Here is a 144,179-nt window from a genome sequence, read left to right on the forward strand (position 1 = left end):
TGCTAGCATTTTACACATATATGTATATGTGTGTGTATACATGTACATATACACATATACCTATAATGTGTATATATATATATATATACATACATATATATGTATATATATATGTATATGTGTGTGTAGATAGATAGATAGGTGGTGGATAGACAGATACGCATGTAGGTATTATAAAATATATTATACATTTGATCCTTACAACAACCTGGGAGTCAGATGCTAGTATTATCCCCATTTTACAGATGAGGTAATTGACACAAACAGAGGTTGTAACTTGTCCAGGGTCACACAGCTAGTAAATACCCAAGGCTGGATTTTAACACAGGTTTTCCTGACTCCAGGTACATTGTTGTATGCACTGTACTACCTACACAGCCTGTTGGTATCATGGGTAGAGACTGCCAAAATACGTATATATAGAGATTAGATAAATAGATAGATACATGCATGCATATACACACATATATTTAGAAGATATACATATACATAGATAGACTAATCAAATTTTGTTTTTGTTTAGTCACGTCCAGTTCTTCCTGAAGCCATGTAGGGTTTTCTTGGCAAAGATATTGGGGTGGTTTGCCATTTTCTTCTCTAGGCCATTTTACAGGTGAGGAAAATGAGGCAAACAGGATTAAGTTACTTGTTTAGGGTCACACATCTACTAAGCATCTGAACCTAGGTTTTCCCGAACCACCTAGCTGTGAATATACACACATACACACATCTTGACAGACAGATAGATAGCAATATATCTCCTGATATATACATATCTGCATATGTACATATATATGAACATATGTATGTAGATGTGTATTTTTCATATATATCTATATCTGGAAATATATATTAATCTACTTATCGGTTTTCCTATCATTTATATATCACATCTATCTATCTATTATCTATCTATCTATCTATCTATCTATCTATATCTATTTATCTATCTATCTGTCTGTCTGTCTGTCTGTCTGTCTGTTTTCTGTCTGTCTGTCTTTCTGTCTGACTGTCTGTCTGTCTATCTATCTATCTATCTATCTATCTATCTATCTATCTATCTATCTGTCTACATCTTCCAAATACTTTCAGGAACTGTAAAGTCAGTGTCTTTTTTCACAGTAAGGAGTAACATGATTACCATATCAGTTATTCAACTCTCAGTTTCCACTTCAGTCACTCCAAATATTAGATGCTGTCACAGGCCAGTATATCTAAGCTCTGTCACTTCACCCTCAGAAAGTGATAAAAAAAAATGAGTGAGCCGCAGAAATTATCCTAAGAGCACAGATAGGGGATAACAAGAGAAGAGGAAAATTATTGTTGCCAGAGAAGCAGTCCTAGCTTTGGAACGAAAGGACCTGTGTTTGAATCCTGGTTCTGCCACCTATTACCTGTGTGACTTTGGACAAGTCACTTCATAACTCTGGGCTCTATTTTTCTCAAACGTGAAATAAAGGAGTTGAGCTAGATGATTTCTCTTCTACTTCTCAGTCTATACATCTGAGGAAGAACTCTCTTCCTCCATATTCTTCCTTTTATTTCTTTGAGAACAGCAGGGGAAAGGATACTGGAAACTTGTAAATAGGTCTTTTAGTAAAAATTTCACTGTTTTTGCCCTGAGATGAGAAATGCTATTCTACTGAAATGGACATGCCAACACAGATGCTTCTTTCACTGGGAGTTATTTCAGAAACAAAGGTGAAGGAAGATGATAATTCGTCTAGATGACTTAGAAGAGATATAAATAAAAATAGTTGGTATAATTTTCTACCCATTCGTATAATTTTCATACAAAAATACCAAAAATAACATATTCACAGACTCTATTGCAATTCCTCCAAATTTTCCACTTTTATTCCCAAGATATTTTGTTGTGATTTCATATAGGTAGGTAAAATAACAAATAAGAAGTGAGGTGATAGGGTAACGTTACAGAATGAAGACACGCATTTCTTACTAGGGAGAGCCTTTTCATTGTAATTTTGATTACGTATGGAGAATTATAGGAGGAGAAGGCAGTAATAGTGATTTCAGAAAGAAAAAAGGAATAAAAAGAACATTAATCAAACATTTATAAAATACACAGTACTGTGGGAAGCAGAAGTTCAGAAAGACACAAACAATGAAGTGTTGAAATAGCTATGTTGAAGCTGTATTTAAAAACAAGATGTACATAATTGTGACTCGTGGTTTCACAGGCAATTTTCATTTTCTGTTCTTTGTAAATGAAAATGATCATGTTTGTTCATGTCTTTCAAATTTATAATAAAATAGAATATATTTTAAGATACTATGAGAAAATGAGGCTGGGTTCTTATCAAAAGTATATTAGTTTGAGATTTCAAATGCTTCTTTCAAAATTTCTAATTAAAATAGAAAAAAACCCTCAAAAATGGAAGGGTCAAACTGTTAAAGTGTCAAAAGAAATTGAAATGATGATCTAGTAAATGTCATTCTTTTCTGTGATTCAGACTTCTGCCAAAGGTTTAAAGGTCATTTCTAGATGAGCCTTCTAACTTACCAAAGTTTTTATTTGCATTCAGAGTCAGAATCCTACATTTTGTTTCCTGGATAATGTCTGTTTACCAAATAATTCCTTCTAGTTTCTATTAAAACTTATCTTCACAAATTCTATGGCTATACTCATTTTACATTCACATATTGATTAAACTACACATCTTTTTTTGTTGTTATTATTGGTCTGGGTTTTCCTTATATCCACGGATAATTTATTTTAACTTGGCACACTTTGCAATTCCTTTAGCAACTTTTTTTGTGGATTTAGTTTTTCTTTTCTGCTAAAATGTGTGTGTGTGTATGTGTGTGTGTGTTAGGAGAAATTACAAAAGAGAAAAGGAGATTTGAGAGGGGCGAATGGGGACAGAGAAGCAGTCCTGGAAGCTGTATTTCTGCTATCACATTTAAAAGTAACCAAGTCCACTAACATTTTTTTAGTAAGTAGAGGATTTTTCCTGGATAGTGGGGGTTTACAGTGGGCAGTGCATTGGAGAAGTTATGATGATAAAACCTCTCTCTCTCCCCATAAGTAAGCACTTGCCCTATAACTCATTGTCTTGGGGAGAGGCAGTATGAGGTAGTGGGGGAAAAAAAAGTTTTCTTCTAACTCAGAAAGCTTGTGTCTTGGTCTTTTGCCTCTGAAAATGGCTATATGCCTATTTGCCCTTTTGGTGCCCAGGACAACCTTATCAAGTACACATTGCTGTATAATACTGCTGTTTAGTATTAGTATTCAGTCTTCTTTCTCTCCACGCTTCATCCCCATAAAATAAAGATAATAACAATAACAACAAATAGCATTCGTACAGTGTTTAAGGTTTGCAATGAACTTTATATACGTTATCTCATTTGATTCTCACCACAACCCTAAGCAAAAGGCTCTGTTATTATCCCCATCTTATATATGTGGAAACTGAGGTGAGAGGTTATCAGGGGTGGGAAACCTGTGGCCTCGAGGCCACATGTGGCCTTCTAGATCCTTGGGAGTAGCCTTTTGACTGAGTCCAAGTTTTATAGAACAAATCCTTTTATTTAGGGGATTTGTTCTGTGAAGTTTGGATTCAGTCAAAGGGCCACACTTGAGGACCTAAAGGGCCACATATGGCCTCAAGCCCACAGGTTCTCTGCCCCTGGAAGTGATTTGCCCAGGGTTACCCAGATAGTACCATGTCTCAGGCAGAGTTTTAACTCAGTTCTTCCTGATTTCAATTCCAACTCTATGCCATCTAACTTGCCCAAGATTCATAATGTGGAAGATAGGGGAAGATTTGGGAAGGACGAAAATGAGGTCAGCATTGAAGTGAGTTCACAGGAGCTTCAGTTCTCCAAAGCAAAGGCTTGGGTTAAAATTGTTTTTCCTAAAATTTTGAGTAAAATTTCATCATAATAATGATTGTAGTGATAATGTATTTATTATTAACTTTTAATTAATATAAATTTTGCAGTTTGAAAACCAATTATAATTTTTGGTGACAACTCATTTCTTCTTCATCTGTGGGTCAGTTCTCGTGGGGTTACCTTGTTCCATTTATTAACAATCAACCCAAAATGACTTTAAGACTGGAGAGTATTATCACAATTTTCTACTTGAAGATACTGAAACAGAAATATTTGGTGATGGACCAAAGGTCATAAAGGAAGTGAAGAAAAGACAACTGATCATCTTTTAAAGTGAGCTGACCGGGATTTCTCAAAGACATATTAACTGTACTCTGAAGTTCAGAGTTATAGTCACAGCCAGAAATGATATAAGGATTGTATTGAGTCACAGAGAATCATATATTGTAGACCACACAAAAACCATGCTCCTTCTCCTTCCCATGAATCATTCTCATTATTCTATACAATCCTGTGGTTATTGACCAAAGGAGCCTCTCAACTCATAAAGACCAAACTCAGCCTTGGCTACTCAATAACTTTCCAACTACCACAGCCTCCTCTTCTCTCTGATTGGAGGGCTGCAGGGTAGAGCACTAAATTCCTCCTAAAGCTTTTCTTTACAGAGGTCAGAATTTTGACTTTCCAGGTAATTCTTCTTTCCATTTGCAGCTCTACTTGGGTTCAACTTCACCAAACAAAATACTCCCTGCTGTCCTGTCCCCATCTTATCAACTTCCTTTTGTGTGTTGTCTTCCCTCGTTAGATTGCAAACTTCTTGAGGACAGGAAGTATTTTTTTTTTAATTTGTATCCTCAGCTGGTAGCCCAGCGCCTGGCATAGTAGGTGCTAAATAAATATTTATTGAATTGAAATTGAATCGAACAAGTATAAATGATAGCTCTCATTCATTATTCATTTATTCCATTTATCCAAATTATTTGCCTGTAGAAAAATAATTTAGAAATATCATCAAACTTATTTTCTTTTTACATTCTTAAATTTTTCTATTGTATTACATTGTTAGCTTTTCTTCCAACTTGAGAGTTAGTATTCTTCACCTTTTCATTTCCCCTTGGGAAGTATTATATTTTGCCATTTGTTTATCAAAGTATTCCAAATTGCCTTATACCACATTGTGCTGTTCTTGATATTACTTGGCACCTGTTCCAATTCGAAAGGAACTCTAAAGAGTTGTGTTTAGTCCTGTTCAAAAAGTCATCCCCATAGTCTGCACCACACAATACAAAGGCAGGCTAACTTTGCACAAGTTGAAGCCTATTTTATGTGAAATATCAGTGACACTTTGGACAGGAGAAACAGGGAGGCCAGCAGGCCATTTCAGCTGCATTTATTCTGGCAGAACTTTTGGAAATAATTAAGCTATTTTATACCTTTTTTCTTCTATTATGTCAGAATTGTCCTTCCCTTCAAATCATTAATTAAAACATTTTCTGAGCAGGAATCCTGGCTGGTTTAGAATAAGTAGAGTGAACATGGAAAAGTAATTCCTCTCCTTTTAGGGTAAAAAACACTTTTTGCATGACCACTAGTTATTCTAAATTTAGAATTAATAATGTGGGACAGAAAAAAACATTATTTTTCTCATTTTTTTTTTTTGGTTGTAAAAAGCATGATTTTTTTTTAAAAAAAGACTTAAGCCAAAGTCAAACAACAGGTTGGATGGCTACCTTTCAGTATGTTGTAGACTGATTCCTCTTTAAGTCACTGGCTAGAGTAGACAGCCCAAGGTCACTTTTCAACTCTGAAATTCTATAATTCCTCCATGGTACTTTAACTAGATTTTCCTAGAATTAGGAATCTGATAGTAGAGATACAGTGTTATAAGGCATTTTGCATGAAGGTAATTTGTTTTTCATGGAAAATCTGAACTATTAAAGCATTGAAAAATAAGGTAATGTAAATTATAGGAAAATCAAGACAATGAACTTCTCTGTGGTTTCAAGAATTTTCAGCTTAGGCTTATGTGCATTTAATTTTAGTACCATTTTTAGACCCTGGAAATTGGGCTGTTGGGGCCTCAACCTTTGGAGGATGCTGTTTAACAAAGGCACAAAAATTGAGATAAAATTATATATGTAGAATAAAACAAAAAATTAGGAATGATGTATAATTATTCTAAATCTATATCAATAAAATAATATACATCACATGTGCCCATGAATTTTGTAACACATTTTAAGTTAAATTATTTATGTAGACAGAGGCCTCAAAAAAAAAGAAATAGAAAATTGCAAAGGGCCCTTGAACACCCTTAAGGGCAGCCCAGTCTAAATTCCAGGAGGAGTCACTATGAGCAATTTAGTTTCAAATAAGAGAGTTGTACATATTGGAATTCAGTGAAACTTACAATGGAAATATGTCCTTTGCTATTACTTTAATTAACTTTTTCCCCCCATTTCTAAACCTAAAAGCTTTTCAGGGGTGGTGGGTGAAGTGTTATGTGTTTGAGTGTTATTTCAGAAAGTCAGTTAAAATCCCTTTCCTGTCAAAGTATAAAGGAAATGATAATATTTGGACAATTATGTTGGTTATCAGGTTTCCTCCTCTTTCTTCCTCTTCTATCTCTCCTCCTTCTACCTCATTATTACTCAGTTTAAAATAAAGATACCTTTATTTTCACATTAAAGAAAAACTTTACATACCATTTATCCACATGTTAAAACTTCTTTGTGACACCTCTGAGATTCAGGTTTCAGAGAAAACTAGTCGTCATATAATATTCATGTTTATAGACTGGCATATCTAGCATTCTGTTCAATTCAACAAACAGTTGAATTAGAGGAAGTATGGGAAAAAAATACAGGCTGTAGAGTCACAAGAACTTGGTTCAAATGTCACTTCTCTTCTTAGTCCTTCTGTGACCATGGGCAAGTCACTTTTTCTCTTTGGGTATCCGTTTCCTTATTTGTAAAATGAAGGGGTTGGAATTGAAGGGCTCTAAGGCCTTTTCTAGTTGTGATGATTTATCATTCTAGAATGAATGTATAATGAAAAAAATATTCAGCATTAGGGATACAAAGACAGCCTCTGTTCTCATGGAACTTACATTGGTATGGGGGAAGTAATATGAAGTAAGTACTGAAGTAGTAATTTGGGAGGGGGCTTTAGAGTGGAAAGTTCTAGGGATTTTGAGCAGGGCCAAGGGGGAGTAGACTGATATATCCATTTCAGGAAAAAAATATATGAGTTTATTTGATTATGGTTCCATAAATGGAGGGGAAAGCTAGACAACTAGCAAGGATTAAAGTGATCTAAGTAGGTAAGGTTATGTTTCAATTATGAGAATAATTGTATAGATCCTTAGCTGTACCAACAAAATAGGTCAAAAGAAGCTCTTATGGCTACCATATCGTAAACTCTTCCCTTACTCTAGGAGAGATGCTGAATGAAACACACATTGATTTATCACTACCTTTTGCTGTTACCTCTACAGTCTTACCTGATTAGAATAAACCCTTGTCCCACCTTCTAGTATGAACACCTCACTCAACAGCCTTATTTCATAGCTAGTAGCCTAGTCCTCCTCGGCATGTTGAGATTGTGGATATTTTGATTTGTTCCAGCCTGGAACTTTGGTAGTTACTTTCTCAGACCATTCTCAATCTAGACCATACCCTTTTTGTGCCCCAGGAAAGTATTCTCCATGCTTCCTACCCCCTAGTCTCCAAAGCCTTTCACTGTCTGAAGCACTGCCACTTGCATCCCTCCTCCCCACCGATGAACCAATCAAACATAACTGCAGAGGTGGCTAGATGGCACAGTGGATAGAGTGCTTGGGTTAGAGTCCAAGAACTGAGTTCAGATCTAACCTAGAACACTTATTATCTGTGTAGCCCTGGGTAAGTCACTTAACTTTTGTTTGCCTCAGTTTCCTCAACTATAAAATGGGGATAATAATAATAACCCCTACTTCCTAGGGTTGTGAGGATCAAATAAAATATCTCTAAAGTGCTAGGCACATAGTAACATTTAATAACTCCATCTTCCTTCTTGCAGTTCTGTCAAGTGCAAGGTTATTATAGGCCCTCTAGCTGGGCTTTCCCTGACCCCCAGTGAAGATGATGACTTCTGCACTTCAGCAAAACCTAGAACGCTTAGATATCTGTAGAACTGACTAGAATGCTTAAGTGCTATAGGAGCCTGGAAGGAAGCAAAGAGTTGCCTCTACCAGTTTGTAAGCTGGGCACCTGCCCTAGCTTCCAGTAGAACTATGAGTTCATCAGACTGTTTTATTAGGTTAGACATTCAAATTTCCTTGCCTACTGTAAAATGTTTGAAGAACGTTTGCTCATGGGAAACATTACCTTCCTGACTGAGCCCCAGTCTAGGCTAAGGTGGAAATTTTCACACCTGTCTCCACGAGACAGATCACCCATGGACCAGCTTGATAGAAAACTGTTCTCTATGGGCTAACAGAAAGCTATTGACTATTCACAAGTTCAAGTAATCTATTGATGTAGTTGCTTCTCTTAAGAAGCTAAACTAGAATTCACCATTTTTTCTATAGGTGATCAGTGGATTTAAGGTTTAGCTGTCCCCTATACAATAAATTAGCCTGACTGGAGGCAGCCAACACTTATCTGCACCCATCTGGCAGTGCATCTACAATATAGTTCCTCCTGTGTTGGAATCAAAGTAGAATACTTGTTAGGGATTACAGAAAGCCTAGAGGCCTCATGGGGTTGACCCTGTCCAACCCCTGCTGCTCAGAATCTGAGCCAGGCTCTTCAGAGACCCTATCCTGATTGTAGCTGGCATTGATATTAGAGGAAAAGGGAATAGAAATCCCTTCCTTGTCCCTGGCTGGAAGTCCAAAGGAGAAGTGGTAGAGTCTCTAAGTAACAGACTAAAAAAAGACAGTAGGGTAGATCTTCCCTACCTCTCTTAGAACTTAATGAGGGGATAGCTCTTCTTTTTTTAGTCACCAGTCATCTTCTACATAGTTTCTAGTTATGGAGATCAATAAGGAATTATTGCATCTTTCAATTAAACAAAGGTAATCATTAATCCCTCATTAAGAAACCAATGAACACATCCCATTGTAAGGAGTCTCAGTATATGACTAATTCCATAGGTGGAGCCCCCATTCAGGAGGTCAGTGGGTTCCCCTGATTTTCTGCATTAACTAGGAAGGTATCTCTCTGTAATCCCAAAGGCTGAGTTGTACCGTCACAAAGATCTTTGGCTTGGCAGCCTTACACTGCCCCTTATCAGTACAATACAAGGGCCACTTTAGAAATCACAGTTCCAGAAAACCAGGCTAGCTTTTGTTTCAATATCTTGTCCTGCTAGGGTTATAGTCATCAGTCATTGTTCCTTCCTTTCCTGTCCCAAAAATCTATTACCCTGACTTCCCACGGTAACATCGGATCTATTATTGTTTTGCAAATCATGTCATTAGTTTAGAAGTTTTGGGGATCTAGAGTTGCAATCGTCTCCAACGAAGTATAACCTTGTCATTTTGCAAATGAGTTGAGTGAGGCCCAGGGAAGTGAAATGAATTGTACAGATTTTCACAGATGGTGTAGGGTAAAGCTAGGAATGTAAGCCAGCCATCACATTACACCATTGAGCTCTTTCTCTATTGAAGACAGAGAGATGACAATTATTCTTCATTTTTTTTCTTTTTAGGCAATTGGGGTTAAGTGACTTACCCAGGGTGACACAGCTTAAAATTATTCTTTATAGGATCTAAATCTGCTTGTTTTTTTAAAATCATTCTTTATTATAGGTAAAATTCTTATTAAATTCAGAGCTAATTTAAATGTCACTCTGTAGCATGGCTCATTTTCTTTTTCTTTTTCTTTTTTTTCTACTTTTTGGTTAGGCAGTGGGGTTAAATGACTTGCCCAGGGTCACACAGCTAGTTAAGTGTCAAGTGCCTGAGGCTGAATTTGAACTCAGGTCCTCCTGACTCCATGGCCCGTGCACTGTCCACTGAGCCACCTAGCTGCCCCCACTCCTACCCCCACCCCATTTTCTTCTTTTTTTTGGTATTTCTTGGCAGCCTTGCTGTTCCGCAAACAAAAAATTCTAGCTCCCAACCCTGGGAACTTTCACTAGCTGTTCCTCTTGCCTGTCCGTCTCTCTGTTCTTATATCTGCCTCCTGGCTTACCTAGATTCTTTCAGATCTAAGCTAAAGATCCCCCATCCCCCAGTCCTTTCTAACCTTAGTGTCTTCCATATAAAACTACCCCCCAATTTATCCTGCACATATCTTGTTTTAGTAGATATGTATATATTTGCATGTTGGGTCCCCTCGTTAGATTGTAAGCATATTGAAAGTAGAGACTGTTTGTCTTTTTTTCCGTATCCCTAGCACTCAGCACAGTGTTGACATATAGTAGGCACTTAATAAATGCTGGTTGACTTGATTTGTTACTGAGATGTTGTGTGACTTTATATAAATAACTGTCCTGGCATGCAGATTTTTCCTCTTGAATATATTGGAATTTAATGAGTTCATGTCAATATTCCATCTTAGTCGTCTTATATTATACTACAAGTCTATTCCACTTTTCTTTCCCTATAGAAGTCAGTTATTTTTTCTTTGAGCATTTGCATGCCCTCCCTTTTTTTTTTTTTGTTGTTGTTGCATGTACATGTATGGAGCAGCCAGGTGGTCCAAAAGAAAGAGTATTGGGCTTGGAGTCAGAAAGATGCTACCTCAGGGGCAGCTAGCACTGGCATAATGGCTAGAGCACCAGCCCTGGAGTCAGGAGGACCTGAGTTCAAATTCAGCTTCAGACACATAAGATTTATGAGCTGTATGTCCCTGGGCAGGTCACTTAACCTCATTGCCAAACAAAATAAACAAAAAAAAATTAATCCTTAACTCAGAGACTTTTCTTGGTGTGAAATCCTGAACAAGTCACTTAACCTCACTTAGCCTGAGTTTCCTCAATTATAAATGAGTTGGACTTGATGTTATTTAAGCATGCTTCCAGTTGTGTGTGTGGGTTTTTTTCTTCTTTTTGGCTAGGCAATGGGGTTAAGTGACATACATGTAGCTATGTCTTCTATCTATGCATATATGCATGACAGTAAACTGCCTTCAAAATCCAGTCAAACAAAATCTAGCTTACTTACCAGCTTTCACTCTTATTCTTGTTTGAATAACTCAGGAAATAAAATTTGTCCTTCCTAAGTAATATGTAATTCATGTTGATTGGTGGAGCTGGTAACCTGGAAATGCAATTGAAGGCACAAGGGCAGGAGAGGCAATTTGGAGAGAAGATAGAGAATTTTAAAAGATTTTGTTGCTACCCAGTATTGAGGAAAAGGCATCAAAAAGATTGAAAGCTCTTGAGTCTTACCCTATCCTACCCTTTAGAAAACTGAAGAGTGAGTGGCTGTGCTACAAAGCCATAGTGAAGACTAGGAATATGGCATACCATTTGCCTTTCAGGCTTTGAAGCCTCAGGGAAAAGTGGGCTTTGTGGGGGAGATTCTGAGTCAGTGAAGGCATCACACTGTAGACTTTTTTTTTTAAATACATCTTAGGGACTGATAAGTGTTCTTTCAAGTAATTCAGTTTCACTTTTTTTAAACAAAACTTTCTGTGGACTCAGTTTTGTTAGCTGTAAATGGGAAATGGAAGTTCCTTGAGAGCCGGGTTTATGATTACTTTTTCTTTGTATCCACATTGCTCAATATGATGCCTTACATGTAGTAGTTCCTTAATATATGCTGTTGATTGAATGAATGGAGATACTGGAGCAATACTGTACATACATTGTCCTAGGTTTCCTGGGTAGAGGTCAGTAGCCAAATGAGTAAGAAACTTCTTAAAAGCATATACAGAGCCTTCTTGTGATGAGAGAAATTTTGGCACCTGGGTTAAATGCTTCAAAGTAGTGGACCATTCCTGTAATTTCACCAGTATAGGGAACTCTCCAGGGAGCTAGGCATCACAGTGGATAGAATCACTGGTCTGGAGCCAGGAAGATCTGAGCCCAAATGTGACCTCACTTACTAGCTGTGTATCCCTGGGCAAGTCACTTAACTCTGTTTGTCTCAGTTTCCTCATCTGCCAAATGAACTGGAGAAGGAAATAGCAAACCACTTTAATATCTTTGTCAAGAAAACCCCAAATGGGGTCATGAAGAGTCACAAATAAGTTAAATAACTGAATAACAACAAGAAGGAACTCTCAGAAGGGAAATCCCTTCTGCAAGATCAGAAACATCTTAGCAACTTACATTATTAAATTTTATATATATATATATATATACATATATATATACATATATATACATATGTATGTTATAGAGTTGTCTTTATAACCAAGAAATTAAGTGACTTCTCCAGAGTCATATGATTAGTTTGCATCAGAGGCATGACAGCACCAGTCTTCCTTACTCTGATTCACTCTCCATTCAGTCTAGCTACCGTTGATAGCACAGCTAGGGAAAAGCTGACAAATGAAGCTCAGATAGGTTTCTTCAAATCCTTTGGGGGGATTTTGGTTAATAGAGTTTCATATATATCATGTGTTCCTTTTCCTTTTTTTTAAAAAAAGGGTTTGTTCAGACTTGTATAGCAAAGTTGAAATACAAATAAAAACTGAACATTCATTTTCACTTTATAAGCATTGCCAGGTTTTGCCACAAAAGCATTGTTGCAAATAAAGGTAAAATGGAAATGAAACCACACATCTTAATGGACTTATGTTGTTCTATCCAAAAAAGGAAGTGGGAACAAGTGATATTTTTAATCATTGTTCTACCTGAAGCCAGAATGAAAGAAAATTGTTTCATAAATTCATGCCTTTTAGGTGCAGAGAGAGAAAGTCATATTTAGTTTTACATTTAATTGTGCCTGGAGTTCCAATTGGAACTTAAAGTTCAGAGGAAACTTACTGAATGTTGTTTCTACCCTCAACACTTTCCTCTCACACCATTATTCTGTTTTGGTAACACTGTTAAGCAGAAGGAAATCTCTTGTATACCATTGTTTTGCTTTGATTAGAGAGAAAGCAACCAAGTAGACATGATCTTCATGGAAATTTCAGTAGTGTGAATATGGATATATATGTATATATGCATATACACACGTGTGTATATATATGCACATATATGTATATATGTGTGTACATATATGTGTGGATATATATAACATTTCTAAATGATATAACTTTTGGCTAAGGTGAATATGGACAGCCTATGTTATTGTCAAGTATGCTAACATGCCTGCATGAATCCATGTTTAAGAATGAAAGTTGAGTTCAGTATATTTAATATCCAATTCAAAGTCAATTCATTTAATATATTTAATTTAAAGTAATAATAATATAATACATTTGTACAGTTTTATGACTCTCCAAACTCTTGAATTTCTCCACTGTAATATAAGAGAGTTTTCCGAGATGATGTCTGTATTTCTCATAAGAACTCAGCAAGATGAATAGGGCAAGCATTATTAGCTTCCTTTTTTTTTAGATTAAAAGAAAAAGAAGGCTCACTGAGGGTAAATAATTTGCTAAAGGTCAAGTCTAGTAAGTATTAGAGCTAGAACCAGAATCCATTCAGATAATGTACTTTTGGAGTGGCTATTTAAATCAGACGTTTAAACTGATCAAGAACTTTCTAATGCAACTTGTAGAAAACCTACATTAGATTGATTCAATTAAAATTTGTTCTCACCTGTTTAAGGTTTTAGAGGGTAGGTCTTGTTAATTCTGCTAGTTATGTGGGGTAGAGTAATTTAATTTATTCACTTAACTGTTTTTAGAGAAATTGAATTTAAGAAGTTATACTCAACTTTTTTTTTAAGATGAGATAATAGAATTGTTTGTTAGGAAGTGACTGATGTGTCAAAATGTATCAATTAAATGCACACATTCTCTCTCTCTCTCTCTCTCTCTCTCTCTCTCTCTCTCTCTCTCTCTAGCTGGCATGCTGCAGTGGATAGAAAGCTAGCCTCAGAATCAGAAAGACTAAGGTTTAAGTTCCACCTTTGACAGATACTGGCTGTATGCCTCTCAGCAGATCATTTAACCTCTCAGTGCCCCTAGGCAATTCTCTAAAACTATATATTTTAAAGCTTGTGTCAATCTGCAGTGCTAAAGGGAGTTTCCTCACTGAAAGTCACCTCTAACAGGTCTGATCTCCTAAAAGAGTTCTCAAGTAATGTACAACATAGGTTAATTTGCATAAAATCTTCTATTTTTGCCAAATAATTAAATTTCCTATTTTACTTGTTAATTGCTGGTTAAGTTAAAAAATGATGATAATGCAAAAGCATTTTTGTGGCATGCCAGTCTCTAATTATAATTTCAGTTATGATAATAGCAAACCACACTGATGACTGTACTTCATTTTTTAAAGTCCAACGTATTATTAAGCTTTATTTACCACTGAATCAGAGTAACTTCCTCCCAGCAGATGAATCTAAGACGTTTTATGGAGTTGCTACTTTAAAGCCACGTTGTATATCTCTTAAAGGTGGCAAAACAATACAACCGAAGCCTGTTAGGGCATAGCCATCTTATTTGAAGCACTAGCTTTGTTGTTACCAAAACATTTCCTTGAGTTATAGACTCTAAAATTGAACCAAGGCTCCCAACTCCAACTATCCATGACTGAAATCACCCTTAATAGTCGTCTCTGGATAGATACATAAGCAGCAATACATTGGTTTGCTATTCCATCTAGACATGCTTAATAAAATTGGGTTGCCCAGCAATAAACCTGCTTGGAGGACATTGAAATCATTTATTGCAACAATTATGTTGTTGTAGCCTCTGTCATTTAGCTTTTTGGAGTACAGATTACATGTCATATTCAGGTTACAATGGTTCTGCTGTATGAGTCTGATCAGTTGAGATGGTGCTTACTTGGAGGAGTTATAGCGAGTATCCACTGCTGTGATGCATGTGTTTGTCTTCTTTTATTTCTCAGTTTCAGGCCCTTGATTGAAATTTCTTAGTGAGTGGACTTTCTGTTCTATGAAGGTGAGAAAACTTTATGTCAGAGAAACATAAAAAAAAATTCTCCTTGGGTCAAATGGTTATTTATTGTGTATGTATTTTTTCAAGTTTTTTTCTCCCATAAACTACCAAATTGGCACTTGGGGGTATGATGGGGATAGGTGGAAAGGGTGTATTAAGTTAGGAGGAAACACCCTGTGGTATTACAAAGGAACTGGTCTTCACATTGCAAGACCTGGGTTCTAACACTAGATCAAATACTTATTAGCCCCATCATACTGGTCTACTCACTTTGCTTCTTTGACAATAATTTCTTTATAAAATCAGAGCATAGCTTACACACTCTCTTAGATCTCTTTAAAGTTCTATGATTTATTCTGATCTTGTACAAATTCAAAATGATATATAATTAATACATGTTATTAAACTGAAACTTTTTCATTTTTTTCCCTTCATAAGACATTGTTTTTCCATCTATTATATAAAGAAACTCCACTAGTTTACTCTGATGTCTCCAGAGTGGAAGTACCCCTGGGGTATCAAAAGTTGCATCAATTGAACCCGAGTTTTAGCAGATTTACGAAGCCAAAAAGACTTCCAAAGAATATAAGCTTCATGAGGATAGGGACTATTTTTCATTTTTGTTTCTGAAACCACAGTACCTGACACAGTGCCTTGTAAATAGTAAGAGATTGATACATGCTTATTGGATCAAATTGGGATATAGTCTGCTGGTGGCCATGTCTGATGACAAGTGCAAGTTGAGCTAACTTTACAAAGGCTTGCTACTGGTTGCCTCAAGGTGATGAATTTTTCAGCCCCCATGCCTCTGGAAGAGTGTCTACTCATTTATAGAAGGATTACAATCTGCTACCCACAGAGGAAGTACATGCGTCAGTGAAATCACAGATCTCCAACTTATTAAACTAAATAGAGAAATATTTAAATTATATTCTTAAATTTAGTAAAGCCTCAAAAGGTTTTAGGTCCACCAAGTTCTCAAAACAATATTTTAAGGATTTTGATAGGAATCAAAACAGTTACATAGATTTTATGTCCCTTAAATGCATTTAAATATTAATACTAAAGCACTTGCAGAATATTTTCAATTTCAATAACCTCTGATTTTGAATAATATTTGCCATATTATTTCAATCCCAAATCTGTATTTCAAACACAGGAAAATAGAAATAATGTTTTCCTTTACTGAGAGCAAACATATTCTGATTTGCATTTTGTTTCATTACCTTTAGCATGGTTAAAGCACAAGTTTATAAAATCGACTTTATCCTAGGATCACAATACACTTTTAAGATATTATTTTGTTATTTGACCTAACACCTTTATTTTGATAAAAGAGGTAAAATACTCACATATGCTTTTAACTGATACAAGACAAAAATGATTGGCTTAAATTACAGTTTCAGCATTTGCATATCAAAGCAAAACTTAAGATCATATTTTAATTCTCTAATCCATCAAAATTCATTGCTGCTTTGAGAAAATAAGAAAAAAAATCAAATATTTTCCCTTTCCCCAACTTCTTCCCCTTCTTCTCCCTTCACCTCTCTCCATCCCTCACTAAAAAGGGACAGTGTACTTCAGGTTTTTCCTTTCTTCTGCTTTATCTTTTTTTCCCCTCCTTGATCTCTTTCTGCTCCACTCTCCACCCCTCAGCAGAATTCTCCAATTCCCTGACGGCAAAGGAGTTGGTACTGTGTATGAGCATGCTTTATGAGATTTTAAAAATTGTAATGATTATTTTTTATTATTATTATTACTATCCAGCATTCTTATAAAAGATATAATCTGGCTCTTGCACAACATTTAGACCTCAGCAAATGTAAGCTGGTTTAGTCAAACCTGCAAAATAGCCACATACTTTACTAATGTCACTGGTAATAACCGCTTCCAGGCATCCATGTTAAGAAATGTATTATTTTCTTGGTACTCATACCTCCTTCCCTATTAATGCTAATGAGAGCATATCCAGAGAAGAGTGAGGAAAAGACCTTTTTACAATTCATATTTGAGAAAGTAATCTAAAATTTTATGGCAAATACATTGATCCCTGAAAATGTGTTTTCCCCCTCTTGCTACTTTTGTTTCTTACCTATATTAATCTGTTATCCCACTGCATGACCATCCTCTCTCCATCCATGCCAAGCTGCTGCAATTCACTCAATATTCTTAGTTGTTTTTAATTAGTGATATAAAAAGTGTGTCTATAATTATGACATACAGCAGTAGGCGTAAAAGATTACAGAGAAAGCACTAAAAAGGCAAAATTATTTGCAGAGGATAAAGATTTGAAATGTTCATTTTCTTTACTCATCTTTTATTAGATTATAACAAACATTTCTTCATGTTGTCTGTTCCTTGGGAATAAAAAGATTGTAAGATCATAGATCCAGAGCTTTCTGGGACCCAGAGGACATTTTGACTAACCCTCTCATTTTATAGACAAGGAAAGGTCCGGAGTGGTTATGTTCATTGATTTTGCTGCCCAATTTCTTACATATATAGCAGTACACAACTTTTTCTTCACTCTCACAGTTTTTCTCTCTGTCTCTCTCTGTCTCTGTCTCTCTCTCTCTCTCTCCCTCTCTCTGCAACTCATATATTTTGATGTGAAATTTTAAATTGAAAAGATATAACTCAGAAATAAATGCTCAAAAATTCCAAGCACTCAGTTCCTCATAAAGAAAAACTTCATTGTGAAGCTTAGTTTTCTCAAGAATATCCCTATTCAGAATGAAGTGAAAACAATGTGCATAATAACAACAACTTTTTAAATGAAGAGAATCCACCTGGACACAATTGAAAGTGGATGTTACAAAATTATGAAAAACAGGCATGATCTCAAAGAAGAGCTATGATAAGATACATCCACCCCACTCCTTTGTAGAAGTGAGAGGTTAGACGTTTTTATAGAATTAATTGGTTTTGCTATTCCCCTCTTTTTTTTTTCTTTAAAAATGTCATTTATTATACCTGATGGACTGACTCTCTGGAGTGGAGAAGGAAGAGGGATAGAGAGAGAAATTCTGATGATGTAAAAAAATAAATAAAATTTTATTATCAAAATATACACAAAAAAGGATGCATTTCTGATTGTCAACTTTCAAAAACTCTCTCAATAAAGCAATTGCCATGCCCTTGACTTGTCCTGTATTAGAAATTTCTAGGTTTAAGATCTTGTACGAAATAACTATATATTTGGGTTATTTGTTTGAATGAAATTTTGTGAATTTGATATTAAGCTTGTCTTTGAACTTTGGAGACCAGAGAATTATCACTAATGAGAGGTGCATCATGGCTTAAATGGGACATAATCCGTGTAGAATAAAATGCTGGAATATAAAACAAAGGAATGGAACAGAAAAAGACATTTCAGTTCTCAAAATGCACAGTCTCTACCTGATTCTAATTTTGTCTGCAAGAAGCTGATTTGGACTAAAACAAGATAGAAACCAAGCCAAGTGGGAAGTGTCTATCTGTGGTCTGTTGATTGCTTTACCTAAAAATATTCCAGAAAGCTCAGCTTTCTTCACCACTATTTCAAATTCCAAATTAAAAATTAACAAAGTCGACCCTGCAGTAACCCAGGTGGTAGCTGGATTCCAATCTGGATACTGTGTTCAATGTGTATTTAGCTGTCCGGGGTTGTTTTAAATGTACTCTGGTGCTATAAACACTTCTGGTGGAGGTGCTGACAGAAACATTAATATGATCAGATGCTGCCAACTTGCCAGCCAAAGAAGGGAAAAATGTGCAAGGAAGAAATGTTTCCATTTATTTTGTGATGTTATATTCCAGAAACAAAGCCTAAATAGGACAGGAAAATGTAGATTTATGGTTATTTCTGGGGGAACTCAGCTGTCACTCAGAAAGTACACATCTCAGACAGTGTGTTCAAGACAGAAATATGGTTCTATCATCTTAGGTGTGATGCTGTATATAAAATGTATGCCCACTTCCCAGAAAAGTACAATGCACTTTTTTCTTCTTCTGCAAGTGTTAAGAAAAGATGTGTTTCAATACATTGAAAGCTTGAAGCAAGGGATGACAAAAATGAATCCCCTAAAGGGAAAGTTTCTATGGTGGTAGTATATTGAACCAAGAAGCACAATAAGGATGGAGTTTGGGGTCTTTTGTGTAACATTTTCTAGGTGGAATTTATATTTGTTACTCTACTGTGCTCAATTCTTTATTGCTCAAAAAAAGCATGAAGTTTACCTTTGTAGAGTGATTTGGAGCATGGCATTTGTAACAAAATATAAGTCCCAACTATTCAAGATTACCACAGTTGATGACCCATTCCAGTGATGTCAAACTGAACTAGGGACACTAAAGCCTACGTAAGCATCCCTGCAGGCTGCATATTGACTTAGAAAACAACATATTAATATTATCTATGTTCTATTGAATTTTTATTTATTTTGTTAAATATCTCCCAATTATATTTTAATCTGGTTCTGCCTATATTGAGGACTGTTGCTGGGATAATGTTTGATACATTTGATCCATACCCTCCCACTCTATATCCAAACATAAACCATGGATTTTAAGCATCCAATTAATAGATTATATGAATGTAAAGACAATCTAAATGTAAAAACTGTATACAAGCATAATTACATTTTCTGTAATAGTTGAGGGCAGATGCTAAATTTCTAGAAGGAAGACTAATGGTTATCTATATGGTTCATGACCGCAAGGAAGTAGAGACACACTGGGATGACAGGAAATTCGAACATAGCTGATGAGGCTATCCTAACTGGCAGCTACAAGGAGCTTGTTAGTGAGAGAATGGAATCACAGGAAAAGATACCAGACAGGAACAATTGGAAAGCATGAGTATGAAGCCTACTTGCAGAGAAAGATCACACACCAACCTCACCCTCACCCTCATCCTCACTACCACCTCTATCCCTGGCTTCATACCAATATTCGGATACTTAAGGTTTCTTGCTTCCTACACTATTCTGGGGAAAGATATGTGACTTCAGTCTCATTTTGAAAGGTGTTGATACTGTTTTCTGTTGGTTTGCTATTTACTTCTGTCCTGATTAAATATTTTACTATTTGCTTGTGTCTGTGGGCATCAGGAGCAAATTAGTTACTGCCCCTAACTTAACATCAGAAGTTTCCATTTTCAAATTGAATTGCAGCAAAGTTAGAAAAAAAGGGAATTGATTATCATTAAAAGTTTCCACAGTCTGAACCTGAGTTGAAGGGGATCCAGTGAGGAAGAACCACAAAGCTGTATAAACGGTATAACCATTATGGAGAAGTAGAGACAAGACTGGGAAAGCTCCTCTCCTATCAATTCCCCTGCAAAATGAAAACAGTTTTAATTTTTTCAATGAATGTAGTGCATAACAGGCTGAGTATATTATTGCTTGCCAAATGAGTCAATAGAATCAAATTAGCTCAAAGATTATGTTTTCAAGATGACTAGATCTAGACATTGACAAAGTTGAAATAGAGTGAAATAGATACATTGACTATTATATGCCCTCAAATAACTTCCATTCATAAAATACCAATGCAGTAATTCTGTTATAAAATTTTTATTTTCATACAAATAGCCAAGAAGGAGCAGGATTCCATTTAAAAGGCCACCTTTGGATAGCTGTGCCATGTTGGCATCTTTCCCATGGTTATTCCTTTTTAGCTTTTGACTTTTATCATAGACTAAGAAATCTTGATGAAATTCTGTGTCTTTTCAGAGTTTTTGCTTGGTCTTCATGTCATACATATCATCTAAAAGTGCTCCCTGCCTCACTGTATCTTTCAGGCCACTATTTCATAGAACTTCTCCTCGTCCCTTCCAATCTCTGACTTTGGTTAGGCATTTATATGAATGTCTTATCTTTTCCTAGATTCTTAAGGACCCAGAGGGAAAGGAATGTGTTGTTTTCATCTCTGTATTCTGACACCCTGCCCCTCACCCCACCCCAGCATACTTCCTTGTATATAGTAGATTTTTAATGACTATTGAATTGTTTTTAAAAGCAAGCATACTTTTATTTATTTATTTATCTATTTGTTTATTCATTCATCCATTCATTTGTTTGTTTATTTATTATTTACTTATTGATTCATTGATTCATTTATTCATTTATTCACTTATTTATTTATATATTTATTTGTTCATTCATTCACTCATTTACTTATTTATTCATTTGCTTATGTATTTGTTTGTTTGTTTGTTTATGTGTTTAGGCAATGGGATTAAGTGACTTGCCCAGGGTCACACAGCTAGTGTTATGTGTCTGAGGCTGGATTTGAACTCAGGTCCTCCTGAAGCTAGAGCCAGAGCTCTATCCACTGTTCCACCTAGCTGCCCCCATATATTTATTAAAATGTTTGTTTCTTTGGAGAAGGAGCCAAATGATTTACTTGTGTCAACCTTTTATGCTTTGGTAAACTGAGAATTGCTCCTGTTATTTGGTAACTCTAAATACTATTTTAAGTGGCCAAATTTTAGAACATGAATCCAAATATTTTAAAAATAAATATAAGATAACAACCACTTCTAAATCATTAATCCCATCCTTACTATTAATACTACTTTATTGGAGTTTTTAGATGAGTGTGAAAAACACTATTTGGGTATCAACTGTATCCTGTTAGTTGCAAATGCTTTTCTTTGTCAGATGCTAAAGGATACTTTAAGTGGTTTGAAGCATAAAAGCAGTTTTCATTATTGTTCCTCATTAGTGGATTAATTTTTTCCCCAGAAGTTGAGAGAGTAGCCTTACAGGTACAAAGTTTTTTTTGCCCTGCCCTCTTACACTTTGGTGAAATTTCTCTAATTTCATCCACAAATTCTGTCAAAATTATCTGACGGCTACCAGTTGGTCCTGGTAATATATATAATACATACACACACACACATACATACATACACCATACATATACATACATATATACATACATACATACATACATACATATATATATATACATATGTGTGTATACATGTTTATTTAATTTGGCTTAAACTATCGTAATTGTATTGCCTTCTCTTTGATATAGTACCTTTGAGCTGTCAATTGCATCATCTAATCAACCAGCAAGCATTTATTTGGCTCCTAATGTATGCCAGGCATCGTGTCTATTTGATAAAGACAGAGATGCAGAGTTTCTTCAGGCTGTTAGGTATCTCATTTTTTTCCTTTGTTTCTGAATAAACCTTTAGCTTTCAAATATAATGTTTACATACAAAATGATGAATTCTATAGGTTTTATGATTATTATTAGAATTATTCTCTTTGTTATATTTAAATAGAGTCATTTTATTAACTATGTTTGAAAGGCAACTAAGTGGTAGTATATGGAGGGCAAGATTTGGATTCAGTGGTACCATAGCACACCTATCAGATTGGCTAACATCACAAAACAGGAAAATGGTAAGTGTTGGAGAAGATGCAGGGAAATTGGAACACTAATGCATTGTTAGTGGAGTTGTGAACTAATCTAACCATTCTGGAAAGCAATTTGGAACTATACCCAAAGGGCTATTAAAATATGCATACCCTTTGACACAGCAATACCACTTCTAGGTCTGTATCCCAAAGAGAGCATAAAAATGGTAAAAGGACCCACATATATAAAAATATTTATAGCAGCTCTTTCTGTGGTGGCCAAGAAATGGAAATTGAGGACGCTCATCAATTGAGGGATGGCTGAACAAGTTGTGGTGTATAAGTGTAATGGAATACTATTCTTCCGTAAGAAATGATGAGCAGATGAACTTCAGAAAAACCTGGAAAGTCTTACATGAATGGATGCTGAATGAAGTGAACAGAACCAGGATGACATTGTACACAGTAACAGAAGCACTGTGTGATGACCAACTTTGATAGACTTAACTCTTCTCAGCAATACAAGAATCTAAGACAACTCCAAAAGACTCATGATAGAAAATGCTACCTACATCCGGAGAAAGAACTATGGAGTCTGAATGCAGATTAAAGCATACTATTTTCTCTCTTATTTTTTTCCCTTCTTTTTCATGGTTTTTCTGTTTTGTTCTGATTCTTCTTTACAACATGACTAATGTGGAAATATGTGTAATATGATTGTACATGTATAGCCTGTATTGGATTGTACACTGTCTTGCAGACAGAGAAGCAGAGGGAGGGGGACAATTTAGAATTCAAAATCTTATAGATGTGAATTTTAAAAAACTAAAAACAAACAAATAAAATTAATAATAATAAAAAATTGAATCCAGTAAGATCTAAGTTCATCGAGCTTCAGACACTTACAAATTGTGTCACCCTGGATAATTCACTTAATCTATATTTGCCTCAGTTTCCTCATGTGTTAAAGGGAAAAAATTATAGCACTTGCCTCCCAGAATCATTGTGAGGATATAAAGAAAAGAACAAGCATTAAGTACCTACTATGTGCTAAGCAATTTGCAAAAAAATTTCTCATTTGATTCCCATAATAACCTTTTGAGGTAAATGCTTTTATTATAACCATTTTAAAGTTATGGAAACTGAGGCTGTCAGAGGTTAAGTAACTTGCCCAGGGACACACAGCTAGTCAGTGTCTAAGGCCAAATTTGAATTTAGGACTTTTTGATTATGTCCAATGCTCTATCTGCTGTACTTAATCTTAATAAAGTACTTTATAAATGCTAGATATTATTGGAAAGTGTTCTTTAAAATCCTTAACATCTTCCCAATTTCTATTTTACACTAAAATTGCCACATTTTATGAGCTTCCCTTTTTCTCCGATCTGTTTTATTTACTATTTATTTCTCACGTTAGTTTCAATGTTATGAATCTATAAAGTCTATGTAGTCTGTATACTGACAATATCAAAAACTGCTTTTCCCTTTGTGACTGATCTTGACTAATTTAGCTGATTTGGTCATTCCTGTTAACATATCCACATATTAAGGTTTTTTGCACAAGAGCTAAGAAACTTCATATTTCTCTCTCTCTCTCTCTCTCTCTCTCTCTCTCTCTCTCTCTCTCTCATTAGTAATGAGAAAACTTCAAGTGAACTCAAAATTATCTAAATAAAGAAAAATTAAAAAAAATTGTCAGAATCACACTCTGAGATTTGGAAAGTAGATGCTAAGCATGGAGAGATTATTAGTCCATAGGTCCTTAATCTAGTGAGTTTTGACTTTTAAATAATTGGTTTCCTTTGTAATCTTGTATATTTTGTTTTATTTTTTCTTTGAGAATGTTTTCTCAAAAGGAATCCTTAGGCTTCATCAGACTGCCAATGGAGTCCATGGGAAAAAAAAAAGAGAAGGTAAGAACTTCTACCCTAGTCCATTCTCCTCATTTGGTAAATCAAGTTTGTTGCCCACAAAGGACAATTCACTTTTCTAAGGCTCCACAGCTGACAGATGTCACCAGAAGGAGAACACAGGTTGTCTGACTCTCATTTCAGCACCCTTCCCAGTGCACCACATCATTTAACACAACTTTTTAGTTAGTAGTAGTAGGTTTGGACCTACTGATACAATTTTCTTTTTAGTCTGTATGCTGGCAGTTCTAAGTTTGTGACTTAAAGTCTTAAATATTTGTGAAACAAATCAAAAACAATGTAACCATATTCCCAATAAATAATATGTTTAAAATATCCTAGAAGTCAATTTTTCAACTCTAGCAATTGAGGGGGAAGAACATTTCTTTTGAACTATCTTGGTATTTGAATATCACAGTTATTATGTAGAAGCACAGGTAATTAGGATACTGGGAGAAGAAAGTCTTCATGTCAATGAAAAAATTATGTCAGCATGTTCTACACATGCATGTATGTGTGTATATATGTATATGTGTATACATATACATGTATATATGTGTGTGGATTTTGTAGAAATATTCTTATCCATAGAAATCTATCAATATAGGGTGGTATTTCCAAGCAGCATTTAGGGTCATTAAAAACCATTTGTGTCAACACAACAAACTAGGGCCCAAAATAATGCAAATGCTAAATTTAATTAATCAATCAATCAACAAACATTTATTAAATATCCCTAATGTACTAGGCACTATCCAAGGTGCTGGAAACATAAAGACAAAAGTGAAAGAGTCCTCAAGATGTTTACATTGTATTGGAAAAGACAGCATGGACGTAATAGAAGTATATCCAAATTATACACAAACCAAATACAGTAGAATGAGGGGAGGTAGCAGAAATTGCCTCTGACTTGAGCTCAGAAGTATTAGTAAAACAATTAATTTAATTAGAAGTAAATTGACATTCAAATTCATATGTCCTGAGGAGAAGAAAACATGAATTATATGAAAAAAGGGTTCTTTTTTTTGGTTTTGGTTTGTTTTTGATTTTGTGTTTCAGAACAGTCACTTGAGCATATCTCATATAATGTAAATATGTTTGAATCTATTTGGCATTTCAAGTTGAATGGGAAATGGAGATAATCATAGCAAAAGCTTGGAGGGGGAAAAAAAAACCCAAAAACTTTCAAGCATTCCTTTTTCTCCTTAGTTCACATTTGGGTCTTTGCACAGAGTTGTTCATAATGTTAAGTGATCACCAACTAGGTGAGTCCTTGATTTCATATCTTGATAGTGATAAAAGCTTGCTCTACTGGGTGAGAAAGGTAAAATAATTTGTCTCTTTTCCCTTAATCCTGGCTAAGGCAGATAACTACATAGTAGAAGAACTGATTCAAAGATTTATTTGTTGGAAGGAACTACTGTAAGCTCAGAGAAGAAATCCTATCTACAATGACTGTGATCAAAGGTCACCTGATCTCTGCTTGAAGACAGATCAGTGATGGGAAACTTCCAGAGACAACTTATTCCATTTTGGAGGAGCTAATGATTAGGAAGGTTTTCTTGTATTGAAATGAATTTTATCTTGCTGCAATTTATACCTATTCTTATCTTTGAAGCTAAATAAAGTTTAATTACTTAACCTAGTTATCATAAATTATCCCAGCCAATCACTCAAGACTATCTGCCTCAGTTTCTTCATCTACAAAGTGGGGACCATTTCCTGTCTCACAGGAGTGTTGTGAAATTCAAATAAAAAAATTTGGACTCCACTTCAAAACTTTTGAATATTAGTTATTATTATCAATGATAATGACAATAATGTGACTATCATATACCTCCCATGTTTTCTCTTCTCCACATTAAACATCCAGTTACGTTCAACTTTTACATGTATAATCAGTTGCTAAGACTTGTTGATTGTACATAATAATAACAAAACTAATATTAATAATGATAATATCATGTATACAACACTTTAAAGTTTGCAAAGCAGCTTACAAATATTATCTCATTTAATCATCACAGCAATCCTGGGAGGTAGGTGTTCTTCTTGTTCTCATTTTATGTTATCCTCATTTTAAAGATAAGAATAATGAGACAGAATTTAAGAAGGGTCACACAGCTAGAAGAGCTTGAGGCTAGAGTGGAATTTAACTCATTCCCATCCCAGGTCCAATGCATTATCCTGCATTCCAGCTAACTTTCTCTTAACGTATCTCACATCTATCTCCTGTGCACTGGACAGAGTGCTAGACACCATCATCATCATCATCATCATCATCATCATTTTCCTACTCACATTGCCACAACCTTAGTTCAGACCCTAATCATCTCACACCTGGAATATTTCTATCAATAACCTCCTAATTGGCCTCCCTGTCTCCAGTCTCTTTTCTCTAATTCATCATCCATAAAGCTACCAAAGTGATATTCCTTAAGCACAATTAGTCACAAGAATTTATTAAGTACTTTCTATATGCCAGGCATCGTGCCAAGTACTGGAGATAAAAAGAAAGGCAAAAATTCAGCCCGTTTTCTCATGGAGCTCACATTCTAGTAAGTCTAACCTCATCACTTCCTTGTTCAAAAAATTTCCAGTAGCCCCATCTTGCTTCTTGATTAAAACATGAAGAGTTTTTGGCATTTACATTTCTCCACAAAATGGCTCCTGCTCACCATTCCAGGCTCATTGCACATGGCCCTTTTCACCCTCCAATCTTCAGCCAAACTAGTCTATCTGGTTTTCCGATACAGGCTATCCAATTCCCAAAGACTCTATCTCATTCCTGAAACATTCTTCCTCCTTACCTTTCCTACGCCATAAGATGATTTAGTCGGCTGGCATCTCAGAGGCCAACTAGTCCAATCGCCTCTGATGAGGAAACTGAGGAATGGTGGGGGATTGAGTAATTCACCTAAATCCACATAGAGTAGTGAGCAGCAGAATCCAAACTCCAGGGCTCTGCCTCTAAAATCCAGACTTCTTTACAATGCACCAGTCAACCAATTTATGATGGGCCAGGCGTTGTGTTAGGCACTGGAGATAAGGAGATGTGAAGAAAGGCAGAGAGATGGTTTTGTCTGCTAAGGAGCCAAGAGTCTAATGCAAACAACTCCATGTAATCAAGGTATAGACAGTATAACAGAGGGAAAGCACCAAGATTAAGGAGTACTAGAAAAGGTTTCTTGCAGGCAGGTGGAATTCAGGCTGAAACGTGAAAGAAGCCAGGGAAAGTAGAAGATGGTAGGGGCAGCTAGGTGGTGCAGTGGATAGGGCTCTGGCCTTAGAGTCAGGAGGATGTGAGTTCAAATCCAGTCTCAGACATAAGACACTTTCTAGCTGTGTGACCCTGGGCAAGTCACTTAACCCCAATTGCCTCACCAAAAAAAATAAAGTAGAAGATGGTAGCACTATGTTACCTCTTCAAAATTCAAATCCCTAGCTTCCTTCAAAGTTCAGCTCAAGCATCACTTCCTAACAGAGGCTTTTCTTGATTACCCTTCCTACTGTTACCTCCCCTTCCCACTCCAACATTGTTTGATGTTTCTTTTGTGCATATCTCATATTTGCTCATATTGAGGAAATTTTTTTTGTCATTTCCCAATTCATAGGGAATTCATAGACTTTATGAAGGCACCTCATACATGCTTCCTTATTGACTGATTGATTCACCATATTCTTGTTTGACAGAGCTTTGAATCCCCTCAACACTCTAGCACTCTCTTTTGGACATGCCCTAACTTGTCAATATTCTTTCTAAATTCTTGCAGCTAGAATTTGACACAATACTACTGAGGTTATCTGAGCAGGGCCTAGTTCCATAATCCAGAGCATTAGGTATTCTTTCCAACTTTGCACTGTTTAATTAATTAGCATGCTATCTATTACTTCATTCAAGTGAATGATAAAAACAAAACAAAACTACAGAGCAGAGAAAAGTAAAAAAACAGAAACCTGTGACATGCCACTGGAAACCTACCTCTAGGTTAACATTAATCCACTAACCACCATTCAACTAGATCAGAGGTGGGACTCATGCCAGATTAAAATGGAATTGAAAAACATTTAGCAAAATAAATATAGGTAGCATAGAATAGAGGTAATGTTAATGTCATTTTCTAAGTAAGTACACAGCCCGCAGCGGTCCTTATTATAGTTTAGTGGCCCTTATTTCTATAAAAGTTTGATGCCATTATATTAGACTATGCTCGTCTATGTCATTTTATCAACCACAAGATTAAGGCAAGAAACTTTATCAAATATATCGTTGAAATCTTGATAAACTATTTCCATGATATTTGAAAGGTAGGGTATAAAGTTGGTAGGCTAAAGAAATATTTATATTCATATTTTAAGCAGAATACCTTATAGATTCAAAGATATAAAGTCGGAAGGGACCTCATAGGCCATCTACTCCAATCCTCCAGTTTTACAGCTATCCAGAGAGCAGAGGCAATCTTATGTAAGAATGTAAGATTTAGCTTATGTTGGTCCTCTACAATCCCTTTGCTTTCCTTCTGATCACAAGTCAAAGACCTGTGCTATAATCCAAGGTTTTTGCTTGTTTGTTCCTTTTGAGGAGAAAATGAAGGTGGGGTCTGTATAACATATTATGCATCAGGATGATAGAAGAAGTGAAATGATCTTTCCTCTTAATGTGCTAAGACACAGGAGAATGCTATGATGTCTCACTCATATTTATCTTCAGTCCATTGATTTCAATATGTGCAAAAATGAGAGACTTGGATTGCTTGACTTATGAGGTTAACCAACCAATTAATCAAACATTTTAAAAATATGCTTCCAGAGTCAATGTTCTATGATTCCCTAACATTGTTTTGTTTGTTTATTTTTTAATTTTCATTTGTATTTAATATTTTAGGACAAGAAAGTGTGTTTATCGTCAATAAGATTAAACATTATTATAATTGTTTTCAAGGGGCATTGGAAACAACTAAATTTACTATAAATTTAGCATTTATTTTCAATGATGTTTCCAGTATTGAACAATAAATATTTTTTAAAAAATCAAGTCAAGGTCAGTTTTAAAGTATTTTTGTACTAAACTAAAGATTAATGGCATCACCAGACTTGGTGGATAATGTTTGACAGAAGAAATGATGATTAGCAATAGACTACAATCTTGAAATCTGGATGACATCCTTGGATTTGGTGTTTTTGTATTTTAAAATTCAACAACATAGCATTTAAAATACATCTCTGATGATTTCTTTAAGATGATAAAGATAATGGCTTGAAAAAGAGAGAAAAATTACTTACAAAGGTTGAGATTCTAAAAGATACATCTATTCTTTTCACACAATGGAAAAGAGTGGATTGAACACACCCCATGAGTCTTCCTACTCACTCAGGCTTGCCTATTATTAGGCAAGGATGGCAGATGTGTGACAGCTTCAGCTTGATCTCAAGGTCTTACTTTAAATATAAAGGCATATTTCAATTCTTCAGAGAGATGCAGTATGGCAGCTGGAGAGCAGAGTATGTACAGTGCAGGTGAGGAAGATGCGGAGAATAGAGATCCCTGACAATTCATCATATGTGTCAAAGAAGAGTCAAGAGGCACTATTGGGTTGGTCAAACAAAGGCCTCCATATGTCTCTGAAGCACAGGATTCCAGGTTCTTATGTACTTGATTGTATTAATTATAACCCTGTATTATTAATTATAACCTGGTAAGTTTGTAGTGGAGTACTGAATGTCTTAAGTAGGTAATAAATACCTGTTAATGAATTTGAATTTTTATAATAATCTTCTGGGTTTCAAAATAAGATTTTTAAATAATTGTTTTAACTCCACCTACAAACTTTCTTGACCTTGTAAAGGACTGCAAAAGTTAAAATTTATTTTTAAAATGAATTTTTGAGGTGGTTGTTAACATAGTAAAAAAAAAAAGACCTAGATTAAAATCCCACCTCTGCTACTTAATAGCCATGTGTCTTTGGTCTAATCACTTTATCTTAATTTCCTCATCTGTCAAACTGAGTCATTGGATTAGATAATCTCTTAAATCATTTCCAATTCTGCCTTTAATGACTTTATGGGCACCAGCATATCTCATCCCTACATTCAAAGGATGGGAATGGAAGAGAAGGGACGCTCAATATGTGTTTGTGTCCTTGATTAGAAAAAAGAATGAGGAAAGGACAGGAATAAAATAAGGTCCTGAAATGCTATAAATTCTCTATTTTTAACTATACTGTGCCTAAAACTCTGGAGAAAATGATATTCACCTTTTTCATTCAGCTATTAATAGTGTCCATATCTTCCAAACCAAAAGATAGGAAACAGGGGTTCATAAAATAAATTACCATAACACAGCTTTGTTAAAAACATAATTTATTTTCTTAGAACCAGGACTACCTTGATTTCCAAAAGCCATTTATGTTTTGGAATGATACATTTGGAAGCTTTCCTTTTCTTTTTGATTATGTCTCCCCTCTCCCCCATACAAAACTTCAGAAAATTACTAGTAAATAAATTGATTTTTTACTTCAAATGTAGATTATAGGTGTTACCAATATGAAAGAAAGAACAGTCATGGACTTATTTCAAACTAGAACTTTCAGTGTACCCATCCTTCCCCAATAGGGAAATCTTCTGGAATTCTGTGAAGGTGTTCCTAAGTTTTCACCATACTGCCAAAGTGGTCCATGACAAATAAACAAAAAGAAGCAGTTAAGAACTCATGGGTTAAGTGATTGCTTTAAGATTTCCTTCTTTCATTTCAGATCCATGATCCTATAATCCGTATTTCTATTAATGGCACCAAAATGATAATGATGATGATATTTAGCCTTTTTAGTAGAGCTTCAAGGAAATGACCTGAGTTTTGAACTTACTCCCCCCAGAGATCAAAGTGGAGTAGAGTAGAGCTATTGAGGAAATGATTATATATTTGTTCTCACAATATTATTGAAATAAATATCCTTAAGCTATCCATTGTTAAGTGGTTAAACAGAATTGGAGTATGAGTCATAGGCCTCTTGTAATGGAAGAATACAGTCAGTGAAGCCTTCATCCAGCAGTAAGGGAACCCTACAAAACCCTCACAGTACCCTAGAACTGTGACAGGCAGATTTAGCATCCTGGATCTGAGAAAGGGAGCCCGTAAATATGTTACATTTCTTCTCATTTTCATTTTAATTTTGGTTGGGTTGAATAATAAGAGTGGCATAAATAACCTAGAGAACTTAAACTCAACATGTCCAAAATTGAGCTTGTTATCTTCCCTCCTTGCCTCTCAACACCAACCACCTTTTCTCTTCCTACTTTTCTCATTATTGCAAGGGCATCACAATCCTCCCAGTCATCCAGATGTAAAATCTAGGTGTCATCTTCAACTCCTCAGTCTCTCTTAGCCCACCCCCTTTCCAAGCAGTTGACAAATCCTGTCCATTCTATCTTTGTAATATCTCTTATATATGTCCCTTTCTCTCTTCTGCCACAACCATCACCATGGTCTAGTCATTCATTACCTTGTTCCTTGTCTATTATAATTGCCTGATAGTAGGTCTTCCTGCCTCAAGCCTCTCCCCACTCTAATCCATTCTCCATTCAGCTGTCAAATTTATCTTTCTACAACCCAGTTTTGACCATCATCCCTTCCCCTCTTCAAGATATTCCACTGATTGCTTATTATCTTTTGGATAAAATGTAAAATCCATTTTGGCTTTTAAAGTGCTTCACAACCAGGTCCTTTCCTTCCTTTCTAGTCATCTTACACCTTATCATTGCTCCTATTCTGGTGAACTCTGTGACTGAGGGACACTGGCCTCCTTGCTTTTTCTCACAGAAGACAGTATATTTGCTGATTCCAGACATTTCCACTGAGTCTCCCCAATGTCTTCAATGTTCTCCCTCTTCCTCTCCCTCTGCTATGCTCACTGGTTTCCTTCAAGTTCCTGCTTAAATCTCACCTTCTACAAGAAGATGTTCAGATTCCTTTTAATGCTTTCCCTATGTTGATTAGTTGAAATGTAGCTTTGTACATAGTTGTTTGCATGTTGCCTCTCAAATTAGAGTGTAAGCTCCTTGAGAGGAGGCATTGGTTTTTGACCTTTCTTTTTATCCCCATCCCTTAGCACAGTGCCTGGCTTATAGCAAGTATTTCATAAATGCTTCCTTGTAGACTGACATGTCAAGGGAATGTATGATTAAAGAGATGGGCTGGTCATGTAATGAATGAAAGACAACAGATGTATATCCACAATATCCTGAAAAGATCCCTGGTGCCTTGACAAAATGCCCCATGGGAGAGTAATGGCAGAATATGGATCAGGATAAAATGGCCTGGATAGGTAGTGATAGACAATATCCATAGGGACATGGGAACTAGTAAGACCATTGATACATCCAAATAACGAAATGACTGATTGAGTCTATTTTACATGGAAAATGAAATATTCTATCATAGCACTGAATAGCACTTGAGTCTGCTTGCATACACTGTGTGTGTGGTGTGTGTGTGTGTGTGTGTGTGTGTGTATGTGTGTGTATGTAAATTCTCTATCATAGTAGGACTAAACAGTCTATGCTGCTTGAATTTCACTTTCTACATTTGTCACAAGAAGCCTTTTTCTTTTTTTAAAAAAAGGAGATAGATTTTATTCTTATAATTAATTTTCTTTCTTTTTAGATGCTGCTTTCATCTTTGGACAAAATTAATTCTAAATATTAATTTCCTGAGTTGTTAACAAAATATGGACCAGAAAACTTGCTCTGAAAAGTTAGTCATGAGAATAGATTATTTGTCAGAGACAGATGTACATGTCCTATAAAAATCTAAGTGCTAGTCTTTTCCCCCCATTTGCAGAGTTCCAGTATCATCATGCAATAATGTGGCTAATCATTTCAAGTACGAAGATTACACAAAACAAGAAACAGCCTAAAATAACGAACACATGAAAGATATAAGCAAGGAGATTAAGATGAGAAGTTTGTTCTTACTTTGTTTTGCTTGTGGGTAAGGATTGAACAGTCCTTTTATCAAAAAGCCTCATACCACTTAATGATGGTGTGGGGAAAATAGGTTTTGCTATGTTTAAATCCATTAGGGCATTGTGGATTTTAACTTCCTCAGTAAGCCTTTTAACTTCCTAAGTAAGTCTTTTGAGGTTTATGTTCTCTAGGCAAAACGTGCCTCCCTATTTCTAATAAAAAGTAAAATAAAATAAAACAAACAAAAAAACCCACAATAAAACAGGGCTTTTTTTTATGGTATGTCTTCTATGAAATACTATGTTGTGAAATATTTCTATATTATAATGTGAAACTTAGTGAAGAGAGAGCTTTTCTTGGACTCAGAAAAATATCTTCTTCCCACATATAATGGCTCTGTGATCCTGAGCAAGGCACTTTTCTATGCTTTAGGCAACTCTGTAAGACTATAAATGGGTAGAAGGAGTTCCTCAGCATGAGCTCCCTTTAGCAATGAAATAGCAAATCTGGGCCTTATCCTTATTCCTAAAGAAAATGAAACATAGGCATACAGGGCAGCTTCAGTTAACCAGAAGGCTGCTAAATTGAACTCTAAATGTGCAGGTATTTTTAATTCAACTCATTTTTCAGAAAAAGAAAGAAATACTAAGGTGAGAAATAGTTGATGCAAAGGTAACAAACATATGACCTCTGGCCACATATGATCCCAAATACTTCCAGATAGGGCTCAAATCAGATTAAAATGTAGTTGGGAAATATTTAACAAAATAAATCATACATCAAAACATAGATGATTTTACATTTGTAACTGTCAATAGACAGCCAATAGGGATCCTTATATTTGGATTGTGGGCCCCATTTCTATTTTATTATGACATCACTAGTATGGGGGATTTGGTCAGAAAATGTATGTCCTAAATGAATGCTTGAGCAACATAATTATAACATTTCTTCCATATGAGTACCATGGTCATTAAAAGAGCCAGAATCAGGGGGAAAAAGGAAGAAAATTTTCCACTCATTAAGGAAAATGAACTAATATCTTATAGAAAAATTTGATTATTTTGATTACAACTGGGAGGCATAGTGGATAGTGCACTAGACTTGAGTCAGGAAAACTTAAAAGTAAAATTTCTTAAGACACTCACTCCATGACCACTCCCAACTCCCTTTTCTAGTCATATTTTTCCTTGATAATGTTGTCGGTTGACAATGCCAGCATGTATTAAGCACTTTTAAGTGTAAGACATTGTGCTAAGAGTTGGGGAAACCAAGAAAGGCCAAAAATCAATCCTTGGATGAGACACAACTCTCTTAGTTTCATTCATTGCCTTCATTTATACCACAATAGCTAAGGTTATTGTGAGGATCAGATGAGAAACTTCAAGTAAGGCACTTTCTAAACCTTAAAGATATATGTATATGTATGTACATTAGCTACAACTCCTTTTCTTCTTATTATTAATTGCAGTTCCTCCATAACTTAATAGATGGACCTTGAGAATTATGGTGGTCATTTCATCACACTGGCAACTACATGATGATTCTCTCCAAACCTAGGACAACTTACATATCATTGTAAGGGGTCTAGCTTTTCCAGTTTGGTCACAGCTGCCATAGCTGACATAATCTCTAGGGATCCAGGGTCATGACCTGTTGAAATAGCAATTTATTACAGAGTTAGCTAGGTTCTCAGTAGATAGAGCACTGGGCCTGGAATCAGGAAGACCTGAGTTCAAATTCAGCCTCAGACACTTGCTAGCTGTGTGATCCTAAGCAACTCACTTAACCTTGTTTGCTCAGTTTCCTCATCTGTAAAATAAGCTAAAGAAGTAAATGGCAAACCATTCTATATCTTTGTCAAGAAAACAAAAATGGGGTCACAAAAAGTCAGAAAGAATATGACTAAATAATCAATCAAGTATTTCATCAAACACTTCATTAAAGTGTGAATATGCTTCATTGTCAGATGGTGTCCCTGGCCATTTCAAAGGGATAAAAAAAAGAAATTATATTTCTTGTTAATTTAGTTATCCAGAATTATCTGCCTTTTAACTATTCTGGTTCACTAAGGATTTACCTTAGTAAGTTAAATGTACTTAGCACTTAAATGACTATGTGAAATTAAAAAAACGGGCAAATCACTTGAGGGGAATGCAAAATTAAAATAATAGCAATTGCATACCATCTTCTGCCAGCTGAAGAATTTTTTAAAACTAAAACACAGTCTGTGCTCCCACAAAGCTCATAATCTAGCTGAAAAGAAGATTTATGACATAACTAGAAAATAACATAAGGAAATACATAATTAGGGAAGTTAAGAAGGTATAGGAGTTGGGGGGACTGCTTACCTTCATTTCTGGCACTTGACAATTTTGTCTTTACAGAGAAATGATACTAATTTAAACGAGGATTTTATCTTTTGCTTATGTTTGAATTTCTTTTAAATAGCAATAAAAAAAGATCAGTTCCTAGGTTGTGGTAGGGAACAAATAACAACATATTGAGGAAAGAAAAAATGGAGGCTTTGTCCTTTGGTTTATAGCAAATGCAGCTGCTATGTGATAGAGGTAATTTTTTGTAAGCACCCAATTGCAATAGAATCACAGAATCTAAGTTAGTATGGTTTATCTCTATTATTCTCTCTAGTCTCCAAGCCCTCAAGATTTAAAGTTGAGTCCTAGAAGAAATCATTTAAAAAGACTTGCTTATTCTATTAGGTGTTTTTGTTTTGTTTGTGGGGGTTGTTGGTTGGGAGAGGGTTTTCAGTTTTAAAAGCCTAGAGTAATTTCAGACTTTAGGATCCAAAATTGCTTGAAATTATGTTGCTAAATTTTAATTTGAGCTGCTAATGCATGACACATAGTTTGTCTGACCTGCCTGGGTCTATTGATGGGTATTGATATCCCAGGCTCACATGTAATTATAAGTAATACAGTCATTGAAAATAACTTTGATCTGTTTTTCTCAATGCTTAGGATTGGTCTTGAGACAATGAAACAAAACAGAAAGGGCATTGGATTTGAAATCTGGAGTGCTTTTTGTGGTGGTCCCTGCCTCTGACACTTGCTGTAGCAATGACCTTGAGTAAGTCATTCATTTTTCTGTACCCCAGTTGGCACGCTGTAAACTGTAGGGGTTGTTATGAATCATTGTCTAAGAATGTTATAATGAGGCCCTCAGTCCCAACATTCATGGCAATATTATAATTAATAGGTGACACCCTCTATCTATTTGGATGGGGATGTATCATTCCTTTGATCACTCCAAGCCAGTACAGGTGGTTCCCAGTGGGTCACAGATTGAACAGGCAACTTTCTATTATGAATTAAATAGAACCTTCTTGATTTGAAATTATGGTCCCCAATAAGTCATGTGCATAGGATTCAAAAATTAGCTTTCTACTTATTAATGGGGCAAAACCACCTTGGTTTATAGCAAATTCCTTCATTGGCAGAGCTCAAAAGGTAGAAAGTAAGGTTGTAATTTCTTACCCTTAGGAGAGGTGTTAAGAAATAGTCTTTGATCCTAGTTAAATTCATATGAGACTAGAATCACATGAACTAACTAGAGTGGAAGTAGGAAGCAGAGCTTCAGAAAGATTTCTAGATCATTCCTCCTAACCTTCCTCTTTGTCCTTCTGTTTGACAAAGCAGCAGCAGCATCCTCTTGGGGCTCTGCTTCTGATGTGACTCAGCTCTTTTTCGGTCTGTGCTTTGGGATCCTGAGGGCCTCTCAGAGTCACTGACGTCAGAAATGAATAGGCTGTTGCTCTTTAGGAGAGCAGAGGGAATGATTAGGATCCTCATTTTCCCTCTTTTCTTCTTCTTTCTCTCCTAGAAGTTGGGAAGTCTGCATGGCTCAATGTTCAGGCAGACCCATCTTGGCTTTTAATCTATTGACATCTTCTTTCCATGAATAATTGAGTATAACTTTTTAGAATTAGTTTTAAGGATTCTAATTTCATTATAAAGTACTGATCTTTGAGAAAGTGTGTGTTTCTACTGAGCCAGGACTTCCTCCAATAATTTACTTCATAAGATGTTCATCATTGATCAAATAATTTCATCTAGGGTCCAAGGGGCAATTTCTCATTAAGTATTTCTCTCTCTAGAACAAAATTGTGTATTTATTTTTGTGGGGTTCATTTTCCCAGGAGCTATGTCAAATGATTAGAAGATCCTTAAAATATTGGACCAAAAGATTTGGTGTTTAATGAGTGGTGGAAGATTTGGGGAGTATTTTCCTAAAGTCAGCCCTTCTTTCAGCAGGCTGAACACCTCTATGCTATGGATGATCAGAATAGCCATCCCCCCCCAACTGACTCTATTTCCATTGTTGTCCTTCATTGCCATCATCTATAGGTGCAGTATTTTTTATGACTCTAAATATATTTTTATATGTATACCTATATATGGCGAGACTAGATCTCAGCAGCTGCTAGAAATGTTTGACATTTACACTTGGCTGAAAACTCTGGAAATGTCCTTTTGACCTCTTCACTTAAAAATAGACTAGCATCAAATCCATCACATTCCTGTGGAGATGACCCTGTCTCATATCAGGTTTGATGACTGAGCATTCCAGTATTGTATCACTAATATGCAACTGAGAAGAAAAGCTCAGGAAGCTTAATGTGAAAAATTCTATTTGTTAGAGATACATAAAGAGGAAAGCTGAGGTGTCCCTTACTATGAGAAGTGGCTTAGAGCTAAGAACACGTAGTCTTTTTCTTGAGTTTGTCACATCTTTATATTAATACCTGCTGAAGTTACTTGATGGCTGCTAGAGCTCATTATTCCTTGCTTGCATAAAATGCTTATTCATGCCCACAATCTATTTACTTCAGTAAGTGTGCATTCCACCAAGTGAATTTGGCAATTCACTTCCTTAGATGAAATAGGAAATTATGTGACTTTAAAATATTAATACCTATCAGTAATTAACTCTACATTATGTTCGAATATTACATTTGTAGTTCTACCAAAATATTTCTGTCTTCCTCTCACACCCACATGCACATATACACACAAAAATACTATTTCTTTACCAAACTCTTTGCCAGATATGAGCGTTATATTTGTGCCATTTCAAGTATCAGAAGTACATTCAGTGGCTTTGCTGACATATGGAAATAATGTATATACAAACACACACACATATATATTATACATGTACATATATATAATTCTGCATTAGATGAACTTATGCTCTGTTTAGAAAGAGTAATATGATTCATTTTGTAATTTTGTATGTATAATATCTAATCATTATCCAATATAATAGCTAACTATTATCTAATATTTACTGACATATATAAACACACATACATAAATAAAAACATTATATCTATCAATGTAGCCACCAAATCTACCCCTGATATGTGATCGGAACGTGACATTCATATTAGGCAAATGGTATCAGTATATATTCATGCATGCTTACATGTATATAAGGAGAAATAGTATGTTTTGGTAGATTTATAAATATAATAGCAAAATATATAGTGTAGAAAAGAGAGTCTTACAGATACCAATATTTTGTGTATTCATGGTGGATAGAGAGCTAGCCTTGAAGCCAGGAAGAACTGGGTTCAAGTTCTGTTTCTAAAAAATAATGTATGTATGGCCCTCAGCAAGTACCTTGACATCTCAATGCTCTAAGAACCTCTCTAAGACAATAAAGCCCAGAGAAGATACCAATCTGTATCATTAGAAGGAGCTTCCTCATCAAAAACTTTATTATGTATTTAAAAGTAATAGCAGATTGTTCATAATAAATTTGCAATTTCACATACAATCATCTTTTTTTTTCTATTTTACTGTGTTGTGGAAATGCTTATTTTATTTAAGTTCAGAATAAAAAAAATAAAAATTTGAAAAAGTATATTGTATGAATATATCTTACCTCTCCTACTAAATTGTCAATATGTTGAGATGCTCAGTGAGCTCCTAAGGTCATAATTTTAAAACCTTGTATCTTTTTCACTGTAGGGCCTTGCAAATAGCTTAGTAAATAATAGTTGGTTGAGTGGATTTATAATACAGAAATACCAAGTCTACTCCAATTGTCTAAAATTACACCAAAATGAAGTTCCACACTCTTATTTGCCAGGATCCAGTATACTTAATCCTATGACAAAGTGTTGTTCCTAATAATACTGGTCACAGTAAATGGCTCTATGATTAGCTGTGCAGAGTGTGTAAACTCAAGACAAGTTTGAGAAAAGTATGTCATCCATTACCCTCGTCAATGACTTTTTCATGCAGGGTGTAATTCTAAGGTCACAGTGCTCAAAATAATCCCTTCCTCTAAGATTAAATATAACTTTTAATTGTAGTGCAATTCATACAATATCCCTAATCAGCATCCTCTCTCAGGTTTATAGAATGCACTCAAAACACACAGCTTTAACCTTCATTGATTTCAAGGACTCTGTCATTATCCCATTTTCCAGGGTGAGGTGATTTCTAATTACTGCAAATTCTGGTATTTAATTTTATCTGATAAGCTTGAAACAGAAGGATAAATGGCCTGGCTCATTTCCGAGGACAAAATCATTTGAAAAGACAGATAGAAGCAATACTCAAAAAAATAGCAACTACAGGTAAATGTACACTGTGCAAATCAAAATATCTTTAAAATGAAGTTTACCTACAGTTTGTCTGCTACCCATAAATGAAAAGAAAAGTTGCACTAGATTCTTCTAGTCTCAACTCTATAGTGTTTTGAAAAAAAGGAAGCATTTTAATCATCTGGCTCTCATAGAATATTATTCAACTACGCTAAATTTTATTTTTAATGAGAGTATCATTTAGGGAGCCATTTTCATGACCTCTGGTATAATTGAAATGGAAGCATATTCTATAAGGTAAACAGTTCCAACAATTATTTACGTTGTTCTCTGACAGCACATTCACTTATTTCTTATTTATTTAGAGGGTCATTTTTCTGAAAGAGACCTATGATTTTAGGGATGGGAGAACTCATAGTGAGGGTCCTCTATTTACAAATGCAGATAGATGATTGACTATTCTGGAACTTAGCAAGTTGCTTGGGGGTACTGATTAGCTCAGTGGCAACAAAGCCAGTATATGTCAGAAGTGAGAATCGTACTTACGATTTCTGACTCCAAGACTCCTTCCCCTATACCACACTTTTCCTGCCTCATATATAATTTCAAAAGAAATATGGATTCTCTAGATGAAAATCTTCAATGACTATTTATTTGGCTTTCTGATGGCACATTGACAGTACTTTCTGACTTAGATTCTCATATGGGCTTTTTTATAAGCCTTCATGGAAAAAAAAAGTCCAGAATAGTATATCCTTTGTTTGAAGAAAAAAAAGTAATCGTACTTCACATATCTTGTGAATGGCTGAAATATAATAAACATAGTTTAACCATTTAAGTTTAAACCAGCACAGGGTTAATGAGTCATCTACTCTTTTCAGGATTGTGTTAAAACTACATTAAGTAAAACTACATTCCAACGTTGTCTTCTGCTATATAAAATAGACATAGCACATTAATGGTCTGCTTTGTGTTATGTTACTCTTTAGTCTTTTGAGGGCAAAAAGTGGTTTTCGCTAGCTGCATTGTGCTGTACAGGGCAAGCTAAAAAATCAATAGCAGCAGGTTGATGAAAGTTAAACCCATTTGATCCCCTTACACCACTGCCATTATGCAGGCAGCTAAGCATGATGTATTTAGTTCATGCAGGACTTATTACTCCCAAACCCAGTTTGTCATCAGGGAAAAATTAAAGCAGATGAGAAGCAAATCAACCATTCTGGAGGGGCTGGAAAAGGCTTCCTTCAGACCGGTTTCCTGCTCTTGCACTACTTTGACCCTCTCAATGCCCACAGGAAATAGGCTGCTTCCATCTGCATAAAGGGTTTGGAAAGCTATTGTGACATTATAACTACTGTCTTTTTTTCTTTGTAATTGCAATGGAGGTGGGAGAGAGACAAAAGGTTGGGAACATTATATTAAGGCTATAACTCCATGAGGCTATATCACATAGGCCATATTGACTGAGTTAACTCTTAAGGGAGCTGATTTAACTTTTTTTTCCCAATAAATTAGTTGATCGAGTGGATTTAACAAATCAGCTGATTGCCTTTGAATTATATTAATGCAGTCCCGATTTCATTTGATCTCCCATTCTTTATGTATTATACTACTTAAATTAATAAGTGTCAAATCCAACATTCTATAAATTATGTTTCCAACCAATCTTTTGAGGCTTGATTATTTGAGACTACCTGAACTGATGGGGGCATAGGGGACTAGTTTTCTTTAATTCATGGCTTCATTCAGGAAGTCAGAAGTATTCACACACCTACAATGTCATAGAAATCATTCAAATAGTGTGAATATATGTATGTATACAAAGATACATATGCATGTATGTATACATACATGTATATTCACATACCCACACCCTTTTTTAACCAGCCATATGATTTCATTAGTAGAAAGAGTTCTGAATGAGAAAACCTCTCTCTACCAATGAACACTGGCAATAGCTCAGCAACTTTTAAGTTTGCTGGGGCACTGAGAGTTTAAATTACTTCCTTACAGACAAACGGAGGAGACTTAAAACCTGGTCTCCTTGATGTGGTGGTCAGTTTGCTATGCACTATGCCACACTGGTTCTTTTCACATGATTACAGTTGCTGATTTTCTAGGACAATCTTTATTTAAATATTCTGCCACATTGCCCATAAATCACCAAAAAATGGTCCTAAAATGTCTATTTTCTGGCAGAAAATATAACTCATAATTATATAATGATTTATATGTGTTACCTCATCTGATTCTCACAAAGATGCTGTGAGATAGTTTTTTATTGTCCCCATGAATCTGAAGGAGGATCAGAAAACTTAAATCGTCTGTCCAGTATTACATTGTTAGTACATGCCTGGGGTAGGATTAGTACTCAAGTTAGGAATACCTGACTGCAGGTCTAGCATTTTGTCTACTACCTTCACTGCCTTGCTAGTAACTGAATAAATGATATAAATCAACACTAATGGTAAAAAAAGACATGTCACAAAATATTGGAAGCTACAAAAGATGGAAAATTAAGGTTTGAGCAAAGATCACAATATCTCATGAAAATATAAATATATTAAGCTTTTGTCATGTTTGTATATATCTATGGCTGTCTTTGTTGTCTGGAGTGTAATTTATGCAAAACCATTATGGTGAGGATTGGTGTAGTGTTTCTGGTATTAAAAGCTGTGAATGCTGCAATCTAGATGCTAGTATAAAACCCAAACAATTATGGCGTTAAGCCAGAATTGATGAACAGCATATCTGATTTTTTGGTTTGGGAAATATCACCATCATAGGCATTCTAGGAAAAGATTTAACAAGAGAATTATCTTGACTACAAAGAAAAAAAATTAATATTCTCTCATTTTGATGGAAATAAAGCATCATATTCTATGTTGGAACTAAAATGATGATGATGATGATAAAATAACCAATTTTTATAAAGCACTTACTATGTGCAAGGCACTGTGGTAAGAGAATATTAGAAATATTATCTCATTTGATCCTCACAACAGTCCTGAGAGGTAGATGCTATTATTTCCTCCATTTACAATGAAGAAACTGAGGCAAACATAGGTTGTGACTTGCTGAGAGTCATACAATTAGTATGAGGGTCCAAGGCTATAAGGTCATCCTGACTCCAGGCCCAATATTCTATACACTGTACCACCTAGCTGCCTCTTTGCTCTTACTAACAAAATGCTAAGCATGGGAATTATTTACATATCTTGTAACATATGGCTTAAATATTCTTAGGATACATACACTGAAACTCTAGAATTTCATAATTAGAAAGGACCTATGGCTATCTAGTCTAAATAGGGTTTAAAAAAGAATCAACTCTATAAAACACTAGCATGTAGTCATCAAGCCTTGTATTTGACTTTGGCTTAAACATTAAGAAAAAAAATTTACTGGGCCATCTCCAGTTGTCCTGATATATCTGGCCACTGGACACAAATGACTCTGGAGGAGAAAGTAAGACTGGTGACTTTGCACAGCCCTGCCTCCCTCAAATCGAATTCAATTGCAAGTCATGTCATTATCTTCCCGATGTCATGGTTCTCTTCGAGAATGATGGACAAATCACACACATAAAAGGAAAAAAAAAGGCTAAAAAATGAGCTACCTTATCTGATAAAGGTCTGATATCTAAGATGTATTGGAATGCCAGACACTTCTCCAACAGATTAGTGGACAAAACATTTGAAAAGGCAGATCTGAAAGGAATAGATTAAAGCCATCAAAAGCCACATAACATAAAAAGCTCCCAACCACAAAAAAAACTAGAGAAATGCAAATTAGAACAGAGATATCCTATCACACTCCTAACAGACTAGCAAAAATGATGAAAATGGAAAAAAGTACTTTAGTATCTTATTTTCTTTTATAAGTTTTAAAGTTTTCATCTACATTTTATTTCAGTTATAGCAATTACCTCTGCAATACTTCACAAATATTGATCCATAAAACTATTGAGCTTTTCCAAGTGAATTCAGTCATATTATGTACATTGTTTAAAAACTCAGGCTAACTGTAAGCATTGTAATCCAAGCAACCTGAACTGGTATGCTTTTTTTTTCCATTTTTTTTGCAATGATCAAAATAGCTTGATGTAAACATTTGCAACAATTATATATGAAAAATATACTACAGCAAGATAGAAATAACTATAAACACTAGGAGCAGTTACGTTTTTTTTAATGAATCATCTGATATCAAATGCTACTTAATTCATCTCTTATCTCCTTCCATTTTCCTCACCTACTAAACAATGGAGCACATTGCAAATTTCTAAGTCATTTAGATATATGCTTTTCTAGAGTAGATACCTATCTACAACTTTTTACTTCTGTGGCTTCAGGATATCTACCATTGAAAGACCTTGTAAATCAGTTTTTCTTTTTCTCTTGTCTCAGAAAAAAAAAGTTTAATAGTCTATTTAATCTATTAGAATATTTCCCCCTTACAACATTTCTTCTTGGTTTATCTCCCATGCCAAAAGAAACTTGGGAGGATAAACACAATATTTTCTGTGATACTGAATTTATCATTAAAATGTTTATTTTATGCATTTATTTCTTTAAATCTTGTCCTATTTATATATATGTATATATATATATATATATATATATATATATATATACACACATATATGATCAACTATGTTCAGCTGTTTTAATAATGAACCCATTTTTGTGATGTTACATAGAAAAATCTATGGTTAAGTAATCTGAATTTCAGATCCTAAATAGCTCCACTGTATGTTAAATTTGCACCAATAGTCTTTCAAGCCATTGACAGAATGATCCTATTTTATTCAACTGAATGCATAACTTCAGTTTTCCATTATTCCAACACCACCGATGTGTAGGGGAGAAAAGTGAAATATTCTTTATCAAATATTCCTGCTTGGGGGCAGCTAGATCTAGCAAAAAAGGAGCATTGGGCTTGGAATCAGGAAGACTCATCCTCCTGAGTTCAAATACGGCCTTAGAAACTTGCTAGCTGTATGAGCCTGGGCAAGGCACTTAACCCTGTTCCTCTCAGTTCCTCGTCTGTAAAATGAGCTGGAGAAGGAATGACAAACCACTTCAGTATCTTGTCCAAGAAAACCCCAAATGAGGTCATGAGGAGTTGGACACAATTGAAACAACTGAACAACAACCATTGTTAGTAAAAACAAAACAAAACAAACAAACAAAAGCCCCCCAAAAAAACCCCAAACTACTTTATTTTTGTTTTAAATTTCCTGTATTAAAAATATTGCTTTGTGATTAAAATCCAAATGAATATTAATTAAAATAAAGAAATAATAGTATATCGATAGCTAGCATTTACACAGTGCTTTAAGATTGCAAAACTCAGCACAAATTACTTTCACTTCCTTGATACTAATAGAGAGGAAATAAGATCTCTGAACTTAGCTGGCCTTGTCCTCGGTTTACCAACTTTATAAATAAAAAATCTGTCCTTGGTTCCTTAGTTGAGAAATGCAATTCCTTATCTTGCATCTAAACTGGAACCTTTTTCAGTATGGTGGGGCCTATTGAGTTTGCGCTCTTACCGGACAGCTTTTAAGAACTCAGTGTCTATGCCCAAAGGGCTCTAAAACTGTGCATACCCTTTGACTCAGCAATACCACTTCCAGGTCTATATCCCAAAGAGAGCACAAAAATGGAAAAAAGATCCACATGTGTAAAATATTTATAGCAGCTCTTTTTGTGGTGGCCAAGAAATGGAAATTGAAGGGATATCCATCAATTGGGGAATGGCTGAACAAGTTGTGGTGTATAAATGTAATGGAATACTATTGTTCCATAAGAAATGATGAGCAGATGAACTTCAGAAAAACCTGGAAAGACTTACATGAATGGATGCTGAATGAAGTGAACAGAACCAGAAAGACATTGTACACAGTAACAGAAACATTGTGTGACAGCCAACGTTACTAGACTTAGCTCTTCTCAGCAATGCAAAGATCTAAAATAATTCTGAAAGACTCATGGTGGAAAATGCTATCCATATCCAGAGAAGGAACTATAGAGTCTGAATGCAGATAGAAGCATTCTCTCTCTCTCTCTCTCTCTCTCTCTCTCTCTCTCTCTCTCTCTCTCTCTCTCTCTCTCTCTTTCTCTCCCTCTCAGTTTCTTCTTTCTCATAGTTTTTTCCTTCAGTTCTAATTCTTCTTTACAACATGACTAATGTAGAAATATGTTTAATATGAATGTATATGTATAATCTATATCAAATTGCATGCCCTCTTGGGAAGGGAAGAGGAGAAGGAAGGGCAGAAAATTTAGAACTCAAAATCTTATAGAAGTGAATGTTAAAAACTTAAAATAAATAAATAAAATACATTTAATAAAATAAAATAATAATTAAAAAAAGAACTCAGTGTCAAATGCACAGAACAAAGAAAAATCAGAGTAAAGTTTTAATGGAGAAAGACAAGCCAACAGTAACAAGCAGCACAGCACATGGCCTAAGAATTTCTTTAATTCTTCTCACAATTTATTATGCCATTTCATTTCTTCTGTGAAAATAATGTACTTCTGTCTTTTAAAAAGAAAATAATGGATAATCATCTTGTCACTTTTTCTTGTATATATCTCTCTCTATATATATATGTATGTATATATATATATATATATTCCTTTTCTTCTTCTTCTTCCTCTTTTTTCTTTTTTAGATAATTTCTCGAGTTCTTACCTTTACTTTCTTAGTTATGATTTTAGATAGCTTAAATGATGCTAAGCTAATTTTTCATTTATCTGTGAAGAATTATAGTTGAAAAAGATAAGATGTATACCATATCTTGAATATCCCACTATGAACAACAAGGGCAACTTTAGTATACTTTTTTTTTGTTTGTTTGTATGATTTCACTTTTAATTAAGATGAAAATTCTAAGTACTATTTTTAAATGGATTTCTGTCATTTCCTTTTGTTTAGAGAGATAATATGGTATAGTGGATAACACTGTCTTTGAAGCCAGGGATACCTAGGTTCAAGGCCTGCCTCTGAGATATATCTATATTTACTATCTATCTATTTATCATCTACCTACCTGTCTGTGTATATACTAGTTATATGGCTGAGAAAAGTCATTTAAACTCTCTCTGTTCTAGGAAAGTCTCCAGGACTCAAAGGTACAGCAAAGATGGTGACTTGCATTGGTAGAGGTAAGTGCCTCTCCTAGAAGTTGCCTATGCCAATTAAATCAAAGACACAGTCCCTATCTCTGGTGTTAGAAATAGAGTTCTCAAATGAGTTAACTCTACTAAAAACAATTAAGGAGTTAGGGCTAGTCTTTGGTACCTCCTTGTTTTACTGTAACTAGCTCATTCTCACTTTCGGCAACCTATTTATCTCCTTTCAGTTGTCTGATGCCCTCATCTGGCTTTCCAATGCTTTTATTTCATTGTCTTTCCCACCATGTACTAACATTTTCCAGATTTATAATACATAGAAATTAATATTATATGATATGATGTGATATGATATGATCTAATGTATTTGGATGCTATAACTTGAGAAGGGGATGGGGAATCTTAGAGAAAATATAGTTAAACTTTCTAATTTTACAACTGAAGGAAATTGGGCTAGAAAAGTAAACTAACTTGCTAAGGGTCATAGATAATTATTGATAATTGGATTTTTGATTCTCAGGTCAGCTCTTTCTTTCTCTCTGTCTTTCTGTCTCTGTCTCTGTCTCTCTGTCTCTGTCTGTCTGTTACACATACACACACACAGGCACGCACACACCCCTATTCCTTCAGGTCACTTTTTTTTTCTGTTTCCTCCACTAGTCCACTAAAATGGGTAACCATTTGGTTCCATTATCTTGAGGATATTTATAGATAATGCTTCACACAAAGGAATGAAAGCTGCCTAAGGTGCTGCACCAAATCATGGGAAACATTTTTACTCTGACCCACTGTATTTTACTTTTTATTTTTTAATTTTCATTTTCTCTCTTGATGGGTTTCTAAGGTTGAAATTATCTGGATAATTTAGACCAGATCTCTTACTTTTGATAGAATTATTGGGTGGAAAGAGGAAATAGTAGAGATTTATGCTGAATCAGGCAGACTGTTCGAATAAAACAACAACAAAAAAAGAGGTTCCCAAAGTGGGTGATACTGCCTCCTGGGGAACTCTGGAACAATACAGTGGTGTGGCAATAGTGTGTGTGTATGTGTGTGTGCGTGTGTGTGTATGAGTATTTTTTTTAAAAGGTAAGGTAGGCCAAATACACTTGGGAACCTCTGATTTAAACTGAAAATAAACATACTTTCATTTCCTTTTATGCCATATAAACTTAGCATATGGGGAGGTTCAACATCTTCATAGAATGTGTCCTGGGAGGAAATGATTTATCCAAGGTCACACACAGTAAGTAAGTGAGGTTGGATTTGAATTCAGTTTTTCCTTACTCCAGGTCCAGAACTCTATCCACTGTCCCTTTCAGCTACTAGTTAGGTGAACAATGACATTCTATTTATTCAGAGACCAAATAAATAGAAATTTGAAATGACAGAATTTTATATTTGGAGGAGAATTCAAGAATCATTTACTTCAATCCTCATTTTATGGATGACAGAACTGAAGACCAGAGAAGTTAAATTACTTGTCCAAGGACTTGCAGCAGACAGGAGACCACAAGTCTACTCTCCATACTCTCAGGGTAGCGTCCTTTCCACTAGATTATGCCAGAATCTCTCCCCAGAACACACTCTATCAATCCTTCCTTAAGCCTGATCTGGTTCATAATGTCATTGAAAATAGACACCATACCTCCTTCAAGTGCAGCCACAGAAATCTCTACATTAAGGAGTGCTTCTCTCTATAAAGTAGTACTTCAATTTTCAAGTTAAAAACATAATTAGTGATACTTAACATTGTGGTGAATAATTGATAATAACTGAGGAAACCATCTGAGCTATATGATTTATTAGCAAAACTGTCTAAATAATTAGCCAATAGACTTCCTAGTCAATCCAAAGACCTTGAATACAGAATGAGGTAGATTTTTATGTACTAAAAACATTTACTGAACTGAGATCAATTAGTTAAAGAAATCAGAATACAAGACAGGATATAGAATTAAGTAATGTGATTTCTAATAGTAGGAAAGATTAGGGGTTTTCCAAGTTGGGAGGGAGGAAGAGTGGGTTTGGTAACTTTGGAAGGGGATGTGTATGTTTCGAGGTCTTTCTTTTTGCAGAATTGAGAGATGCTGATTAATTGCCTCTACCTGCATTTATGAAACAATAGATAGCTTATACCATCTAGTTTTCTTAGGATGCTTTGCAAAAAAAAAAAAACAAACAAACAGAAAAAGAAAAAGAAAAACAAAACAAAACAAAAACAAAAAAGAAAAAAAGAAAAAATATGGAGAATGCATGTGATAGCATAATACGGAGTAAGTATTCTTGAGATAGAATCTAATTGGTTCTCTTGAATCCTACATCAAACCAATTTCATTTTGTAACTATTTTTTTCTCTCATACACACACACACACACACACACACACACACACACACACACCTTTCTGTGATACTCATCAATGATGTAGCATGAGAACTTTCTACCTGCATATGCCCAGCATCATAAGGCCATCTGTAAAGTTAACATGCAAAAACAAATATACAGGCAGGATGGAGGAAGTTCTACCATGAGATTCCCTTCAAGTTCTAGACCCAGTTTGCTTAAGATAATTGTGTACTCTCATATCTAAAGAGACAATGAGGGAATCATACTTCAAACACCTTTGAATTATTATTTTAATTTCTCCTATATGAGTTGGTAGAATTGGTCTGTTAGAGTCTTTTACTGCTTAGTAAAAAAAAATTGCATACGATCTATGCCTTACACGTACAGACTTTCTCAGGTTAAGAGTCAAAATTTGAAACCAAAGCTCTGCATCTTACTTATTCCATATATCCTTTACTCCAGGGAATGACAATTTTCAGGTAACAGGTTGTTTTAAGTCTTCCCAAATTCATAGTGTGGTCAAATAGTTTTGGTTCAAACTTACCCCATATCATGGAAAGGTATATCGTTCTTCTTACTCTTAAAGTATGTCTCATAATAACATGAAAACAAAACAAAACAAAGTTTTGATTGTTAGTTTTTTTGTTTTATGGACTTGAGATTAAATAGGACTGGGATATTTATACTAGTCCTGTGATTCTAATGGTGACAGAGACTCCAGAATAAGGAAACTTCTGCTAAGGCAAGCCTGCATCTTCTCTGCAATATTATGCTGAAATGATTAATGGCAATGACTACGTCTATGGTTTCCCTGATATATGGAACTCTTGCATGAGGAAAGACCTTCTATCAATATGTATATTGGTGCATTAACAATATGTATTATCTGAAAGAGTTGCCTAAAACACTAAAGCATTAAGTGACTTGGCCAGGGTCACATGGCCAGTATAACTTTGAGAGGAACTTTCTATCAACTATGCTTTAACTCATGTTTGTAATGATGAGCTGATACCCAATGGGATTCCAGTGTGCCTTCTGAATTATCAAAAAAAATCTAAATCACCTTTACCATCATTTTAGTATTCAAGTATATTTTATTGTATTATAGTTTTTGAAGAAAGTCAGCATGGCATAATAGATAGAAGCTGGCTGAGGGACCAGAAAGACCTGAAAAAGTCTTACTCTCAATACATGTTGTCATATGTGACAAAGTCATAATCTCACAGTGGTCTGGAAAACGTCCTAAGACTATCATTTTCAGAAAAAGTGCCAGCCTGCATCAACAAGGTGGGGTTTAATCTTTTAGGAGTTCCTGTATCAATGAAATCACAGACCCAGAACCTATTCTTATACTTTTGGAAAACTAATAATCAATCAATAAACATTTTTAATTGGCTACTATTTGCCAGGCACTGTCTGGCAAATACATTTACATGGAATGATGCCTCTAAGTTAACAAGAATATTTAATTAACTACAGCACCTCATTTTGCATAAACATAAGTGTGTGGTCCAAGTTTTCAGAGTGAGACAAAGAAGTAGTATGAAGTATTTTTTTTTTCATATTTGCACATATCAGAAATGCAGGATCTTGCTTACGGAATCAAATTGGTGATAGTGACACCATTACTTAATTCATCTTTCAAAATTTTACTTTTAATTCTGACATTAGATTTTGATTATTAATTTTAAGTAATCTAACTTTTCTGATTTTGACACTACCCTAACAACTCTGAGAAACTGGATTTACCATGTGAAAATTCAGTGAAGAAATCTAACAGCCAGAATGACAAAAGCATATTGAAAAATCGATTATTCCAGAACCCAGCTTTTAAAATCCCAGTTATGCAAATACAACCAGTATAATTAAATATTTTAATTAATTTTTTTTTGTATACGAGATTTCATGGCTTCCTAGACCAAAAGGGTGAAAATGCAATTAGTATAGCTTAATTTCCATGAAAATATCATTTTCCTTTCTGGATGAAATGGCAGCCTCAAAACTCCCCACTTATACTCTTCCCCCTTACCCGCCTCCTCCCCCCAAAAAATCTCATACAAACCAGAAGTACTGATGCTAGAATGAAGTCATATTGAAATGGAATGATACATCCCAAATTGAAAACTACCTGTGGTGCTCAGGTGGAAAATTTTCTACCCATTAAAGATGCTCAGTGTAAAATTATCAAAGCCTCTTTGCTCCTCAATCAAGGAATGTAAGACTAAGATATGTTTTATTTTAAATTAGCCTGTGTTCTCTCAGATTATATTAGTCTTTTTTGGCTACTGTCTAGCTTTAAAATAAAAATTATCACCCAACAAATAAGCTAGGCTGATATGACATAAACGATTTTAAAAATAAAAAGTGGCTTGAGACTTCACCTCTTATAAACTCCAAGGCTACTGAAATACGAACATTTTAGAGTAAGTTCTGTTTGACAAATTGTACAAGGTAAGTGTAATACTCAAAGAAGGTGACAGCAGTATGAACTCAGCCTCATCATATAAAAGCATAACTACTTTTCATTGGCATTTCACATAAGGGAATGCTCATGGGAGTCGTGTGTTCTTAAAAAAAATGGTTATTATGTACTAAGTTTTTGTGACAAAGCCACAACGAACACTGTGCTAATGAGGTTTCGACCCAGGGTGTCCACGTGAAGTAAGGGCATTTTCTCAAGGAAGGGATCAAGCCCTTCCTTAGTCACCTGCTGTAATCTTACTTCGCCTCATAGCTCATCGCTTCAGAGTTTCTGAAGGAATGACTTAACCTACTCCAAACACTACCCCAGCAGTGTTTGGATGGTCATACGGGCTGCTGTTTTTACCCCACTCTTCTGCTACCTTGTAAGATCATATGATCAAAGACGAAAAGTAGAGGGGTCCCTGATGGGGCATCAGCTTCAACTCATCATTTTGCAGAAGAGGGCCGGAGTTCCAAAGAGATCACACAGTAGTTAGAAGAGCCAGGACTTCAATTCAGTGGAAGAATAAACCCTGACTCTGAAGTCAAAGGATTGGGATTCAAATCCTACCTCAGGCTCTAAATCTCTGTTGGACTTTGAGCAAGTCACTTAACCTTAATGGGCCTCAGTTTCTTTATCTGTAGAATGAGGGGACTGGACCAGATGCACTGTCAGATTCCTTCCAGCTCCAGCTGCATTATCAGCTGAAGCTCTCTGACTCCTTATTCAGCATTCTTTGCTTTGCTCCTAGTTACTGGCTTGATTTGTGGACACCTTGCCATTGTTTGTTTGTTTGTTTTTAATCTCCTTGAAAGGGTGTGCAATAGTTTTCTTTTAGAGGAAAATATGACTAGTTTTATTTTGACAATGTTTTGAGAATTTACAATAGCCCTTGAAATAACCACAGAAGACTTAGGTTAGAACAATGAGATGCATAATCAGTGAGCTGTAGAATTTAATAGCATTTGAACATCATGGAATTTCACAGCTGGAAGGGACATTTAGAGACCTTAAAGCCCACTCTTCTTAATTTGCAAATGAAGAGACTCAGGTTCAGAAGTTAAATGACTTGCTTAAAATCAAATAGCTCCTAATTGTCAGGTCTAGGCCCAGGACTCAAACCAGGTCCTGAGAATCTCTTCTCTTGTCACTAAACTACTGTACCTCTGTTTAGGTATCTCAACTACAGGTGCCCTGCTATTTTGTGTACGCTGTCTTCTTTTGCTTTCTTTTGTTTATGCCTTCAGATAAGAAACATTGTTGTGACTGGAAAATGAATTTGTCAGGTCAATTTATATGCAAACAGCATTTTCCTAGCTTCCAGATGCTAAATAATTCTTACACTATTGAACAAATGATTGTGCATTTTTCTCATCTCAGGATGTAAGACCAATATTGTTAATCTTTAATCATGCCCATAGGTAATACATCAAAGAAATCACCTTCTGTAATGATGATGATAGAAATTAACTATTTTGTAATCCAATAATGTCTTTCATTAAACTATTTCAAGAACTTTCTAGGTGCTATTATTATATTTACCAGTTTTATTTTGTAGTAATTCTGTACTTTTGGATCTTGAACATATTTATATATATGCATGTATATATTTATAAATATGCATGATTTTCAGAGGTGGTACCAACCTGCATTAGGAGTTTTTAGACCTTAGCATCTTTTATACCAATTCAATCAAACTATGTTTTCTTTCTTTCTTTCTTTCTTTCTTTCTTTCTTTCTTTCTTTCTTTCTTTCTTTCTTTCTTTCTTTCTTCTTTCTTTCTCTCTCTCTCTCTCTCTCTCTCTCTCTCTCTCTTTCTTTCTTTCCTTCCTTGCTTTCTCTTCCCACCACTTTTCCCTCCCTCCCTCCCTTCCTTCCTTCCTTCCTTCCTTCCTTCCTTCCTTCCTTCCTTCCTTCCTTTCAAATAAAACATACACACACATTGATATAGCTATATAACTATGTTTGGTTATATATAGCATATATAGTCACATCTACATGATATGTTATTTATATATAATATATGTAATAATATATAGAATCATATGTAGTAACCTATAAAGATTAATTTATTGCAATGAAATATAGATAGCAATACATTACATGTGTGTATACATGTACACACATACTATGTATATATATATGTGTGTGTATATATGTACACATGTATATGTATGTCTATACATGTATATGTGTATATATGATGAGGTAGAAGAGAGTGCTTGAGAGAGCAAGCAGGGTGTGACCAGTGATCAAAGAAGATTGTGCATTGAAGTGCCTACCATGGACTTATCTACATGCTTTCACAAAGCACCCTCAATTCTAGAACAACTCTTCTCCCCTTTCCCGTTCTCTTTGCTTATCACTTCCAGTCTACCTGATGTCCCAGGCATTTTGGAGCCACGCTTGCTCCTCCCATTCTCTTGTCCCCTTCCCCTCATTCCATAAAACTGTATTTAAACCATACCTTTGACCTGGCTAACCTCCTTTGCCTCCTATGGGAAGCATGGGCCACTCTGTTCCCTTAGGGGAGCAGGACCTGTGGCCTATGCTCTGCCTTCTATATGGTGTAGAGCCCACTGGGGCTCTGCCTCACCAGGAGCAGGTCTGCTTGGGTGCATCACCCCAATAAATGCTTTCTTTAACTTGGGGACTGTCCAAGTGACTTATTTCAGGACACTAGGATCTGCACATCTATTCCCCATCATTTCAGATAGTGCCCTGGCATTCTTGGGGTCCACCCTGAACTCATCATCAATGACTACAGAGAAGTTATAAGTGAATTCTTTCACAGTTGATCCACTCTCCTAACTCTGACCTTAACACACCACACCACACACACACACACACACACACACACACACAGAGTTACGTGCAGTAGTATATTTTCCTCCACAAGATATATGTATTATGTCCTTTTTCACCTCCCAGTTTCCTCAAGATATAGCTCAAGCACACCTTCTATCCAAAGTCTTTCCCAATCTCCACCCCTCAACAGTTCATTCTCTCCCATACTGGCTTGTACTACTTATTCTACATTGCTTTTACCTGTATCTACTTCTATATGTACATGTTTTCTCCTCTAATGCAATATAATTTCCTTGAGTAAGGAATAGTCGCATTTTTTTGTCTTTGTATCCCAAGCACCCAATACAATGCTCAGCACATAAAGGGTGCTTAATAAATGTTTGTAGATGGTTTGATGTTTGCAGTCTTTCAATATGGAATTTGCTATGAAACAACAATTCAATTCAACAAACCTTAACTTTTTTCGGTCTCAGTTTTCTCCTCTGTAAAATCAAGATAATAATAACACCTGCCTCCTAGGCTTATTGTATACGTCAAATAATATTTGTATATGTAAAGTGCCTTGAAAACTTTAAAGAAAGCTTATTATTAGTAGTATTAATGTTAGTATTGTTATTTGCCTGTGCTGAGCCAGACACCGTGGCAAGGGTGTTGGGGTTACAAAGTCAAAAATTAAGAGAGCTCTTACCCTTTTTTAGCTAATGTTCTAGTTATCTATTTCTAATATTTTATATTCAACTCCATTAAGATGTTTCCTTGGACCAAGTAGGATTTTATAAATAAAGCTGGCAGTCATCTGGTAATAGTACTCATTAGATAGATAAGTAGATAGATAGATAGATAGATAGAGTTCTAGTTTCCAGCTTTTAGCAAAGCATCATTTTCATTACATTACCTTTCAATCAATTTTTTCTTTACTTATCAAAATTATCAGTAGTTTTACAAGTGATCATCAAAATATTTTTGTTTAACTTAATTTTTTCACTGACTTCATATTGCTGTATGCCACAATAGAATATCTGCAATACTATATAATAATCTTCAATGATAATCTTCTTATTTTCATAACTGCCATAGTGTTTATCACATTTAAAAAAACCCAACGCATCCACCTAAATAATTGTCCCTTTTTTGACAGATATTTCAACTCCAAAATCAAAGGAATATTTTTTTACTGAAACTTAAATACATAGTAAGAAAAGAAAAACATATTATAAACTTAAATAGAAAATAAGAAAAGGAAAAAACATGTCTTGTGCACAGCAGAATGCAAGAGAGAATTCAAAATACAGTGTAATAAATTTTCATTTCAAGAAAGCCAATTAATAAATACTATGTGTTTGTTGAGAGCTGTCCATCTTTTCTTTGCTTCCTTGTTAGTTCTCTGCTGTGTACTTATTACTCTATTTTTCCCCTTTCCTCCCTCCCCAGACTATAATTAAGTGCAGATTTATTTAATGTATAGATATAGATATATAGATACATACATACATATATACACATGCATGCATGCATACATATGTACGTACATACATATATAGATATATACTTTCCTTAACCAATTTTAATTCTGATCTTTGTTTTTATGTTTGTGTATCTCTCATTTCCTATCCCTTTTAACTCCTCCACTTTACCTCTACCAGACACCTTGCCCTCCTATTACTTAACCTACCCCACCCTCCAAGAATCTCCCTTATCCTCCCACTCTCATAAATCCAAATAGCCTTCTATACCCTCCTTTGACCTATTCCCTCACCCTCCCCTCTAGATATCCCTCCCTTATCCTCTCCCCCTTCCTTACCCCCTTAGCATTTTATTTCTTTCTGCATTTAGAAGACATTTATCCTCTTCTAGACATATATATATTGTTCCCTCTTGAACCCATCCCAATGAAAGTAGGTTTCCAGAACTAATAGCCCCTCATCTAATTCTTCTGCATCAGTTCTTCCTCTCACACCTCATTTGTATAAAATAATTACTCTTTTTAGCCATTCATAAATGATTTTACTTTTTAAAGTCATATCATACTCAGGTTTACTCCAATCTTTCTTATGAACTACCCAATTACTAGTAACAAGTTTAGACATACATTTTACATTTTACATACATAAAAGGTAAACAGCCTGTCCTTATTGAATCCCTTGCAATTAGTCTTCGGTATGTATCTTATATTTATCCTGACTTTTGTACATCAAATCTTCTATTAAGTTCAGATTTTTTTTAAACAAAGTCCTGAAAGTCTGACCATTCGGTAAATGTCCATTTTTTTTTTCATTCAGGTTTATGTTTGCTTTACTGGGTATGATATTTTGGCCAGAACCTCAGTTCTTTTGGCCTTCGATACGTAGTGTCCCAAGACCTGTTTTTTTTTTTTAATTTTTTTCCTTAAGTATAAAAATGACCTATGTTAGGAGAAAACAAGAAAAAGGGTTTCGCAGCTGCCTGGCTATTCCCAACAGTAGAAGCAGCAGATGTGCAGGAAAAGAGGCTGCTGGCCTTTGTCAGATAAGTGGCAGCTTCAACTGTGAAATTATCCTCTGCCCTAGAGATAAATCTTTGTGTTATAAAGATGAGGATTGTGGATAGCAAACAAGTTCACTTATTGCCTTTTGAAATTGGAATAGGAATTGAAACTATGATTTCCACGGGTATAAGAACTCCAACGTGAGGTGAGGAAATTCCCTGTACCCATGTAATTGTGTACCTTCTTTGCAATATGCTTAGGTAATTCTCTAGAGCACTGAGAAGTTAAGTGACTTACCTAGGATCACATGTCCAGCATCTGTCTGGGCCTGCATTTAAACCCAAGTCCTCCTTGCTTTGAGGTCAATTCTCTCTCCGTCATACCACGCTGCATTTCTTTGAGAGTTAGAAGAAAAGGAAAATGTGTTGGATATTCTTTTTTCCTTAGGAAAAGATCTCTTTGAAAAAAATGTCAACAAGAATATTGCCAGAGTTGAACTTTCCCCATGATACATGGTGAAAACAACAGAGTAAGAATGATTTATTTAATACATGTCTCTATCACCCTGGCTTCCTCATTCTTTAGCCTTCTACCGCATAAACATAAAGACAGAAATAGTTGTGTTTTTGTTTTTTAAGTTGCATGGAATATGGTCACTATACATTCTATTACTAGAGGTGGCTTTTTTCCCCCCAAAGACCTAATATTATGTCCAAGTCTTATTTGATGGGTCAATTAGAGCCTGAGTAGTGACCATAATATCTTTGACAGCTAAATACAAGATAATAAAACTAACTTTTGAAAACAAAAATGTGAAAATTTGTCCATACAATCGTATTTATCACACATGAGACCATTGGGAGTTCCATACTTAACTCTGGTGCTGGTGCCAATTACTCCTATGGAACTGATAAAGAACCATAAATTAGCAAAGGAAATGGATACATTAGGGTCATATCTCATACTTAAGGTGGATCTTGGGCAGTAGAACTTCTAGAGGAGGCAAAGATGTGTCTGCCCTACCCTTGCCCACACCTCTTTCCCAAAACCCATTTTTTTCCATCTCAATGATAATAGAGGTTACATTTTTAAAAAATGTTCATTTGATTTGTTTAATGAAGACCTAAATCTTCACTGGAAAAGTTAATTAAAACTCAAACCTGGCTTAAATAGTTTACATTTGGAATCAGACCACGCACCACCTGGAAGACCCTCACAGAGCACACTTTGGTATTGCAATTCCACTGTACTATTACACTAGAAATTTTAAGTTTAATGTTTTTAGGTTTGTTTTAATTTTTAAGTAAGTGTCTGAGGCCAGATTTGAACTCAGGAAGATGAGTTTTCCTGACTCCAGGCCTTGCACTTTATCCACTGCACCACCTAGCTGCCTACCTTGCACATAGTAAGAGCTTAATGAATGCTTATTCCCCTCTCCTTACTCTCCACATGATTATATTCTATACTAATACATACAATAATGTTCAGAGTATGGGAAATAGATATCTTAATGTCAGGAAATAAATTTGGCCCTCTAATTGTTACTGCGATTCAGTAAGATTCAACTCTTGCCTAGAATAGACCAGTGGAAAGCATCTATTTGATTCAAAAAGAACAGAGTAGGCAATAGGGGGCTGTGTAGGAATATTATATATCAAGAAGATAAATTATTTTATGAAAATTTACATAACAGGTGTGGGGATCATGGTGGTAGCATTTGATTGAGAACCAAAAAAAGAGAAACCAAAAGCATATTGTAGTGGGAGTATATTAAATAGGTGAATTGTGGAACAGACTGAAAAAGTGGCAAAGAAGAAAATTTTAGCAGTCGTGGGGAGGGGGGCAATTATTAGCTGTCCTGACGTACTTGAATTGCCTCTCTTCTAGAACTAAAGAGGCTGAAGGAATAAAAAAAAAAGTATCTTCTAGATAATTTAAGGAGATGGTAGAAATTAGAGCTGGAAGAGAAATTGAAGGTCATTGAGTCCAAATCTCTCCACCGTTTCAGAGGCACAAAGAGCTTAAAATGACTTCTAAGGGTCACACAACTAGTCATTCATCAGAAGATGGAGGAACTGATAAGGGAATTATTCTGATGAATAAGAAAATGTGTATCATCAAAGCAGAATAGAAAAAAAAATCTCTGCATAGCCATTTGATTTATTACATAGAATTTGTATGAATTAATTTGAAAAAGTTGCAAAAGGATAGGTGTGATCTAAGGTTCTGTAAGAGGCATAGTTACAACAATGGTGAGGTGTATTAAAGAGCAAAATTCTGGTAACATAAACCTGGATAATCTTTATGAAGAAGAAAAGAGGGGAGCTGTTTATAGAGGTCAATGCTCTGCCTGGAAACTCATCAACTAACTCAGATTTTAAAGACAAATACAGAAGTTGGAAGGCAGGATAGGTCAATGAGAATGAACATCAAAGAGTAGAATGGTCCTATAAAGATTAGGGCGACTAATATGTTGATTTGTTTGGTGGAACTATACTTACTTATTTGTCTAGAGGGCATGGGGGAGGGGAGGATAAATTAATGAATAGGTAATAGAGATATGGCAGATAGCCAAAGACCCGAGTTCAAATCTGGCCTCTGACACTTGTTAGCTCTGTGACCTCAGGCAAGTCACTTGACCTTCTTTGCTACAGTTCCTCATCTATGAAGTGAGCTGGAGGAGGAAATGGAAAACTACTCCAGCATCTTTGCCAAGAAAACCCCAAAAGAAGTCACGAAGAGTTGGACACTACTGAAATGACTCAACAACAACAAAAGAGATGAAAAAAGAAATCATTTAGCTAAATCATTTAAAATGAATGGAAATAAAAAATAGTTCAGAAAGGGAGAAAACTATATACAATATGCTAAAAAAAGATAATGGATTCACACAAAGTCTTCTTTGTTCTTTGTACATTGAAATTTGTGTATATTGATAAAAATGAAATATGAATGATAATAACAATTAATGAGATAAAATATAAATTTCATAATTTATAATGAAAATTAAAAAAATAAAAGTGTGTCGGGAATGATGGAAGAATCCTCTAGAATCTTAGCACTAGCTAAGGCTTAGAATAACTGTCTCTCTATCCCCTGTCTTCATACCCTTCTTTTGGTGCCTAAATCCACTCCTGCTCCTTTCATTGTCCCATCACCATGCTACCCCATTTTTCCCCCTTCCTGCCATCTTTCTATGAACTGACACTTCTTTCTAAGTCAGGGGGAATTATAGGTTGCCAGCCATAACATGGGGATGCAGGCCCATCTCTCTGGAGGAAAAGATATCCCATCATCCTTGCACAATTTTATTTAAATAAAATCTATTATTCTTTGGTATGCTACCTTGATCTACTGAATTTGCCTTGACACAAGAATTTCTAGTTATAGCTACAGGCAGCAGAAATATCAAATAAGGCATAATTATGTATGTATATATGTGTATACACACATATAAGCTATCAATATATGCACATATAGATATACATTATGATATCCAAAAGTTACACATGTATATATAAGCTTTGGCTCCCAATCCTTTTATGATTTTCAAATTCATGCTTTAGAAAAAAAATGTAACATTTTTTTTTCTCTAAGGACTGGCATCTCTTCTGTTGCTATGCTTTTTCAGATGTCACTTAACAACTGGCAAGTAGTCATAGCTACATGATTAGTAGTACCCTAAAATGTAGTTCATTTAGGTTAATGACTTGAACTCTTTGAAGGTAATTAGTTGTTATCTGAACTTCTCACTTCTTTGAGGATTCAATTCCATATTAACAACTTTTGTTCTAATCTCATCCAAAAAGATGTTGACCCTGGAGAATAGAACATTTGGGAGGATAGAGGCAGAGATTTTGGACTCTAGGTGAGCAGCATTCAAATCCTAGTGCTTACAATGGCTAATTATGTGTTTATAGTACTATTTGCAATTCTAATTTCCAATTCAATAAACATCTATTCAGTGCCTACTATATGACAAGCACCATGCTATGTGTATAAATAAATATATACACACCACATACAAATTTATTATATACAGTGACAAGTATTTTAATATTTACATATTTTTTTCCCAAGAACCCTGTGAGATAGTGAGAAAACTTTTGTTTCCTGCTTATGAAAATAGCTAGTAATACAATTAGTACTTGTTAGCACTAGGATTTGAACTTAATTGACTGTCTGCAAGTTCCTTGTCATTAGTCAATGATCACTGAAAATTTATTAAGCACCTACTAGGCACTAAGTACTGTGAAAAGTGATGATACAAATTTGAAAAAAAATGCCCTTAAGGAGCTTACAATCTAATGGAGGAACAAAATACAGAAAAGGAAGCTGAAGAGAGGCAGGGAGAGGTACCTGATTTGGAAGCATGGTGAAGACAAAGAAAGCCCCAAATAATACAGCCAAGTGGGAAGCTACATGTTTGTCCTGACCCCCCTCCCTAAATTGAGACTTTGGTGTTACTGTCTCTACCTTCCAAGCAGAAGGGGAGATGATAATAACGAAGTATGAGTACCAAAACTGATTTGATCATACAGGATAATGAGGTATCCCAATGATGAAATTCCTGGGACATAATGGAGAAGTCATAGAAGTCAGGTAGCGTAGTGGATAAAGCCACTGGAGCCAGACCTGGAGTCAGGAAGACCTGGAGACCACACCTGGAATCAGGAAGGCCTGAGTTCAAATCTAGACTCAAACACTTATTAGCTGTGTTACTCTGAGCAAATCACTTAACCTTGTTTGCCTCAGTTCCTCATCTGTAAAATGGACTGGAAAAGGAAATGGCAAACCACTTTAATCCCTTTGCCAAGAGAACCCCAAATGGGGTTATAAAGATTTGAACATACCTGAAATGACTGAACAACAACAATGTGGAAGTCCCAAAGTAGGACAGCTCTCTACCATATTAGGCTATTTTCTTGATGGTATAGATAGAATCATGTTAGATATGATTAATAAATGATGCACTTTTTAGCGTGCATTATTTGGAAGGTATTGTGCTTAGCCCTGGGCACAACAATAAAAAAGTAAGATAGTCCCTACTTTCAAGGACCTAACATTCTAATAAATGAAACAACATACGTAGAAGATTTAGCTGCAAATCATATGAAAACATCCCCATGCTTTTATGATGCAGGAGTAAAGCAGATGTTAATTCATATTCTTTAATGTTATTGCCTCTGACAATATCATATAAGACTTTGGTGATGATAATGTTCTTTTTGACTGTTCAGTAGATGTGGTTGTGTTAAAGGATGAGGGAGGTGAGACTTCCATTATTCTCTGCTCTAGTTAGACCACATCTTGAATATTGTGTTCTATTCCAGGTGCTAGATTTTAGGAAGCACTATGTTGGACACTGTTCATCCACAGAAAGTGACCAGGATGTGATGGGACTCAAAATATCTGGGATGTTTACACTGAAGAAGAGAAGATTTAGGGAAGGACATAATATCTATAGTATTTAATATTTTATTATATTATTTGTTATTATATTAGACATATCTAGTGTATTAAGTGATTTAATAGATCAAATGTTATATGAGTCATACACAAATTCAAAAATATGCAGTTCTTTCAAATGACACATTTGTCATCCTGAAACTTGTAATGCTGTAGTTGCAAACATTTTGTAATGCTGAAATTTGGGGGGGGGAAGGTCTTAATTCATATAACATCGTGTCAATACTCATCATGATTTATCCCCTAGAATGCCAGTATACAAATTCGTGACAACAATTGTCCTAAGGGTTTTTCATATTTAATTCACTAAATAAAATACCGTGGTATTGGATAGGTGTAAGAGTTTTGTTTTGTTTTTTTTTAAGAGTTCCTTGATTTTTTTTTCCATGAGAGTGTTGCCATATTATTCAGTCTATTCTCAAAGTCCATTTGGCATAGCAAAGAACTTTTTCTTTGTCATATGCAAATCCTTAAATCAGGTTAGAATTGATTCTACTTGTTAGTTTAATGAAGTAAGGTAGTCCCTTTTTCACTAGTGCTTTGGAAAGTATTTATATAATAGAGAATGCTGCCATCATAAATCACCCTTGAGAAATCAACTTTTTTTTTTTATTGGAGGTCATCAGAGTCAGCAGAAAAATCAATTTAAACCAAATCACTGAGTGGCTGTACACATTTTAAGACTGTAATGGAATTAATATACCAATATTATGTTCACTTTTAATACTTAAATCCTTTTTTTAATAGTACAGTTAAAGTTATAGTCCATCATTTTTGCTTATATTTTTACAATGAATAATGTGCACATAATGGCATGTGATATTATGTGTGAATATATTCTGTTGTGTGATGTTATGCATGTGAATTTACTTACCCTCTGGGCTGAGACCTAAATTGTTGTGTTAGAAAACAGGGAGCCAGAACTGTTTAAAATAGAAATGAAAAACTCAGCCTCAGAAGGAATGTAAGTTGTTGCAGAGAAGTCTTACCTTTTCTTTTACTTGAAAAAGAAAAAAAAATACTAAAAAAGTAAAGTCATCTATTTAATCTAAGCTTTTGTTAGAAACCTCACCCGATTTTTTGTTTTATACCATGTTATTTCTAGAGTCCAATGGAAAGAAGAATGATGCTCTCTGGTATCTTCCAGATACTGACTAGTGATAGGATTTTCTTTAAAATTCACCATAGTTTATCACTTTATTAATGGTAATGCATTTGGCTGTTACTTTCTTTTGTGTGCAAAGTTATACTTGGAAAGTTTGTATTGTTTTAAAAATGTAATCTATAACTAAAACTCCCTGAATGAGATCCAAGTCAAATATGTCTCATATAAAATATTTCAACAGAAAATTAGGACATTCTATTAAGTGCTGAACATATTTTGATTTGACATTTTAAAAGTATTAATTCCTTATTCATTTATTTCCTTATTTATTGAAAACAGGTAAACAAATATACATTCAAACGATTCATTTTTTTGGTTTTAAATAGCTTGTTTGAGTTTCTCTGATAAAGATCTCATTTCAAACATGTGTAAGGAATTGATTCAAATTTTTAAGATTAATTCTCCATTTGACGAGTGGTCAAAGCCTATGACCCCATATAACCAATTACTTATTGGATATCTTGAACTAGATGTCACATAGATATCTAGGAAACTCAGCATGTCTGAAACAGCACTCATTATATTTCCCCACCAAGCCCTCTCTTCTAGCTGTGCTTTCTCAAGGATTACAGATAACAATTTTGAGTGATTTGCTTATGGTCAAAACAGCTGATAGGAAAAAACTTCAAGCTTTAATTATGTATTAAAATAGATTAAGATGTAACATTAATGATATTAATTCTGCTTTTATTGTGTTGGCTTGACAAAAAATGACCGATGTGTTTATTACAGTACACACATTCATTCTTTTTTCCCCAATTCCTTTTTTTCAATTAACAAGCATTTCTTCTTCCTTCTTCCTCACCACGTAGAGAAGAAAGCAAGCAAGCAAAATCTTTGTGATAAATATATATTTATATATATAATATACATATATATGTATGTGTATATGTATATGTGTATGTATGTGTGTGTATATGAAACATATATACATGAAATATATATGTGTATGTATATACATACATACATATATATGTATACATATATATGTGTGTGTATATATATATATATATATATATATATATATATATATATATATATATATATATATATACACACACATATAAAACATATTTCCACATTGGCTGTGTCCAAAAATGTTTGCCTCATTCAGCATATTAGTAGAAGATAAAATGGATAATTAGATTACATAAAATTTAAAAAATTACAAACAAAACTAAGATAGCTGAGATTAGGTAGAAAATAGCTAACTGGGAAAATATTTACAGGCAAGTTCCTTTGATAAAGGTCTTATTTCAAATATTTGAAGGGACTGATTAAAATTCATAAAGATTATTATTATTGCCACAATTATTATTATTTTTCATATCCCAATTGATAAATGGTCAAAGTATATCATAACCAATTGCCTGTTTAACATTTTGAGCTATATATACCTTAAATATCTCAAATTCATCATGTCCAAAACAGTATTCATTTACTTTCATCAAAATCCCTCCCCTTTTCTGAACTTTCTTGTTATTGTTGAGGGTGCCTTCATGTGGCCATCCATCCAGATATACTCCTTTCTATTCCCATTCAGTTTTCATACTCAATTGGTGATAGAAATCTATCTTACCCAACACTGAGAAGTAGGAGGAGACAGAGATAAGAAATGGGGGGGTTGTAATAAAAGGGAGGGCAGATAAAAGAGGGCAGTTTCAGAAACAAAAGAGACTTTAGAGGACTAGCAGGATAAAAAACAAACAAACAAAAAACCCCCCAAACAAACAGAGAAAGATAAGCAGAAGAAAATAGGATGAAGGGAAATGCACAGTTTGTAATCATAACTATGAATGTGAAGGGGATGAACTCACCCATAAAACAGAAGCAGACAGCAGAATGGAATAAAAGCCAGAATCCAACAATATATTTTTTACAAGAAAGACATTTTAAACAGAGAGACACATGAAGAATTAAAATAAGGGGCTGGAGCAGAATCTAGTATACTATGACCAGGTGGGATTTATACTAGGAATGCATGGCTGGTCCAATATTAGGAGTCTCTTTTTTTTTTAAGTGGTCAGTAGTGGGGCGGAGCCAAGATGGTGGAGTAAAAGCAGTGACTTGCTTGAACTCTCCCCCCAAACCCCTCCAAATACCTGTAAAAAATGTCTCTAAACAAATTCCAAAGCAGAAGAATCCACACAAAGGCAGAGTGAAACAAATCCCCAGACCAAAACAACCTGGATGGTTGATCAGAAAGGTATATCTCGCCGGGCTGGGAGAGGAACACATTTGGCCTGGGTTCACAGGCCTCTGTGAACCTGGAGCAGGCCTCAGAGGACTGAATCATGGGCAGCTGTGGCGGTTTCCAGACCTCTCAACCCATGAACGCCAAAGACAACTTAGAAAGTCAGTAGGAAAAGTCTGTGACTGAGGTGACAGAGAAGCGCAAGGGTCCCAGCCCCAGTCCCTGAGCACGGCTCTGAAGCAGCAGCTTCCTCCAGAGCTTCTGGCTCGCAGACTGAGGGGAAATTGAGTGGCTGATCAGAGGGGGATTGCATGGATCTTTTTGCTGGTGCAGCAATCTCTTACTTTGCCTGTGCTTGGATCTGGGTCACAGTTCTGGGTGGCAGTCCTGGGACAAAGAGGAGTGCTAGCATGGTGGAGCTTGTACTGGCTATGGAGAAAGAATCCTCCTCACAGATCCAAGACAGAAAAGAGTACTTATGGTCACTTATAGACCAGAGCACAGGGCAGGAAAGGAGTAAACACCTTGCCCTTGAACATAGCACCTTGGAAGAACAGAAAATTTACAAGTCCCTGGAAGTATCTCTGTATAAACCCCCGAAGCTTGGGACAGTACATTCTCCATACTGGAAGCAGACTCCTATCTTAACAAAGAGTTTATAACTCAAGTAATTGGCTGGGATCATGAGCAAGCAGCACAAAAAGAGTCAGACTATAGAATTTTACTTTGGTGACAAAGATCAAAATATACAACCAGAAGACAACGAAGTCAAAGCTCCTACATCCAAAGCTTTCAAGAAAAACATGAATTGGTCCCAGGCCATAGGAGAGCTCAAAAAGGATTTTGAGAAGCAAGTAAGAGAAGTAGAGGAAAAACTGAGAGTGATGCAAGAAAATCATGAAAAACAAGTCAACAGCTTGCTAAAGGAGACCCAGAAAAATACTGAAGAAAATAATACCTTAAAAAATAGTGTAACTCAAATGACAAAAGAGGTCCAAAAAAGCCAATGAGGAGAAGAATGCCTTAAAAGGCAAAATTGGCCAAATGGAAAAGGAAGTCAAAAAGTTACTGAAGAAAATTTCCTTAAAAATTAGAATGGAGCAATTGGAAGCTAGTGACTTTATGAGAAATCAAGACACTGTAAAACAAATCCTAAAGAATGAAAAAATAGAAAACAATGTGAAATATCTCATTGGAAATACAACTGACCTGGAAAATAAGAGAGATCATTTAAAAATATATTGGACTATCTGAAAGCCATGATTAACAAAAAAAGCCTAGACATCATTTTTAAGAAATTATGAAGGAAAACTGCCCTGATATTCTAGAACCAGAGGGCAAAATAGAAATTCAAAGAATCCACCAATCACCTCCTGAAAGATATCCCAAAGGAAAACTCTTAGGAATATTGTAGCCAAATTCCAGAGTTCCCAAGTCAAGGAGAAAATATTGCAAGCAGCCAGAAAGAAACAATTCAAGTATTGTGGAAACACAATCAGGATAACACAAGATTTAGTAGCTTCTACATTAAGGGACCATAGGGCTTGGAATATAATATTCCAGAAGGCAAAGGAGATAGGATTACAATCAAGAATGACCTACCCAGCAAAACTGAACATAATCCTTCAGGGGAAAAAATGGATATTCAGTGAAATACAGGACTTTCAAGCATTCTTAATGAAAAAAACAGAGCTGAATAAAAAATTTGACTTCCATATACAAGACTCAAGAGAAACATGAAGAGGTAAACAGGAAAGAAAAATCACAAGAGACTTCTTAAGGTTGAACTGTTTACATTCTGCATGGAAAGATGCTGTTTCTAACTCATGAGTCCTTTGTCAGTATTAGAGTAGTAGGACAGATAAAAAATTGTATATATACATATATACACATATATATGTATATATACACACACAAACACACACATATATACATATACACACACACGTATACATGCATAGATAAACAGAGGCCACAGGATGAGTTGAAGATGAAGGGGTGATATCTGGAGAATAAAATTAAGGGGTAAGAGAGGATTATATGGAGAGAAAGAGATAGGGAGAGGTAGAATGGAGTAAATTATCTAGCATAAAACAGACAAGAAAAGGCTTTTATAGTGGAGGGAAAGTGGGGGAGGGTGAGAGGGAATGAGTGAATCTTATTCTCATCAGATTTGGCTTAAGGAGAGAATAAATACACACTCAATTTAGTATGGAAATCTATCTTACCCTACAAGAAAATAGGGTGAGGGAGGGGACATGAGAGCAGGAGGATGATAGAGGGGGGAGGGCAGATTAGGGGAGAGGCTATTCAGAAGCAAACACTTCTAAGGCTGACAGGGTCAAAAAAGAATAAAATAAATGGGTGGCAGGATAGTATTAAGGGAAATATACTTAGCTTTTTCACAACATGACTAGTATAAAATGTTTTGTATGACTACACATGCGTAACCTCTCTCAAGTTGCTCGCCTTCTCAATGAGGGTGGGTGGGGAGTGAGGAAAGGAAAAAATTTGGAACTCAAAGTTTTAAAAACAAAAGTTAAAAAAAATTGTTTTCACATGCAACTGGGAAACAAGATATATAGGAAATGGGGTATAGAAATCTATCCTGCCCTACAGGAAACTTGAAGGGGAAGGGGATAAAAGAAGGTGGGGGGGGAGAGATAGAAAGGAGAGCAGATTAGGAGAAGGGGTACTCAGAATGCATGCCATCTTGGGTTGGGGGGGAGGAATGAGATGGGGAGAAAATTTGGAACTCAAAATCTTGTGGAAGTGAATGTTGAAAAACTAAAAATAAATAAATAAAATTTAAAAATATTTTTAAAAAATGGTAAGTAGTGTCTATCTAAAACCAAGAGCAAACATTATCTATAAAGAGGATAAACTTTAAGCCTACCTGTTAAGATCATCCATTATCACCATTATCATTCAATATTGTACTAGAATTGCTATGGATAGCAATAAGAAAAGCAGCACTTAAAATAGGCCATGAGGACCCAAAACTATCACTCCTTGAGGATGATATGATAAAAAAAAACCCTAGACAGTTAACTAAAAAAAACTAATTGAAACAATAGCTTCAGCAAAGTTATAGAATATAAAGTAAACCCACATAAATCGTTAATATTTCTATACCCTATTAACCTAACCCAGTAGCAAAAGATAGAAAGAGAAATGTCATTTAAAGTAATTGCAGACAATATAAAATACTTGGGATTTATCTGCTAAGACAAACCCAGGTACTATATGAACACAATTACAAAACACTTTTCACAAAAATAAAGACAGATCTAAACTTTTGGAGAAATATTAATCTCTCATATGTGGGCCAAGCCAATATAAAAAACGGCAATACTATCCAAGTTAATTTATTTTTCAATGACATACCAATCAAACTATCCAAGAAATATTTTATAGGGGGAGAAAAAATAACAACAAAATTCATGTGGAAGAACAGAAGGTCAAGAATATCAAGGTAAATAATTTTTTAAAAAAAGATTAAGAGAGGTGACTTTGCTCCAGATTTCAAACTATATTACAAAGTGGCAATCATCAAAATGATCTAGTATTGGCTAAGAAATATAGTAGTGGGTCAGTAGAAAAGATTAAGTATAGTATTCACAGCATTAAATGACCACAGTATTGATAAATCCAAAGGTCTAAAGTTTTGGGTTAAGAACTCACCATCTGTCAAAAATTGCTGGCAGAACAGGAAATTCTGGGTAGAAATGAGGCATAGACCAACATTTCATGCAATATACCAAGATAATATCAAAATGGACAAATGATTTAGACATAAAGGGGGACATCATAAGTAAATTAGGGAATGGATAAAGGAAGAATTTATGACCAAACAAGAACTAGAGAAGATCACAGGTAACAAAATGGATAATTTTGATTACATGAAATCAAAAAGCTTTTGCAAAAACAAAAATAATAAAATAAAAATCAAAAGGAAACCAGGTGAGGGAAAATATATCAACTTTCTCTGATAAAAGCCTCATTTCTCAAGTATATAGAGAACTGCACCATTCTCCAGTTGATAACTGTTCAAAGGATATGAACAGACAGTTTTTAGAAGAAGAAATCAAATCAGGGCAGCTATATGGAGATTTGTTATTAGACTTAACATCCATATAGCTAGCACAATTTGAGGAGGTATATTATAGTGAATAAAGAGTCAGGGTCAGGAAGTCCTGGGTTCAATTGCAATCTTTGATACATGGGCCATTTAGGGGCAGCTAGGTGACACAGTGAATAGATCTCTGGCCTTGGAGTCAGGAAGACCTGAGTTCAAATCTGGCCTGAGACACTTGACACTTATCAACTGTGTGACCCTGGGCAAGTCACTTAACACCGATTGGCTAACTAAATTAAAAAAAAAGAAGGATACATGGCCCATTTGACCGAGGGATAGTCACTTAACCTCTCAGTACTCTAGACAAACAACGGTCCAAACCTTCTGTGATTATCAATTATACTCAGGTAAAATTTAAGGCGACATATTTCTCCCTTTCATCTTTAATATATAAACATAATGAGATTTAGTGTTGATGAGAAGTGGCAGGTCAATATTTCTACATCACAGAAAAACTCAATCTTCATAGTCCAGGACATATTTTTGCTTCATTTGGATTTAATGTGTCAGCTCTCTTGGGGTTTATGGCCATCCTGTGGGGCCATTATCGATGGGTCACATTAAGCATATTGTTTTCCTAGTCTTTACTGCCTTTTCCCTGTCCAGCTTTTTCTAGGTTTCTGTTCCCAGTAAGTTAAAGTTGAGCAAAAACACTAATTGCTATTTGCCAAGTTTACAGAAAAGTTTCAAGACAAGATACTACTTCCCATTTAAGGTAGTATTAACGTAACCTAACTGAGCACAGCACAGAGGATTCTATTAATCTGGTGGGCATGTTTTCATTTATCGTTGTTGAGTTGTCTGAAGACAATACATGATAGTCATTTCATGAAATTTTCTAGAACAAAGCAAACAAGGGAAAAAAGGAAAATGGCATTAATGCTTAATTTTTCTTCCCCTTTAATATTTGCCCACACTCCATACAGTGATTGAAACTATTTACTGTACTATTATTATAAGTGCCATAGCTAACTGTCAAAGAAAATGCTGCCATATGGAGCTCTTGATCACATTATAAATATATGTACACATATTTGTTTCTTCACGGTAAAGAAAACTAAAGATTAAATTCAACTTTACTTGTAACCATGCGTTGTAAATTGATTTATTCTGTTTTCTGGAGTATACTTTGTAGATGCATGGTCAGTGGGGAAAACCTTTGGTCCGTGGCTTTATGTAAACCCTCAGCGGATGATCTGTCTAACATACCACAGACTTTTTCTTATTAATAATCTGTATACTAATACCACATTCAGGTTTTCACTGATTTAGAGTTGGAAGGGACTTTAAAGGTCCTCTACCTGTGAGTATGAAAATGGAGGCTCTGCGAGCCCGAAGTGGCAGAAGAGAACTGAAAACCACTGTCTCTGCTGCTGTTACAAAGGATATTTTTAAAATAAAGCAACAGATGCACTAAAGTAGGCAGCAACAATGTTTTGATTTCAAAAGTAGATTCTATTAATTTGGCATTTCAACATTCAGTCACTAAATCTTAAACATTCTATCCCTTCCAACTTGATAATTCCCTTAAGTGTATTAATAGAATTCAAAGTGCATTCATGGTAAGTATTTGGGTAGGCTGACCTATATGACGAAACCAATGCTTCCCCTAATCTCTAGTGCACCACTTAGCTATTGTTTTATAATGAACTTATATTCTACTAAAACAACCAGATATTCTTTTTTTTTCACCCAGATATGTATCCACATCCCTTTCCCTGCATATTTATGAAGTTTATTTTTAAACTCAAATGTAAGACTTTACATTTGCCTGTATTAAGTTTATTTTAATAATTGCATTCAGTTCAACATTTTAGACTATAAGTTCTTTGTAGATTCTAAGTTTCCCTAAATTCTCCCTGGTGGAATTTATTCAGATAATTTTGGGTTCTAAGAATTTAAAACAAACCAAACATTGCCTTCACTCCCCTCAACTCTCATTTCAGTTGTTGAATTAAAGTTCATTAAAAATATATTTATTACTTTCCACCTGGGATATATAATTTAAAAAATCTAATTTGGTATATGTAACATATTGATCATTTCTTCATAGAGTGCAACCTCCTACTTTTTTCTTTCAGACTTACTTACACATTCTTTTTCCTTACCAAGGTGAATGATTAAAAGCAAAAACATTTTAGGGTATTAAGTAAATGTTTATCAATTGCAATTTAAAAAATTATGAAGATATGAGTAATCTTTTCTGAGCTTGTCTAGCTTTGTCAACTTTCTGGCACTCAGCATATCAGGCAGGGAATGCCATTCAGCACAGAGCTGGTAATGAAATCTATGAGATCTGAGGAGATCACTAAATGAAGCAGTATACAGACATAAGAGAAGAAAAGTGGGAAGAAGAAAAGAGGAGAAGAGAGGAGAGGAGAGGAGAGGAGAGGAGAGGAGAGGAGAGGGGAGGAGAGGGGAGGAGAGGAGAGGAGAGGGGAGGAGAGGGGAGGAGAGGGGAGGAGAAGGGAGGAGAAGGGAGGAGAGGGAGGTGAGGGGAGGAGAGGGGAGGAGAGGAGAGGAGAAGAGAGGAGAGGAGATGAGAGGAGAGGAGAGGAGAAGAGAGGGGAGGAGAGGAGAGAGGAGGAGAGGAGAGGAGAGGAGAGGAGAGGAGAGGAGAGGAGAGGAGAGGAGAGGAGAGGAGAGGAGAGGAGAGGGGAGGAGAGGGAGGAGAGGGGAGGAGAGAAGAGGAGAGAAGAGGAGAAGGGAGGAGAGGGGAGGTGAGGGGAGGAGAGGGGAGGAGAGGAGAGGAGAGGAGAGGAGAGGAGAGGAGAGGAGAGGAGAAGAGAGGGGAGGAGAGGAGAGGAGAGGAGAGGAGAGGAGAGGAGAGGAGAGGAGAGGAGAGGAGAGGAGAGAGAGGAGAGGAGAGGGGAGAGAGGGAGGAGAGGGGAGGAGAGAAGAGGAGAGAAGAGGAGAGAAGAGAAGAGATAGAAGAGAAGAGAAGAGAAGAGAAGAGAAGAGAAGAGAAGAGAAGAGAAGAGAAGAGAAGAGAAGAGAAGAGAAGAGAAGAGAAGAGAAGAGAACCCAGAACTAAACCTGAGGAATACCTACAGTTAGAGGGCATGATGAGAATCCAGAAAGGAGATAGAGAAATAGAGGCCACATAGATAGGAAGAAAACAAGGAGAGAGTCGTGTCCTGAAAACCTTGAGGGAAGAGAGTATAAGGGAGCAGAGAGTGACTGGCCATGTTAAAGGCTGCAGAGAGGTCAAAGAGAATGAGGATAGATCAGACTGCTGGGTACTTAAGTCTTTCAAAGTTGTTTATCTTTGCACTGTTATTTTTATTGTACAAATCGTTTTCCTACTGCACTCTTAATCAGTTTATACAAATCTTGCTGAAATGATCCCTTGTGTAATTTCTCACAGTGAAAAAATATTCCATCATATTCATATATCATAATTTGTTTAGCAGTTTCCCAATTGATGGGTACTTCTTTTAGTTTCCATTTCTTTGCCACTAAAAAACTCTGAGTTAGATAGATACTTGTAGATAAGACTCCTTTTTTTTTTTCTTGATAATAATTGTAAAGGAATTAGAATAGTACCTGGCAAATTGTTTGTGCTCTATAAATGTTGATAGCAGTAGTGGTAGTAGTTGTAGTCATAGTAGGAGGAGGAGTAGTAATAGTAGCAGCAGTAGCAGTAGTTGTAGTAGCAGTAGTAGTAGTAGTAGTAGTAGTAGTAATAGTAGCAGCAGTAGCAGTAGTAGTAGTAGTAACAGTAGTAGTAGCAGTAGCAGTACTAGCAGTAGTAGCAGTAGTAGCAGCAGCAGCAGTAGCAGTAGTGGTAGTAGCAGTAGTAGCAGTAGTAGGAGTAGTAGTTGTAGTGATAGTAGCAGTAACAGTAGTAGTAATAGCAGCAGTAGTAGTAGTAATAGGAGTAGTAACAGTAGTAGCAGTAGCAGCAGCAGTAGCAGTAGCAGTAGTAGTAGCAGTACTAGCAGCAGCAGCAGTAGCAGCAGTAGTAGTAATAGCAGTAGTAGTAGCAGTAGTAACAGTAGTAATAGTAGCAGTAGTAGTAGCAGTAGTAGTAGTAGTGGTGGTGGTGGTGATGGTGGTGGTGATGGTGGTGGTAGTCTGAATAATAATCCTGAGACTTTTTAACACCCTAGCGTATCTCAAGAAGGTCATTCATAGGCTCATAGGCTTATAGGCTCATAGAATCCAGAGCTGAAAGGGACCTTGTAGGCCATCTACTCCAACTCCCTTATTTTACTGATGAAGGAACTAAGATTCTGAGAGGTTAAGTGAATTACTCAAGGTCACAAAGGTCAGAATCATGATTTGAACTCAGGTTTGAAATCTATTTTTCCCCCCACTGGAAAAAAAAACACTTTTGTTATTCAATAGTTTGCTCATAGTAACCCCATTAAATGATTACAAGTATTATTTGGTGCCATTTCATTTGGAGAAAATTAAGGTTCATAGAAGTCAAATTACAATAATTACTCCACGGTCACACAGCTAGTAAGTGGCAGAAATGGGATTTAAATTTAGTTCTCCCCTGATTCAAGTCTACTGCTTCTTCTGCCATGCTGTATTTTCTCTCAATGAGTAAGCAAGTCAACAAGCATTTATTAAGCACCAGTTATGTGCCAAGCTCTATGCTAGGTGTTGAAGTTACAAAGAAAGCCAAGAAAGCCTTTCATGCTCTCTATTAGGTTACCGCCTAATGGGGAAGATAACATGTAAGCAACAACGCACAAGCAAGCTATAGACAGGAAATATTGGAGCTAATCCTAGAGAGAAGGGACTAAGATTAAAGAGTAGTGCTTCCCACTTCCATTTCATAGGGTCCCTCATTTCCTTCAATAGACAGTTAAGAGCATCACCTTGTATATGAATCCCTGTCCAAATGCTAGTTCCTGTAGTACATTGCATTTAGCTACCCCTTAGTTATTTTATTTTAGTCCGCACCCATTTACTTTGCATCTATTCATATATTATCTCTCTATTAGGATGAACGCTCTTCTTAACAGGGATACTTTCTTTTGTCCTTGGACAAGTTGAGTCCTTTTGAAAGATTCTCTGCAAACAGAGAAGTGGCCAGAGCGCTGCATCTTCCCAGTTTGATGTCGGAGATCTTAATATTTTAGGAGACTCAGTTGTGGTGAAAAGGGATTGGGCCAGTCTGCTGTCTCTGGCTGTAACTGAAAGTATCCATACTGCAGGTGAATATTTGATGTCTCCATACTGGAGGGGTGCTCTGGGATATCATAGTCTCTGTGAACACAGAATTAGGTCCAAATTTGAAGGAGTGAGCACAGAGCAGCAGGAATAGACCCTCCTAGTTCATTACAGTCCTTGTTTGCTCCTAAAGCAATGTCAGCCCCTCTTGCATACTGCTTTTCATGAATTATTCTTACCTGGTAGCCAGTCAGCACTAGGTGAGGACAGAGTACCATTGCAAATGGTAGAAGAAGGAGGTGTTAAAGTCATTTTTACTTTGGACTCATCCTTTTACTTAGCCCAGTGGGGAAGAAGGAAGAAATCAAGCATTAAGTGGCAGACACTGTGCGAAGTGCTTTGCAAATATCACCTCATTTGATCCTCACAACAACTCTAACAGATAGATACCATTATTGCCCCCATTTTATGGTTGAAGAAACTGAGGCAGAAAGAGGTTGAGTAATTTGTCCAGGATTATACAATTAGTATCTGAACCTAGATTTGAACTCAGGTCTTCCTGATTCCAAGACTAATATTCTATTCACTTTGTCATCTAGCTGCCTCAGTGGGTGAAAAGTAATTATACCTCTTTCTGTGTGAATAGACTGCCAAATGAAATGTGGGACACTGAAAATGTGATAGCTGTAATCATACTGCAATTGTAAGGCATACAATTGTACTGAACTAAGTGATTTACATTTGGGTCCTTCTTGAGTATTTAATTCAAATCAACACACATTCTATTTAGGCAGAGGTTTTCATATTCTGTTTTTGTTACCGTTGTATATTTTGCAAAGGGATAACAGCATCTGGTACTTGAAGTCCTTTTCTGTCATTGACCTCAAGAGGTCTCCCTTAATCATAGTAAATATGCATCCTTGGCTCCCAATATAGACACTGCTGACAGCCACTTCTCTCCTAGGAAGATAATACTAGGATGGGGATAAGAAGAATAGAATTTCAAAATCCACTGGACTCTTTGAAGGTCACACATCCTCTTCTGGCCAAAGAGAGGTAGGGAAGAAGATCCAGGGTCAAAGTTGAGATCTCTCTGACCAATTCATTCCCACTCTTCTCCGCCATCCCCTCCTTTCCCCACTCCTCCTCCTAGCAGTTCCTTCTTAGAGGTTTTAGATGGAATACCACACTTACTACATTTTCTGGATTTTTCTTCAATTCTAACTAAATTGATTATACACACACACATAAATATATACACACACATACATACATATGCGTGCATACATATTTATACAAGGTGTAACAAAATCTCCCGGCCACTTAAAACAGACTTTCTATCTGGCGTCATTTCACTCTATCCTAATGGCTTTACAAGATGGTTATTAATGATTGATTTTCTTTCTTAGTAAAGGTTACAAGGCTAAAAGATGTGGGTTGGTCTTTAGCTCACCCTTACAATAGTATTTGTGTATTACAATTATTTATATATGTACCATATCCCCCTAATGAGCCATGATCTCCACAAGGGCAGGGACTACTTATCTAAACTTTGTGTTTCCCTGATACCTGGAATTAGTGTTCTGCAAGCACTAGTTGCTTAAGAAATTCTCATCGATTGGATGGTTGAGTACAAATCATACGAAGTACTTTCTTCATATGCGGAATGTGGAATGCCATGCTAGGTGATGGGGAAGATGCAAATCTTTGATAAGTCTTGTCATTGTTCTCATGTAGATTACACACCATCCTGACCCCTTCCAGCTCTATCATCCTATGACTCCATCACCTTGCAGTAACATTAAACTTAATTAAAATCGGTTTTTTCCACGATGAGGAAATAAAAGTCTCAGATCAAGTGTTTTTTTTTCCACTACACAAGCTAATATGTTTTAGAATTCTAACATCTTTTGTATTTTCATTGATTTTTTTCAAATTAAAAAAATAATATTTTTCTTGAAGCTAATTCTTCTCTTCCTAAAGAGATTGAGAGGAAGTGACTTTTTTGGAGGGGACAACAGGCTTATCTTTGAAAAAATATATATATATGGAATTGCTCTTTCTTCACTTGTGGTGCCAAATCCATATAGTTCTAGAGTAAAATCTGGCCTTCTTCTTCTCTGTGATCTGAGATCACAAACATAGATCTTGTGTACATACTGCTGCTCCCATTCAAACACCTTGTATTCTTAAAATAAAAGTATACAATATATATGCATATATTACATTCTATAATAATGATATATTATTAAATAGAGTGATAACTATTTATTAATATTACATACAACATTATGAACTTAACAATCAGAAAAACATTTCAAAAAACAGAAAAGAACAAAAATGGATTGCATATGAAATGATGAATTCTGTTCTGTGCAGTTTTTTAAAGTTATATATTAAATTTAACATGGTAATTTCAGAGAGACAGGATGAAGAGAGAGCCTCAGAGACAAGAAGAGCAGGGTTGAAGTTCTTCCTTTCTTTCCTTCTTTTCTCTCTCCCTTCCTTCCTTCATTCCTTTGTTTCTTCCTCTCTCTCTCTCTGTTCCTTCCTTCCTTCCTTCCTTCCTTCCTTCCTTCCTTCCTTCCTTCCTTCCTTCCTTCCTTCCTTCCTTTCTTTCTTTCTTTCTTTCTTTCTTTCTTTCTTTCTTTCTTTCTTTCTTTCTTTCTTTCTTTCTTTCTTTCTTTCTTTCTTTCCTGCCTTCCTGCCTTCCTTCTTCTCTTTCCTCCATCCTTCCTTCCTTCATTTCTTTTCTTTTTTTCCTTCTTTCTTCTTTCATTGAGAAGTTAACTGATATGCCCAGGGTCACACAGTTAATATATGCCAGGGGCAAAACTTGAATCCAGATCTTCTTGAGTAAGACTAGTTCTCTGTGCAACATGCCAAGCTGCCTCTCTTCATAACACTCTGCCTAGATATTTTATGTTGACCAGTATTTTAAGTGCATATTTTCACCAAGTTGTTTTCATTGCTTGAGATTTTTTAGTATCCAAAAGGAAACTAGACTGCCCTCAATGAAAAGAAAGTGTTTAGGGGTGCAATTCACAACCAGCAGTCAATTGGCGTTTTCAGACAATATTAGAAGGTATTGTAATTTCCCATGTTGCTTATTGTGGTTTATATATGCAGGGTTGAGAAAACACAGGGGGCGTATTTCAGCTTGTTACATCAAATTGTTAGATGTATTATTTGTATTTCCAGAGACCTCCTGCACTCTTTTGTTTTACAAAGCACTATGACTGTCATGTTTGACTAACCCTCTTTGTTTTATTCCTGTTTACTCTGAAAGGTGAGGGCTCAGACTATGTTCTCTCAGACAGCAGTCTGTGTTCCAGGCATCCACTTGAACAATAGGCATCCAATCAAGATGTCATCCTTCTAAAGCACTAATGTCGAAAAGCAAAGACCTCTGGTCTGTCTTATTATATGAATCAAGAGAGGTCAAGTCCTCCTTTACCATATACTCCAAAACATCATAGCTTTTAACAAATCCATATGCACCCTGATTCTATCCACAAGGCTTTGAATTAGAACAGTCAAGAACTTGACAGCAAAAGAATATCCTTTAGATCAGCAAGTCACGTGTATGTTCTTACATTGAAACCAAATGATGTTTCTACTTGTTAATCAATTAAAGAATTCAATAATCAATGATTAGTGCTCTCAATAAAAGAGAGTATTACTGCTGTCTGCCAATTCAAACTCAGAGCATTTTTTTTTGTAATTGAAAGGCTTGCAAATTTTCCAACATTTTAAATTAAATAGTCATTACTTTTACAGATTTCATTTCTGGTTTACCTTAGGATTCTTAACAAGTAAGTAATGCCACCATTTACCTCCCTAAACCTTACTTAAAGGGGCTATTTCTTCCTATTACACATCTTTCCCCTCAAAAAAACACAAGCCATTTGTCTTTTTTTCAAAATTATGAAATATGTCATTTGAAATTACAAGAAAAGTTAAAAATTCTAATTTTGAGTATGTTTTCCAAAAACATCAGTGATAGGTCCTATGGATAAGAAAAACATCACTACTGTATACTTTTGGGCTTGGAAATGAAATAGGTACCTAATATTTGGGGAATTGCTAAACAAAATTTGGCAAGTTTTTTTTTAATATTATTGCCATAGAAGAAATGCTGAATATGAGAAAAACAGAGGAAAAATGTGAGTCGTATGAAGTAATACTGAGCAAAGAAGGCCATAATCAATACAAAATACCCATGGTTACAATTACATAAATGAAAATATAAAAGCAATTTGACTCTGGCTAATTATAATGAACAATCTCCATCAAGGAAAACTGATAAGGACACACATCTCTTTAATAGAGAGGTAGGAACTTCAGAAGTGGATGTGGCATGTAGTATATAGGGGAAAGTAAAGGGAAAAGACAAGTCGCTGTGTTAGTTCATCTCGAAATATTTTTTGTTTTTACAAAGACAGGTTGGGAAATTAAAGATCTGACAGAGGAGTATGATTAGGGAGGGGTAACTGTTGTAAAATGAAACAAAACAAAACAACTAACTTGTGAAACTAATGGAAATTTATATTAACTTTCTTTTAAGTTTAAAATGAAAAAGGCTTCTGAATCTCAGCTCTTAATATATCCTGTATCCTCACGTTGCTGCAGTATCCTGTCAAGTAAATTGCTTAGTGAGTGGGGATAGCTAGGTGGCGCAGTGGATAGAGCACTGGCCCCTAATTCAGAAGGACTTGAGTTCAATTCTGGCTTCACACACATAATACTCATGACCCTGGGCAAGTCACTTAACCCCCATTGCCCAATCAAAAAGAATTGTTTTTTGAAATATCTCTCAGACTGTTACCCAGCCCCATATTTTGTATGTATCTTCCCCACTGTTGAATGCTTATTGACACAAAGTAAGACTGTCTCCCTCCTTCTCCCTACTCAAAGAGCTGTGTGGTTCAAGAACACTTTCCTACAATACAAGTGCACTATCTCCTATTGCATTTAACTTGCCTATAAAGAATCCATAGTTTCAACATTGACAATTGGTTCCTCCTCTGTTGTTGTCATAAAAAAAAAGATCTTATTGCCTATTATTTTAGCATACAAGAACCTTTAAAAACACAGAAAATGAAATGTTATCTTCCCTAAAGATATTTTTTTGTGTCTTTTATTTTATTTAGCAGATGCCTTTGTTTGCTCTTCATTTGGAGTAGATTGCAAATGGCTTCTTCATTTTTTTTCCTTTTTCTTTCTTCCTTTTTTTCTATAAGGGGGAGGAGAGTATCTCTGGAAGTGAGAGTTCTAAGTATGGAAATAGGTTGCTGCTCATTCATATTCTGATTCAATTCAATAATCCAATTAAGCCTTTATTAAGTGCCCAATATATGTAAAACACTGTGCTAAGAGATAGAATGGCAAAATAAATCAAGTCCCTCCCTCCCCTCCTTGGACAAGCTTACATGCTGCTGTGGAAAACTAACACATCCACAGATATATTGCATACAAATACTACATGTGTGTGTATATATACATATATGCATATATATGTGTATATACATATATATATTTATGTATACACATATAGTATCAATTTATAAGAATATTAAGTAATTTCCAGAGAGAGGGTAACGGAGAGCTGTTACAACTAGGGAGATTAGAAAAAGTCTCAGATTAAAAATATTGCTATAATTCCCAAGACAAAAATAGCAGGTGGGCAATTTTAGCTGGATGATGCCCAACTGACTTACTCTTGAGAATCTTCTTTTTTTTTGTTAGCCACATCAGTGATCACTATAGGGTGCTCCCAGTGAGTTAATTCCTTCTACCAATGCTGACTGACAGTTGCCTGGGGGCGCTATGAAGTTATGTGACTTGCAAGGTCACAAAGTCAGTCTATACGTATTGACAGTCTTACTAAGTCTGAGGCTGGCTCTCTGTTCATTAGGCTACATTGTGGATCTAGACACAATGAGCCTTCCACAAAGGAAATAATTGTATTCAGCCAAAAATCTCAACATAGTGACTTATTTACATCTTCAAAGCACTTCCTTTTCTAAACATCCTTTTACTTTTATACAGCTTCACTGTCCTATGTGCTTTGTTGTTGTGCAGTCATTTTTCAGTCATGTCCTGTAGCTATCCTTAATAAAAAACAACACAAAAAAAAAAACCAAACAAAAAACCAAAACAAAATATTTTTTTTCTCAAAGGAGTTATAAGTAGAAGCTATGCTATGTCATAAGCAAGAGAATTTGTAGATCAATCCATATAAACCTAATATCATTTGTTAAAAAAAACCTAAAAAGAATTATCAGTTCATAATTGCAACATTGGCATGAAGACTTCAGAATTCTGCCTTATTACTAAATCTCAAAATTCTTTCTGCCTAACTGAGCTCTTGCAATGAATGATATTCTCTCTGGTGGTTTAGATTGCTCCTGCACGTGGGAAAATGCCCTGACCCTACCAGAAGTGTTAACTCCAATACCTCTTTTCTGAATCCCTCTCAGTTATAGACCTACTATGCAATTTTCTTTCCAACCACGTTACATTGAACTTTGCAAAATGTTTTTTTAATTTAATTTAATTTTTTCAATTTATGGAATAAAACAAGCATTTCCATAACACAGTATAATAAAAAAAAAATTACATGAACCTGTAAATCTATTATGTACAACTTGCTATCCCTTTTAAATACATAATAAAGTTATCATGTAAATTTATTTTTTTTCTTTCCTCCCCCCTCCCAGAGATGGCTTCCATTAGGCACAAATAGGTATATATATATGTAAAATTATTCTATACATAATTCTATTTATCAGTTCTTTCTCTGGATGCAAATAGTGTTTTTTTAAAATGCTTGTTTTCAAAAACTGTAAGTGAAATCCAATTACAGTCTTCTTTCAGGCTTTGCCATTCTCCAGTTCCTATAAATCAGCTGTCAAATTAATAAGAAACAAACTAAAACCTCTGATTCTCTGCAAATTTGTATACTACAGCCTCGCATCTTTGCTACAATATAACTTAATTATTAAAGAATAAAATATGAAGGAAAAATATTGTAAAATTACCTTTAGCTTATTAATTGTCCAGAGTTCAGAGGTCTCTTGTCTGTTTGCAGTTTTGTGTAGTGTTATATAAATTACCACTTCCTGTTTGGCTCCGGGCCATGAATTTCCTGTCTCCTGCATGTACAATTCTACACAGGCATTTGTGGTTTAAGTGTTTAGGGTTTTTTAAAGTCCATGTCAAAAGTGCAGCATGCATTAACCTAAGCATTGTAGATTAACATGTGTGTTGGGAGGAGGGGGAGGACTACTGTCAATTATATCCTTTCGTGTACAGTAAGTGGAGAGCAACCTCCAATTCTAAAAAAACAAACAAAAAATAAAAGAAACCCTTCTCCCTTCTCTTTAAAAGGGACTTTATATTCTCTTATAAAAATGAATAGGAAAGACACATAGCATTTTTAATCATTACTGGAGAACTGAACTAGTGAGAACCCAAAGTAATGTGTAGCCCTCATTCATAATGCAAAATAAAAGAAAACCACAGACTACTATGGTTTTATCAGTCTGTAATCACTTTGTGCTGTAGCAATACCCCTTGCCTCTGCAATGTTTCAGACATTTGCCTTACAAAATTTGGACAAAAGGGAATATGCTTTGTGAGTAAATGAATGAATATAGATGAAGCTTCTAAGCATTCAGCCAGACTTTTAAATTAGAAGACTAGTCTAGGATTTTTTCTTAAAAAAAAAACACAAAAAAACCCCAGAGAAACCAAAAAAAAAAACCCAAGGCATTTCTTCTTCCTGAAGGTAAACTTCCCTTACTTTTTTTTAATGAAAAGACTTTTCTTGATTTTTGTCTGTTATACAATCTCTGTCGTGTAATAAAGTGATTTACATTTTTGAAAATATTTGGCTGTCACATTTCCTCCCTTTGTTTTTCCCTTAGATTCTTATCTATTTTCTAACCCTACCAAATTGCTCATATGTAAACCACCCAAACAGTGTAATGTAGGAACTGGCTGCTTTTAGCCTAGTCGGTTACTGGCCCACTGTTTTTGTCCATTTCAAGTCCCAATCGTGTTTAGAAATGGAAGAAAAAGGAAGGAAAGGAAGAAAGGAGAGCTTCATAAAGAGGAACTGTGAAGACAAGAGGCAGAATTGAATGAGAAACATTAGCTGCATATATTGGACTAGGTCTTCTGGCTCTTTTGATTTTTAATACCAAACTCACTATTTCTGCATCCATTTTCCCCCCTTAGTATTTCTGTAATACGGGGGGGGAAAGGCATTGTCTGGTCTCTCCAGATCTTAGTTGGAGAGGCAATTTGAGCATTCAGAAGATCACAGACTTAGAGCTATCAGGGAGCCTAGATACTATTAATTTTAATGCCTATTTTCCAGATGAGGAAATAGTTCTGGAAAAGATAAGTGACTTATCCAGGGTCTATCTAGAGGTCTATCTAGAGGGGAGAGACAATAGTTCCAGGAACAGCTATGCCATCTTTGAGTTCTGAGGAAAGAATCAAAATCAGGGCATAGAATGATTTTTGGTCTAGATTTGATGAGAGCAAGTTTTTGAGATTTCAGTGAAAGGATAAAACCGATGGTCTGAAATTCTCTGAGAAGTTAGATCAAGAATTATGTGAAATTCTCAGTTATATCATTGTAATGATAGTAACACAAATAGAAATAGAGAATCAATCACCCAACAAGTGTACACTACATGCCTATTCCTTGCCAGGCACTGTGACCGTCTTCCTTCCTTAAGCAGTTCAAAACAATACTTGCCTCTGCTCTCAAATACTTTGCCCAATGTCCTGTGGCTGCTGATGCCTTGCCAAATCCCAATCCTAAATTACTTCCACCATTTGTCTTTTCCCTTACTACTGATATGCTACTGAGGAAGTTATGCAAATGTATTCACTGGTCCAGTCCAATTTTGTTTTATTAACTCAGCTGGACCCTCACAGCAGTGGCAAGATAATACTTTTACTTTTCACTGATTGATTCTCTATCACACTTCCATTAAAGAAGGTCCAAAGCTTCTCTCTTCAAGTCTCTTATACCACCTCTTTCTCGTACTTCTTAGTGGAAGACATTGCTTTATATTTTGTTGAAGAAATATAAAACATTTGATGTGAGATTTCTCCTTTTTTCTCTACAACTCAAAATCCCTTGAAATCATTTCCCATTGCATCCTTCTTTAATCTCTGATGAAGAAATATCCCTTCTTATCTAGATCAACCTTCTATATGTACTTTTCATTTTATCCCCTCCCTTCCTTATTCCTATTTCTTAGAATACCTAGCTTCATTCAAGTCTCACCTCTTTGGGAAGGCTTTCTGGATCCTACAAGTTATCTTGGACTTAGCTGTAAACATGTTGCACCCTGACCCCCTCCAATTACAGTATGGGTTCCTCAAGGCCAGGAAGTCTTTTTTAATGATTATTTGTTTTTATAACTCCAGTGACTAGTAGTAACTAACCTTGTACATGCTAGGCATTTTTGTTGGATTGGATAAAATGATTGGATCAGAATAAAAACGGATCTAAACACTGCTCCACTCTAGTCCCTACTATAGGCATTTTCTTTGGCTGTCCCCTACTCCTAAAATTCTTTCCCTTCTCATCTCTACCACTTGGCTTCCTTCAAGTCTTATCTCTAATCACGCCATTGATAAGAATCTCCCTGATTCCCCTTAATCTAGTGCCTTCCCTCTCTTGATTTTTGCCTGATTTATCTGGTATAGATCTTGTCTGTGCATCGCCGTTTTCATGTTTTCTCCCCTATCGGAGTGCTTGCTCCTTAAAAGAAAGTATTGTCTTCTGCTTTTCTTTGTATCCCCAGGGTTTAAAAGAACAGTGTTTGGCACACAGTAAGTGCTTAATAAAAGTTGGTCTTGTCAACTTGTTAACTACAGGCTGGAAGAATGAACTAGATATAACAAGATAACCTTTTATAGCTATAAAAGTAAAGTCCTACTCTTGAATTGAAAAATCAATTATATATGAACAGTATGGGGAATACATATCCAGACATATTTTATGTAAGAAAGACCCGAGAGTTTTAGTGAATGGGGAGTTCAATGTGAGGCAAGAACACATTTTGGCCTGGGAAATAAATAATTCTGTCTTAGGCTTTATTGATCAAAGGACAGCGTCCAAAGGGAAGGAAGCAATAGTCCCATGCATATGTTCCAGTACACTTGTATTTGTTAGTTCTTTGAGTGCCCTAGTTCAACTGCTTCTTCCCCCTCCTCATGGCAAGATCTTCCCAGAGAATAGTGGGAACTCAGGAGGCCAGGATTGGATTATTATTGTTGTTGTTGTTGTGGGACCAATGATATTAGGAGGGTGATGTCTTGACTTCCAAGCAAGTTGGTTTGAAATGAGGCAGAGCTGTGCAAAATCATCAGCCTCACTCTCTCCTCCAGACTCATCAGGGTCCAATGGCAAGACACAGGGCAAGACAGCTGGCAATGGCCCCAGAAGCAGTGGGGTATCTTGGCCTTTTTAGGGTGAGGGCTTTCCTGGGTCTCATTTTGTCTGGGACAGCACCCATTCAATAATTAAAGTCTAGGTAAAAATTGAGACAAAAGATGGCCTAGTTTGCCTTCACAAAAGAATCAGTCTGGAAGTGGAAGACCTTCAGTTTCTGGCCAGAACAGAAACAATTGCTAGTTATACTCAGCGCCATCAGAATCCAAACAATGGGCAAGTGAGGCTTGGGCAGGGACCTATCATTGGCCAATCAGTGAGATCCAGAGTGATTTGAGTTTAAAGTCAAGTAGCTTTATTTGAATTTCGATGAACTTTTCTTAAAGCCTGCTTTTTTGGAGCCGTAGTTCAATGCATCTTAAATAAAAAAAACTACTTGAGACAAAATAGTTAATTGTCCCAGTCTTTTTGTTTGTTTATTTATTTTTCATTTTTTTTAATTGATAGGAGGAATGAATAGCGAAGAAAAAGTCTAGCCTCTAAAACCCAAGCAATCAAAATTTATATTCCAGGATTCAGATAGTCTGCAAAAGACAGAATCTGATCTAACAGGTTTTCATCATCATGGTCTCCAAAATGCCCTATGCCCTGAGTATGTGTGCTTGTGTCTAGTCTCTCCCTAATTTCTAAATCAAAGGCTTACTAAACCAACATATTCCCTCACACTGGCATTCTCTGTCTGTCAGGCCACTCCCATAACCCAATATAAACATCCTCATTTCAAGCAGATAATGTATATGTGGAACATACTTTCACCAAAAACCACTTCCTCTCCTAAGCTACTGTCATACTTACAGTAACCAGGCCATTCTCCAAAATACCAATGACATACAATAATCTTGAGAATTTTTGCCACTTATAAATACCCTTCTCCTCACCTTTGTTTTCCTTTACAATCATCTGTACAATTGTAGGGAAAGCAAAGAAAAATTTCCAAGACTTTCTCTCTCTCTCTCTTTTTTTCTCTTTCTCTTTCTCTTTCTCTCTTCTAGAAGACAGAACAGAACTAGGAGCCCATGGATGGAAGAGGCAGAAGAGCAGCTTTAGAGCTCAAAGTAGAATCAACTTCTTTTAAAGATAGTGGATTCCCCATTCCTGGAGGTCTTCAGGGCAGGGAATACATGACTATTTGTTGGGTAAGTTGTACAGGAAATTTTTAATAATTTATAGGTTGGACTAGAGATTCTCCAATTCCATGTAGAGCACATATGTGAGATAACAATACAAAACAGTAGATGATGAGTAATAGATGAATTAAAGGTATGAAGGTTAAAGGAAGTTTTGTGTTTTATTTTAAAGCTCTTTATCAAAAAGATAGCTACTGGCCCAAAATGCTGCTGACCTAATGACTATTTAATAACAGGAATGGAAGGCTATCAATTGCATCCTCATTCCCTGAAGTTATGTTCTCTACTTTAAAACAGGGGCTCTATAGGATAAAACCAAGCTGTTTATGCCTCTTAGAGAATCTAATACCCACCCCTACACCCCCTTCTTTGCCCTTGTTATGGGCAACAGTGCTAATCTTACTAGTCTCTTGGTTCAGCCTCTACCCACCAGAAAAGTAACTGCTCCAGTTATATTTCTTTTCATTTCTTCTTCTCTTTCTTTGATTTCTTCCTCTCCTCTCCTCTCCTCTCTTCTCCTCTCCTCTCCTCTCCTCTCCTTCCTCTCTCCTCTCCTCTCCTCTCCTCTCCTCTCCTCTCCTCTCCTCTCCTCTCCTCTCCTCTCCTCTCCTCTCCTCTCCTCTCCTTTCCTTTCCATCTGCTCCTCCCTTCTTAGGTAGTCTGATGGACATAATATGGACACCAAATTGACTTTGATCCTTTTGCAGTTCAGAACTCCTACATTCAGGTGATTCTAGTAGCATTAGCCTTCTCAGTAGCAGAGATTACAAATGTGTGCCACCATATCCACTTATATTTCAAAGGACTTAATACCCATAAATTTGGCTAAGCGGTACATATTTCTTTCACCATAGTAATAGAAGAAAAGGAATGAAAATCAATGTATGAAAAACATAAAAGCCTGTGGCTCCTTCCTAGGCCAAGTAGAGCCGAACTAGGAAGTTCAAACAAGCCAAGCTGGTGGATTAAGTTGCTACCTTCCTCTTCAAACTCTTTATAGTACATCCTTTACTACAGATATTTGATGTGGGGTAGAGAGATGCGATTCTAGCACACCTCTACCCATAGCAATAGGAGAAAAGGAATACACATCAATACATGTGAAACTTAAAAGCCTGTGGCTTCTTCCTGGGCCAGATAGAGTCAAACTTAGAAGTTCAAAGGAACACAGTTCGGGTTCTCAGTTTCTAAAAACCTCTCTCACTACTTAGAGTAAGGGAAAAGCATTAGCTCCCCATTAAGTCCCACAACAGGGCAGGGCTCTGGCTGTCTCCACTGGGTCTTGGCCTGCATCTTACTCCAAAACTCCTTCACCCACTACGGCAATTACAGTCAGAGGAAAGTGGCTGGAAGACAGGGAGCAGGCTTCCTCTGGCATATGGCTATTTTATCTTTATCATTCAAAATTTTGCAACTCTTTTATAAATTCTCTGCCCTTCGATGCTTCTCACTTTGGCAGTTCAAGCTTTTAAGTATGGTCTTGCACTATAGTTACCTTAAAAATAAAGCAAAAATAGAAATACGTGTCTATTTGGACATTAAGGCTAGACCTAAATGATGCTACATAAATTCAGTGTCACTGTTCATCAATTCACAGGTAAAAAAAAATAAACAAGATGACATTTCACAGAATTTATCAATCAATAAACTCATATGGGTATATATATAATTCCAAAATCTTATCCATGGAGGGGGAGGGTTTGGCAAAAAACAAACAAAACAACTGAAGATATAGATCACAGATCTTCATGTATACCTGTGATAAATCTGTAGACATTCTGGTTTTCTCAGTTTCATTACAGATGCAAAACCTCTGCTCATGTGCATTGGACAGTTAGTTCCCTAAAGGTCAGTATTATGATCCTGAGTGCTGTATATCTGCAAAGAGACATGATTCCTGATGAGCTGAATATTCTCTGGGCCAACTATGTGGACACATACCTGCCTGAAAATGAATAGACATATCACAAAAGAATTTCAAGAGTCCTGAAGAGAGGAAAGCATGGAATTTTTGAATAGCCAACAGAATATTTCCTTGGAATTGCAGGTATACGAGAGAGGTAGGCATGTCCCTTGACTTCCAATAGATACAACCTTAGATACTGCTAAGAGTAGACTTCCTCTTGGTGAGAGCTTTCACCTGGAGAATTCACTTGCTCTTGTGTGTTCACTCTTCTACTCTAAAATATATAACTTCTCCGATTTCACCCTCCAGCTTGTTTAAATTAAAATAAAAATCATATGCTATTTGAGGTTTTTTGTTTTGCCTTTTTTTTTTTTGCTTTTAGGCAACTGGGGCTAAGTGACTTGCCCAGGGTCACACAACTAGTAAATGTCAAGTGTTTGGTCTGAGGCCAAATTTGAACTCAGGTCCTTCTGACTTCAGGGCTGGTGCTCTATCCACTGCGCCACCTAGCTGCCCTTTGTTTTGCTTTTTGGATCTAACATTTATTGAAGGGAACCAAGCTGATGAGAGTAAACTATTATCTTTCTCTTGACAGTAATTGGGTATTTTTTTTTCTTCTCTGAATCCTTTATTGTATACCTGATAGGAAGCCGGCATTGAAGCCATGCTGACCTAGACTCATGCCCTACCTCCGATGCTTACTGTCTATCTGACACTGGGAGGTGTATAAAGTATTAATGGAGAACCAGCACCTCCGGTGTGAGGGCTTTCCAAGCTCTTTTGGGGGGTTTTTTGGTGTTTACCTGGCACTTAACTCTGACTTGTGGCTCTAAGGAGCTGTAGCACACCCTGGTAAATCATCTTGGCAGATGGACTAAACCAGGTTGAGGGTAACAGACAGGCTGCATACCTGTTGGTGAGTTAGGATGGTGTTTACCCCAAACATGTGAAGCTTTCCTCCAGCAGAATGAGTGGATGAAAACAATTTGTTCTAATGGCCATGAACACAGCTGCAGTAGGCACTCTGGACTGCTTAGAGCTTGGTCAGACATTGATCACACAAAGGCCATCCACGGTCTCCCCCGCCATCTTTAGTAACCTTGTCTTTTGTCTTGCCACTGGACTTTGATGACTCTGGCAGAGAAAGTGAGGCTGATGACTTTTTGCCACTCTGACTCACTTAAATCCAATTCATACTTGAGTCAAGGCATCACCCCAAGATGTCACTGGCCCTCTTTAAAAACAAAGGACAAACAACGTGTGTGTGTGTGTGAACAACATATTATATGCCTATACTACTGATATTTATTGTATGGTAAATATATTTAATTGTAAGCAGATTGAGGTCCAGCAGATAAATACTGGACCTGGAGTCAAGAAGACTTGAATTCAAATGAAGCCTTGGACATTTATTAGCTTGGGCAAGTAACTTAACTTCTGTTTGCCTCATTTTCTTCAACTGGAAAATGGGGTTAATAATAGCTTCTACCAGGTTGTGAGGATCAAATGAGACATTTGAAAGGTGATTAGTTGCCTGACACATAGTAGGTGCTACATAAATGCTTATTCATTTTCCTCTTCTAACCTTCTAGCTCTCTTGGAAGAATGAAGGATAAATGGCCTAGCCAAGGTACCACTCCCTCCTGATGGTGACAGTACAATCTTCCACTCTCTGCAAAGACTGAAATTGCAGTCTCCCTTGGAGACAGAATGGGCCAGATTCCACATCATTTCTATGTCCTACACAGATCATGTAGAATTAGAAATTCTAAGAGAGTTAGAAATATACACTTTGGAGTAAAGAACATAGTTTGGATGAAATCAGGAATCAAACTTGTATTTAGCACCTATTTGCATAGAGTTCTGTGCTAAGTGTTGGGATATACGAAGAAAATTAGACTGTCTCAAAGAGGTTATAGTCTAGGTGGGGAGATAATTTGGGAAGTGGATAGGAACTTTTATTTCACTGAAGTAGGGAACTACAAATGAGGATATTCCCTCAACTAATGCAGAACTATCTATTTTGGAGGTTGCCTGAAGGCATTGACAATTTAAGGGATTTGTCCACATTACCCAACCAATACGTCTCAGAGGTAATACTTGACTAGAGGTCAGCTCTCAAAAACACTCACCACCATACTGCAGGGATGTGTGAGGCAGTAAAAGATAATAAACACAGGAATAATAAAGAAAATGACTATGATATATGTAAGAAGAGTACACATTGGGGGCTATAAGAAATCATCAGGTTGAAGGGAGCAGGGATAATATCAAGGATAAGGTGGCACTATAGCTTGGTCTTGGAGGGTGGGAAGAATTGGGGCAGAAAAAGGTGCAATATGAGAGTCAGGAATGAGTGATCACATGAGCATTCCTGCCTCACCTACAATGCCATTGCAGTCCTTCGCCTTAGACACTCATTCCACTAATGGATTACGACTCACTCCACCAATGGAAATTCCTCTAACCTTATGGCCTTTTCCTCTGGTTGTCTGCTTCTTCCCAGAACCTCTATTTAATCTGGAGACCCAGGCCAACCATGTCTTCATTCCTCTCCAGGCTGCTCTTCTGAATCATCCCCACAGGACTCTCTCTACCCTGCTGCATCTCCCCAATGAAAAGAGAATGCCTTTTCAACTATCTTTTATATGATATCTTTCCCTTTTAAAATGTAACCACCTTGTGGGCAGGTGCTAGCGTTCTTTCTGCTTGTATTTGTATTCACACCATTTAGCACATGGCCTGAGGCATAGTAAATAAATGCTTGTTCACTTGACAAAGGTACAAAGGTGGGAAAAGGTGGGACAAGTGCAGAGAAAAGTTCTAATTTGACTGCCTCAAAGAATATGTAAAGGGGCAATCCATAAAGGTACAGTAGAGCCACTTAGCAAAGCCCCTTTAATTTCCAGATAAATATTTCTAATGGAAGTTCAGTTTAAAATAGACTTTTTTATTTTTGATGAAATAAGACAGGCTTCTGAAGGATAGTTTGCAGATGGGGGGAATCAAGAGGCAGAAACCAGGTAGGATGTGATCACCATAGTTTAGGGAAGAGTTAAGGGAGTCCTTAACTATAATGGTGGCAGTGGGAATGAAAAGGAAGGTGAGGATGGGAAAGATATTACTTAACTCATATGGAAAGTACTACTTGGCTAGGAGTAAATCTACCTATTGAGATCTCAGTGCACCAGGCATTACAACTATAAATTACAGATGAAGTACCAGAGGTGCCAATCTGCATCAATGGAGGGAATTTATAATCTAGAAGTTCCCCACAATGATGAAATCACAGATCAGGAACCTTCTACTACATATTAAAAGATTTAGAGTATTATTTTAAGCCCTTGGAAAGACAGAAATCATTAAGATCTGATCCTTATCCTCATGGAACTTACAATCTAGTAATAGCAATACAATAATGATAATAGTTGTAATAGTAGTAATACAAGCATTAGTATCTGGTTGGTACAGTGGATAGATAGAGAGCTAGGTCTAGAGCCAGGAAGACTTGAGTACTAATATGAAATCACACACTTACTAGCTGTTGTGACCCTGGGGAAGTCATTTAACCTTTATTTATCCCAGTTCCATTATCTGTAAAATGAGAATGACAATAATATCTACATTCCAGAGATACTGATAAAGGTACTTAGCATAGTGCCTGGCACATGCTAGTTACTATATAAATGTTATCCCTTCTCATTATTTTTATTACTACTACTTTATTGCAAAATTAGGGTTTTTCTGATAATCTCTTAAATTCTCCTGTTTACTTTGGTCAGACATAGGCTAGGTCAATACATATGCTTAAAAAGAGAAACTACTTGGCAAGTTATGAGACAGATGTCAAGATGACTGCAAATAATTGGCTTATGCAGAAATGCACTGATAGGCACATTGAATGTACATCCCAGCAAGCCTGATATAACATAGCGTGAGTTGTCAGGACACTGAGGGAGATAACCCTAAGAGGTATATCAAACAGAATTAAGGGAATTATTCTGCGTTTAGATCAGAAAGTCAAATCTGTGAGCATTTATTACAAGCCATCAAGAGACCCACGAGGACCTTGAACTGTCTCTGAAAGCTTCATTTATCGTCCAGGGAACACCAAGTAGAAAAAAAAATAAAGAGGTAAAATGAAATGTTCATTGCCCTGCTGTTTTCACAGCCACATGAATTAACTCATCTGGAAGAGGATAGTTGCTAATTCATTCAACACAACAGTGTCTTGAAAATTCTCAGCTGGGAACAGAAACAATCTTTTCCCAAACTGTTCATCCTGCCAGCCATAATTTGTAAAGTTGAACTTCACTTTTAATGGGAAGTTAATTATTGATTTTAACTTCTTATTTTCCATTGCCACACTAAGGAAGCATATTGGCTTTGATCAAATGCATTATTTTCCTGTCCAGGAATGATTATTTAAATAGCCTCAAAGTGGGGAAAAAATAATGTTATTATATTCCAACCAGTTTGCAATGGAATTCTAGTTCATCTACAACCACCATTATCAACCTTGGCTGGACCTTACTCTTTAGGAGTTTTTTTTCCCCCTCTCGTCTCATAAAACTGGGCTCATAATTACTGAATCTAGGATAAGAAGGGAAGTGGTCCACTGGGGAACACTTTAAAAAAAACACTAAATTTCTCATTTAAGTGTTTGACATCCAAGACAACTAATAGAAATATGTAAAATAAAAAGCCATTACCCAGTGTATAAGTGATCAAAGGATATGAATAAACAGTTCCCACAAAAAGAATTATAATCAGTCATATAAAAATATGAAAAAAAGAATTATAGGAAAATACTTCACTTCCATCTTTTGGGGAGAGGGGAGAGATAAGTTTTTTTATAACTTTATTTTAAAAGTTATTTACTGTAAGAGATATTTCTTTTTTCATAAGAAAGAAGAAGGAAGAATACAAGGAAAAACTTAGATGGGGACAGAAAAGACAACAGTATGTATATTTTTAAAGGGATCAAAATAATTATTTTGATTTTTCCAATACTAGCATCCTTGTGTAGTATCCATTCGAATTCATACCATGAAAATCATACCATGCTCAACATATTCAAGCCAACCTCCAGAGAATATGCCAAAAACCCCTAAAAACATGAATTATACTATCTTTGCATCCATAATCTAGCATGGCTCCACGTACATAATAGGTCATTAACAAATGTTTGTGATTAAAGTGAACTAAATTTGATAGGAAGCCAGCTCTGTTCCAATGCCTCTTCTATACATGGAGGCAACCCTAGGGTTCTGAATACTTTCCCAATGGAACCAATAAAGGCAGATCCTACCAAGCTGGAAAGACCTTGAGCATTCCTCATGGAATAGACCTCATATGATAGAGAGACTCCTCACCAGAATGTTGGCCATGAGGGGATGACTCTTGTGGGGATATTCTGACCCATGAAGAAAACAAAAATCCCCCAAATCCCTCAGTCATGTGTGGCTCTCCTTCCACTGCTTTACTAACAGTGTCATGATAAAAAAAAAGGGGGGGGTGGAGGGGGAGAGAGAGTACTAATAACCACTTAGCTCTTATGTCTTCTATGAAGATCAATTTATGATTTTATCTGTATTGCTGATTTAAAAAATACTAAAAACTAAAAATGACAATGAGTTTTATTTCCAGTTGGTATTTTCTGTCATTTTAAAGAAATGGTAGTGACAAATGACAGCAAAGAGGGCAAAATTTGTCATCTTTTGCTGCCACCAATCTTGTAATTATGACCCTTAAGAAGACACATGGAAACCTAGATACCTGAAAGAATGAATTAATGTGTGTAAAACAACAACTATGTGTGTGCATATATATATATATATATATATATATATATATATATATATATATGTATGTATTTATTATGTATATATTATATATAGAGATTTATTATATGCTTGCTATGTGCCAAGAACTGTACTAATACAATCAAATGCCTTTATAAAATTATTTTGCTTTTATTCTGTTAAAAAGTAGGTTCTCGTGAATTTAAGAATGTAGAATATGTTCTCATTTAGGGGGAGACACCATTAAATTTGTGTCTTTGGAACCGTAGTGCCTTGCTTATAATAGAAACAATAAATATTTCTTCCATTGTATTTGTTGAATTTAATTCTTAAGCTTCCTTATAAATAGATATGGAAGGCAAAGTGCAATTAATCATTATCTTTTAATAATATTTGATATAGAAGACTTCTACCCTCCCTTTTCATAACCTCAATCCTATTTCAATAATGAAAAAAAAATCTCCATAGACTTGAGGTCCATATCCTCTCCTAAATATAGAATGAAGCTAGATGCTATGGGAGATGCTACAACATAGGAAGAAGAATAGCAGTTAAGATGCCCAATAATTTAAAGTGGGATTTCATTCCAAGAATGATCCAGTAACAAAATAAATAGTTTTAAATACCTATATGAAAATGAATAAGCTATTGAAAACAGGCAAATTTCACTAAATATCCTAGACCAAGGGAGGTGACCTTGTAATCTTGGTAGGATGGCATCTATAGCTGAAATTAGATTTTGGAAGACTATACATTGTTATTTTTTAGAGACCAGAATGACAAAAGAATATACTCGTATGAAAAAAGTTGTCAACTAGAAGACAGAATTGAGTGGAGAATATTTGGATAAAGAACTTTTTTTTTTGCATCAGCAGTTTGTTTAATTAAATCAACAGTTTGGAGTTGCCTCAATTATTCTCTGTTACCTTCTCATTTTTGTTCTTTCTTCCAATTTGGTATTGATTTAAAAAAAATTAGTATATTTCAATTAGCCTAAATCCATTTCACAATCAGGCAAAACATTCCCATATTAGGTCCTAAAATCTAGATTTTTCATTCTACATACTGAGCTGATGAAATCTGTCTTGAGATAGTTAGCATGCTTCATCATTAGTCCTCTGGAATGACAATTGCTTATGGTGTTTGGAGATTTAAAGTCATTCAAAGTTGTTGATCTTTACAATGTGTTATTGTATAAATTGTTCTTTTGGTTCTACTTATTTCACTTTGCATCCATTCATACAAGTCTTCCAAAATTTTTCCTGAAATTGTCTCAAATTTTTTTAAATGATATTCCATTACATTTATATACTGTAATTTCCCCCCCCCAGTCATTCCTCATTTGATAGGGAGCTCTTAAGTTCTGACTTCTGTGCCACTACAAAAAGGGCTATTATAAATATTTTTGTACTTACAGGTCCTTTTCCTCTTTCTTTGATCTCTTTTGGGGTTTGATATTGACCTTTATCTTTGTACTATAACTCAGTGATCTGCTCATACACAGATAGCTGATTGAAAAATGACTCCCAACTGGTAGTTTCTTGCCTGTTTAAATACAATCAATCTCTGCCTAGTAAAGCATGCTAATATAATCTTATGCTGTAATTAAGAGGCATAGTACTTAGAACAAGGGAAATAATGTCCACATTGGATACTGTGGTACACTAGACCAATTTTGAAATAAGAAGACCTTGGTTTGAATCCTGGCTCTAACTAGCTGTGTGTCTGAGCAAATCACTTAAATTTGCTAGGCCTCATTCTCCTTATTTCCTGTAACACCAAAAGATTGATGTTAGGTGTTCTTAATCTTTTTTTTTTCTTTTCTATCATGCACCCTTTTGGCAGCCTGGTGAAACTTATGGACTTCTCAGGATAATGTAAAATTCATAAAATAAAATGCATAGAATTATAAAGAAACCAATTCTATTGAAATAATTATAGATTTAAAAAAATGTTTATGGATCCCAGGTTACAATCCCTTAACATAAATTATATCTAAGATTTCATCCAAACTGTTTCAATGAGCCTGCTGTGCTCTGATCAGACAGTCTTGAAATATTGTGTTCTGTTCAGGGTGCCACATTTTAGAAAAAAAAACATTCAAGTGGGAGTACATTTATAAAAGAGAATTCAGAATGTTGGATGACATTTAAACCATACTATGTGAAGACTGGCTGAAGGAACCATGGATGCTTATCTTAAAAATAATAGAATACTATAATGGGGGTGGGTAGTATGGAGATGGTTGCTATCTTTTGAGTGAGTTGAAGAACTATTTTACAGAAATGAGGTTAGCTTTTTTACCTTGGTCCTAGAGGACAGAACCGCACACAATAGGTGGGATTTGAACAGAGGCAGATAAAGGTTTAATATAAGGCAACATGTCTTAATAATGAAAACTGTCTAAGAATGGAAAGGGATGACTTAGAGGTAGTGCATTGTCTCTCATTGGAGGTCTTCAAGTGAAAGCTGGTGGAGATGTGAAGGGGGCACTTGAACAAGTATAGGTTGGACTAGATAGCCTGTGAGGTCCTTCCAATCATAAAATTCTTTGATTCTGTGAAACACCTAGTTCTCCTACTGTTTACAAGTCATTAGTTTAACTTTAGCTACTTAATGTATAATATTTGTCCTATGACAAGTTTGTATGTATATATCATGATATTTTATTCTTAAAGAAGCAGGAAGGCATTAGCCTCATTAAACATGAGGTATCACCAAAAAGGAACAAAACAAATAAAATAAACTAGATCTTTATGGAGACTACTAATTATAGACATAGCAGTCATTTCAGAATCAAATATCAGAGTGCAGCCAGATGATCACTTGGTAAGAATGAAAGTTAGCTCAACATCAAATTTGAGAACGGGATAGGAGCTCCAACTTTTTCATTCTACCACTCATAGTCTTTTGCCCGGTTTCCAGCCTCTGGTGGAAGAGACATTCCATCATACCAATCTCCCATGGTTGAGGTGACAGGAGAGGGTGGTATTCCATCCATCAAGAGTCTAGCCTGGTCTCCTACTTTGATAGAAGGACAGTAACACCATTCTTTTCATTCCAAGTACTTACTCCCTCCCTGAACTGTCTAATTCTCTAAAAGGATTACAGCCTAAGAAGGGAGTCCTGTGGTCATTGAAAAAATCTGTCTAAAATTGTCCCTTAGTGTTTAAAAATCTCCTCCTTGGTCGTGTTCTTCCATTTCAGTTATTCTAACCTCTGATGATCTGACCCCATTCAAACCCCATTTCCCATCTTCTATTTCTCAAACTTTACTTCCATTCCCTTCACCTCAAACCCCTTCCTTTACCAATGTTTACCCTCAAACTACCCACTCCTCAGCTATGCTTTCTGGAATACTTACTCCATAAGCAACAAACTTGCTTTCATCTTAAATCTTTTCCTTTTCCTCCCTTTTCAATTCCAGCTCTCACTGAGACCTGGTTCCTTCCTGATGCCACAGCCTCCCTGGCCATCCTTTCCAGCACTGGCTGTACTTTCAATAATTCCCCCAATTCATAGGCAGAGATGGGGCAGAGGGAATACTTCTTGCTTCCCATTGTAACTTCCAGGTTCTTCTTTTACCACCATCACTCAGTACCCTCTTTTCTTGTGAGATGCATTCAATCCACAACTGTCACACAATTAAAATTCTGGTAGCTGTGGTCTACCAACCTCTAAAAAATTCCCCTTCTTTCCTCAATGAGTACAGTGCCTAGTTCATGATATTTCCTCCCCAACTGCTGCCCTCATACTAAGGGAATTCGATGTACGTACTGATACTCCCTCAATATCTTAATCTCCTCATTCCTCACTTTACTCATTTCCCATGACCTATTTCTCCATCCTACCTCATCCACATGCAAAGATGTGTATCCATTTGATCTTATCATAACCAAAAGGTGCACTGCTTCCATATTCATGAACTCAGTAACTCTCTTATTTGAACAAAACTGATTGTTATCCCACCTCCCTCTCTTCCTTTCTACTCCAAATTCTACTCTTTGCCTACACTATAACCTTCAATTTCCTGACTCTTCAGTCCTCTCCTAGGACATCATCCCTATATTTGTTACACTCTCTTCCTTTCCCCATGTTGACCCCTTGTTGATCTAGTTCAAGTCTGCATGGTCTTTGAATCCCTTGAAACATCATCATATGAGCAAACTTGGGCTGCCAAGCTTTAATTTTAGATCACTCCCACCACTGGCTGCCTTTGGTCTTACGCATGTGCTAATGAAAAAAGTGGAAGAAATCATTAAACTGTGCAGACTGGATCCACTAAAAATTTATGTAACATAATCTAAACTGTGTTTTCACTGCTGAAAGACAATTCTTTTACATCTCCCTGATTAACTGACTATCCCAAGTTCTTCAAACTTTTTCATTTCTCTTGAAACCTTTTATGGTTTTTCTCTCCACACTCTCAGGTGAGAGTGCCTCACATATTACTGAAAAATTGAGAAGTCCTTCTTCTTCCCTCCTATTCATCTCACATCACCCAGAAACCTTCTGCTACTACCTCCTCCTTCATCCCATCTCACATAAAATGTTTGCACTTATTGCCAAGGCTAATAATCCCTTTTACAAGCAAAAATGATCTCATTCCACCTGTCTTCTCCAATAGATTGCCTTCTCTACCATTCTCACTTTCCCATTTATCTTTTATCTCTCCCTATCTATTGACTGCTTCCCTACTTCCTACAAACATGCCTATTTTTCTCCTATCATTTGATCTATCCATCCCAGTTAACTACCATCCCATATTTCATTTGTCCTTTGCAACGAAACTCCTTGAAAAGGTTTTCTACAGCAGGTACCTCCATTTTCTTTTCTCTATTTCCTATAGTTGGCTTCTGATTCTACCTAAGCTGCTTTCCCCAAATCATGTCTTAATTGGCAATTCTAATATCCTTTTCTCAGTCCTCATACCTTTTGAACTCTCTGGATCTTTTGACATTGTCAAGTACATTTTTCTCCTTGATACTGTGTTCTATTTTTTTTATGATGTCTATTTCTCTAGATGTTCCTTCTATATATCTGACTACTCCTCAGTCTCCTTTGCTCCATCTTTATCCAGGCCACACCTGATGATGGTCAGGGCTCTGTCCTGGGCTCTTCCTCTCTACTATTTCACTTGATGATCTCATCAGTTCTCATAAGTTCAACTATCATTTCTACTACACTCATAATTCTGGAATCCAGCCCTAATCACTCTGCTGATCTCATCTCACATCTCTATCAGACATCTTAAAATGTATGTCCAGTCTTCAAGCCATTAATTCCAAAACTGAACTCATTATCTCCACCCCACAAAAAACAAACAAACAAACAAACAAACTTTCCAAATTTCCTTATAGCTGTTGAGAATAAGACCATTCTTCTGGCCTCCAAGGCTTGCAAACTAGTTGTCATTCTCATCTCCTCATTCTCTCTCTCTCTGTCTCTGTCTGTCTGTCTGTCTGTCTGTCTGTCTGTCTCTCTCTCTCTCTCTCTCTCTGTCTGTCTCTTTCTCTGTCTCTCTCTCTCTCCATTCTCCTCCCCATGTAAAATCTTTTGCCAAGGTCTGCCAATTTTGTAACATCACTCAAATATACTCCCTTTCATTATCTGACACTTCTACAATCCTGGTGCAGGCTCTAATCACCTTGCCCATAGATTACTACAGTAGCTTGCTAATTGGTCTGTCTTTCTCCATTTTAGTCCACCAACCATTTGGCTCTCAATGTTATTTTCCGAAAGCTCAGATCTGACTGTGAAACCCTCCTACTCAATAAGTTCCAGTGGCACCCTATCACCTCTATGATCAAATACAAAGTCCTCTGACTGGTATTCAAAGAGCTTCATAACTTGTTACTCACCTCATTCCTTTTTCCATTCTCATATAGCTTATGTACTCCACATCCAGGGACATTGGCCTCCTTGTAATTCCTTGAATAAGATTCTATTTCCTGACTTTGGGCATTTTCAGTGGCTGGCTTCCATACATAGAAAGCTTCCTTCCATATCTCTGCCTTCTGTCTTCTCTGGGTTCCTGCAAGTCCTAGATAAAATCCCACTATTTCCAGGAGCTCATCCAGGTTTCTATTAATTTTGATGTTTTCTGTCTGTTGATTTTTCCTCCTTAATGTATCCAATATATAGCTTGTTTATACATAATTAGTTGTGTGTTGTCTGTCCCATTAGGTTGTAAGCTACCAAAAAGTAGGAGCTGTCTTTTACCTTTCATTATATCTCAGTGCTTAGCATAATGCCTGACACATAGTAGGTCTTTAATAAATGTTTATTGACCGCTTCTCATTAAAATTTTAAATTAAAAATATGAAAACATGTACATATATGTGGAAAAGGCAGAAAAGGTACACACACGTATATATTTCATTTCCATTTAAAAGTATTAAATACAAATATTTCATTTCAATAGTTGAGACACATATAATCATCAATATAAAAATAGTCATATTGCACACACTTCTCAAAGATCCTTAATATCTCAGTTTATATTGACATTTCTGTATTGCAAATACTTAAATAACAGGTTTCAAGTGTGAAAAAAACTCACTTGTTATTACTTTATTTTAGGGGGACAGGATTAACAATTACTGCCTCTAAAATTAAATGCTATAAATTTATGTTTTGAAATCTTGACAAGTTCAATTGTTATCAAATTGCAAGTAAACACCACCATAAGATTTGATTTAGGTAAAATAACAAGTAGACATTTTCAGGGTAGGTTAAATATATTAATAAAACGCATTGTCCCACATTCAAGTGTTCGGGGATCCACTTGAAAATATAACAGAATCAGCACCAAAAGTAGAGAAAAAGAAGGCTCAATTTTTATAAGACTATCAATAAAAACACAAACTTTGTTTTCACTTAGCTAGATGACTATGTTGACTGCCAGATATTTCAGTATTTCAATACAAATTTTATGCTTTGCACTATAAACCTTGTAGCTTGCAATGGCATATTGTAGGTTTTTCAAGGTTATATTCCTTAATATTAGTGTTTAGAGCAGAGTTTGATTTAATATCCCAAATAGCATAGAGTCTAAATTCCTATTTGTGATTGTTGTCGGTTTAAGAACATGTATATTTGGGGGCTTGATTTGTGACTTATCATGACTATTAACTGTTTGATGAAATGAATTTTAAAATTAATAATTGCTTTGTCAATATTTAATAGTACTTCAGTTGTCTGGGAAAAAAAAATAATGTGTCTCCTGAGTGTGGAACTCACAGGCCAGTGAGTAACCTATTCAGGACTCAATAATAAAATTTCTTTGTGTGCAAATCTAGACAAAAGAAGCATTCTAAGATTAATGCTCTATTCATATCCCAAGTACTTGTAGCAATTCAGAGAGCTGAAAGTATAACTGCATCAATTGTACATCTGAGTAGACATAGATACATTTAGGTCTTGATAGCATAACTGTTATATTTAATTTTTGTTAATCACAAAATATCAGATTTAGAAGGGATCACAAAGACCCTATAGTCCAATCTTTCCTTAACAAGCAACTGCAGACACAATACACTTAATACCCTCCAAAATTTGCCATTCAGCTACTGTTTGAAGTCCTCCAGTGAAGGTGAACTCATTGTTTTTCACATTTAGATGGCTCTATTAATTTTAATGTAGGGAAATAGTGTTTGTTTTGTTTGATTGTTTCCCCTTACAACAAAACATATCTCTTGTCTTTCTGTAGCCCATGCCTCAAAGGTCTACTCTCAGGGCACAGAGGAATAGGTGCTACATGATAACCTTTCAAACACTTTAAAGACGATTCTCACCTTCCTTCAAAGTCTTTTCTCTCCAACGTAAATATATTTCAGTCTAGCCATAGTCACTGACAGCTTTAGCTATTGGATTCTGGCAAGTCATTTAAGTGCTTCAACCTCTACTTCCTCATCTGTAAAATGTCAGCAATAATAATCACACCTTTCTCACAGAGTTATTGTGAATACAAAATGGTATAACGTACTTTGAAATACTTTTCAAACCTTAAGGTGCTATGTGAACACTAGCAATTGTCATTCATTTTTATTAGCATATAAATATACAATTGATGATGATGATGATGATGATGATGGAACAATCAGTGGTTTTTTGGTAGGTTTTCCAGTCTTCTCCCAATTTTGACAGCCCTCTTCTGGACATGGTCTAGCCTAGTCAAGACTTAAAATATTGTCATCAGAATTAAGCCCTATTCTACAGATGTGGCCTGAACATAGAGTGTTGCTTCTGAATCATTATGAAGATTATTAAAAATGTTTCATTTTCATTACAGGAGACTTAAAGAATTTGTCATAATCTTTCATTTTACTCAGGGGATTTTTATTCCATTTCCTTTGCACGTTGATACAGCACTTTTTGTTTTCATTGCTGGTTCCTCTTCTTTATTCATTCTTCTCCTCAGTCAGCTTTTACCAGTCTTTATCAGTCACCTTGATGCTATTCTATGGTGCCTTTTCTATACAAGTGCTTCTTACTATCAATCCTTTGCTTTCCATAAAGCCAAGAATTGTGCTCCTCTCCTGCCACCACTTTGGCCTGTTCTTTTGTTTTTTCATGCCACCTTAGTTGCACAAAATCTGTTACCTACCTTCAAAGGGATGATCATGGCCATTTAGGCTACTGTCTCAGAATGTTATAGACCATCTTAGCTGTACATATTCTCTATCTTTTTTTTCCCTTTTAATGCAATTGGGGTTAAGTGACTTGCCCAAGGTCACACAGCTAGTAAATGTAAAATGTTTGGTGTGAGGCTGCATTTGAACTCAGGTCCTCCTGACTTTAGGGTCGGTGCTCTATCCGTTGTGCCGCTTAACTCACCCTATATTCTCCATCTTTTCTAGTCATATTCTTTTCTTGGTTCAATCTTCTCTATGACTAACTTTCTACAAAGCCTAGGCAGACTTGGTGGGAAAGAGAAGGGGTACCTTGAAGGTATCGAGGGAAGGCTTCCCTGGGGACACTGCAGAGGAGAAATGCTTACAAGCTTCTGTAAGTGTATTGTTTCTCACCTTGCTCTGACTCCTTCTAATTGTTTCCTTCTCCAAATAATTCCATATTTTTAAATAGTGTCATACTTCTGGTTGCCTCTCTCCTTCACAATCTTTTTTTTCCTAATCCCAGGCTCTAGATTTCTCCACAGCCCTTACCTTTCTTTTGTCTTAAGACTCTGAGCTAATCTAACTGATGGGCATGAATCTGCTTTAGGAATGTTGTTCCTTTGTTACATTGTTAAGAGGCAAAAAATCATTACTTAAAACTGTAGATACTCATGGGAATGCAAAGATGTCCTGGGCCCACTTAGCTTTGGGTGAGGGGTGCTGGAGAAGTATCAGGAACAAATACCTGGTGATTTAGTCCACTTTTTTTCTGTAAGAATTGTTTTTATGCTTCTTTTCCTCATATTTATTATGTTCTGGGTATTTTTCATCATGTTTTTGATGTGTTTGTGTGTGAGCACGTATGCACGGGCTACGTTCCATGCTTCATTTAATGCTTCCATCTTTGATTCCAAGATGGTGTCAGCATCATTTACTAGATTAAACAAATAGATAAAACATTTATTAAGAGCTTACTATATGCCAGGCAAGTGTGTTGAATGCTGGGGATAAAAATACAGGCAAGCAAGATGGTTCCTGTCCTGAAGGAATTTACATGTTAATGGGAAAGGAAACAAGGCATAAAGAGGAATTAGAAGAGAGAGAGTATACTCAAGATATGGTTGGAGATCTCTAGGCACTGCAGTGGAATCCTAAAATGAGGCAAGATAAGGCCAAAATTGACCTATCAAAGCCCAGGGTGACACAGGAGCAGAATCAAGTTTTCCACAATGGAAGGACTGGAGATGATGGACCAAGTGGAAAGAGGATAGCTAGAGATGTCAGACAACTTCTGTGGAGGGTTGGAAACTATCACAAAAAAGCCAAAGAAAAGTCCAGGATGGTGAAGTCTCTGATATTTGCACAAGAAAGAATTTATATAAAATAGAGTCACCATCCTCAGAGAGCTTACTAGATAACAAGTAGATACGTTCTAGAAAAGGTGACTATAATGCACAATATCAAATAATAAGTGTGTTTGTTACAGACTGAAGTATTTTAGTGAAGGAAAAAAGCATTTATTAAGTGCCTACTGTAGTAACTGCTTTGCAAATGTTACCTCATTTTATTCTCACAACAATTCAGGATAGTAGGTGCTATTATTTATTATCCTCATTTTACAATTGAGGATACTAAGGCAAACAGAGGTTAAGTGACTTTGCAAATATCATACAGCTAGAAAATGTCTATCAGAATCTGAATTCAAGTATTCCTGTCTTCAGGCCCAGTCCACTATCCAGTGTACCACCTAATTGGGATACAAAGGGGGAAAATTCATACTGACTTTGGTAAATCTTCAAAATTCTTTTGGTGGATTTTTTTTTTAAGAATGTTAATGAATTGAGAAAGCAAAGTAGAGGTGGGAAGGCCCTCTAAGTACATAAAATAGTATGAGCACAGAAACAAAGGGGATGGAATAATATTACCAATGTTACTAAAGCAGAGGGTGTCCAAATTGATTATAGTGCATAGAGGACAATAATATGAGATAAGATTAGAAAAACAGGACAGTGTCAGGTTATGGATGGCCTTACATGCCAAGTAAAAGAATTTGAATTTTGTTTGATAGATAGAGAAGCATTAAAAAATTGGGAACAGAAGAATCCCATAATCAAATATATGAATACAAGAGATTATTCTTAAGAATAATAATAAATGGCTAGTATCAATACTTCTCTCTATAACGCTGTGGCTCTATCAACAAGGTCATAGTTATGGTTAAGACTCAGTAATAAGGTGATTCAATACTCATCCAAAAGAAATAAAATAGAAATAATGTAATGAATAGGAAATATGTATATCTAATCTGAATTGTTTTTTTCATTTATCAACTTCAGTCTGCATTTTTATGACCAACTTCTTAATTCACCAGAAACACTTTGACATAGTTTTTGTTGTGCCAGACACCAACAAACTTTTCCATCAGAATCCATGTTACAGGGAGGAGCCAAGATGGTGGAGTGAAAGCAGTGACTTGCTTGAGCTCTCCCCCAAACCCCTCAAAATACCTTCAAAAAATGGCTCTAAACAAATTCTAAAGCAACAGAACCCACAAAAAGACAGAGTGAAGCAAATTTCCAGCCCAAGACAACCTAGATGGTTGATCAGAAGGGTATATTGCACTGGGCGGAGAGAAGAGCTCAGTATGGCATGGGCACACAGGCCACAGTGAACCTGGAGCAGGCCTCAGAGGACTGAATCTCGGGCAGCTGAGGCGGCTTCCAGACCTCTCAACCCACAAACACCAAAGACAACTTAGAAGGTCAGTGGGAAAAGTCTGTTTCTGTGGTGCTGAGAGAGGAGCTAGGTCAGAGCCAGCTCCAGAGAGCAGAGTGCAGTGCATGGTCGCTAGGGCGGTGGCTACGTCCTGAGCTTCTGGCCCACAGACTGGGAGGAATTGAGTGGCTGATCAGAGGGGGGGTTGCAGGGATCTATTTGCCAGTGCTGAGGCAGGAATCTCTTGTTTTGCCCATGCTTGGATTTGGGTCACAGTTCTGGGCGCTGTTCCTGGGGCAAGGAGGAGTGCTAGCATGGTGGAGCTTGTAGTGGCAGTAGAGAGATAACCTTCTTCACATTTCCAGAATAGAAAGGAGCTCTTGTGGTCACTAATAGACCACAGCACAGGCCAGGAAAGGAGTAAACAGCTTGCCCCTTATCATATCACCTTGCAAGAACTGAAAATTTACAGGTCCCTTCAAGTATCTCTGAAAATAGCTGTATACGCCCCTGAAGCTTGGGACAGTATATTCTCCACATTGGAAGCAGACTCTTACCTTAACAAAGAGTTTAAAACTCAAGGAATTGGCCAGGATCATGATCAAGCAGTGCAAAAAGAGTCAGATTATATTATCTTACTTTGGTGACAAAGAAAATCAAAACATAACAACCAGAAGAAGACAGCAAAGTCAAAGCTCCTACATCTAAAGCCTCCAAGAAAAATATGAATCAGTTCCAGGCCTTGGAAGAGCTCAAAAGGGATTTTAAGAAGCAAGTAAGAGAAGTAGAGGAAAAACTGGGAAGAGAAATGAGAGTGATGCAAGAAAATCATGAAAAACAAGTCAACAGCTTGCTAAAGGAGACCCAAAAAATACTGAAGAAAATAACACCTTAAAAAATAGCCTAACCCAAATGGCAAAAGAGGTCCAAAAAGCCAATGAGGAGAAGAATGCCCTAAAAAGAAAAATTGGCCAAATGGAAAAGGAAGTCCAAAAGATTACTGAAGAAAATACTTCCTTAAAAATTAGAATAGAGCAATTGGAAGCTAGTGACTTTATGAGAAATCAAGACACTGTAAAACAAATCCAAAAGAATGAAAAAATAGAAAACAATGTGAAATATCTCATTGGAAAAACAACTGACCTGGAAAATAGATCCAGGAGAGAGAATTTAAAAATTATTGGACTATCTGAAAGCCATGATCAAAAAAAGAGCCTAGACATCATCTTTCAAGAAATTATCAAGGAAAACTGCCCTGATATTTTAGAACCAGAGGGCAAAATAGAAATTGAAAGAATCCACCAATCTCCTCTGAAAGAGATCCCCAAAGGAAAACTCCTAGGAATATTGTAGCCAAATTCCAGAGTTCCCAGGTCAAGGAGAAAATATTACAAGCTGCCAGAAAGAAACAATTCAAGTATTGTGGAAACACAATCAGGATAACACAAGATTTAGCAGCTTCTACATTAAAGGACTGCAGGGCATGGAATATAATATTCCAGAGGGCAAAGGAGATAGGATTACAACCAAGAATCACCTACCCAGCAAAACTGATATAATCCTTCAGGGGAAAAAATGGTCATTCAGTGAAATAGAGGACTTTCAAGCATTCTTGATGAAAAGACCAGAGCTGAATAGAAAATTTGACTTTCAAATACAAGACTCAAGTGGAACATGAAGAGGTAAACAGGAAAGAGAAATCATAAGAGACTTATTAAGGTTGAACTGTTTACATTCCTGCATGGAAAGATGATATTTATAACTCATGAGACCTTTGTCAGTATTAGGGTAGTTGGAGGGAAAAAATTATATGTATGTAGATAGATAGATAGATAGATAGATAGATAGATAGATAGATAGATAGAGGGCACAGGGTGAGTTGAAGATTAAGGGTCATATCTGGAGAATAAAATTAAGGGATGAGAGAGATTATACTAGGAGAAGAAGAAAGGGAGAGGTAGAACAGGGTAAATTATCTCACAAAAAAAAAACAGAAAAGAAAAGGCTCTTACAGTGGAGGGGAAATGGGGGAAGGTGAGAGGAATGAGTGAATCTTATTCTCATAGGATTTGGCTTAAGGAGGGAATAACATACACATTCAATTGGATATGGAAATCTGTCTTACCCTACAGGAAAATGGGGGGGAAGGGACAAGAGAGCAGGGGGATGATAGAAGGAGGGCAGATTGGGAAAGGGGGTAATCAGAAGCAAATACTTCTGAGGAGGGACAGGGTCAAAAGAAAGAATAGAATAAATGGGGGGCAGGATAGGATTAAGGGAAATAGAGTTAGTTTTTACAACATGTCTACTATGGAAGTGTTTTGCATAACTGCACATGTATAACCTATATTGAGTTGCTTGCCTTTTCAATGAGGGTGGGTGGGGAAGAAGGAAGGGAGAAAATGTGGAACCCAAAGTTTTAAAAACACATGTTTAAAAAAAAAGTTTTCACATGCAACTGGGAAATAAGAAATACAGGAAATGGGGTACAGAAATCTGTCCTGCCCTACAGGAAAATAGAAGGGGAAGGAGATAAGAGATGGGGGGGAGAGATAGAAGAGAGTGCAGAGTAGGGGAAGGGGTATTCAGATTGCATGCCATCTTGGGGTGGGGGGAGGGGTGAGATGGGGTGAAAATTTGGAACTCAAAATCTTGTGGAAGTAAATGTTGAAAACTAAAAATAAATAAATTTATTTAAAAAAAAAAGAATCTGTGTTATAGAGTGAAGGGGCAGATGAGGATGCAGAGCATCTACTGGGCAATATGCCTCAGCTCCTAACCAATAACCCATGTTCCTTGTCAATTTGTCTTGAATCTCCTTATTTGATAGTGATACCCATGCAGGCTTCTTTGATACCCCATTCTATTGGAAATATAAGGAAAAACTGAAAGTTGGAATATATTATCTCATCCATTCCTTCTAACAATACTTGTGAATTAAGTATAGCAGATGGTATTTCGATTTTTCAAATGAGGAACCTGAGGTTCAAAAAGGTTATGTGGCTTGCCCAAATTTATACTGGTAATAAATATCAGAGGTTGGATTTGAATGCAGGTTTCTAATGGCACCAAGTTCAATGCTCTCTTCACTATGCAATTCTTCTTCTCCATCAAAGGTATCCAAGGCAAGAGGTATTTAGGAGCATTTGAGATGGAGGTTCTGGAGTGTTTAATTCTCTAGCTTAATATGTCATTTGTTTCCATTAATCTATTTAAGAGTTGTTTTTTTTTTTAAATTCATCCGTCAGTGATAGGAAAGTCCTTTGTGGTCTGAGTTCAATCATATCACCAGGATCATTAAGTCACCAGGATGTAAGTGTTGTGAGGTGATTATTGACTTTGGACCATAAGAATCAGCTCTGTGGAAAGAATGTCACTACTCATAATTCGTTGAATTTGCTAGGGTCAGCTTGTTGATTGGCACATTTAAAAATTTAACATGACCTCTTCTGAATGTATCACAGGAGACACCTGGCCACAGAGCCAAAGTCATGAAATAATGGAATTGAGGAAATATGCTACACTGGGCCAGAAGAGTAAATGTCTTGTCTTTGACAGTAGAAACAAAGATGTGTGTGTGTGTGTGTGTGTGTGTGAGAGAGAGAGAGAGAGAGAGAGAGAGAGAGAGAGAGAGAGAGAGCATAGAAATTTTTTCTCCTAGTCATCAATAATACAAGGTTAATTTAGACTCCAAATTCCCCACTCCTTGATAACTTTTGTGGACTTATCATACAAAAACAGATCTTGAATTATATCTTCATTTAGAGTGCAGGGTATCCTCAAAAATTTAATGTGGTTTTAAATTTAAAATAGCATTAAGACTTTTGGCAACCTGTGTGTATGTGTGTTCAAGTCCTGCTTCTGACACATGTTAATTGTTTTAACTACTAAAGTGGTAAATAATGTAACGTCTTCGTGCCCAGAAAACTCGCCAAGGATAGAAGTTGTTTATATGTATTGATAGATAGGGTTTCCTTACCAGAGGATTCCTTGTGTCTCTAAAAATAGATATCTGAATCAAAATTAAATTTTAGATTATATTTTAATTCAGCATACATTTGTGTATGATAAAGTCATAACATGTACATAGGTTTCTATGTGTCTATTTTTGTATGTGTATCTGCATATATGCATGCATGTTTGTGTGTGTATTTTATAACTGTTTGTTATTGTTAGAATTCTGCTTCCTGAGAGGAACAAACAAAAAAATGATTCCTACAAATGTAGGGGATTGAGATATTCTGAGGACTTGAAAGAAAGAAGCCCCACAGATAAGTAAACTGAGAGGACTAGTTTGAAAGCAACTCAATGCCAAGGCCATTGACATTGAGGTAAAGGTGGTTTCAAGGCAGTGTTGCACACCAGTTCATTTCTACATGATTGTTGGGAGTTTGGGAGGATACAGCTGAGAAACTATAAATCAAAGGGGCTGTTTAAAGAGTATGGAAACAAAGTGATTGTATTATACCTCATACAAATGTAGACTGTGGGTTTCTCAACCTAAGTTAGAGATAACCCTGATTGAAGCAATAGAAGCCAGATGACCAGAGGAGAAAATGACAAGCCAGAGATCAAAATAATGTCGAGGCATGATAGCTGCCTGAAGAGAGAAGCTGATGATTGAGAGAGAAGCAGAGTGGGGACTGGCTCCTGCTGCTTGAAGTACATTAGAGGAGTGAAAAATAAGATCAACTACGTTAGACTGAGTTAGCTGGAGAAAGCTGATTGAAGCCAGATAGGTTCTGTAGTTGCTGTTCAGAGCTCATGGGAGGGATACTCTGTAGCTGCTGAAAACTGGAGAATGAAGCCACAGAAGCTCTACTGATCTTGGAGCTGTTCTTTTTGGAGAAGAGCTCTGTCCCCGCTGGAGAAAGCATAATCCTTCTGTGAGAGAGACAGCAAGGCTTTTCTGAATTGCCTTCCCCCCCACCCCTTTACAGTTTAATAGAGGGGTGAGGGCACCATTTATTGCTTATTATCTACTGCCCTGTTTCGGGAGAGAGAGGATCTTCAGAGACTGATCTGAGCAACTTTGGAGTTTTCTAGCTTAAGGGAGCTAATTACTTGTCACTGAAATTGCAAGTCAGCCAACAATTATTTAGTAAGCGCCAAATACTGTGCTCAGTGCTGTGAATACAAAAAAAAAAGGCAGAACAAAACAAAAAATTAGTCCCTGTGTTGAAGAAGTTTGAAATATAATGGGGGAAAGACAACATGTAAATAATGTATATAGAAGATATATACAGAGTAGGTGGAAGGTAATACGAAAAGAGAAAATGCTAGAAATTGGAGGGTAGGGCAGGACTGAGAAATACTTTCTGCAGAAGATTTGACTTCAATTAATTCTGTTTTGTTTGTTTGTGTGTGTGTGTGTGTGTGTGTGTGTGTGTGTGTGTGTGTGTGTGAGGGCAATTGGGGTTAAATGACTTGCTGGGGGTTACACAGCTAGTATTATGTATCTGAGGTCGGATTTAAACTCAGGTCCTCCAGACTCCAGGGCCTGTGCTCTATCCATTGCGCCACCTAGCGGCCCTGACTTCAATTAATTCTTAAAGGAAGCCAGGCAGAGGTACATTGGCAGAGCACTGCAGGCATATGTGCAACTAGTTTAAAGACAAAGAAACAAGAAGTGGAGAGTCATATTTGAGGAGCTATAAATAGGCCATTGTAACTGCATCATAGAATGGGGTTACGAGTAAAATGGAAGAAAATTGGAAAGATAAAAGTGTCCTGAGGCAGAGCTAAGATGGCAGAGAGAAGCCAGGAAGTTGCCCAAGTTCTCCTGTTTGTCTCAGAAACAACATTAAATCAAGCTTCTAAAAGAATTCTGGAGCAAAAATAATACACAAAAAGACAAAGTGAAACAATTTCCAGCACAAGAGAACTTAGAAGGACTTCAGGAAAAGTCTGTCTCACTTGGACAAAAGAGGAGCACAGCCCTGCTCACGCAGTGTATGGGCAAGCCAGCAGGACAGTCAACCATAGCACAGATCAGCAACTGAGGCCCCTTGATCCTGGCTAAGAATACTATTGAACTAATAAATAAAATTAAGAGCTGGTTTTATGTAAAAAACCAATAATATAGATAAACCTTTGGCCAATTTGATAAAAAAAAAAAGAAAGAAGAAAACCAAATTACCAGTATCAAAAATTAAAAAGGTGAATTCACCACCAATGAAGAGGAAAATAAATAAATAATGAGTTATTTTGCCCAACTGTATGCCAATGAATCTGATAATCTAAGTGAAATGGATGGATGCATATTTATAAAAATATAAATTTCCCAGATTAACAGAAAAATAAATAAAATGCTTATAAAGCCCCACTTTTGAAAAAAAAAGAATTTGTACAAGCCTTAATGAACTCCAGCGAACTTGAATTCCACCAAACATCTAAAGAACAATTAATTTCATAACTATATAAACTATTTGGAAAAATAGGCAGAGACCTACAATTTTTTTCATGACATTAATATAATGCTGATAAAGTAGAGAAAGTCAAAACAGAGAAAGAAAATTATAAACCAATTTTCCTAATGAATATTGATGCAAAAATTTTAAATAAAATAATAGCAAAGGAATTACAGCAATCTGTCACAAGGATAATACACTATGACCAGATGAGATTTATATCAGGAATGCAGGGCAATCAGTAGTAGGATAACTATTAGCATAATTGGCCATATCAATAACAAAACTGAAAGAAATCATATGATTATATCAATAGATGCAGAAAAAGCTCTTGACAAAATATAAAACCCTTTTAAAAATACCAGAGAATGTAGGAATAAATGGAGCCTTCCTTAAAATAACAAGTAGCATCTAACTAAAAGTATCAGCAAGCATTATGTGTAATGGGGATGTTAGAAGCCTTCTCAATAAGATCAGTATTGAAACAAGGATGCCCAGTTATCACCACTATTATTCAGTATTGTACTAGAAATGTTAGCTTTAGTGATACGAGAAGGAAAAAATATTGAAGGAATTAGATTTGGCAATGGAGAAACAAAACTATCTCTCTTTGCAAATGATATGATGGTATACTTCAAGAATCTTAGAGAATCAACTAAAAAAAACTACTTGAAATAATTAACAACTTTAGAAAAGTTGCAGGATATAAAATAAACCCCCATAAGTCATCAGCATTTCTATATATTACCAACAAAGCCAGAAGCAAGAGGTAGAAGGAAAAATTCCATTTAGCATAACTGTAGACAATATAAAATATTTGGGAGTCTACTTGCCAAGACAAATCCAGGAACATAATTGCAAAATACTTTTCACATAAATAAAAGTAGATCCAAACAACTGGTTAAATATCAATTACTCATGGGTTGGTAGAACTAATATAATGAAAAATGACAATTTTACCTAAATTAATTTACTTATTCAGTGCCATACCAATCAAACTACCAAAAATATTTTATACAGCTAGAAAAAATAACAAAATTCATCTGGAAAAACAAAAGGTCAAGAATATGAAGAGAATTAATTTTTTTTTTTTAAATTCAAAGGAAGGTGGCCTAGCCATACCAGATCTTAATCTATATTACAAAGCAGCAATCATCAAGACTATTTGGTACTGGCTAAGAAATAGAGTGGTGGATCAGTGGAACAAATCAGGTGCACAAGACACAGTAGCAAATTATTATTGTAATCTACTATTTGACAAACCCAAAGGCTCCAGCTTTTGGGATAAGAACTCACTATGTGACAAAAAAAAAAAAACTACTGGGAAAACTGAAAAAGAGTATGGTAGAAACTGGGCATAGACCAACATCTCACACCCTATACCAAGGCAAGGTCCAAAAGGGTACATGATTTAGATACAAATACCATACCACCTACCAGAAACAAATCAGGAGAGCAAGTAATAGTATACTTGTCAGTTGTATAGAGGAAGGAAGAATTTATGACTAAACAAGAGATAGAAACATTATGAAATGCAAAATGGATAATTTTGACTACATTAACTTAAAAAGGTTTTGCACAAACAACACCAACACAACTGAGATTAGAAGGAAAGCAGAAAGATGGGAAACAATTTTTATAGCCAGTGTTTCCGATAAAGGACTCATTTCTCAAATGTATAGAGAACCCAGTTAAATTTGTAAGAATATACAATATTCTCCAATTGATCAAAGGATCAATTGGTCAAATTGGACAAAGGATATGAGCAGGCTGCTTTCAGATGAAGAAATTAGTTATCTACGGTCATATGAAAAAATGCTCTAAGTCACGATTGATTAGAGAAATTCAAATTAAAACAACTCTGAGGTACCACTTCATACCTATCAGACTGGCTAATATGACAGAAAAGGAAAATGATAATGTTAGAGAGGATGTGGGAAAATTGGAACACTAATGCATTGTTGGTGGAGTTGTGAACTGATCCAACTGTTCTGGACAACTTGGGACTATGCCCAAAGGGCAATTTAACTGTGCATACTCTTTGATCCAGGATTACTACTACTAGGTCTGTATCTCAAAGAGATCATAAAAAAGGAAAAGGACTTATGTGTGCAAAAATATTTATAGCAGCTCTTTTTGTGATGGCAAAGAATTGAAAATTGAGGGAATATCCATCAATTGAAGAATGGCTGAACAAGTTGTGGAATACTATTATGCTGTAAGAAATGATGAGCAGACAGACTTCAGAAAAACCTGGAAAGACTTACTTGAACTCATGCTGAATGAAGTGAGCTAACCAGGAGAATGTTGTACATGGTAATAGCAACGTTGTATAATGACCGACTTTGATAGTCTTAGCTCTTCTTAGCACTACAATGATCCAAGACAATTCCAAAAGACTTATGATTGAAAATACTATCCACATCTAGAGAAAGAACTGTGGGTCTGAATGAAGATCAAAGCATACTATTTTCACTTTTTGTTGTTTGTTTTTTGTAACTTTTTCCCTCTTGCTCTGTCTCTTCTTTCACAACATGACTACTGTGGAAATATGTTTACATGATTGCACATGTATAACCTCTATCAGATTGCTTGCCGTCTTGGGGAGGAGGAATAAGAAGGGAGGGAAAAAATTGAAACTCAAAATCTTAAAAAAATGAATGTTGAAAACTATCTTTACATGTAATTGGAAAAAAAAAGAAATTCTATTTCCCCCTCCCACAATAAAAAAAGTGTCCAGGTTATGAAGAGGTTTAAATGACAAACAATGGAATTTACTTTTGATGCTGGTGGCATCAGGGAGCCACTTGAGCTCATTGAGAAAGGGTGTGACATGATGAGATCTACAATTCAAAAAAATAGTCTTGACAGCTGAGTGGAAGATTGATGGGAGTGGAGAAAAATCTTAGGAATGCAGACGAGGTTGTGGCTATATGAATAGAAAGAAGAGACAAATCTAATTTGAGCTTGGTACTACTGATGTAAAAATTGCTTCTCATTTAATGAATGCTTCATGTTTGACACTAAATGATGTTGTCATTGATTTGTTTAAATGAGAACACTGATGATATCTCAGGAAGTATAGCACTGAGTAGTACGGGTGTATCTTGGCATAACAAAGTAAACCCTATTACCTTGAGCTGAATGATTGAGGTCCTGGCTATCCTCCTAATTTGGAATTCTCCAGAGTGGTTTGAATGAACTTGCTGAAAGGAGGATCAAATGGTATTATACTTTGGTAGCATCCACAGGTTGCATGACTAATGTGAATGGGTCATCATCACTTTCTGAGCTACACTTTTAGAATTTTTTCCTACTCCAAGTACCAGGGGAAATGGAGAGATGGTATTAGCTGTCATTATGAAACTGTCTATCTTGCATTGGTCCTGGGTAGACATATCATGATATTCTAGATTAAAAGTATTGAATGTCTTCATGATGCAGATTTTGGAGGAAGTTTCCATAGTACACTTTCAATTAATATTTAATTTTTCACAGACTGTAAATTCATGAAAATTTCATCCTTTGAGCTAGACATCATGCTGAGTAAAGGAGATTCATTTATTTTATTTTCCAGTGAGCCCAATATGAGGGATTCAGACTAGCAGAGATCATCACTGTACATTTGTATGATAATGTTCCTAGGTAATCATCTCTGAAGACTGAATATGATTAACACCTCACACCATAAACTAGAGAAAATGTTCAACACTTGATAGAGATGGAAACATCTAGTGCAATGCAAAAAACATCTGCCCAGGAAATTGTTTCCCAAACACTGAAAATTATAAGCAATTATCAAGAATTTTACCTTACTATATTCATGACTCTGCTTTAGTGACAGTTTAACTGGCAGTAAAGTTCATTTTTCAAAGCTTTGATTTTTGGATAATCGCCTCATGCCTGTGATTTACATTACTTCATCTTCCTTCTTGAGATAGGTTGAAAAAAACTTCTGTAGTTGTTTTTAAGAAGGTAATGAAGGTGGAAGATAAAACATATTTTTAAACTACTGAAAAGATACTTATTTATTGAACCATTTCAAACTTTGAGTAATCTAATACTCTGCAGGTTTTTGCTTTTGGGCAAGGTAGAATGCAGGTGAATAAATTTTCAATATTTTATAGTTGTTATTAAAGGCTATATATGTAATGTGACTGAGCCAGCTTGACCTGACTGAAGGATCTAATTGTTAAATTTTTAGCGTGAGCACTTATATTATCCATGGGAAATGGCAAACACCACAGAGCCAAGCTTAATTTATTTCAGAACTGCTCAATTTGGCAATAAGTAGAGGTCAAAATTAAAATAGGTTAAACTTCTTCAGGCTACAGATGGGTTTTTAGTGGCTCACTGTCTGAATAAAGGTGTAATTAATGACTAAACTATTTTGCAAATAAACCATATAAAAAGGGAAATTTCAATTAGTATCATTAATTACACTTATTAAGATTTTTATTTAACATGAAATTACATTAATGTTAAAAATTACTTTGCTAAGCAGTACAAGTTTTAATACTTTTTTCATATTTTCTTACCATTTACATTTAGTTACTGGGACGTAGTACAATTCAGGTCAGCAGCTTATTGTACTGTGAAATTATATTTGAAATAGATTTCTTTAGAAATATGAAAACAAATGTTAGTAGCCACCCCATTTTCTGAGTTTACTTTCTTGAAAAACCATTGTTCCCCACTGAGATTTTTCAACAATTTGGATACTTTAATTTGTTTTTCATTGGTGTCCAATTTGCTTAAGCCAAGACGTCTTGATTCCAAATAGCGACAAAGACTGTATTCCTTTGGAACAGTTATTACTTCTTGGCAAACAAGGCAAAATATTTTGTCTCTCCTGTAAGTAAACAAGTATCTATACATCTACTCCGGATTAAACACTCTATGTATTGATTTAATATTCCGTTTCCTTTTATCACCCATTTTACAAAGTTACCCCAAAAACTTTAATGTTAAAACCAAAAAATCTCCACAGCAACTGTTCATATACAAGGAAATATTGAACTGAGTGTCTGACTTGGAAAGAGCACCAGACACTCCTGTAGCTTGGAGGGAGGCCATGCAGCGAAGGAGGGGAAGAAGCCTTCACGTTGTTGGGGTTCATTGCATAGCGGGCATCAGCTGCATTGCTGTGCAGCCACACTCACTTTGTCCCTGTTCAGTGCCAGGAACGACCAAAAACACAGTGAAAAGATACAACTCCCTTCTCTTTCAGAACAGAGACATACTGACAATGGTTGGTTGCTATGCATCACGTGACAAACAGGAAAGCGTGCATCATGGCAACTCACCCACCGAGTTTCAATAGTGATTAGTGGAAGGCAGGTTAAGTAGGGCATAGACAAAGCACTTGCTAAATCTTTACTCTTTTTACATCCTCCACATTTTTTGCGAGCCGCCCAAAATCCTTTGGCGTGCTGCATGTTATGCAAGCCCAGTTTATTATTTTGCTGTCTAGACTTTAAAAAACAATGATGAAGTACATGTCAATAATACAGATTAAATTTAAAAGTGTGCCATGCATAATTTTTTTCCCCTGGAGAGCTGTTTGTTAAATATTTCCTAGTATTATAAGTCTAAATGAAATACTTCACAAATTATGGTGATTTAAATAGGACTGATGTACAAACTTGAAAAATACATATGATTATTAACAGTAAGGATAATTTGTATAACTAATATTTGAGGTTCTCCTCTTCATGTACTCTGCATGGACTTGGCATTCTATCTCCTTATGTCTGTGCCCTTACATAAACTGTCTACTCTGCCTCCCTCCCCAACTTGGCTTCCTCGATTCACTTCTGACTTCTTGAAGCCTTTTCTGATCCCCCCTTTTTTTTGTGAAAGGCTCCCCCCTTCCTTAGAATTATTTTGCATTTACTTATCTGATTAAATATAGGGGACTCCTGAGGAGAATGTGCAATCCTGGAGGGCAGTGGCTATTTGTATTTTATTTTGTCTCTGTAATCTCCAGCACCTAGCATAGAGCCATGCCCATAGTAAATGTTTAATGTTATTGAGTTGAATTGCTTTTAACTACTCATTTCTGCCACTTTATTTTTAGCTGCTAATAATTTGCAACCATTTCCTAAAGTCAAAGCAAAAATAAAAGATAATCCGCTTGCAAAAAGAAGATCAATGGAATAAGGCTTATTTATAAAAAAAAAAAAGCAATATTTACTAGCTATATATACTAGCTCAGTCAATCACTTAACATTTTGAGTCTCAGTTTTCTCCAGTATAAAATGGGTATAATAATCATAGGTACTTCATAAGATTATTGTGAAACTCAAATTAGATAATGCATGTCAAGAACTATACAAACTTTAACTGGCAATGACTGTCAGTTTTTATTATTAGTATGGTATTTTAAGGGTTATTTTTTATGTAGCAATGCCTACACGTTGCTCGGGCTATCCTCCTACATGTAATATTAGGGATGTTATTGTGTAGCTCGGAGAGAAACAGAATAGACATCTTTAGCCTCTTCTCACCCAATATTCTTCTTTAAGGAGACTTTACTTAATTCCTGACAGGAAGGGAAGGAGGATGTTAGGGCCAGAGTCCACTCTGCTCTCTTTAGAGAGAGGGCATGCTGGCTTAGAACTAAATCTCTCCTTCTTGAAATATGATTAGTCTAGGCACAGAGGTTCCTGAATTTATTTGGCCTACCACTCCTTTAAAAAAATTACTCAGCGCCCCCTCTGGGGTTAGTTTAAGTTAACCCTTATTTTTTTTCAACGTCCCCCAATAGTACCCAAGGCTACTACTATCGCCTTGGACTGTCCAACTGCCCCTCAGGATGAGGTTGGGAACCTATAGGGGGGAGATCATATTTTCACATTCAAGATACCTTCTGATTTCATTATGGTGGGCAGGAAAGACCTCAAACTTTGTGTCTTAGGCTTGCCTCCTTTCCCACCAAATACCAGTTCCATAATGTAAATACAGCCCTTAGCAAGTAACTTATTTATCCAAATCAGCAGCAAAATAGAAGTCAAAGAAAGTATACATAGAAAAAAATCTACCAGGCAATACAGAGTGAATGAGTAATTTAATGGGCAGTGCTCTCATTGGGAGCATGAAACTCAATTCAGCTCAACTCAACTCAACTCAACTCAACTCAACTCAACTCAACCTAGATCTCACACAAGAAAAAATTCCCCAAAGTTTCTAGTGTAGAGAACAGGGGATAAGGATATGATGGAGGCAACTAGTTCCTCTCCTGCTTTCCCAGATTCTTTTTCCTCAGCAGTGTGAGGTGGGGTTGGCCTCTTCCATCTCCCCTCTTGAAGCTGGAAGCCAAAAATGCCCAAAGTGACTAAAAGCCTTGAAGAGATTTCAATAAAGTACAAAGCATATTAAGAAATATTTAGTATTTTATTTTTTCCCCAGTTACATATAAAAAAAATTTAACATTTAAAACTTTGAGTTCCAAATTCTCTCCCTTCCTCCCTCCCCACACCTCCTCATTGAGAAGGCAAGCAATTCAATATAGGTTATACATGTGCAGTCATGCAAAACACTTTCAACTTTGTGAAAGACTAACTATATTTCCCTCCATCCTATCCCTTTCCCCAACTTATTCTATTCTCTCTCTCCTTTCACCCTGTCCTTCCTCAAAAGTGTTTTGCTTTTAACTACCTCCTCTCCCAATCTACCCTCCCTTCTATCACCCTCCTCTTTCTTTTCTCCTCTTCCCCCATATTTTCCTGTAGGGTAAGAAAGCACAAAGCATAATAAAGAGACAGAAGCCTGCTCACTCTCACCAACTTTGCCTTGCCCCTCACACAGAGCAGAACATTCATCTCCATCAATGAGGAGAGAATCCCACACCAATAGGCTTTGGGTGTGGGCTTACATTTACATGGTATTTTAAGGGTTAAGTGTTTTCCATAAAAATCTTTGAGATAGGTAGTGTATGTACCATTACCATCCATTTGCAGATGAAGAAACCAAGACTCAGAAATTAAATGACCTGCCTGAGGTCACACAGCTAAAAAAGTATCAGGAGCAGAATTTAAAACCCAAGTCCCTCTTGCCTAGATGTCTATTATGCTTTCCATTATACTATATTGCCTTTCTACTTGAATAGTAGAAATTATTTTTATAGGCATTTCAAAGTCCCTATGTTTGACCTGACTGAGTATTCATCTGTAAAATAAGCTTCCTTTCCAAAGGTCCGCTTCCTCACCTGAATTTGGAGGGTGAACTACAGAGTATATGATTTTTTTTTTGGCATTCAACTATTTTTTGCTTTTATCAGTTTGAACAGAGTGAGCTAGTTGTCCAGTTTCAGAATGAAGACAGTATCTTAGAGGTCACAGAAAGAATTTGATGCTTCCTATGTTTTGAAAATGTATATCTCAGTAAAAGGAAATTCCCATTAAGCTTCAACATAAAGAAATCTGATCAGTTGATATAATGGCACAGAATGTCTAAATCTGGTCATTCTTTATGTTGTTTGTCACAGATTCACTGTTTCCTGTTTTTAGCCTCCAGTGGTCCAGATGCAATCTGCCTAACCTTGGACTACATTGCTACAGAAAAAAAAAATACTTAAGGTGACCTCTAAATAATATTCCCACAGAATCTTAGAGTATGAAAGCACGTTACATCTTTGACAAGTGACAATCCAGGCTTCACCTAAAAAATCTCTATTGAGGGGGAATCCAGTACCTCATGAGACAGTCCAGTCAATTTTTAAATAGAAGTAGATTCCATCTGGGAACAGATGTAAGCAGAGGTTATCTTCACATCTCCACCAAATCTGCTTTTCTTAAACTCCCATTCATTGCTAGACAGTTAACATGTCCTCCTTAAGTGTTCTCCACTTTACACATTCTTTTTTTCCTTCAACTTATTCTAATATGGGACAATCTCTATCCTAACCACCACCCTGGTGTTAAAAGAAAAATTTACATTTAGGCCTTCACCTGATAAAAGGGTGAGAACTCAGGATGAGAAAATTAAAAAGAGTTTATTAAACACACAGGCACTCCCCCCAAATAAAAGCAAGAATTGACTTACTTCAATACTTATAGAAACACTGGCATTTGTTCCTATTTGTTTACATTTTAACCTAAAAGCAAATCTTTACAGATTAGAATCTTTAACATTTGTAAAGTGTATAATCAATTGTAGAAGCAAGAAAAGAATCTACTATTTCACAGACTGTGGCATACAGATGCTCATAATTTTCTGTTAATGTGTCAAAAATCAATGAAAGGACTTTCATTTATGGATGAGTATACTTTAAATCTTGTGCAATTGATACTATTCTAGTGTGAAAATTTATATATAGGAAAAGGCCAAAAATATTAATATTTTCTCACCTTTACCTTCTCTGCTGTCAACATCACTATTACCAGCAGCAGCAGCAGCAACGATGGTCTTCAACTGACAACACTTTTCTTGGATCCACTATCAGCAGAGGCTAATATCATGCAGGGTTAATAAGGAAACCAACTCAGAGTAGCTGTTAAGAGCTGATTGTAAAATTTTCAGTGTGAGCATTTACACTTCAGAAATCTATAGATCAGATCTTGATTTATTGCATTGCTGATTACACAGACTTAAGAAAGTTATAGTGAAAATATTAACAATACTCAACTTAAAAGTGTATCAAAGTACATTTTTTTTCTTCTGGAAAGGAGGTTGTTAAATATTTAACAGAACACCCCTGCAATATGATATACGTAATTTGGCTGACTGAAGAGACATAACTTAATACAGGTAGTTAGGTGACACATTAGATAAAATGCTGTGCCTAAAATCAGGAAGACCTGAGTTCAAATCTGGCATCAGATACTTACTAGCTACGTGGTCTTTGGCAAGTCACTTAACCTCTCTTTGCCTCAGTTTCCTCAACTGTAAAATGGGAATAACAATAGCACCTACCTCAGGTTGTTGTTTGGATCAAATGAAATAATATTTGTAAAGCTCTTAGCATAGTCCCTCACACAGGGTAGGCATCATACACATATGTTTATTAGATAATATGATTCAACCTGGGGATGGCAAATTTTGCCGAATAGAAAAAGAAAAAAAATCCTTATGTAAGTATTTAACATATTGTGGTTACAAATAAAATTGGACCAGATATCAATACAAATGCAAATATTCTGATTTTCTTTGTAAATACTTCTTTGTAAATACTTCCAGGAACTCCTACAATGTGAAATTAAACAACTTCAGTTACCTGATTCTCATCCCAGATGCTCTTTCTTGTTCTGTTGTAACTTAAAGGTATCTTCTAATTCATCGATTGTATCATTTGGGGTGCAACAATATCTACAGCTTTATCTATGACCTAGCACTATAGACTTTAGTGTCTCTCAGGGTTGTGTCACTCCTAGTTCAGTATATCAATCATAACAGGACTGTTTACCAGAGAATATGTAGAGTCTGTGTATTATAATTCTCTGTGAGCTAGTGGGGTTGGGCAGACATATATCTAACAGACCAAATACAAAACACGACAGGCATTCTGAGATTGAATATGCTACAGTGATGACTCGTAGATTGATTTTTAAGGAGTGAGCATATAATTTTCCTATTCCCCCTCCCAATCAGGATTACTTTAATAGTCAAATAGGCAATGGTAGGTTTGTTATATTTTAGGGGAAAATAGTATCCTAGAAAAATTTTTATTAACAAGTCAATCCCTCACACACTTCCTCGTTCTTTTCAGCACACTTTTGCATCCTCTTCCCCCCTCCTCCAATTAGAATGTAAGCCCTCTGAAGTCAGTAATTGTCTTTCTATTTGTATTGAAATACACAGCACAGTACTTGGCATGTAACAACCACTTACTGAAGGCTTGTTGCTTGCCCATCACAGGTGCTCCCACGCACAGGGTTGGGGGGGGGAGGTGGGAATGGGAGTGAGGGGATGCTGTTAGGGGTTAGAATCCAGAAGAGAAAGGAAAAACAGTCCAGCAAAACTAACCAAGACATGAATCGTGGGCTATGTCATCTTCAGTGTTCCATTGCCATAGAGTCCCTGTTATGAAAAAGAGGGAAGTAGGTTCATTCTCATGACATTTCTTTGTGGTCATTAAAAAAACAAAACTAAGCAAAACTTGTTGCTGTTTTTTTTTTTCATTTAAAATGTTTTAGTATTTTGTATATTATTTTCCTTCACTTCACTTTGTATAAATTTATGCCTTCCGTGTTGCTCTGTATTTTTCATATTTATTATTTCTTACAGCAAAAAGATATTACATTACATGCATCTTCCGCTATGGTTGTTTAGGCATGCCCCAAATCTATGGGCATTTACTTTCCAGTTTTTTTTATTTTCTACTACAAAATACTACTACAAATAATTTTATTGTATATGGAACCTCCTTGGGGGTACATGCCTAGCAGTGGCATCACTGGGTAAAAAGGTAAGAACAATTTAATAGCTTTTCTTATATAATTCCAGATTGTTTTCCAAAACTAATTTTAAAATGGACATATTCAAAACTTCACGAACAGTATATTAGTAAGCTTGACTTCAGACAGCCCTTCTGAAATTGATTATTGTCAGCTTTTGTCAGCTACCATCTAATAGGTGTGAGGTGAAACCTGAATTGTTTTCATTAGTATTTCTCTCATTGTTAGTGATTTGGGTCAATCTTTGCATTATTTTTAAAGGTTCACAATCCTCCTGAGAAATGTTTTTCATATTTTAATGATTTATACATTAATGAATGACTTTTGTTTTTAGATACTTGTGTTATTTTAGTATCTATCCTGGATATCAGATATCTGATGCAAAAAACAAATCAATTTTTATCCCAGTTTCATTAGTTATTTATATAAAATCTTTATTTGAATCAAAATATTTATTTCACTTTTTGTGATATCTGTATTTCTTATGTGATTAAAAAAGTTGCCTTAACCATCAGCTATGAAATATATCTGCTTTGGTTGTTTTCTCTGTTTTTTGTTTCTTTATATATAACCTTTGTAATTTTCATTCCTACTTTTATTAATTTCTCTCAAGATTATAGATCTTTTATAACCCCAAATGAATTTTATTATTTTGTCTAGCTCTACAAAGTTGTTTAGTACTTTGATTGATAGCACAAAATCTATAAATTAATTTAGGTGGTATCATTTTTAATATTTTGCCATGGCCTAGTCATGAGCACTGAAGAATTGTCTTTATTTCTTCAAGGACTCTTTTTATTAATTGAATTTGGGGCACTTCTTGGAACTTCAGTATTCACTACAGCATGTAATATCTGTTAACTGTGGAGGTTGAGGATGGCCGATCATTTGAGTTCAGCAATTCTGAGATGAAATATATTTAAACTGTAATAAATGTAGTTCCTTGTTCATTGTGAGAAATCCATTCCTCAATATCAATGCTATAGATTTTGAACTTGAACCTTTTTCTTAAGAAATATCACATTGAAAAGAAATTAGATGGTGACTTAAGAAGGCTTAAGGAGCTCCCTTTGACAGCACATATAATAAAATTTGACTATTTGTTGGCATTAGAAAATAGATAAAGTGAACAGACTAGTCAAGTGAGACTTAAAAAAAAAATGAATACAATAGCTTAGAATGTGCCAAACCCAAGAAAACAGTCCAAAGCTAAGAACAAAACCCAGAAGTAAAATAATTTAGAAAGAAGTTTATTGAGTTTTCCAACAGGGAGGAGAGCTGAAAAAAAAGATGGCCCACTCCCACTGAATGTCTTTATATCATTCAATTAAAGGAACAAGGGAACAGTACCTAATTGGCCAGTATAGAGACAGTTTCCAGATAAGACACATGGATTGCTTGAGATGAATAACAGGAGAAAACTTCTCACAGGCACCGTTTCCTAATTGGTAATTAGTTAAAGGATATGAATAAATTGTTTTCCAAAAAATAAATAAAACTATCAATATTCACATGAAAAATTGCCCCAAATGTACATTGAGAAAAGTAGAACTAGAAGAACAATGTAAACAGTTGCTACAAAAATATAGATGAAGACAACATTGAAGGGTAAATGTATTCAAGTTAAATATGATGGTCAATATCACTTTCAATATTAATGATTATACATAGCTTTACTCCATGGGAGTCTAGAGAGGGGAGCTATGTATAGTAGAGCTACTAGATGTTTCATACAATAGGGGTCACAGTTACGGTTGGTTGGATTTGTTTTTGTAAGCAAAGTTTTTTTTTTTGAGATGAGATATATTGAGAAATGTTATAACGTAAGAAGCAAAAGGCATAAATGATACTTTTAAAAAAAGGTAAAAAAGTAAACCACATAGCAATTCTATTACATAACAAAATAATGATGATGATAGTAATAATAATAATGATAATGATGATGCAATGATGATAACATTTATATAATGCTGTATAATTTATATAATGTAAAGTACCAAGTAATTTATAAATAATTTCTCACTTAATCTTCATAACAACCCCAGGAGGTAGGTATTATTATTATCTCCATTTTACAGATGTGGCAATTGAGGCAAATTGAGGTTAAGTGACTTGTACAGGGTCACAGAGGTACTAAGTATTTGAGAATGGATTTGAACTCTGATCTTCTTGGTTCCAGGGCTGTTACTCTATCTATCATTCCACCTAGCTGTCCCCCTTAAAAAAATCTTTTCTATAAGTAAATAACTGCTTTTCTACCAAAAGCAGAGATTTTTAAGATTAGCCAGTTATCTGCTCTACAAAGTTGGAATCTTATAATCAGTGTTCTAGAATCAATATAAAGAAATAACCTTGGTTTATGACTTTAAGTAAGTCACCAGGTAAATTAAACAGCACAACTGGAAAATTTTCAATTTACGTCTTTTTGGAAAGAAATCAATAATTTTGCTGAATTCCACAGGCTGGTATAACTTAATACCTGTTTCTCATTCACAGATCTGTGGTATAAAGGGCTAGGCCAGAAAAATAGTCATCAATGTTGACTTCCTGTAAGGTCATTCTTTTTAGTGATGGACAGAGCAGGACTCATTTCAGAGGAGCTACTAAGTTACAAAAACAAAGGAAAATCTGGTGCTCCATGAAATATATTTTTTTTATTTCATAAAAGTTAATATAACTGGTTCTTCCATAGCCTTCAATCATTAAAGAATTTAATTTATCTCTGAATACATGTTTTAGGCAAATGTAAATCACGGCACTACGTCATAGCCACTGTATTGTAAAGAAACCCAAGAATGGAGGGGGAAGTTGAAGAAATTGCATTGTTTTCAAAGCTATGGAATGACTTTTCATACTTAGTGTTAGGTAACCCGTGTTATATAATGGATTAATTGCTTTTTTAGTACTTTATTTTCCTCATTAATGATTTGTATTTTATTTTGGTGTTAACTTTTTTAAGTTATGCATTATTGACATTTTGTAGTAATTTATATATCTACCAAATACCTCTACCGTATTATTAACTCCCTGACAGCAAGGATTGTGACTTTTTTGTCTTTGTTTTTGTTTTTGTCAGAGGCAGATAGGTGGTGAGAGGGATGGAGAGCTGTGCCTGGAGCCAGGAAGACTCATCCTCCTGAGTTCAAATCAGGCGTCAGAAACTTTATAGATGTGTGACCCTGGGCAAATCACTTAACCCTGTTGGCCTCAGTTCTTCATCTGTAAAAAGAGCTGGAAAAGGAAATGGCAAACCACTCCAGTATTTTTGCCAAGAAAATCCCAAATAGGGTCACAAAGAGATAGAAATAACTGCATTTTTTTTTTACCACTTTTTTGGGGGATGAGTTTATTTTATTTTTTTGTTTGTTTGTTTAAAAGTTTCACCAATGCTGAACTTTTTGCATTGTTGTTTTTCAGTTGTTTTTCTATCATGTAGGACTCTTCATGATCCCATGTGGGATTTTCTTGGCAAAGATATTGGAGTGGTTTGTCATTTCCTTCTCTAACTTATTTTACAGATGAGGAAATGAATCAAACAGGGTTATGTGACTTACTCAGGGTCTCACAGCCAGTAAATGTCTGAGCCAAATTTAAATTCAGGAAGATGAGTCTTTCTGATTCCAGGTCTGGCACTCACAATATATCCATTGTGCCACTTAGTTGCCCCCTGGAACTTTTTGCATAGTATAAGCTTAGTTAATGCTGGCTAGAGTTGGGCTTAAAGACTTTAAGTCCAGACAATTTGTTACCAATTCCTCATTCACAGTTCTCTGGAGTGAAACATTAGACAAGTGACTTGCACATAAGAAGTTGCATAAAACTTAATATAGTCTAATCTTTTCATTCTCATCTAAGGAGGTAATAGGAGGCTAGTGATAATGGATTCCTGTATTTGTAGCAACACCATCTCACTAACAGTGGTAAATTTCTTACAAACTAATGTCTTTAATACCCAATTATCTTCCAATTTTTCTAATTAGCTTTAATTTATTTTTTAACTAGAATGCTAATTCATTACAACTGCTTTACTTCCCTTTTTAATACATCTCATGGTAAATAGAGGAGTCTTGGAATCAAGTAATTGGGGTTCCAGCTTGCTGTTTTCCTCATCTCAGAAATGAAGGGCTTGGATTGGCTAACAACTGTGACCTAGCAATGTTCTGCTTTGATGCATCCATGATCTCGCTTTTATGAGTACTTCCATTGAGGATGAAGATGGAAATCTACCCCTGCCCTCTCCTTCTGTGTGACTCTTCTCCTATTCATTTTTTATTCATCCTCTGAGTATTCCACGTATTATGCTTTATATTGCTTTTCTTGCACGTTATTAATAATATGCAACATCTTATTTGGGCACACTTGTGCCTTTCCATGGGTGACTTTCAACTTCAATTCTCCATATATTATGGCATTCCATGTCTCACAGCTAGACATGCATAGATCCAGAAGAATATTCATGTTAAGAAATAGGCTTTGGAGACTTCTGTTGCCAACATGGGGGTGAGGAAGGAACTCTCTGAAGTCTTCCCGAATTCCACTTCAAACAACTAGAAAACTGTTTAAGAACTGATCAGGAGCAGGGAAGTAACTTTCCAGCCTGGCAGGAAAGTTTTGTCTCACTGGGATGGGAGGGGAGCCAGGTCCAAGAGCTACAACAGCAACCACCTTACAGAAAAAGGCTTTGTCTCCAACCCGGGGGCATTCCCAGGCTACAGCCCACTGTCATACAAACCAGCAGTTCCCTAGGCAAGTGAGCAGTCCGTGCAACCCAGTAAGGCCCCACCCCAGTGATCCTACCCACAGCACAAGCCACCAGCAAGGCCTTGACCTTTTGTTGACCAGTAGTATAAACCCTGTTCCAGGGCTGGCCAACAGTGAGACCCTGTTTCCATAGCAATCCAACAGTAGAGCCCCACCCCTGGGGCTAAACCCCATACCTAGGGGAGGCCAACAGGGAGGCCATACCTCCCAGTCAGAAGAGTATTCCACCCTCCAGTGAAAGCAAGCAGCTAAGCCCTGAAGCTCAGTGAAAGCCAGAAGTAAGACCCTAAGACTCATGACAAAAAGCTTGGCACAATGCAAGATCAGAGTCCAACTGTCACATAAAAATGCTGTCACAAAAAAATGAGCAAAAATCAACAAAAAATAATTTGATTATAGAAAATTACAATGGTGACAAGGAGGATCAAAGCATAAACTTAAAAGAGGACAGTTGTGTCAAAATGACTACATGTGAAGCCTCAAAGAAAAATGTAATTTGGTCTCAGGCCCAAAAGGAATTTCTGGAAGAGCTCAAAAAGGATTTTAAAAAGCAAATCAGAGAAGTAGAAGAAAAACTGGTAAAAGAAATGAGAATAATGCAAGAGAATCATGAAAAAAATACTCAATTTCAAGGGAAAAGATATACAAAAATTTACTGAGGAAAATTACTCCCTAAAAATAGAATTGGTCAAATGGAAAAGGAAATACAAAAGTTCACTGGAGAAAATAATTCCTTAAACATTAGAATTGAGCAAGTGGAAGCTAATTACTCTATGAGACATCAAGATGTAATAAAACAAAATAAAAAAATTAAAAAAAATGGAAGAAAATGTGAAATTTCTCTTTGGAAAGACAGCTGACCTAGAATATAGATTCAGGAGAGATAAGAATTATTCGACTATGTGAAAACCATGATAAAACTATTCCTTGCTCTCCTAATTTATTTATGGCATCGTCCCTTATGTCTACATCATGTACCCATTCAAACTTATCTTAAGATATTGTTCTATTATTAGTTTCTGCCACGCTATTTTCTAGTTTCCCTAGCAATTTTGTTAAATATTGTTCTTATCCCAGAAGCTAGTGTCTTTTGATTTATCAAACAGTAAATTACTGTAGTCATTGATTATTGTGTTTTGTGTACCTAACCTATTGCACTGATCCACCAATCTATTTTTCAGCCAGTACAAAATAGTTTTAATGATCGTTGTTTTGTAATATAATTTTAGATCTGGTATGGCTAGGCCACCTTCCTTCACATTTTTTTTCATTTATTCCCTTGATATTCTTGAATTTTGTGCTATTTTTTTTAGCTCTATAAAATAACTTTTGGTAGTTTGATTGATATGAAACTGAATAAGTAAATTAGTTTAGGCAGAATTGTCTTTTTTATTATATTACCTTGGCCTACCGACAAGCAATTGATATTTTTCCAGTTGTTTAGATCTGACTTTTTTTGTGTGAAAAGTGTTTTGTAATTGTGTTCATATAGTTCTTGGGTTTATCTTGACAGGTAGACTCCCAAATATTTTATATTACCTACAGTTGTTTTAAATGGAATTTCTTTCTATCTCTTGCTGCTGGGCTTTTTTAGTAATATATGGAAATGCTGATGACTTATGGTAGTTTATTTTACGTCCTGCAACTTTACTAAAGTTGTTCATTGTTTCAAGTAATTTTTTAGTCGATTCTCTAAGATTCTCTAAGTATGTGGTCATATCATTTGCAAAGAGTGATAGTCTTTTTTTTCCTTATAGCCTATTCTAATTTCTTCAATTTCTTTTTCTTCTCTTATAGTTAAAGCTAGTATTTCTAGTATGATATTGAATTATAATAGTGATAACAGGCACCCTTGTTTCACCCTTTATCTTATTTGGAAGGCTTCTAACTTATCCCCATTATATATAATGTTTGTTGATGTTTTAGATAGATATTACTTATCACTTACAGGACCACTCTCTTTATTCCTATACACTCTAGCGTTTTTAATAGGAAAGGTTCTGTAGTTTGTCAAAAGCTTTTCCTACATCTATTGAGATAATCATATGATTTCTGTTAGTTTTCTTAGTGATATGGTCAATCATGCTGATAGTTTTCCTAATATTGAACCAGCCCTGTATCCCTGGTATAAATCCCATCTAGCCACAGTGTATTATACTGGTCATAAATTGCTGTATTATCTTTGCTAATATCTTATTTAAAACATTTGCATCAACATTCATTAGAGAAATTGGTTTATATTTTTCTTGCTCTATTTTGGCTTTTCCTGGTTTAGGTATCAGCACCACATTTGTGTCACATAAGGAATTTAGCAGGACTCCTTCTTCACCTATTTTTCCAAATAATTTTTGTAGTATTGGAATTAAGTGTTCCTTAAATGCTTGGCAGAATTCCTTTGTAAATCCATCTGGTCCAGGAGATTTTTTCTCAAAAAATTCAAAATTCATTGGTGGCTTGTACAATTTCTTTTTTTCTAAAATGGAGTTGTTTAAGTATTTTATTTCCTCTCCTGTTAATCTGAGCAATTTATATGTTTGTAAACATTCATCTGTTTCACTTAGATTGTCAAATTTATTGGCATGCAGTTGGGCAAAATAGCTCTTAATTATTGCTTTAATTTTCTCTTCATTGGTAGCAAATACACCCTTTTCATTTTTGAAACTGGTGATTTGGCTCTTAGCTTTATTTATTAGTTCAATAGTTTTCTTACTTTTAATTTTTTTTAATATCTCCCTTGATTTTCAGAATTTATAATTTAGCATTTTATTGGGGATTTTTAATTTGTTCTTTTCCCAGCTTTTTTAGTTGCATGCTCAATTCATTGATCTCCTTTTTCTATATTTTATTCATGTAAGCATTTAGAGATATAACATTTTCCCTAAGAACTGCTTTGGCTGAATCCCATAACTTTTGGTATGCTGTCTCATTATTGTCATTCTCTTGGATGAAATTATTGATTGTTTCAGTTATTTCTGATTTGACTCACTCATTCTTTAGGATTAGATTACTTAGTTTCCAATTTGTTTTTAGTCTTTCTTTCCTTGGCCCTTTATTACATGTAATTTTTATTGTAAGGATACATTTAATATTGAAAAGGATACCTTTAATATTCTTGGCTTGCTTCATTGCACTGCGAGGTCTTTATGCCCTAATACATAACCAATTTTTGTTTAGGTGCCATGTACTGCTGAGGCAAAAAAAAAAAAAAAGGTATGTTCCTTTCTATCCACATTCATTTTTCTCCAGAGGTCTATCATATTTAACTTTTGTAAAAGTCTATTCACTTCCTTAATTTCTTTCTCATATATTTTGTGTTTAGATTTACCTAGTTCTGAGAGGGGGAAGTTGGGGTCTCCCACTAGTATAGATTTGCTGTCTATTTCTTCCTGTAACTCACTTAACTTTTCCTCTAAGAATGTAGATGCTATACAACTTGGTGCACATATGTTGAGTATTAACATTAGTTCATTGTCTATGATAACTTTAAGCAAGATGTAGTTTCCTTCTCTGTCTCTTTTAATTAGATATATTTTTGGTTTTGCTTTGTCTGAGATCAGGATTGCTACCCCTGTTTTTTTTTTTTCAGATGAATATATCTTGTTCCAACATTTTACCTTTACTCTTTGCTTCAAATGTGTTTCTTGTAAACAACATATTGTTGGATTTTGATTTTTAATCCATTCCATTTAATTCACTGCCATTTCCTTTCACTTTATGGGAGAGCTAATTCTATTGACATTCATAATTATGATGATTAACTATGTATTTCCCTACATCCTATTTTACACCTTGTTTATACTTTTCTCTCTCCTTTCATCCTATCCCTCCTCATTTGACTTTTGCTTCTCACCACCACCTCTCCCAATCTGCCTTTCTTCCTATCAACCTTCCCTTTCCATTTTGTTTCCTCTTTCCTCTCCTACTTCCCTACAGGATTAAGATAAATTTCTATACCCAATTGAATGTGTACATTACTCCCTCCTTGAGCCAAATCTGATGAGAATAAATTCAAACAATGCTCCCTCCCTCCCTTCTTTCCCTCTATTGTAATAGGTCTTTTGTGCCTCTTCATATGATATAATTTATCCTCTTCTGTCTCTCCCTTTCCTTTTCTCCCAGTACAATCCCTTTATTCCTCTCTTTTTTTTTCATATCATCACATCAAAGTCAACTTCTACCCATACTCTCTACGTATACTCTTTCTAACTGCTATAATAGAGATGTAGCTCTCAAGAGTTACAACTACGATTTTCCTGAGTAGGGAAAATGATTTAAATCTTATTGAATTTTTTTTTTCTTTCCTGTTTACCTTTTCATGCTTCTCTTGAGTCTTGTACTTGAAGATCAAATTTTCTGTTCAGCTCAGGACTTTTCATCAAGAAAGTTTGAAAGTTCCCTCTTTCATTGATAGCCATTTTTTCCCCTGAAAGATTCAATTTTCCTGGGTAGTTGATTCTTGGTTGTAATCCAAGTTCTTTTGCCTTCTGGAAAATCATATTGGAAGTCCTGAAACCCTTTAATATAGAAGCTACTAAGTACTGTGCAGTCTTGACTGTTGCTCCTTGATATTTGAATTTTTTATTTCTGGCTCCTTGCATTATTTTCTCCTTGACCTGATAATTCTGGAATTTGCTGCATATTCCTTGGAGTTTTTGTTTTTGGTTTTTTTCATTTTGGGGTCTCTTTCAGGAGGTGATCAGTGGATTGTTTAAATGACTATTTTACCTTCCAGTTCTAGGAAATCAAGGTATTTTTCCTGATAATTTATTAAAAGATGCTGTCTAAGTGCTTTTTTTTTATCATGGCCTTCAAGTACAACAATTCTAAAATTATCTCTTTTAGATGTATTTTCTATGTCAGCTGTTTTTTTTTCCCAATGAGGTTTTTTTTTTACAATTTCTTCTATTTTTTTCATTTTTTGAAAATTTTGTTTGACTGATTCTTGATGTCTCATAGTGTCATTAGCTTCCATTTTCCCAATTCTAATTTTTAAGGTATTTTCTCCAAGTGAGCTTTTGTATCTCCTTTTCCATTAGGACAATTCTACTCTTCTTCTTCTTTTTCTTTCAGCCAAAGACAAGGTTTATTAGAACATCTGTCATATGGGGTAGACTCTTAAGTAGTCTGAATGCTAGTGAGCTATTGGCTAGATTGTAAAAATCTGAGCAGTGGCTAGATTTTAAGAATCAAAGTATATTAATGGAGACAAGATGGACCTTATATATAGAAAGACTATGAGAGGGAACTAGGAGTGGCCAAGCAGTCTATGAGGCAATAGAATTCCAGGGATCTGGACAGTGTGGCCAAGGAAGAATAAAACCAAGGAGATAGTAAGTGGCCTGGAGCCATGAGGTAATTGGGGGATTGGGTGTAGCCACAATGAAAGCCCAGTTGATGGGATTATATAGCCTCAGGGGAATGCCAGAGATTTGGCCATGTGGGAAAGTCCAGGCTTTTTCTTTTCTGGGGTCTAGATCCTATCCTCATCATTCCTCTCTCAAACAAATGGGACTCAAATTCTTTTGGGGCAAGGGGCAAAGGTCTTGGCTTCTGGAATTGCTTCCTGCTGTCAAGGGGCATAGAGCTGTTTGAGGGGGTCCCAAAGAGGAGGTTGACTGGAACCGAGCACAAGCTGCATCTAGGGAACCATGGAGGGATATTGGCTGGTACTCGCTGTTTGCTACCAACTGTAGGTGAATGACCTATATTCTGGAAGACACAAATCTGACAGAAAAGACTGCAGGGCCCAGATATAAAGCAGGAACTAGATTTAGGGCACAACTTTGAGAGAATATAACATCCTTGGCTCTGTTTGGATTCAGATAATTCAATTTTCCAACCGTGCAGTATCAAATCTACCTCATAGCCAGACTCAGGAATAGCCAGGTGGGTAACATTCCCTTTCAAAGGAACATAATGGGGAAACTGAGCCAGGAGGTTCCCATCTTAGATTGAGGCTAAAATTGCCCTCTCAGCTTTTCCCAATGCTGACTTTCCACCAGTATCACATTCTCTCTGAGTAGCTTGTGGTATTTTTCTCAGATGGCTGATGACTGATTATTGATGGATTATGACCCATCAGATAACTCAAAATGAAGTCCTATGAGCTTTTACCTCAAACAGCAAGTTTAATTAATTACAACTTAGGAAAAACTTTTCCAGGATTTACATCTCAGATGTAAATTTGTCCTGGTGGAAAAAGCCAATCATTAGAGATTATTCCTATATAATTGCAAATTTTTACCAAGACAAAACCCAAACAAGCTTTTTGGCAAGTTTACACATATATACAATAACCAACACTAGCCAAATTATTTTAGCAGTAACCAAATTATGACAAGTTGCTTGACACAACTGATACCAAAAGTTCACCAATTTGAAACATGAAGCAAACTCATTACCAATCAGGAGACTTCAATTTTGTTAAATGTATTTCCAAATTATTTTACACAGAAAATCAACATCTTGTCATTAACAGTTAAAACTACAACTTTAAAAGAGTGCGGGGCAGCTAGGTGGCACAGTGGATAGAGCACAGGCCCTGTATTCAGGAGGATCTGAGTTCAAATCCGGCCTCAGACACAAAACACTTGCTAGCTGTGTGACCCTGGGCAAGTCACTTAACCCCATTGCCTAGCAAAATAAAACAAAATAAAAGAGCGTGTTTGGAGGCTAGCTTCTTTATCTTGAGCAGGATGTGCTGAACCTGGATGATGTTTCCAGGCAAAAGTTGCCCTAGGACCCAAGGCCATTGCCAGTGGGGCCCATGCTGTTGCTGCTGCCCCTCCCCCCCTCTTTCCTTTCCCGGGTGGGGGACAGCAAAATCAAAGGTGAGGGGTAAAGGGTGAAATTCTCTTCTCCCATGAGAGATACAATCTTGACTCAAGGGAAGGGAGTGGGAGAAAAGAGTGACCAGGGTTGTAAGGAGGAGTTTCAAAACTCCTTAATGATCAATCACAAAACCTCCAGAATCTGCCAAGATGTTTTTACCTGTTCTAACTTTTCCCTGTAACCTCCATGAAGGAAGATTCAGGGATGTAGAGGGAAGGGAGTAAGCAAGCCTCAGGGAACTAAAACCAACTATAGTTTTCCCCAGTTCCCTAGCTCCGAAAAACTGACAGAATTGGGCAAAAGCTTTCAGATAGGGCATCTGTCCTTGTCCTCTATGCTGCGGAAGGCAGGTCCCAGGTCCATGGCTTCAAACCAATCCAGTGGACCATGAGCCTGTGAGGGTCATGCTGAGTGCAAAACAGCCTCGTAACTGTCTGCCCAGAAAGCACCTCCAAGCCTTGGTGCTTGGAGAGCGACCCCAACTGCAGAGCAAGAATGAGGGGGAAGTGGAGGGGAAGCTTACATACCTTCCAGTCTTGGTTGGAGAATAACTTGAGGTTAGGCAGTTTCCCTGTACAGGCCACCAAAATGTTGAGGTTTAGGGGTCAGGGGTGCTGGGACTCCAAAATCTTGACACATGGGTCCTGTTCAAAAGAATTTGACCCAAGCCTTCTTTCAGCCAAAGACAAGATTTATTAGAACATCTGCCACATTGGGCAGACTCTTAAGGAGTCTGAATGTTAGTGAGCTATTGGCTAGATTGTAAGAATCTAAGCAGTGGCTAGATTTTAAGAATCTAAGCCCCAATTCAAATCTTAATGGAGTTGTTTACTTAAATAACTTTTTCTTCCCCATTTGGCCAATTATATTTTTTAAGGACTAGTTTTCTTCAGTTAATTTTTTGCTTCCTTTTCCAAGCTCTTGACTTTTTTCGTAATTCTGGCATAACTCTCCTTTCTTTTCCCAATTTTTCTTCTACCTCTCTTACTTAATTTTTAATATTTTTTTTTATCTCTTCCAAGAGAAATTTTTAGGCTCAAGACCAATTTGTATTCCTCTTTGAGACTTCACATGTAGGCACTTTGACATCATGGTCCTCTTCTGGGTTTGTGTTTCGATCTTCCCTGTTGCCACAGTAGCTTTTGATGGTCAGGGCTGTTTTCTATTTCTTACTCATTTTTCAGTGACTTTTAAACTTGAGCTCTGCTCTTGGGGCACAGGAGATACTATCCCAAGCTTCTTTTGCTGGGAGTCTGGGGCCTGGTCACTAACATTCCATGCCAAATCCTCAAATGATTGCTGCTTGCCCACTGCCCTGGCCCAGCCCAGTCATGCCTGTTATGTCATAGTTCCAGAGCTTGCAGTTTGCCTTCTGTGCTGGTGCTGGAGGCCTCAATGCTGGCTTGTTGATTGAGGATTGTGGGATTTTCTTTGCTGATCTGTGCTGCAGCTAAGAGCCTCACCCCCGACTTGCCTAAAAACCATCTCTGCTGGGCTGCACTCTCCTTTTATCCAAGTGAGAGGAATCTTTCCAGAAGTCCTTCTAAGTTATCTTAAACTGGAAAATTGTTTCACATCATCTTTTTATGGGTTCTGTCACTTTAGAATCCATTTTAGAGGCTTGATTTAATGTTGTTTCCAAGGAAAACTGAGGAGTTCTCAGCTTTCTCCACTCTCCTGGCTTCTCTCCATCATCTTCTATTCAAGTCTTCTTGTACAAATTGACTAATATGGAAATGTATTACATATTTGCTGATGTATAACCTATATCTAGTTGCTTACCATCTCTGGGATGGGTTAGGGGAGGGGGGAAGTGAGACAAGGAGGGGTAGAATTTGGAACTTGAAACTTTAAATAAAAATGTTTAAAAAATAGGCTGCAGCTTCAGGGAGAAGCATTAAGCATTTTCCTAAGAGCAATAAAGCCTGCTCTAATCCTCTGCTCTTTCAATGCTTAGATAATTGCCCACGCCTAATGTCTGTCTCAGATGTTTGTGCCAGTGGGTTAGGTCTATGAGTTCTCTAACTGACTACATATTATAGTCCAGAACAGAAGCTGTACATGACATACAATGTTCCGAAGATGGTCTGAACCAGATTAAAATGTAATTGAGATATATTTAACAAAATAAATAAAATAATAATAAAACATAGATAATATTACATTTTAAAACTAAGTTAATATGTAGCCCACAGGGATCTTCATGTGAAGAATAGCAGACTTTATTTTTATTTGAGTTTGATATCACTAGTCCAGTTTCTTCATTTTGTTTTTATTGTGCTATTTTGTTTTTTCCTATGTGTAGAGTTGGGCCAATCTCTTCTGAATGATTCTAGATAAAAGTAAGGATGTCCTGTAGTGTTCTAGGACTTGAGGTAATAAATATGATGTAATCGGCAAACAGAAATATTTGAAAGACCTTATCATAAGGAATTCTTCTATTTTGATTCTGTATTGAATCTCTGTTACAAAATCTTTTAAAGAACTTTGCATATCAATCAGTATGCATTTATTAAGCACCTACTATGTGCCAGGCACTGTGCTAACTGCCAAGGATACAAAAAGAAGCAAAAGACAGACAGGTCCTGCCTTCAGGTATTTACAATATAATGAGGATCTTAGAATCTAATACATTTCATGTAATGCAATTTTTGACCTACACATAAGAAATTCATAACTGGAACAGAATCCTTAAGGTAATGTTTTGCTCTTCCCAATCCAATGCTTTTTAATGAACAGAGTAAGATTCTTCATCCCTTTTAATCACTTGTGAGACTCTAAAAATATCACATGCTATAGTTATTTGCAAAGGCCTTTCTGTTCCCTTTTCTGATGTTCAGTTATGATGTCCTCAATCTGGGTAATTAATTATTCTCATTAAAAAAGTTTTATAGGAACGTAGGCATGTGAACAGTAGTTGTTGATATTCTATTGCTCATTTAAAGGTGTAAAATTCTATTTTCAACCTCAGAGCACTAATAAGTACAATATATTTTAACATAAAGTATAATTTCCATTTATTCTCTTCAAGTGATTTTTCTGTGTACATATCATCAGAAGATACATCTGGAAGATGGAACACTATAATCAATCACAAAAGATAAAGTAGTAGGAAATGTTAAAGACATTGATGGAAGTATGTTTTCAATAATGGCTTGTTTAGAAGAAGTAGCATAAGGAATAACATGAAGGAAATGTACTCTGGGGGAAAGGGGTGACTTACTTATATAGTAAAAATCAGCCATAGCTTTAGTAGTGGGAATCTATATATTTCAATGGGATCCATGAAATATTAAAAGAACTAGATAAAGATCTCCAATATATTGGGCAGATCTTTTATGGAAAGATATGAAAACTCATGAGGAAAAAAATATAAGATATGAAGTCAAGGATAAGTTTTTATATGTACTTAAGATTAATCATGTCAACATGATCATGAATCCACTGGAGTATTGGCATGTACCAGCTGAAGTTAATATTGTGACATGAAGTATATTTTCAAATAAAATTACAGGAGAAAATTCTACATTTTTCATCAATTATTCCTGTATTTGATAAGCAGAGATTTATGTTATTTTTATCTTTTAATACTGTCCTATCCACTGCCAAATGGGAAAGGGAAAAACAAAAACAAAAACATAAAATCTCTTATATTTCTTAGGTTTCATATTAACTTGAAATAGACTAGGGAACACTGTACTTGATCGCTGGCATCTGTATATTTGATTCATTCCAAAATTTTTCTTTGTGATTTTCAATATGTGTGTACTGGAAAACAATTCTTCAACATTCCTGTGGTTGAAAACACACAACTCTATAGCCCTGAGCAGGTATGTAAATTATGTGGTTACAAAGGTAATGACAACTTGAAAATAGTGTTTCATTACTTTTACAGCACAAATCTAACATAGTTGTTAGATGATAGATCCTAAAGGGATATCTATATAAGCATGTTTATACACATGCTCATACACATATACACCTATAGATGGCATTCATATCCATTAATGTATTTAAGAATGGAGGGGAATCTGGGAATATTTATGGACAGTTGGGAAGGACCTAGTACGTAAAAAAGTGACCAGAAATTAGAAAGAGGGTGCAACAGAGGAGGTTGGACTGAAAGACATAAATAGAGAGGGTTGATTTTTATAAGAAAATCTACTTCTTCCTATGCAGAAAATGGAGGAAGGATGGGAGATGGGAGGGGGGGGTTGAAGATGAGAGGATGTTAAGTGAAAAATTAGAGAGACAAGATAATTCATGTGGGACAGCTTTATTTCTTAATCACAGGTAGGTACATAGTTTATTTTCAGATTTTTTGCTCTTTTTCCCAATGTTGTAATAATTAATTTCATCTTCAACGTAGTGGCAATAGAATGGCTACTCAGGTTCCCTCCTCTGCTGCTTTAGGGAGCTTATATTAAAAGAGAAACTAAGATTACAATCATACTTGTTCTAAGCCCTCCGTTAAGAAGATTCCTAACATTTTGGCAATATTTTGGCTCTCTCTGTTAATTTACATTTAAATCTATTTCTAGTTAAACCCTGGCTTCTTTGTAGTAAAAGTAAAATTCAGATTACTCCCAGTAGATGTCTAAGTAGTCAAAATTCCATGTTGGCCTCCAAGTCTAGTGTCTTAAAGGGGTTGAGGAAGGATATACGGGATCACCCCCATGTGTAATTATAATATCTTGCTTCTGTGGAAGTGTGACTTTATTATGAATTGATTGTAGGAAGTGTGAGGAAAATGACATGATTGTAAATGACTTCAGATTTAATTGGTGTAGGGAGTATTTAAAGGCGAATATGGCTTCAGATGCCATCTAATCCAACACTCTGATTTTATAGCAGAGGAAACGAAGGTCTAGAAAGGTGGTATGTTTGTTTAAAACCAACACTACCAGTAAACGGAAGCAGCAGGATCAAAACAAAAGTCCTCTGACCCTATATCCAGTGGTCTTTCAAGGACACCCAGTTGTTTGGCACTGGAAGATAATTCACAAAAAGGAACAAGATTAGCACAGTTTTTGATATGTTAAATGTTAGATCAGAGCACTTTCGCTTTTTTATTTGAATTGTAATTTGTTAGGTTGATCTTCAAAATGAGAAAACTCTTAAATGTATCTACATTTTATAACCTTAAAAAATTGGAGAGAATTTATGAAAATGTACTCACTAATTTTCTGTAACTTCTTGTACTCTGTAAGGGAAACACCAAGTTTAAATTTATTCAAATCACCACTGAAAAACATATGAAAAAAAAATTCATGTTATCATTCATTTCTTTGGTTTCTGCATCATTTTAATGTTTTGATGAAATTTAGCTTACTTGGAAATGAGTTAAAGTTTGAAATCATCAATGTAGCTAAAATATTGTTCATCAGAGATTTCATTTTTCCTCCTGACAGCTTCACAGATAAAAGATAAACAAACTCTGCTTGTGAGGTAAGCATGAGAGCTGAGGCTTGTAGACTGCAGGAAATCATACCTCATTGAGCACCTGCTATGGTTAGTTGATGTCTGTTGAGGTTTAGCATACATGTACTTGAACATTTTAGTCTTCACTTAAGCTGTTTAGGGAAGGGATGAAAAATATAATTATCTTGCTCTGCATACCAGTAGGGGTTGTAAAGCCCAATAAAACATTTTAAAATTCATTACTTTCAAGATGTTATGTTGTTATAGAATAATGCAAATAATTCCTTCAAAATGCATTTTCTACAGAAAATGTAATCTTCTGCAAGTTTCAAAAGAAAAAAATGAAAGTTTTTGAAGTCATTCTTAGAGTTTTGTTAAAATGTACTATTTAATTTGTCTTCACAATATTCTTTCCTTCTCTCCCTCCCTCCTTCCTTCCTTCCTTCCTTCCTTCCTTCCTTTCCTCCTTCCCTCCTTCCCTTCTTCCTTCTTCTCCTCCCTTACTTCTTTTTTTCCTTCCTTCTTTCCTTTCCTTCCTTCCTTTCTTCCTTCCTTCTTTCATTCCTTTCCTCCTTCCCTCCTTCCCTCCTTCCTTCTTCTCCTCCTCCCTTACTTCTTTTTTTCCTTCCTTCTTTCCTTTCCTTCTACCTCCAGAGCCCCAAATGAGTGGGAAGGGAGTATAAGGCAGGCTGCCACTTGGAATCTTTCTGTACTGTATCTCTCCTCCAGACTAAAACTGAAAAGCCTTGTGGAAATAAAGGGTGAAGCTAGGTTATGAACATAAAAGAAAATGATTTGGCTCTGAGTGATTGAGGAAAGAAAATAAATAAAAATCTTATGGAAAGGTGAAAGTGTTAACTACAAACCTTTGAAAATGAGCTAATTGTTAACTGTGGCCTTAATTTAAAGACACAGGTGCCTAATAGCCTGGGAAAACTGAGATTTTGATTTTGTTGTGGTAAATCCAAATTTGATTTGATTGAGATTTGTCCTGTAAATAAATTATGATGCACAGAAATTTCTTGAAAAATGTATAGATCAAGGAAACCTGAGTTACACTCCAGAACTCAGAAATTTGTTGTCTCTGTGATGTTAGCTTAATCCTGTTTGCCTCATTTTCCTGATATGTAAAGAGGAAAATAATAATGGTACCCATCTCCCAGGGTTGTTGTGAGGATCAAATTGATATAAATATTGTGAAGTGCTTGACAGGTATTGGGTTTTGGTAAAGATAAAAACAGCAAGTGGTAGACAGAAACTGAAATTCTTTGAAGTTTCAGATTTGGAGAACTAAATTTAAGAGAATGTGCTAAATTGTATTAAGTTTTGTTACTGGCAGATTTTAGCAGAATTACTTAGGAATTTCTGAAAGTCACAATTGGAGAAGCAGAGCCCCCTTCAGAGCTGTCTTAAGAATGAGACCTATTCTAGAATGTCCAAGAGAAGATATCTAAGGACCAGATGACTACCTGGGACATCTGGGACTCAAGAAAAAAAAATGATGATTAAATGGACATGTAGAGTGTTAATAGGATATGGGGACATTTGATGTCAATCAATATTGATGATCATTATTGCCTCATTTTGACTTTTTGTTTCATGATGATTATGTTCCCTGAGTTTTCTTGGTTGCCTTGTTGACATATATATCTCCCCTTTCAAAATTAGTCCATTGTAAGCCCTCTGAGTAGTTTTATATGTAGTCTGACTTAGTTTACCTATGGAGTCCATTTAACAAGGTTTGTATATCATTATTGTTCTTAGGCTTTGTATTACCTGTTATACTAAGACAGGTGAGAGGATGCTTCTCAGTGGTCTTTTCTTGGTATGTAATGTTGATGGTGAGCCCCTTATAAATTTGGCTTATAGTTAAATAATCCATGGGGGTGGGAGTGAGGTGCTGTCCCCTTCATGAATCAAAACCGGTTAATTGAGGGAATTGGGAGAATTGTGGGAATTGAGTGAAGCACCCTAACTCCATCATGTGACTCGATTCTGGATCTAACTCAGTTCCCGTCTTGTGAGAATTTATTGAAACCGGGAATTATAAGGAAACTTTATTACATTTTCTGAACCTAGCCCTGCATGGCTTGGAAGCTGGATCACCCCTACCTATTCCTTAGAGACCTTTTACTAAAGACCTAGGTTACATTTAGAAGAAATACACATGAGCAATTATACCACAATTAAACATCCCAAGCAACCATATATCTCTTCTGAAAACTGGCCCCATACTTGTCAATCAGTTACTGTTTCCTTGTTCCTTTGATTGAGTACAGACACTTGGAGGGAGTGGGACACTTTTTTATTTCATTTCAGGGAACTGAACCTGTTTACTCTCTCTCTCCAAACTGAGAAAGACTCTAATCTCTCCTCTAAGTAGAAATTAGATTACCTAATCTTGTATCTTAGTTTATATCCTGTTGTTTTCTTTCAATGCATAAAAAAAAAATATTCCCACCCTGTATTTGAGATCAAGTGGCAAGCTGAGGAGGCCTGGTACTGATTTATTATGCAATTGGTATGCATTGTTTAATAAATTGATATGCTGGGAAGCTTGAATCTTTGTTTCCTCATTTCAGGTTTTACCTCTTAAACTTCTTCCCTTCCTTCCTCCATCCCTTCTTTTCCTTCCTTCCCCTTTCCCCTCTTCTCCTCTCCTCATTATCTCCTCTCCTTTCCTGTCTCTGTTTCTCTCTCTTCTATGCTATTAGTGTTGTTGTTTTTGTCCTTCATTCTCGAAGAGGATCGTGACATCAGGGAGGTGATGCCATGAAGTGCAATTGAATTAGATTTAAGTGATGGAGGATTTTACAAAGTCACCAGCCCTACTTTCTCCTCTGGAGCCATCTGAGTCCAGTGGTGAGATATAGATCATGATGATTGGAGATGGCCCACAATGAAGTGGGGGGGACCTTGACCTTCCTCTTCAGTGCATAACTTTGTTGAAAACCTTCTCCTTTAAACCTTTTGTTAACAGTGAATGATCTACAGCAGTATTGAAAATTCAAAATACAAATAGGTACTTACAGCTGCATATTGACAGAAAAAAACTACAAAATAGCATTGTGTTTCATTTTTCAATTTTATTTTGTTAAACATTTCCCAATTACATTTTAATATGGTTCTGGCCTACCCAGGAGTTTTGCTGGCTGAGTTTGACACCTTTGCACTAAAGGGTTTTGTTTCAGTATTAAACATAAATTATCAAGAAATTCTCTCTGAATCAGGATCAGCAAAAGACTCAAGAAAGTGGAAGAATAATACAGCTTCTTCCTGAGTATGGGGACTCTTTCTATCATGAAGTCTTCTTTCCCTGGCAGAATAGGGAGATGGGAATGATTTGTTCCAATAGCCATCCATTAAAGCACCTAAAGCAACGTGCTATGGAGTACTTAGAACTTCAAGATGCATATGTCTACAAATAAGGTTAAAACCCCATAAGAGGTAAGTACTTAAAAACAGAATTTGCAAATATTATTGATTTTTATTTTGTAGTCCATTCTGAAAGCAGCAGGGTATTTCATAGGGAAAGGGAAATTTCTAGAAGTGGGTTACAAAATTGTTGATTTTGCTTCTTCTATCAGAAGATAACAGCCTCAAATTAACATCTACATAATAGACAATATAATACACTATCTATGTTAAAAGGTTCTTGTAACAAGTATTTGTAAATCTCTAAAGTTTTCTGTAAATGTGAGACATCATGCTGGCA

The 144,179-nt window shown here is 35.9% G+C and overlaps 1 long non-coding RNA gene across 1 annotated transcript; it reads right to left on the reverse strand.

Moving 5' to 3' along the window:
• Nucleotides 1–14,622: 14,622 nt before the first annotated feature.
• LOC144455240 (uncharacterized) lies at nt 14,623–82,106 on the reverse strand. The gene is made up of 3 exons (XR_013483958.1): nt 82,036–82,106; nt 57,197–57,294; nt 14,623–14,868 (listed from the first exon to the last, which is right to left on the reverse strand). It is a non-coding gene; the product is annotated as an uncharacterized LOC144455240 (long non-coding RNA).
• Nucleotides 82,107–144,179: the final 62,073 nt, after the last annotated feature.

Source organism: Phascolarctos cinereus, unplaced genomic scaffold (assembly GCF_003287225.1).
Source record: "Phascolarctos cinereus isolate Bilbo 61053 unplaced genomic scaffold, phaCin_HiC Scaffold_9;HRSCAF=440, whole genome shotgun sequence".
NCBI classification, from domain to species: domain Eukaryota; kingdom Metazoa; phylum Chordata; class Mammalia; order Diprotodontia; family Phascolarctidae; genus Phascolarctos; species Phascolarctos cinereus.